This window comes from Pinus tabuliformis, chromosome X (genome assembly GCF_031772625.1).
Source record: "Pinus tabuliformis cultivar Carrire ecotype Pingquan chromosome X, CPIR1, whole genome shotgun sequence".
NCBI classification, from domain to species: domain Eukaryota; kingdom Viridiplantae; phylum Streptophyta; class Pinopsida; order Pinales; family Pinaceae; genus Pinus; species Pinus tabuliformis.
The window spans coordinates 101,447,425-101,591,603 of record NC_142308.1 but is presented as its reverse complement, the minus strand read 5'-3'; the positions used below and the strand labels follow the sequence as shown (position 1 = coordinate 101,591,603).

At 37.1% G+C, this 144,179-nt stretch overlaps 1 protein-coding gene and 4 pseudogenes across 1 annotated transcript; 2 read left to right on the top strand and 3 right to left on the bottom strand.

The window, feature by feature from the left end:
• Positions 1 to 32,146: 32,146 nt before the first annotated feature.
• Positions 32,147 to 55,894, top strand: LOC149138609 (receptor protein kinase-like protein ZAR1; annotated as a pseudogene).
• Positions 53,162 to 54,456, bottom strand: LOC149138610 (G2/mitotic-specific cyclin S13-7 pseudogene; annotated as a pseudogene).
• A 1,042-nt stretch (positions 55,895 to 56,936) lies between the features above and the next one.
• Positions 56,937 to 57,347, top strand: LOC149138608 (D-3-phosphoglycerate dehydrogenase 3, chloroplastic pseudogene; annotated as a pseudogene).
• A 6,013-nt stretch (positions 57,348 to 63,360) lies between these two features.
• Positions 63,361 to 65,758, bottom strand: LOC149138607 (plasma membrane ATPase 2-like; annotated as a pseudogene).
• A 773-nt stretch (positions 65,759 to 66,531) lies between these two features.
• Positions 66,532 to 77,396, bottom strand: LOC149138606 (cyclic nucleotide-gated ion channel 2-like). Its single transcript, XM_089450412.1, has 5 exons — positions 77,365 to 77,396; positions 77,016 to 77,242; positions 76,576 to 76,931; positions 67,264 to 67,479; positions 66,532 to 66,633 (listed from the first exon to the last, which is right to left on the bottom strand). Exons 1-5 carry the CDS (start codon positions 77,394 to 77,396, stop codon positions 66,532 to 66,534), a joined length of 933 nt encoding a protein of 310 aa, XP_089306538.1.
• Positions 77,397 to 144,179: the final 66,783 nt, after the last annotated feature.

Here is a 144,179-nt window from a genome sequence, read left to right as displayed (position 1 = left end):
TTTTCTTTCAACAATGTCTCATAGTACTTTATTTCCTTGTAGTGTTAAAAATTCACTTTTCAACAATTTTGTATCATGCAATGATAGTCACGTTCAATGACTTTTAACATCAGATTTATGGTTCTTTTCCCATGAGAAATATCTTGATATTCTATATAAGGAATATACATGTTTTGGTCCTCCAAGGACTTCTTAGACTCAACAACAAGGTTCAAATACATTACAACTGAACATGGATGGAGAGGATAACAATCATTCCTCTCAACCACCTGAGATAAACCCAATTGAAAACACATCTATGGTTTACCTATACATGTATTTCATTTAACTTTGATGGAAAATCCTATGATGAGTTCTTATTTGTTTGGCATGTTTATTGCATAGAAGAATATTTAAACAAAATTTTGAATTGTTGGTCATTTGGATCACAACTGGGAACACAAAAATATAAAATGAAAAACTATAAAAAAATGTCTGAATTGTCTTTTTTTTTAGATTTTAATGTGGCTGAGATTTTCTCTAGCTACCCTTGGGATTCGAAAACAAAATCTATATCGCATGGGTTACCAGATTTAGGTATGGATACAGGAACAAAGAAGGTAGTGCCCCCTAGCACTCCTCTTGGCCAGTCTTTTAAATTTCAATGCCTTCCATATTAATTGCATCCTTTGTAGAAAAAGAGAGAAATAAAAAAATACCTTATGTCTTCATTTTCAATTTATGTAATCAGTGGAAAAATAAAAATAATCACAATATACTTCAAATAGATAGAATAACTTTTTGGATCAATGATAAATAAATTGTTACCTCCAAAATCCTCTGGTCAATGAAGGTCAATTTTCCATAATTATCCTATATCATAGGAATGATAGACTACCTTGCTTCCTTTTCACCCAGATTAAGGTTGTATTCTACCATGTAGCCCGATTCTTTTCCCACTATACTACACTATTATTGTTATATAACATTATACTTGTAACTTAGGGAAGGTTGTCAATCACCTATGACAATAGTGAAAGTAGGTTCTTGAGCATACTAACTGTAAGGTACTGAAAGGCATGTCTTGGTCGGATATCTCAACCTGGTAAGCTAATTCAGGGCCTTACTAGATGCATGAAAGGACCAACCTTTTTTATTGAGGTGATACTAGGACCTTACCTGAGCTCTAAGAAAACCCTTCTCTTCAAAAATAGGAATGCTCTCAATGAATATCAACATCCTTCTCTACTTCCCTATAAAGTAGAAATCATAGTACAAAGGAAAAACTGATCCAGTTTTAGTATTTTAGATCTGTGATCCATGATTTCAAATTTCAATTAACAAACACTTCCTAGCATATTGGAATACTATTATCAGTTCAGTTTCATTGAAAATGAAATAACATACAAACAAAGTCATTCAATCACATTTATTCAAGTCACAACATCATGTTTGGGTTCAAATGGAAACGTTTTGCAAATAAAATTCCTCTTGTCCAAGAGGATTATCAACCCAACTCTAGCATCCCTTTCCAATGTCGAAGAAATTCCAAACACCAATCTTCCCACCTTTCTGGTTGAGAAATAAACCCCTTCAATCCCACCAAATATATCGACCCCACCTTCAACATCAAGGTGTCGGAAGAATTACATGGGCATCCTACCAGCCTCATCCCATTCAAGGCTGTTGTGATCAAGTTCCAAAATCACAATTGTAGAACAAGCCAAATTCAATGAGAATGATGATTTCAAAGCCCCTACCATTAACAAGCAATTCCTTATGCCCTTGATAAGCCGAGGCTCTTTAACAATATCAAAGATATCATCCCAGATATCATTTCTAATAGGCCTCCAGAATCCCCATACACATCGTCTATTTTTAAACTAGCAAGCCTCCACCTGGGATGCCAAGCAGAATCCACATCCTCAAGCCCATAGATTACACCATTGAAATACATCACATAACTTCTAGGTCTAAAGGGTTCGCATCCAAATCTAATCCAATGATTTTTGTGTGGATAGTAACAAGCCTGAAGGCCATCAACCATTATTATTATCTTCTTGGGATTAGATCCTAGATATTTGATCATCAACATAATAGAGAAGGATACAAGGTCATGGAGGGGAGGGAGCATCCTGTACCTCTTAGTTAAGGGATTGCAGAGGCAAAGTGAAATGGTGGAGTTGGACTCTGTGACGCAGACTAGTCCTCGTGAGGGTGCTAGTGAGATTATGAATTTGGGAGGGAGGAATGAGTGATCCAATTCATAAAATATGTGCAACGATGGGTTGTAGAGACTGAGGATTTTGTGGTTGTTGGCCGTTCCATCGTCTCCTTGGTCATTTATGAGGGTGATCCAGGAATTGATATTGTGGAGTTTAGAGTAATGGCATAAGAATTGGATCTATGTCAAGATTTATTTCCAGCGCCTGCACACTGAGCGAGAGTGAACTTTGTCAATGAGAAGAAAATGGGAGAAGACTCACTCTAACAAGTCCTTTGGTAGATCATCCGATTATGAAAAAAGAAACACTATCAAATTGTTTTCATGGGAAATAATTTCACTAGCATGAGCTTAATTACCAATTTTATTTTTGGTTAAACCTCTGTTAACGTGATCCCAAAGTATCATAGAATAGTCCCAAAATAACACACGAACTTTATCCTTTTCATAATTTTCATTATCAATTGTCTCAGTGATAAAGATTTCCCTTACAATTTTGGAATGTAGGTACACCATACCTAAGTTGCCTACACTAGAATTGCCACTACCAACACTTGTAGAGGTAGATGCAATGATCCTCCATCAGTAGAGAGTAAATCTATTAATTTCTCGGTAAGGGACTTGTTCCAACACAACGTGCAAGGAACACCATAAAACCCTTAATAATTTCATCTTCTTCGGTCACTGTTTGCATACAACATAACAATATACAAATCTTATTAACTCTAAAAATAGTACTCTATTAATTTTTCCCAACTATGTTTGAGATCGTCCCTTAAGATATTTTGGTGGTACAATCACTAGGATGGAGGCTTAAAAGGATCACAACTAACTGTCTAACATAATTAAACTCATGCTAACCCAATCTCGAATTCATATTCATTAAACACGAACTATAAAATACTAAATCTTTATTGCTAATAGATCATAAAGTAACTAATCGTTCTGCTAACAACTAGCTAACAATTGAGGTAATCAAGATAACTATTAGTCATGAAATTATCTGCTTATTCCTAATCTATCATTTGACTTGGAAAATTTGTGTGCATGATTAGACAAAGTGGCATGGATGACTAGGTGTTTGTATTACTACCAAATCCACGTTTCTTTGGATGATAGTTTCCCCACTTTAGTTGGGATGGGAATGGCTGGTAGCTTTAGTTTGAATAACTAGAGGGGTGTCTTGCTACAAGGTAATTTGAAAATATTCTCTATTTCCATGTGGATAAGAAGGTTGTACATCATCATCCCTATCTAATTGAGATGATTTGTGTAACTTCATTTGATTGGCATTTATTATGGAATCGAATTCTTATTTATGCAAGAAAATCCAGTTTGAAGGGGCTTTCCCAATCAATTGGAGAATCTTGTATGGGCCATAGTAAATTGGTTATAGTTTGTGATGCTTTTTTTTCAAACAAGTGACGAAAATTATTTCAACGGTTGTACTAACACTCCATCATTTCCATGCTTATACTAGTGCCCATTAAGCCTGAGGGTTGAGCCTAAGCTCTGATACCACTTGTCACATCTCCCATTCAAGACTCTTATTTTTATTTATTTATTCAAATTGTAGTTTATTTTCAAACTTACTTGAGTTCTACAAAATCTTAATAATAACATCTTACGATGTTAGTGACAACATCACAAAACCTTAGTAACAACATATTATAATCTTAATGGAAGCATTAGTGACAACATCTTACAATCTTAATGATATCTTCTTAGAGTTTGATGAATCATTGTTCCATTTAACATTTCAAATATGCTGCCAACATTACGGTATCACAAGCTAGCTAGGTAGGTAAAACCTACCTATTGATTACAAGGATTCTAAATAGGTTATAATGTTTAATTCCTATTAAGCATTCAAAACCAACCATATCATACCAAAAGGATGCTAGACATGATATACTTACCATCCAACCAAAAATGAGACCAACAATGATGATTGTGGAAATGGTAATACCAGCAAGCTCCAGATCACCCAAGTGGCCTACGAAGGATTGTGTAATGAGGTTCATCCCATATGTCGTGAGATATGTAAAAATGGTAGGGCCTACTATCTGGCATAGCTTCTTCGATACAAACCAAATTTTCTTCTTCAAATCCCACATTGCTTTGTTGTATTTCTGATTATAACACTCTCCCTTCCTCTTTCTCCCTTCTTCTCTAGAATGAGAACTCGCAGAGGCTTGTCCTCCATTATGTTTTAATCGCTTGCTTCAGCAAGGCCATCATAGCGAAGTGAAGGAATAAGGAAGGAATAAGTGAACAATTAGCTCCACACTCAAACCCTGGCTATTGTTGGATTTCAGGGCATAATAAGGTTGGACATTGGAAAGTTGAATACATCTTGACAGTTCATAAATATGGGCAGAAAAGCATTTTAGATAGTGGAGAACCCCGTTGCAATACACCATCTAACCAATCATAATTTGTGAATAACTGATAGAATTTCTTGGCTCTCCATTGCTATATATGAAATCATGTTACACTATTGTTGTTTAGTTACATTCCAAAGTGTACTGGCGTCACTAATCCACAACCATGAACCATGACCATAGCCATAGCAGGCATGTCTTATTGTGTGATTGATAAAATGTGGAGATAGTTTTTTTTTAAGAACTATTGACCTAATCATTGCCATAGCCTCAGCAATCTTGTCTTATTTTATGATTGATAGAGACATATTGAGAGTTTATTTACATAAATTTGTGCCTTTGGTGACATGCATTATCATCACACTCAGTGCGAGTGATTCAAGTCTAAAATAACTAGAACACCAATCTGAGTGCAAATGCATGTGATGGGTCGCTATTAGGCCACAAATACAAGATATACTAGATTCATTGTGATATTCATAGAGATTAGAATTTTGACAAGTTCGAATTACCAAAATCGCGTCGAGAAAAAAAGAAGAAAGAATTTCTTGCAGAGCTAAAAATATGGAGAAAGAGGAAGAAGAAGATGAAGCTGGCTTGATCCTGGTTGTAAGAGAAATTAGCTTATGAACTTTGCAATACATGCCAAGTTTTCCTACGTACCAACTTATATCTCTAACCCACTAACATCTCCTTCAGTATCCATTATAATCTCCTCAATCCCGACTCAGATGTCCTACCATCAATAGAATATGGAGATGTTGCAGGATTTTGATGAGCCCCAAAAAGGGGTAATTATATGGGCTCATTTTACCTCCTAACATAGATAAATAAACCATTCTCTTATCTTATTGCATGTTTTTTATTATATTTATGCTTATGGAGTGAGTTGGGTTAGTTATGATGCCATGAGGTCTAATATGTGTTTAATGTAGATTTTTGTTGGATTTTGAAAACAAAGTCAAAGATTCAATGGACAATTGGCAGCAATAATTTGAAGTGGACAAAGGGGAGGATTTATAGGAGGGAATCCCCCTCATTTATTGCTCCTCACTTCGAATTCTCCTTCATGCAGCTTGGAGCACAAATAGCCAAATCAATGCACTAGGAGGCAGCCAAGCAAGTGGAGGATAAGTTATGTTATCTCGAGTTTTGGGAGCCAAGCCTCCCTGATTTTAAGGAAGTTGTTGGGAACTTCAGTTGTATAAGTAGAGAGGCCTAGGGCCTCACTAGAGTTGGATTTTTGTTGAACTCTTATTGCAATTTTGCTCTACTCAACTTCGAGCTTACTTTCAGTGACAGTTTCATGTAATCCTGTTACTATTTTGATAATAAAGATAAGATTCTCCTTGAGCTAGCACTGAGTTACCTCAGAGGGATGAAGCTCTTTGGTTAGGGCCCAATCCAAGCAACCAAGCTCCTCTTGTTTGTATTTATATGCTCTCTTTCAGTTTATGGATTAGTTGCTGTTAGATGAATTTCTTTCTTAGTTAAGGATAGGTTGTTTTTGGCGATTTAGAAGGTTGTTTCCATTTGTGTTTCCCATAGCAGGTTAAAAAATGATAGAAAGAAGATACAAATGGCCAGAAATAGTGCCTTGGCCTCCTCTCCTCCCTTTGGGACCATGATATAAGGCCAAGACCCTCTTGCTGCCACAAAAACATAGATTTTCCTTCTCCATAGGATTTCTAGTGTTCCATTTTGTTAGAAGGCTAATGCTTTGCTTTAGATCTCTTTCACCAAGCTCATTTATGTCTTGACAATAAGTCTTCTTCCATGATTTCTCTCATTATATAATTTTTCGGCATTTCTTTCCATAGCTCATAATGTAGATTAGCTTGATGCAAAATTCTGTTTTTTTTATGTACTTAATTTCCTTGCCTGCTTGATTTCATTGTTTGACTGCCAGTTCTTTTGCAGTAGATTTCTTCTCATAGCAGGTCAACCTATCAGCCATCACATTCTCTCCCTGATCTATGCCCTACAGGTCACCCAAAGTTCAGCTCAAATCTTTGTTGGGTGTGGAGCCTGATTATCTTCTGCATTCAAAGCTTTCAGCCAGATGTATACCCCAAGAAGACTGTACACCCGTCCACGCGGGGGGGAATTTCTCCCCCCGAGGGGGTCCAGGGGCCAGCGGTCCCCTGGCGGGGATTTGGGGGAAACACCCTCGAAGCTAAAAATAGATATAAAATTGCCTTGTAAAAGTCTAGTAATTTCTACTCAATCTGGGGCGTTCATTAGGCAGATGATCTGACGATAGAAGTCATGTTTAATTTAGAGCTTTTTCCCTAGAAGGAAACCACTTACTATATATGAGGGAATTGTATTGCATCTATGTATATCTGGATTCTGAGTGAGGAAGAGAGAGGAGATTGAGAGCGAAGAGGGTGTTATAGCAGATTTGTTGTAGGTTGTATCTCTTCGGTTTGCTAGATAATATAAAAGGAAGGACTGGTTGTTTCTCCGTGGACGTAGCCCAAACTGGGTGAACCACGTATATCTGTGTCTCTCTTATTTTATTTGTTTTTTGTGTTTATATTTGTGCAATATTTTATGTGTTCCATTGCTCTGTAATACATAATTTTCTAACAATTGGTATCAGAGCAGCCAAACGTCTATTTGGTTGATAAACGCGCAGGAGAGAAGGGTTATTGGTTCAAGTGGGAGCAATGGTGGAAGATGGTAGGTTTAGGGTCAAAAAATTCAATGGCCAAAAATACCAGTTGTGGAAGATGCAGATGGAAGATTCTCTGTATTAGAGAGATCTGTACCTACCATTGAGTGGAAAGACAAAGAATCCGATGAGTATGTAGACACAGAATGGGATATTCTGGACAGAAAGGCACTTGGAACAATACGGCTGTGCCTAGCGGCATCGATAGCATTTAATATTTCAAAGGAAACGACAACACAAGGTTTAATATCGACATTGGCCAAACTATATGAAAAACCCTCGGTCTCAAATAAGGTATTTCTTATGAAGCATTTATTTAATATGAATATGTCAGAAGGTGGATTTGTTGCAGACCATTTAAATGATTTTAATACAGTTACAAGTCAGTTAAGTTCTATAGGGGTAAATTTTGATGATGATGTTAGGGCTCTGTTATTTCTGTGCTCATTGCTAGAAAGTTGGAATGGCTTAGTTATGGCCATTAGTAACTATATCTCTGGATCTAGTACTTTAAAGTTTGATGATGTTGTCGGTGAAATCCTTAGCAAAGAAATGTGATGGAAAAGCTTTGGTGAGACATCAGGTAATGCTTTGACTGCAGAGTCTAGGGGAAGAAAAATGGAAAGAGGAAAGAGCTCTAGATATCGCAGTAAGTCAAGAAAAGGCAGATCCAAGTCCAGATCGGGGATAGTGTGCTGGAAATGTGGGAAGAAAGGAAACCTAAAGAAAGACTGCAAGTCTCGGAAGGGAAAAGAAGGATATGAGCAGCAAGAAACTAATCATGAAGTGAATGTAGTAGGTGATGTGTTGCAAGATGCTTTGATTCTTTCATTAGAAAATATTATTCATGCCTGGGTGGTAGACTCAGGGGCCTCATTCCATGCCACACCTGATAAGAAACATTTTTCATGATTATGTTCAAGGAGATTTTGGACAAGTCTGATTGGGTGATGATAGACACTGTAAAATCGTTGGAATGGGTATAGTTTTCATAAAATAGCAAAATGGAAACCAGTTGCTATTGAAGAAGGTAAGGCATGTTCCAAATCTGAAGAAAAATTTGATTTCAACAAGGAAGTTGGGAGGTGAAGGTTGCGTAATTACTTTCACAGATAAAACCTGGAAGGTCACTAAAGGATCCATGGTAATAGCGAAAGGAGAAAAGGTTGGTACATTGCATTTATGCAATGGTATTTCTAATTATGTTAATGCTTTAACTTCTACAGGAGAAGATATGGCATTATGGCATCATAGGCTCGGGCACATGAGTGAGAAGGGGATGCAGATTCTTCACTCAAGAAATTTGTTTCCAGGTTTGAAGCATGTTGATTTAAAATTCTATGAGAATTGTGTTTATGGAAAACAGAAGAGAGTTAGATTCCTTAGAGTTGGGAAAGAAAAGAAGAGTGAAAGATTAGAGTTGGTGCATACAGATGTATGGGGACCCACTTAGGTATCATCTCTTGGTGGCTCTCATTATTATGTTACTTTTATTGATGATGCAACCAGAAAAACCTGGATTTATTATATTTGAAATAAATATGATGTATTTGATACTATCAAGAAATGGAAAGCTTTGGTTGAAAATGAGACAGGGAAAAGGTTGAAGCGTCTCAAATCAGAAGATGGAGGTGAATATTGCAGCAAAGAGTTTGATAGGTACTATTCAGAGAATGGAATTTGCAGAGAGAAGACAGTTCTAGGAACACCACAAGAAAATGGTGTGTCAGAAAGGATGAACGGTACAATCATGGAGCGTGCAAGGTGCATGAGATTGCATGCAAGATTGCCTTTACAATTTTGGGCAGATGTTGTAGATACTGTTTTTTATCTAATAAACAAAGGGCCTTCAAGTTCCTTGGATGGTGGTATTCCAGTGGAGGCATGGATAGGTAAAAAGGTAAACTACTCATTTTTAAAGACTTTGGTTGTGAAGCCTTTGCCCACATTAATAAAGAAAATAGAACAAAGATTGAGGCAAAATCAAAGAAATGTACCTTTATTGGATATGGTGTTAATGATTTTGGTTATCGCTTATATGATTATGAAAATCACAAAATCATTAGGAGCAAAGATGTAATATTCAGTGAAAAGGTCTTGTATAAGAATCAGTTGCAGGAAGAGAAACAAGGAAAAGAAAACAGAGAATACACAGTGCTTGATGATATCACAGGAAAAGTGATGGTGCCTGAAAATCATAATGATCAACAGCCAGAACAATAACCACAACAGCAACAAGCACTTCAAACACCTGAAAGTGGTGATAGAAGATCTACCAGGATAAGTAGACCCCCCGAACGATACTCTCCTTCATTATATTGTGTATTGTTGACTGATTCTGGTGAACCAGAATGTTATGAAGAAGCAGTGCAAGTAGAAACCAGGAAGAAGTGGGAGCAAGACATGAAAGAAGAGATGGACTCCTTAGCACATAACCAGACTTGGGACTTAATCAGGTTACCCGCAGGTAAAATGACATTGTAGAATAAATGGGTTTACAGGCTGAAGGAAGAAGATGGAGAAAAATACAGTTACAAAGCTAGACTTGTGGTGAAGGGGTTTGCATAGAAGAAAGGTATTGATTTTGATGAAACATTTTCTCCTGTTGTTAAAATGACTTCAATCAGAACTATTTTAAGTCTAGTAGTAGCTGAAGATTTGCATCTTGAGCAGTGAGATGTAAAGACAACTTTTCTCCATGCGGATTTGGAGGAAGAGATATATATGCAGCAGCCACAAGGATATGAGGTAAAAGGGAAGGAGAAACTAGTGTGCAGGTAGAAGAAGAGCTTGTATGGATTAAAAAAGGCTCCAAGGTAGTCATGTCTAAAATTTGATAGGTTTATGTCTGAACAAGGTTATACTAGATATCACTCTGATCATTGTGTTTATCTCAAAAGGCAAAATGATGGCAACTATATTATATTGTTATTGGATGTAGATGACATGCTTGTTGCAGGTTCTAACATGCAGGAGATAAATGTGCTCAAAAGAAAATTGTCAAATTCATTTGCAATGAAGGATTTGGGTGCTGTAAAACAAATCCTTGGTATGAGAGTAACTAGAGACAAGAAGAATCGCAAATTAAAATTGTCTCAAAGCGAGTACATAGAAAAGGTGTTGAAAAGGTTTAATATGCAAAATGCAAAACCAGTTAGTATACCTTTGGCCGGCCATTTCAAATTAAGTAAGGAGGTGTGTCCCAAGACTCAGGAAGAAATGGCTCATATGTCTAAAGTTCCATATGCATCAGCAGTTGGAAGCTTAATGTATGCAATGGTCTGCAGAAGGCCCATTATTTCACATGTAGTGGGAGTTGTAAGTAGGTATGTGAACAATCCAGGAAAGAACATTGGATGGCGGTGAAGCGGATTCTTAGGTATTTTAGAGGTACACAAATCAAGCATTATGCTTTGGTGGTTCAAGCATTACTCTATAGGGATATGTTGATGCAGATATGGCAGGTGATAGAGATAAGGGGAGGAGCACTACAGGATATGTGTTTACTGTAGGTGGAACAGATATCAGTTGGGTCTCAAAACTGCAAAGTGTTGTTGCACTTTCAACAATAGAAGCAGAGTATGTTGCTGCTATAGAGGTTAGTAAAGAAATGATTTGGTTACAAATGTTTCTGGGAATTGGGCATTAAGCAGGAGTTGTGCAGGTTATACAGTGACAACCAGAGTGCCATACATCTTGCAAAGAACTCTGCATTTCATTCCAAGACTAAACATATACAGCTCAAGTACCATTTCATAGGTCAACATTGGAAGATGGATAGTTGAAGCTAGAAATGATACACACTAGCCAGAATCCTGCAGATATGTTAACAAAAGTTGTAACCAGGGAGAAACTGAGAATCTGCTCAGTTTCAATTGGTCTTCAAGTATGATGAAGAAGATGAGAAATAGCCAGGTCCAAAGTGGAGTCATTTTCTAGCAAATTAAGCAGCGGTGGAGTTGCTATAATCAGTCTCCAAGTGGGAGATTGTTAGGTATGGGGCCTGATTATCTTCTGTGTTCAAAGGTTTCAACCGCATGTATACCCCAGGAAGACTGTACACCCATCCACGCAGGGGGGGGGGTGTGAGGAGGACTTGTCCCCCCCGCGAGGGTCTGGGGGGGTAAATCCCCCCTGGATAGGGGTTTGGGGGCTAGCGGTCCCCCAGCGAGGGTTCGGGGGCAGTACCCCCGAAGCTAAAAATAGATATAAAATTGCCTTGTAAAAGTCTAGTAATTTCTAGTAAATCTGGGTTGTTCATTAGGTGGATGATCTGACGGTAGAAGTTATGCTTAATTTAGGGTTTTTTGCCCTAGAAGGCAACCCCTCACTATATATGAGGGAATTGTATTGTATCTATGTATATCTAGATTCTGAGTGAGGAAGAGAGAGGAGATTGAGAGTGAAGAGGGTGTTACAACAGATCTATTGTACTTGTATCTCTTCACTTTGCTAGATAATATAAAAGGAAGCACTGGTTGTTTCTCCATGGACGTAGACCAAACTAGGTGAGCTACGTATATCTGTGTCTCTCTTGTTTTATGCGTTTTCTGTGTTTATATTTCTGCAGTGTTTTATGTGTTCCATTGCTCTGTAATATATAATTTTCTAACAATCAGCGTTAGTTTTTTGCACTTTTCCATAGGATTTCTTCCTCTCTCTCGACCATCGTTCCCACTCCTAGTGATCCTTAGTGAACCCTAGGCACCCTAACACATCATCCCAATCTTCATCTACCCTTTCCACCCACTCTCACACCTTCAAAACTACTCTCGACATCCTCCTACAGACATCCTGTAGATCCCCTGTGTCCTCCTGTAGATTTTTCTGTAGGCTTTCTTTTGAACGTTGATTGTGGGAAAAACCTCCAGAAGGCCACCCGAAAACTCCTAGGACCCATCCACACCATCCTACATCTCCTCAAACCCCAAAGTTTCCCTTCAACACTACCTATTCATTTCCACGTTCAAACACAATAAAATACATGCATGTCAATTTCACATAAAAATACATAAAAGTCCAAAAAGATGCTTTTTGCTCATTTACATCTAGAAATAGCTTGAGTAGATATTGTTTACTTCCTTGACTAGGTAATGCCATTAATTTCTTGGTTTTTATAGTGCTTTCTACAAAAGTAGGATTAGTTGGTTAAGTAGGGTTTGCTGGGTTTACCTTACATTTCAGTCTTTTTCCTTTCTGCAATTAGAGTAGCCTCTGTAGAGTAAGCTTTCCTTTCTTTCATCATACCTAAAGCTTCTTCTGGAGTCCATAGAAGTTGGCTTGAGATCGCAGCGATCTTGCTCCAACTGACCAAGTGACAGCCTACAGTAAGAACAAGTACTTTTGCATACAACACCGTCGCTTCCAAGTTTGTTATGAACTACCGGGTTGATAAGAGTAAAGTAGGCATCCCAGGAGTTGCAGGATTATTGCTGCAATACTGGTGCTCACCATCTTTTTGGTGCCATTGCCGAGGAAGCATTGGAGTATTTTGTGATTACTGCTTTCTTCTATTTTCTATCGCAACATTCTACTAAGTAGTTTATTTCAGCAAAAGTAGAATAGTTGTTTCTTTCAGTTTCTGCATTTCCTTGCTTTCCTTTCCAATTCTACAAATTTTATTTCAGAAAAAGTAGAATAGTTGTTTCTTTCAATTCCTGCATTTCCTTGCTTTCCTTTACAATTCTGCAAATTTAATTTCAGCAAAGTTCATTTCAGTTAGTTGCAATTTGTATTGTTCAATCCATTTCAGTTTTGCAGGTACAATCAGTGAAAAGAAAAACAAAAACCAACCAAAAATATTTCCTTTCATGCCTCATAGGAATAGAGATAATTTAGGAAAATTCTTGCCCAACACCCCCACTAAATCACATAGCCAACCTTCTCTCTTCTTCAATGGCAGTGACCAAGAAGAACCTTTAGGTGAGCAACCAGAGATATTTGAAGAACCTATAGGGGAAGAAGAAGAAGAAAACATCCCTCTTGAGCCAATGGCTGAAAACAGAAATGCTAGGGGAAATGGAGAAATAATAGAGGGTACCTTTCCCATTAAGGAGATCAATGGGGACACCAAAATAAAGAATATAAGCCCTTCAACCCTACCTCATTTCCATGGTTTGACTACAGAAGATCTTGACACCTTCTTGTTTGAGTTTGTTGTCATCTGTCGAACCTATGACTATGTAGAAGATGAGAAAAAGTTGAAACTATTCCCTTCTACTCTCAAGGATGCAGCATTGTGCAGGTTCATGGGGTTACTTAGCAATAGCATCACAACTTGGGCTCAGATGCAGCAGGCCTTTAATAAAAAATATCGAGACTATTGTAGGTCAAATGATACCAAGGAAGAAATATTCTGAATGACCAGGGGAAGGGATGAATCCTTGGAAGATTATGAAGAGAGGTTCCAGCTTAGTTACAAAAGGGCCAGGTGCACACTTGACCCTGAATCTCTGAATTTGGTTCTACTCAGGGGAATCCTCAAAGACCTTCTAGACACCCTCCATCTACTAGCCGAGGGAGACATCTACCAACTACTTTATGAGGACATAAAGACTGTCTTTAGAAACCATTCTAGAGCATCCAGAAAGAGAGGTAGGGGGGGTCAACCCATAGGAAGTACCTCTTCTTCCAATTCATCCATCAAAGGTGAACTCGGAAGTATGCTGGAAGACTTCAAAAGTGAGATATTGTAGACTCTTGCCATGCAAATGGATACCTTGCATATCAAAAGGAAACAAGAAGAAGTAGAGAGGGCTTTGACCATCTTCTATCCTAGATGCACCAGGAGGCATCCTAGGAACGAATGTCCTTTGAAATCTATAGAGGCTTGTTGAGTTTGTGAAGAAGACCGTTCTACAGATAAGTGTCCTTCCTTGCCCGAACTTAAAGCTGTATACCAGGGGGCCAAAGGAGCCATTCAACCACTCTATTTCATGAACCAAAGGAGACCGCATGGACCTAGACCATACTAGCAAGGGATGCAAGGGACATCTTAGGGATACTACAACCCCAACAAATTCACTTCCATACCTTCTTGGGGCCCTTCTAATACCCCTTCCTGGTCCACGCCTCCTCCTTGGTCCTTTCCATCTCAATATCATGCCCAACCAACCACTCATTCATTTCAATCCTATGCTCAATCGCAACCTCAGTGGAATGCATCTCATCAGGGGTGGAGGCCCTAGTAAAACTCTCCTCTCGCTCTATTGCCTCCACGACCTACTCAACCACAACCGTTGCCTCCCGCTCCACCAAGGTAACCCAAATGTCTGCCCAGCCGAACCCGAACCCGAACAACAGACAGGCTCAGCAAGTATATAGTGGGGAACCATCATGCCCAACTTATGTTGTGGAGATTCAAGAGATTAACTTGTGATCTGGGAAGGTTCTCCCAGATAGCTAGCCTCCACCTAGGGAGGTTGAGGAAGATAAAGAGGAAAATGAACCTAAAGCAATTCCACCCTTTCCAGAGAAACTATCTAGGACAACACAACCTACTGCTGAAGAAACTAAACTTCTGGGAGAATTGAAACAGTTATGTGTGAAGATACCACTTCTCCAAGCTATAAAAGATGTAGATATATAAAATAGGTTGACCAAAGCAAAGTGCTTTAGGTATCCAGGAAGGCGTAAGAGAGATGCCCCAACCATCAATGTCATAGGACAACTGTCCGGCCTAATGTTGGGGCAGGTAATTTGTCCAAAATATCTGGACCCTGGAATCCTAGTAGTTGATGTCCACATCAATGGTACCATGATCCCACATACCTTGATCGATCTGGGAGCTGCCATTAATGTGATGACAAAGGACACAATGCTCAAACTTAACCTCCAGGGCTCCTTAAGGAAGACCACAACAGTGTTGCAGCTAGCAGACTACTCCACCATGACCCCTAAAGGAATTATGGAAGATGTTATGGTCTCCATTGATTCTTGGGAGTACCCTATTGTTTTCTTAGTTCTCTAGCCAAAGGAAAAGCTCATTGGGTATCCTCTCATCCTGGGAAGACCGTGATTGGCTACTGCCAATGCCTACATCAGCTGTCGAGCTGGGAACATGACCATCAAGAACAGGCATATGTCCAAACAGTTAATCCTATACCCTCATGCCCAACCCTTGTTAGAATATGATCTACCTCTCTGGTTGGAGGAGGAGGATGAGGATGAAATCTATTCTGTACCACTTTGTGCATTAGAAACCGCCATGGGTGGGAAACCGCAAGATGAAGATGATATCATTGAAAATTTAATTCAGAATCCACCCCACAGTATCTTACCATTAGAGGACATAGTGAGAGAAACCCAAAACAACCCCTTAACTGATCTCTGTGTGGCTGACTTGACCTCTCTCCATGTTAAGAATATAGAGTTTGGCCCAAGAAGAACCTTGAAAATCAATCCATCCCTATCCCCTTCCTAGGAGAAGGGGTTGTGCAGCTTATTGAGAAAACATTTAGATGCTTTCGCCAAGAGTTATAAGGAGATGAAGGGAGTGCACCCTTCAGTATGTACCCATCATATATACATTAAGGAAGATTGAAAACTAGCTAGGCAACCTCAAAGGAGGATGAATCCAACACTTAATGACATTGTTAAGGAAGAGTTGCAAAAATTTAATTGATGCAGGATCCATCTACCCCATCTCTAACAGTGAATGGGTCTCTCCTTTGGTGCTAGTGCCAAAGAAAAATGGTAAGTGGAGAATCTATGCTGACTATCAGGAATTGAACAAAGCCACTAAAAAGGACCATTTTCCTTTGCCTTTCATAGATCAAGTGTTAGATGGTCTGGCGGGGAAAACGTTTTTCTCCTCCTAGATGGGTTTAGCGGGTACAATCAGATTCAAATCAGCCTGGAAGACCAAGATAAGACCACTTTCACTTGTCCTTGGGGTGCCTTTGCATAACGAGTCCTTCCTTTTGGTTTGTGCAATGCTCCAGCCACTTTCCAGAGAGCGGTATTGAGTATATTTTCTGAACTAGTTCATGATGCAGTAGAAATATATATGGACGATTTTACTCCTTATGGTTCTGACTTTCAGGAAGCTTTATATAACATAGGAAAATTTTTGGATAAGCATATTGAGATGAACCTATCCCTCAGTCTGGAAAAATGTCAATTTTTGATGACTGAAGGGACTGTGCTAGGTCATGCAATATCTCAACAAGGATTGTAGGTGGACCCCAACAAAATTACCATCATCGAAAGGGTCCCACCTCCTCAAAAGGTGAGAGATGTAAGAAGTTTCCTAGGCTTAGCTGGGTATTACTGAAGATTTATTAGATGTTTTAGTAAACTAGTCTCTCCGTTGTTTGGTCTGCTAGGCAAAGATGTCGAATTTGTATGCTCACAACACTGTTAAGAAGCCTTAGATACCTTGAAGAGTAAACTTGTGACTGCCCCAATTCTAAGAAGCCCAAACTAGGCCCTGCCTTTCCTCATTCACACAGATGCCTCGAACAAAGCAATAGGAGCAGCCTTAGGACAAATTGATGAAAAGTTACCTTATGCCATATACTTTATAAGAAAAAAATTGTTAAAGGTAGAGTTAAACTATACAGTGACCGAGAAGGAGCTCCTTGCTGTTGTACATTCTTTAAACAAATTCAGACATTATATCACAGGCTATCAGACCTTCATGCACACTGATCATGCTGCAATTAGATATTTAATGAAAAAATTGGATGTAAATGCTCACATTATTAGATGGTTTCTTTTACTGCAGCAGTTTGATTTGACCATTGTTGATAAGCCTGGTAAAGAAAATGTTGTTGTTGACTTTTTGTCTAGAGTAAATTTTCGTACAGGGGAAGAAGGATTGGTGGATGATCAAATTCCAAATGAACACCTATTTGCTATCTCAATACTCTCTCCATGGTTTGCTGATATTATAGCAAACTACTTGGTTTCAACATATTTTCCACCACACCCGTCCTCAAAAGAGAAGAGAAAGATAGTAAGGAAAAGCGCCCTTTTCACTTGGATTGGGGGTAATCTCTTGAAACTCGGCCCAGATTAGATCTTGAGAAGATGTGTCAGGGAGGAGGATATCTTTGACATTCTCTTGACCTATCATGACGAGCCTTGTGGAGGTCATTTTGTAGCAAAGGGAATTGCCTTCAAAATCTTGCAAGCAGGCTAATATTGGTCGACTCTTCATCAAGATGTGAGGAGATACACCAGCCAATGTGATCGGTGTCAAAGGATGGGGAAACCTACTCCAAAGGATGAGATTCCCATGCAACTTTAAGTGACTTTTGCGCCATTTGAGAAGTGGGGCATGGACTTTGTGGGTCCTATCAACCCTCCTTTAAGATAGAGATAACACATTATTGTGTGCACTGATTACCTGAAAAAGTGGGAAGAAACAAAAGCAATCATAGCAGCAACAAAGGAAAAAGTAGCTGAGTTTTTGAGAGAAAACATATTCTACTAGTTTTGGTATCCAAGAGAATTGGTCATAGATCAAGGTAGTCATTTCACTTCCAATTTGATTGAAGACCTGCTCACACATCATAAAATCAAGCACAGGACTTCCACCCCTTACCATCCACAAACCAATGGGTAGGTGGAAGTCACTAACAAATCTTTGGAAGGAATTCTAACCAACATAGTGAGAAACGACAGAAAATATTGGGCGGACAGATTAGTTGAGGCCACCTGAGCCTACAACACAACAAGGAAGACCACCACATGGTTCACACCCTATGAACTAGTCTATGGGAAGAAGGCTTTGCTGTCAATAGAATTTGAATTCAATACACTAAGGATGGCATCTCAGCTAGACCTAGACCTCAGCCATGCATAGAAGGAAAGACTACTCTAGCTCAATTGATTAGATGAACAAAGATTGCATGCCCTTATCCACACAGAGGTAGTTCAGCTTCAGAGGAAGATATGGCATGACAAAAATATCAAGGAGAAGCAATTTCAAGAGGGAGATTGGGCACTGCTCTATGATTCAAGGTATAAAGACTTCAGAGGTAAGCTGAGGACAAGATGGCTGGGACCCTACACTGTGGAAAAATGCAATGACAATGGTTCAGTTCTGATCAGAACCGTTGATGAGGAAGCCATCCCCATGATTTTCAATGGACATAGGTTGAAAATTTACAAGAAGCCCCTCTCTAAGTGAGAGTTCATTGAAGATCTAAATAAGACAGTGATGGTAGTCGCGCATGTCTTAGCCTCCACTTCACCCACTCACTGAAGAAATAGAGAAGAGAAATAAGAATAAGGACTCAAATGAAAACCTCCATGAGGTGCTTCAGTCCCATCATTGAGTTGAAAACTTCTTCTGAGGCGACTCAGTGATGCCAAAAAAAAAAAAGAAACGAAAAAGAGAATAAGATCCCTGAGTGAAAGCCTCCCTTTGAGGAACCTAGGGTAGGCAATTAGGGTGAAAACCCCCTTGAGGCACCCTAGTTGTCTTCAAAAAAAAAAAGAGAAAGAGAAAAGAAGAAAAGGAAAATTGAATTTTAATGTGTGTTGTAGGTTGCAGGTGGACCACAGGGAGCAACAGAAGATTCCAAAGAGCCTATTTCACCTCCTCCACACTCGTCTCCATCATTTCTAAACTTTCTTCCACTCCATTGTGTTTTTTTCGAAAAAATATGTGTTCTATAGGAGGCCCTGTGTTTTTTACAGGAGGCTCCTGTAGGAATCACAGAGAACCAGAAATGCTTCCAAGGAGCAGTTAGAGGGGCTAGGAAGATTTATAAAGAACATGTAAACACTCCTACAGCTATCAACCCTCCTTTCCATCCATTGCACACCTACATCACATCATCATCATCATTTTTTCCCCTTCCTGTCACAAAAAAACACAGAAAACTAGTTTTTCGAAAAAAACAAAAAATAAAGGAAGCAGCACCTCAAATCTCACTTGCAGATTACCTAGTACCTTTCCATCTCCATCAGTATCTCTAGCATCATCCTCATAGCTTTCAGTTCAGAAATAAGCTAAAATTTTAGGAATTCCTGTAAAAGTTGATCCCATTAAAATCAAGCCACAACAGCAAAAGAAGTGCAATCATGGGATTGAAGGAGACATCTGAAGCTTAGATCTAGCTAGAGGATACCTACACAAGACAAACAACCACACATTAGAAAGCAGAGAGCATGCAGCAAAGGAAATACAAGCATGCAATAGTAAAAGGAGCCAAAATACCTCATAGCACATACATTCGACTAACATGTAAGTGACTAACCTACTCCTCTGTTACATTTGTGTAATTGAAAGATATGCATAAGTGAATGAGATGGTTTGGGTTGAACCAAAAAAGGTGGCCAGTTAACTTGGCCACCTTCATCTAGTTGACTGCACTCATCCGAAGATGTCACCACACGTGTGCATAGTCAACTCAGAGAAAGATCCCAAGGACAGGTAGTGGAGGGTTTGCAAACTCCGATGCAATGATGAGAGGTGATTGTGGGAAGAAACCATGATGACAAGGTAGGTGGGGACCAATGGTCCAAATATGGCCAACGTACCTTTTTGCTAGCTCACCCCATCACCAGAAATATCTAAAAGAAGGAATAAGTACTCCTCCTCGAAACACTCTCACCACCTTTTCTTTCATTCTATCCTCATCCACTTAGCTGTAGAAAGCTCCTTATTAGCCTGCAACATCAAAACCATCATTCTCCATCGCTCTTAGCCATCCTCCTGCTATCAGCGTTCTACAGGCACACTTACAAGTTCTATAGGAGCACCTACAAGCAGTTCTACAAGAGGGGCAGTGAGTTGTTTTTAAGAAGAAAAGACGGGTTTTTTGCTCTATTTCTAGCTTGAGGAGGTAGGTTCCATGCATACCAACCTTGATTACCAATATGTGCAATGAATCATATAATTTTAAGGAGGAATTGAGTCCATAGAAGAAGAGGAATTACATAAAAACATTCTGCCTGTTTTCTTAAAAAAAAACGCAGTTTTGCTCTGTTTTCCTGTTTTCTTCAAAATTCTTGTCTCCATCTCTACATTTGGTGGTAAAAAGGGGTATAAGAACAATGATAGGAGGATTCATGAGGAAGGTACCAGTAATTCAACTAGGCTCCATGAACATCCCCACGTAGTAGCCATATTCACCAAGGAAAATTGGATGACATTTTTTGAGAAATTTCGAGGGTTTGACGAGGAAGTTGCTCAAGAATTTGCCCTTTCTTTAGTCCCTCACTCAATAACCCATGCCACTGTCAATCATAGAGGTCTTTCCATGGAAATCACGCCAAAATTTATCAATAGGATTACTACCCTTCTTCTTGGATTGCCTTGGAGCAAAGATGAAAAACCAATTGGACAAGCTACCAAGAAAAATTTCTTCCAAAACAATGAACATCTTGTAGAAGATAAAAATGGAATTAGAAGGACAAGCGTACCCTACCCTTGGGATGAGGTTAGTTACCAAATCATCAAGTATGTTTCCTGTGAAGGGAGGCATAGCATAGTCTATGGCTACCATTTTAGAATCCTTCATGAGCTGAGATATGGCATGGACACTCCAATACCCCAGAAACTTAACATCCCCTATTTCCTCCTGCAGTGCCTCATAGAATCCAACATTAAGTTCAAGGAAGGGAGTCTAGATCATCTGCCTCACCATGGGTTAATTAAAATTTTAGTGGAAAAATCCCTCCATACATTCACAATCCTCATAGCATGGGAAATTTTCTGAAACATGACAACAGAAGATGGCATAAAGGCCCTAACCTATGATATCAATCCTTCTGATAGTGAGGAGGAAGAGCAACAAGGGGGAGAATGAGAAGAAACTAAGTAACCAGAAGGTGAGAAGAAAGAAACCAAAATAGAACAGGGAGAAAACATAGAAGTGTCTCTTGAGACCCTAGAAAGAGAGCCAACAACTACTCTCACTGCCCTCAGCACCCCAATTAAACCAAAACAAAAGAGGAAGAGGTAGACCTCAATGTATTTTAGGGCTAGGAAGAGCACAAGGATCAAAATAGTGAAACCCCAACCTTCTTATAAAGTGCCTATTGTTATTGAAGATTCACCCTCTACCCAAGGAAAGGAATCCCCTTCCAAGTCACCTATCACTTATGAAAGGGGGACTCCTAGTTAAAAAGTATAACTATAGGACTCAAAAACAGTTCTACAGGAGGCACAAACTGTTCTACAAGAGACCCTGTCAAGACTACAGGAGACTGAAAAACTTGAAAAAAGGATAGAAGGACAGCCACAGGGGAAGGAGGAAGCAACAAAGGCACAAGAACCTGACCCCCAACCTAGTCTTGTCTCTTAATACAATCTTCTTGTGGGTGAAGAATCATTCCAAAAAAATTTGCAATTCCACTATTCTTTGAGTTGGATAAAGAAAGAATAAGGACCCATAGGTGGATGCAAATAGCCAAATCCAAGGGAGTTGAGGATATTGGCCATATGGAGAATCAACTTAGAGAAATGGGTAGAGAATTAAGTGCTGTCAGACATAGAGAAGCAATCACAAGAACTCACTTTGAAATAGAAAATGAATTGCTAAGAAGATCGCTGCAAGAAAAAGAGACACAATTGGCATGCATGGCCAGCTAGTCCATGGAGGCACTGCAATGCAGAACACCAGAAAATCCTATGGATTATACCTCAAGGACCAATGGCTACAGTTTCAGATAAAGGCTTTGGCACAAAGAGGCACAATGCATTTTCAAGATTACAGACAGTTTATGGACATGTGTGACCAAAGCTCATCAGAAGAGAAGGCAAAAATAGTAGAATTCTATCTGCATAACATGGCCCTGACAGACATGAATGTGTGGGACCCCAATGCTAGGATAGGGGACCTAAAACTAATGGCCATGGCCTCATGGATGAATCATGAAGAGTTAACGACAATAGAAATAAGAAAGTTGATGATAAAGGAGTAGAATGAGACCTTAATGATTATAGCTCAACCATCAGATCCCATGGCTCTCATCAGCACACACTAGCTCCTTGCAAATAATCCCCAAATTGCCCCTAAATATATCTATGATCAGGCTCAAGCCATTGCACATTTTTAGGATATGGAAAGTTTACTTGGGGATGACTATATTCATGCTTGTATGATGAGGTGGAACACCCTACCACACAGTTTGCAGATCAGGGAGTATCAATCCCCAACAAGGATGAAAGAGGCACTAAGGAGAGTGCCACTGTACAAGCACTCCATGCAGAGTTTGAAGGTCAATTGGATTGGCCTTAAATTGAGTCCCCCACTACTACTAGGCATGCTAGAAGGAAGAAAAGAGGAAGAAGAGAAACAATAGTGGGAAGAGGTAGAGATAAAGGCAGGATTCCATGACAAAGAAGAGCAGATCACATCAGAAGCATGGGATGTTATGGAGGCCACCAAGGCCATCAAAGATGAGCAGATGGACTAAGTTGCTCAGAGGATGAGCAACACCTTCAGTAGGAGGGTGATGATGAGCCCCATAAATGGGTAATTATATGGGCTCATTTTGCCTCCTAACATAGTTAAATCAACCATTCTCTTAGCTTATTGCATGTTTTTTTATTATATTTATGCTTATGGAGTGAGTTGGGTTAGTTATGATGCCATGAGGTCTAATATGTGTTTAATGCAGATTTTTGTTGAGTTTTGAAGACAAAGTCAAAGATTCAATGGAAATTGGCAGCAATAATTCGAAGTGGACAAAGGAGAGGATTTATAAGAGGGAATCCCCCTCATTTATTACTCCCCACTTCGAATTCTCCTTCATGCAGCTCGGAGCACAAACATCCAAATCAATGCACTAGGAAGCAGCCGAGAAAGTCGAGGATAACTTATCTTATCTCAAGTTTTGGGAGCCAACCCTCCCTGATTTTAAGGAAGTTATTGGGAGATTCAGTTGTATAAGTAGAGAGGCCTAGGGCCTCACTAGGGTCGGATTTTTGTTGAATTTTTGTTGCAATTTTTCTCTGCTCAACTTCGAGCTTAGTTTTGGTGACAGTTTCATGTAATCCTATTACTATTTTGATAATAAGGATGATATTATTCTTGAGCTAGCACTGAGGTACCCCAGAGGGTTGAAGCTTTTGGGTTAGGGCCCAATCCAGGCATCCACACTCCTATTGTTTGTATTTATATGCTTTTTTTTAGTTTATGGATTAGTTGCTATTAGATGAATTTATTTCTTGGTTAATCATAGGTTGCTTTTGTTTATTTAGAAGGTTATTTCCATTTTTGTTTCCCATAGCAGGTTAAGAAGTGATAGAAGGAAGATACAAAAGGCTAGCAACAATGCCTTGGCCTCTTTTCCTCCCTTTGGGACCATAAATTGAGGCCAAGACCCTCTTGCTGCTACAATAACACAGATTTTCCTTCTCCATAGGATTTCTAGTGTTGGAGTTTGTTAGAAGGTTAATGTTTTGCTTTAGATCTATTTCACCAAGTTCATTTCTATCTTTAAAATAAGTCTTCTTCCATGCTTTCTCTCGCTACAACATTTTGCAGCATTTCTTTCCATAGCTCATAATGTAGATTAGCTTGATGCAAAATTTTGTTTTTTTGATGTACTTAATTTCCTTGCTTTCTTGATTTCATTGTTTGACTATCAGTTATTTTGCAGTAGATTTCTTCTCATAGCAAATCAGGCTATCATCCATCACATTCTCTCCCTGATCTATGCCCTACAGGTCGCCCAAAGTTCACCTCAAATCTGCCTTAGTTTTTTGTGTTTTTCCATAGGATTTCTTCCTCTCTCCTGACCATCTTTCCCTCTCCTAGTGATCCTTGGTGAACCCTAGGCACCCTAACACATCATCCCAACCTTCATCTACCCTTTCCACCCACTCTCACACCTTCAAAACCTTCAAAATTTCTCTCGGCATCCTCCTGTAGACCTCCTGTAGATCCCCTGTGTCCTCCTGTAGATTTTCCTGTAGGCTTTCTTTTGAAGGCTGAGTGTGGGAAAAGCCTCCAGAAGGCCACCCGAGACCTCCTAGGACCCATCCACACCATCCTACATCTCCTCAAACCCCAAAATCGCCCTTCAACACCACCTATTCGCTTCCACCTTCACACACAATAAAATACATGCATGTCAATTTCACATAAAAATACATAAAAATCCAAAAAGATGTTTTTTGCTCATTTACTTATATAAATAGCTTGAGTAGATGTTGTTTACTTCCTTGAGTAGGTAATGGCATTTATTTCATGGTTCTCATAGTTCTTTCTACAAAAGTAGGATTAGTTGGTTAAGTAGGGTTTGCTAGGTTTACTTTACATTTCAGTCTTTTTTCTTTCTGCAATTAGAGTAGCCTCGCTAGAGTAAGCTTTCCTTTCTTCCATCACACCTAAAGTTTCTTCTAGAATCCATAGAAGTTGGCTTGAGCGCCTAGTGATCTTGCACCAACTGACCAAGTGACATCCTGTAGTAAGAACTAGTACTTGTGCATACAACACCATCACTTCCAAGTTTGTTATGAACTACCGGGTTGATAAGAGTAAAGTAGGCAGCCCAGGAGTTGCAACATTATTCTTGCAATACTTGTGCTCACCAGATTGCACAATGAAACTGGTGGAATATTTGGGTTAACATGGAGTAACCATACCAGTTCAAGTCTGAAGAATCAATAGCTCTGCATTCAAAATAAAAACGTTATGTATAAAGACAACTTTAGCGATCTCACAAGCATAAGCACGAGAAAGAGTAAAGATTGTGTCCATGGTTGTGCAATAGTAATCAATGAGAGTTTTCGTGCGATCCAAAAATGATGACTCTGTTGCATGCTTGTCGGGTCCCCACAAATTCATAATATGGGTGATGTTAGATCCTCCCTCTTCCTTTCATGATTTCTGCAACATCTTTCTCAACCTTGCCAAATTTGGTTGAAAGAAAACAATAAACGCAAAAACTACAAAAAGAAAAAAGCCCCCTCACAAAACACCACAATTTCCAAATTCAACAAGTGGAAATTTCAGGTTAAATTTCTATGGTCTAAGATTTCGTGATCAAATTCTACCTCTTCGAATATGAATATGGATGTTAATATGGTATTTGGATTTTAAAAGCTACCCCTTTCACTGTTTAGTTGAATATTTCAATTAGATTAAGCATGAGCTCACCTTTTCTTAACATACTTAGAATAGAACAGTTTCATCGTTATTTCATTGAACCATTAAACATTATGATTTACAAAATCAAACTTTATGTTATATATCCCAACATGAATGTTATAGATGCAATCAATAAATAACATACATAAACTTACAAATTAAGTTCAATTTGAAAGCGATTTAAACCTACCACCAAATAGTTGGAAGGAACTAAAAGATGAATCAAAATGATTCACACTCCATTATACTAAACCAGATTATCTAAGAGAATGTCACTTGTAAAATTGAACACCACCACCCAACCTAGAACTGACTTCCTCTAGTTCACCCCCGAGCTGAGATTACTTTCCCATGGATCAACATCTTCTTGTTGATCTCTTTAATGGATATTTAATTTCCTTTTCTCATGATAAGGTTTCCTTTAGCGATGTCCCACTTTTGTGGATCTTCTTATGCACTTGCATAGGCTTTTCCCATAAAATCTTGCCTTTCTCTCCCATGAGGCTTTTATGTTTTTTCCAAACATAACATCTTTCTCCAGCTAAGCAGCTTAATGGATATTTATCTCCCATCTATTAAGCCTATCTATTATTTGATCTAGAATTCTTATCATGAAATAATTATCTATTCTCATTCACTAATGGAATTTTCTTTGGAAAGAGTCTCATCTATAGGTTTCTCATTTTCCAAGCATTTAAATTCTCTTTATCTATTTGGTAATAAAATATTTACTCACATTTTTACACCCAGTCCTAGATTTTCTTCTATAATTCAGTATAACTTTGCCCAACATGATAACAACGGAGGGGTATTATACAACAAAAAGAAAAAGTTGAAGAAATTCAAAGGCTACATGATCTGGAAGAAACAAAAATGAAAATGAAATACAAATAATGTCAATTTTTTTAAATTGTACGCATAGATGAGAACCAAATTGGTAGGCATCTTAGTTTAAATTTTAATGGTTATAATTAAGGGGGAGTATTGGAGAGAATAATTGCAACCACCTGACATGTGTCATTACAGTCAATCTAGGTGTCATAGTTAGTTTGAGTTTAGTCCAGTTTGGTTGAGTTCTAATTGAGTCTCACTCCAATCATTACGCCAAAAGGTGTTTTCTTTGTTGGCTTGGGGTGGGAAAACACTGCACACCCTAGCCAGTGGGAGAGCTTGAATTTCTCCCATTCAACCAGTTAAATTTTTCCATGTGTTTTTACCTCCAAAGAATGGAAATTTTCCATATGTCTAGCTTGCTTTGGGCCACATTTTCCCCTACCTTCCTGTTTGCAACACACTACTGTGGGACTGGCTAATGGTGGAACTAGCAGTGTTGTATCCTAGGATCTTTTTGATCTCCTATCCCTAGACAAGATAGTATAAGGGCTACAACCTAGAATCCTTGGGGAATCAATTCTTTTCAAGGTAAGCAACGATCTATTCCTCTATTGTTCAAATCTTTCATAATGGAAGGTTGCCAGAGAAGCTGCAGTAAGCAAAGCTATTTGCAAGGCACTACTGTGGGACTTGGTAATGGAACAACTAGCGCTATTGTAGCATAGGATACTATCGATGGCCTATGGATAGGGAGGATAGTATCAAGGCCACAACCTAAACCCCTTGGGGAATGAATTCCTTTCAGGGTAATGAAGGATCTATTCCTCTCTTGTTCAAATATTTCATAGTGGAAAATTGACAGAGAAGTTTCATCGATAGTTCGTCATTGTATTGAAGAAGAAGAGGAGCCCATCAATGCCCCTCTACCTTAGAGTCACATTAGGAGGGTCGAGAAGTAGAAAATCAAGACAAGAAGAGAGTGGAAGATGGATGCCTAGATCCACGAGTATGAGATTTGTAATGTCATGTTAGATCTGGGATCTTATTTCAACATCTTGCCTTAAAAGTCATGGGAAATGATGTGAAGAACATGCTTGTTTTTCTCACCCATATGGTTGTTACTTTCAAATTAGTACCAAATATACCCACTAGAACACTTGGAGAATGTTAAATTTAACCATGGACACTGACATGAAATCCTCTACCATACCTATTCACAAACATTTCCCTCCCTTCCACATTTTTCTTTAATGTATTTTACCCCTTTCTGGAACCATCTCCCTCACATGGCCTTAATGATGGCTATACAGTTCTCCTCTTTCTTCTTCTTATTGGTAAGTTGAGTCCCATCTCTCCTAGCTCTCACATTGAATTGCAGTAAAACCTTTATTTCCCCCAAAGAGTCAGTGCCTGCTCAAGCTCCATATAGCTCATTAAATAAACATCAGAAGAAACCTCAAGAAGGATTTTTTGTAGAACTAAACAAATTTCTAACTATCAATTGAAGTGGAAAACATCCTAGATTTTAGGGTTTCATGGTCATCCTTTCACCCTTTATAGTTGCAAGTGGGTGTGTTTTTATGAGTTGGGCTTTATAAGAATGTAGGGTTTGTTTCAGTTTTCAGGGGTGGGTAATTAAGATTTTTTTTAGGTTGTTGTAGCAATAACATATGGTGGCTAGTGGAGTTGAGATTAGCCCCCTTGTATTGTGTCTTTGTGCGATTTTTTTTCATGGTTTTTTGTGGCATTTACTTATGTTTCAGATCTCTGGTGTTTAAGTTGAAGAAACTAAAAAACCGAGAGAGAACATAGCTCAATTAAAGAGAAACAGAAGATGAAAAAAATAGACATCCCAATAGGAGCAAAAGAGAATTCCAGAAGAATGTAAGGATGTGTTTCTTATGTGCCTTGAAACTAACCCAAGTTGCCTTAAAAGAGAGGAAAATAGCCAACACTGGATGACATCTTTGGTAGTAGATCTAGCTTCTTGAAAACTTGTTTTCCCCTTCGTAGCTACTCCCAAATTCCATCTTTGCTATGATATGTCCACAATTATGCCCCCTTCATCCACACTTTTCTTATAATCGTTTATCTTACATTTTTTACTTTCAATCATGTATGATATTTGTCCCTGTATATATATATTATTTTCATCAAATATTTCTCTACAACTGAAGAATCATTCAATGTATTACTTTTAGGTTTTTAACTCTCTTGAAATCTATTAAATACCAATTAAATATATCTAGCCCAAGTTCTGCAAAAAAGAGTCAAATATTGTGCAAGATTTACTGTTCTTCTTGCATCGATCATTTTCCATGTCGAGTTTTGCTTATTAACAAGCTTTCGTTCGTAATATTGAATTTTTCTTGCATGGTAATTACAATGTAGCTTCGCTTGAGATTCTCCTGGGAAAATCAAGAGATACGACACACTTCTGGATTACCCTGGCTTGGCCATTAGCCATCAACAAGCATTTTTCAAATGAAATTCATCACACTTATTCGGTTGATGGGGCCTGACCCAATTTCAGAGTTATTTAGCCAAACAAATCATTGTACTATTGGCCCTTTTGGCAATAGTCTGCGAAGCGTGGATTGATGTCTCACTCGAAGCAGTATGGGGGGATGTTGGAACCAAGTTTTTTCACTATTGAGATGTTTGAGGGGTCGATTTAGTTCACCTGTGACTACCTTTGCACAGGTCACTTCACACACTTTCCTGACCTGCGAGGCTTTTTCACCCTATTATATTTGCCTTCATGCAGCCCTAACCAAGGGTTGTGAAGCTTTTGCCCTACTAGAGTAGTGATTTGTGCTATTTCCCCAAGTTAGATTGCGTATCTTACTTATCTTCTTATAACAGTTTGTTATCTTCACATGAAGCTATACTTTATCTTATATTCTTTTTTTCTATGTAAAACTGATCTATTTATAAAAGCATAATATACAAAGAGGCTTCGGCCTCAGCAACACTGGGTCAATTGTATGACCATTCTATGCATAAAACCTTGAAATTGTGACTACCCCAGATGGGGAAACCGATCTGAGTACAAAATTAGTATAGTTCAGTTTACCCTCGCAGGGCTTGTAGTTGCAAAATTTAAAAGTTATAGCCAAAAAACTGTGAAATCCAGTACTTAACTCAAAAATTCCCCCGTGAATAGACTAATGGGAACAAAAATGCAAAATTTTCTTCACCCGAGTTGGGGAGAACACCAGAAAAAGACCCGACAGGAAACAAGGTATAAAGTAACAAGTATCAAAACTAATCAAAAATGGAATCAAGGCTTGCCATGCAACCTGGCCAGTAGCTGGAATGTGTCTTTTAGTATGGGGGATTTACGCAGTGCATTATATTAGATATCATTTTTGGGATTCAACTGCGTTAAGTAAGTCATTCAAACGTATGACCATTTCCATGAGAGGTAGTCGTAACTGACTAATTTCTCATGATTTTTTTGAATAGTTCACTTAGCACTCATTGCATCGGGTGATGCTCACAGGGGTGAAGAAGTGGGATTGAAACTAGTGAAATGTGGAGAACGAATCACATAGCATCAATCATCACTTCCGGGGCTTGCACCCGGTAACCAGGACTTCCCAGGAGGTCACCCATCCCAGAACTCCTCTGGCTCAAGCGCGCTTAACTGTGGAGTTTTTCCCACAATCAAGCCCACTTAGCTTGCTACCCCATTTGCAAAACCTTAGCAAGTATTGTGCCTCATGAACCATTCAAGTAGAGATCCCTTGACTCTTAATTTAAGTATGGGGGATTTACGCAGTGCATTATATTAGATATCATTTTTGGGATTCAACTGCGTTAAGTAAGTCATTCAAACGTATGACCATTTCCATGAGAGGTAGTCGTAACTGACTAATTTCTCATGAATTTTTTGAATAGTTCACTTAGCACTCATTGCATCGGGTGATGCTCACAGGGGTGAAGAAGTGGGATTGAAACTAGTGAAATGTGGAGAACGAATCACATAGCATCAATCATCACTTCCGGGGCTTGCACCCGGTAACCAGGACTTCCCAGGAGGTCACCCATCCCAGAACTCCTCTGGCTCAAGCGCGCTTAACTGTGGAGTTTTTCCCACAATCAAGCCCACTTAGCTTGCTACCCCATTTGCAAAACCTTAGCAAGTATTGTGCCTCATGAACCATTCAAGTAGAGATCCCTTGACTCTTTTTGAATTTAAGTATGGGGGATTTAGGCAGTGCATTATATTAGATATCATTTTTGGGATTCAACTGCATTAAGTAAGTCATTCAAACGTATGACCATTTCCATGAGAGGTAGTCGTAACTGACTAATTTCTCATGATTTTTTTGAATAGTTCACTTAGCACTCATTGCATCGGGTGATGCTCACAGGGGTGAAGAAGTGGGATTGAAACTAGTGAAATGTGGAGAACGAATCACATAGCATCAATCATCACTTCCGGGGCTTGCACCCGGTAACCAGGACTTCCCAGGAGGTCACCCATCCCAGAACTCCTCTGGCTCAAGTGCGCTTAACTGTGGAGTTTTTCCCACAATCAAGCCCACTTAGCTTGCTACCCCATTTGCAAAACCTTAGCAAGTATTGTGCCTCATGAACCATTCAAGTAGAGATCCCTTGACTCTTTTTGAATTTAAGTATGGGGGATTTACGCAGTGCATTATATTAGATATCATTTTTGGGATTCAACTGCGTTAAGTAAGTCATTCAAACGTATGACCATTTCCATGAGAGGTAGTCGTAACTGACTAATTTCTCATGATTTTTTTTGAATAGTTCACTTAGCACTCATTGCATCGGGTGATGCTCACAGGGGTGAAGAAGTGGGATTGAAACTAGTGAAATGTGGAGAACGAATCACATAGCATCAATCATCACTTCCGGGGCTTGCACCCGGTAACCAGGACTTCCCAGGAGGTCACCCATCCCAGAACTCCTCTGGCTCAAGCGCGCTTAACTGTGGAGTTTTTCCCACAATCAAGCCCACTTAGCTTGCTACCCCATTTGCAAAACCTTAGCAAGTATTGTGCCTCATGAACCATTCAAGTAGAGATCCCTTGACTCTTTTTGAATTTAAGTATGGGGGATTTAGGCAGTGCATTATATTAGATATCATTTTTTGGATTCAATTGCGTTAAGTAAGTCATTCAAACGTATGACCATTTCCATGAGAGGTAGTCGTAACTGACTAATTTCTCATGATTTTTTTGAATAGTTCACTTAGCACTCATTGCATCGGGTGATGCTCTTCCTCCATGACTAGACACCATCCATATTCCTTAGAGCTAGCATTCGCTGCATGTCCGCCACCTGCACACTCCTCAGTTTGAATGCCCTTATCCTTATGAGTGGCATCACTTCCCAACATTTGTTGTTTGTTACTGGATGGGTTGCTCTTATCATTCAGCAGGCGGTAGGAGCTCGGCTCCCCTGGATCGAAGCTGGAAGGAGGGACTTGGTTGATTTCTCGGCTAAGTGAAGGTTCGGGAAAGGAAGTAGGGACTTCCCTGAAATTCACCGAGATGGTGGCTATTATGAGCGATTTGTTCAATGCACTTTGAAAATGGAAGTGCGATTTCTGAGAGGGAGAAGTGGTCGCTGCGTGCTGGGGGATTTCTCTAGAGCGACGAGCCTCTCTGGTGCTTAATCTGCCACAGCTGCTTCGAGTGTCCAGATATCTACCAAGGGAGCGGGAATTGGAGAGGCTTGGGGAAGGGGAAACGGAAGGGGAGGTGGAGACAGAGGGGGGCCGAGACGCAAAACAAGTGGTGCCTCCCCGACTGCCACCGCATCTGCTCCTCATTCTATGATGATGTCGTATGGTTCTGAGATTGGGAGACTGCTAAGAGTTGTTGAAAACAGGTTCCGAGGTCAATCCAAGAGCTGCAGAAGGAAAGAGGGAGTGGTCTGGGGAATTCATAGTCAATCTAACAGAAGGAGCTAAGACATCAAAGCGCAGGTGGAAAAATGAGGACTGGGAGAAATGGTTACCATTGCTCAGGCTGATGCAGCAGAAGAGCCTGGAACATCTTCTGGTGGCTGTGCAGAGGTTTGGCTCTGTAACAACAAGATGGCAGGAGTAATTGAGAGGCTGAATGGGGGAGTGAGGGGGACTCTGATCCATATCTCTGTAAATGCTGGGAATGTTTCAAATTTCCCAGCTGGTTAATGGCACTGTCGTGAGAGCTAGAACTTGCCGTGAGATCACACAAGTGAAAGTGGATGTGGCCATACGGATAAGCACCTGCTCATCCGACTACTCATGCGCATTAAATTTCTATCTGCCACCTGCATCGGGGTACTTTATCTTATATTCACTTATTCAACATATTGATATAAGTTCGCGGAGAAAACAAACAATAAACTTGCAAGTCATACCCAATATAATTCAATGCATAAAACAGGAAATGATACACAAAAATAATGTAAAACTTCTCTTTATTAATGCTTCAATTGGTTACAGACTCAACTTGCCCTGCGCAGTCAGCTGCAGCAGTCCGCGCACTCAGCTGCGGACTACTAGGCCTCTGTGCACTCAGCTGCAGAGCCTTCTCCTACTCTACAACCAAAAGACATGACTTTACACTTTAGACTCAATGCTTCCTCATTATATCTTCTTCTATTCCTTCTATCTGATGTCTCTTTACACTTAGAGCCTCAGTCTATTTATACAATCACATGGTCTACAGACCATGGGTAGAACTCTCAATCTGAAATGATATTTACAAAATTAAGGGCAGACAACCCTATGACTCAATTACAACTTCACGCTCCATGCCCACAAATCGCAGAATCTTTACATCGGACTTAGTCAAAACTTGTGCTTTAAGCCATAAAACTTGCCTTGGGGGATCCCACGCCTAACAGGCCCCCAACACAAACATCGTGACTCACCCTCGAGTCACTTTGTTAGTGTGGAGATCTTCATAGGGAGACCTCCCAACTCTGCTCAGACTGCTGTAAGGTTGGAAGTGTGCTAAGCGGCTGCCTGTTGTATCTCCTATACACGTTGTTCTAAGACCGCAATGTCAAAACTGCTCCCCTGTATCTGTTCTTGCATCCCCTACATCTGTTTATAGTTCCACACCTTCATTCAGCTCCCTGGAGCATGATGACTGTGCTTCTGTCAGTTAGTTAGATAGTCGAGCCACCCGTGTATGGCTTCAATCGATTGCCATTCACTTTTCTTGGGAAAGGTTCTCCATTTAGGTTTACTAGCTGCACCGCGCCTCCGTTTGTGAGCTCCTTAATAACACATGGTCCTAGCCAATGCATTTTGAACTTTCCCAGGAATTTATCAAACTTACTATCATATAGTAACACCAAATCATTTACCTTGAAGGTGAGCAACTTAATATGTTGATCATGCTAGGCCTTTTTGCACTTATTTTGTACCTACTGATGGAATCGAGCCAAAAACCATTCCTCTTTGAGTTCCTCCAACTACGCGAGCCTCTCCTCCAGGGCTCTACGATCCGTCATACATGTGAGTGTTGCTATGTGTAGACTAAGCACAATATATTCCATTGGACTTACGACTTCCACTCCATAGACCAGCCGAAAAGGTGTTTTTCTCGTCAATTTCTTGCACGTTGTCCTATAAGCCCATAATACTGCAAGTACGTGCAAGTCCCATTCACTTCGTTGTGCGTTGCATACTTTGGTCAGCACAGTCTGCAGTATTTTGTTATATGCTTCTACTCTCCTGTTGTCTTGTGGGTGATACAGTGTTCTTTTCTGATGATACACCTGAAACTCTTCTATCAGCACATTGATTGTTTCATTCAGGAAATGTGTACCGTAATCACTCATTAAGATCTTCAGACATCCAAATCATGTCAATACGCTTTCAAACAGAAACTTCACGGTCATGGCGGCCATGCAATCTTTTATTGGTTTCAGTTCTGCCCAATGAGTTAGGTATTCTGTCGTAGTGATAATGTATCTTACACTCGTTTTTCCTTGAGGTTTGATAGGTCCTACGAAGTCGATTGCCCATTTTTCAAAGCACTGTATTGTCATTTGTGGATTCAAAGGCATCTTGTCCCTCAATGATGGTTTACCTATTATTTGACATACATCACAAGCCTTGCAATGTGCTTTTGAATCCCGATGAAGGGCCGGCCACGACAATCCTGTGCGGAGAATCTTTTGTGCGGTTGCTCTCCCTGCATAGTGTCCTCCCATACCACCCCCGTGCGTGTTCGAAAGGATATGGATTCATTCAAATTTAGGTACATACCTTCGCAATATCTCATCATTGCCCATCTTAGATAGGTTCCCCACAATGACAGAAAAATATGCCGCACGCACCACTAGTTCTTTCTTCTGCTAGATGGAGTACTCTTTCAGCGTTGTTCCTGTCATGAGAAAGTGAATTATATCTTCAACGTGTCCATCCTCTATGCGCACAGCAAAAAGCGGTGTGTCAGGTAATCCTTCCTCCAAACTAGTAGGTTCCTCTCCTCTCTCAATGCGTGATAGGTGATCTAGTCCCACGTTCAGGTTTCCAGGCTTCACGACGACCTCAAAATCATATTCTTGGAACAATAAAAGCCACCTGCATATGAACCCCCCAAACATAGGCTTATTGACCAAGTATTTTAGCGCATAATGATCTGTATACATCTTTAAGTGTCCCCCTAGCAAATAGTGTCGATATTTCTGGTGCGTGTACACCATAGCCAATCCCCCGCATTCAGTGGTGGAATAGTTATTTTCTGCTTTAGAAAATATGCGATTCACGAACATGATAGGGTGATCCAAAACCTCTCGGCCATCCTGTGTTAGTACCAGCTCCCAGCACTATACATAATGCATCAACATGGACATGAAACTCCTCGTCCCATTTTAGGAAGACCAGGATCGACGCAAAGTACATCTTTTCTTTTAGTACATCTAGACATTTCTTGCAGTGATCATTCCATGAGAATGTGACATCTTTTCTCAACAGAGTCTCCATCAGCATGGTGATCTTGGCATATCTTTTGATGAACTTCCTATAATACCCTGTATGTCCCAGGGTAGCGCACAATTGTTTCACACTCCATGGCGATTCCAAATTCAGAATCACCGCAATCTTCACAGGGTCTACCATCAGTCCCTATATACATACCATGTGTCCCAACAGGTTCCCAAATGGCATGAGGAACATACACTTCTTGAGGTTCAGTGCAATTTGGTGTCTTCGGCAGGTCTCCAATGTCAAGCATAAGCTCGCTACATGGTGCTTAACCAGCCCAAATATAGTCCAATCATCAAGATAAAACTCCAAGAACTTGTGGATATATTCCTTGAATGCTGCAACAACTATGCGTGAAAGGATGGCCGGCGTGTTCTTCAACCCAAACGACATAACAGTGTATTGAAAGCAGCCCCACTCAGTCACAAAAGTTGTCTTGCTGCTATCTTCCGGCGCAATTTTGATCTGGTGGTACCCTGAGAACCCATCAGTAAAAGAATATGCTTCTTGCCCACTGACATTTTCAAATACTTCATCTGTGAATGGAGTTGGGAATGGGTCATGCACACACGCATCATTCAATTTTCTGAGATCCACGCATATTCTTATGTCGCCCTTCTGCTTTTTTTCCTGCACCAACATAGGGTTTACCCAATCGGATTCTTCCACCATCTCAATGACTCCTGCTGTGAGCATTTTGTCTAGTTCTACACAGACCTTCTCCTTGTATTTATGATTCAAGCGATAAGGCCTCTGCTTAACTGGCTTCGCGTCGTACTTTAATGTGATCCTCATCATTCCTAAGTCTTCGATGATTCCTTTTAAGTCCGTGATCTTGGTCAGGAATAAGTCCTTGTACTCGCGGAGTAACTCAACGACCTTATCCACCGTCGCATCATCCCAATAGTTGCCGAGCGTTGCATACTTAGGTTCAGCCACCGTACCAATGTTCACCTACTTTGTCTTTATCAAGGCGGTTATGTCAGGTTCTTTAATCATTGATCCTTTAACCTCGCAATGGCCTTCTATTTCTCAAATGTTAATTTTTCATGGATCCTCGTCGTCTTCTTTAGTATTTACATTATAACACTCCAGCATGTAGCTCAGCTGAGTAACCCATTTAGGGTGAATCGATTCTATTGGCTCCTGTGGTATCTTAAAGATAGCTACTTTTATCGCTTGTAGTGCGTCATCAATAGTGTCCCACCAATGATCCTCAAAAGTGAAGGTTGACAGGAAGCCTTCATGCAGGATATCCCATTCACGCGTCCCATGGTGGAGCTCCGTCTCTATATACTAGTTCATGGGTATAACATCTAAGGTGTGACAGAATAGGTACACCCACTCAGATTGTGGCTCTTCTCCATAGACCTTTGTCCACTTCTCCGGGTGCGTGGGTGGATCATCCCATCCATCATACTTATCTGTTAGTCGCATATGAGGTTTCCCAAAATGCATGCGCATCTGCATTCTCTTGCAATCATGCCAGCCCTCAAAGATTCCTTGGTGCTTACCCCACCACCTCGCAGGCATAGCATGTAGTACCCATTTCAAAGCCTCGAAACGTTAATGTTCCGCCACCTCCCTTTCAAATCTGTTCAAGAAAGAATCTACCTCACTTAACCCATCATAAGTAGGCAGATCCCTCATTTCCGTTGATACGCAGTGCAACGATCTTTTCATCATATTACAATTCAGCGTGGTCACCTCATGCAACTAGTTCTACCATCTCTCTATCTCCTCATCAGAATCTGATGTACACTAGCTTTCATGCTTCCATTAGATCCATCCATCCAGGGTGGGATTTACCGGTCTTTCTCTCCCATGGTTATCTTGTAGATGCAGTCCAAATCGTTGTCTCTTTCATAGTCACACACCGGCTCTGTGTAGTGTGATCCTTTTGCAAGGCCCAAAGGTACGACTACGCGTAGAGACTTTTTCGCAAAAATCTTTTTGCACTTCTTCAGATTGATCACCCCATTAATTTCAGTGGTCCAATCGATTCCTAAGAGCGTGGGATAGGGATTGTTGTCCCCAACAATCTCTATCACTTCAAAGTCTGCTAGTGCACTTGCCCCTTCAATATCCATGGTGATTCCCTGCAATCTCCCCATGGGTATTATCTTTTGATGGTTCACCATTTGCAGCAGGATAGGATAGCATTGCAGCGCAGGCCTTCCCATGCAATCCCATGTCTCCTTTGGCAGAATGTTCGCATCCGACCCTAGGTCCATAATTACTTGGTCTACCTCATATTCTCCAATCTGTGTGGTCAACCTCATTTCTCTTCCCGTCCTTGTCACATGCTTTCCAATATTTCGGACCACATGTGGTTCTCCTGGCATGGTCCTAGTGCATCTAATGAGTTCCTACAATCCCTTTACGGCCTTACTATCATGCAATAGCTTCATGCATGTTTCTAAGGACATCATAACCATAGATGGATCCATTTCCAGCTCCAGTCTATCTTTGCTTTTGGAAGTGGAAGCATCATCAAAGCTCTCCCTAGCTTCCATGAAGATTTCCTTAGCATGCTCCAAATCAAACTCTGGTTCTTTCGTTGGAACCTTGCGAACCCAAGTACTATCTTCTGACTATTTGCCTTTATCATCTCTCATTGTAATTCCACTTCGAAGCACAATGTTCACATTTGGGTCTTCCTTGCCCAGCTCAGACCTCATCATCTTCAGGTTCTGAATTGGGGGAGGTTGGAGTGCTCCCTTGTTGCGTAGCCTAGCTATCAGTGTGGGACAATCCTCCATCTCATGATCAAACAAGGTACAATATAGACATGATGGACACATTGGATTCATACAATCATGGGCATAATGTCCTGGCCCCCCGCAATTGTAACATATCAACTGTCCACGACCTCTTCCAGGTCCTCCACCTCGTCCTCGTCCATGCCCTTGAAATCTAGTTCACGCAACTCTTGCCTTCTAGGCAAGGGGTCACGTCTTGGCCTAAACTTTGTAGGTGGGAGTCCTATCCATCATCAGCTCATAGCTTCTACAGGTGTGCTCATCGTGTCCAACTGATCTACAAAAGTTATAGAACAACTGTTGCGAATTCTGTGTGTACTTCTGTAACAAATGGCAGTTTTCCGTAGCATGCTTTCCTCCTATTTGACAAATCACGCACCACAAAGCAGGCACCGCACCAGGTCCTTCTTGTGCCTTCAGTCTTAACAGCCTTAGCCCTCCTCCCATGAGGTAATTCATGAACACTGAGCAGTGGTCCTTGTCATGTCCCTGACCATTGTATTTTATGCACCATACTACCTCGCACACTTCCCGGCAAGCTGTCCTGTCCTGTTTTAGACTTTGCATCTCAAGGCATAAGTTTTTCAACTGCATGTGGATCTGTTGAACTCCCAGGTTAGGATCTTGTATCAGTGTCTCATGTAGCCTCATCGCGCTCTCCAAGGCCTGTACCTAGGTTGTAACCTTTGTTGTGATAGCACGTTCCTCAAATACGGTGTTAGCAATGGCACAAACCATTCGCAGTGTTGTCCATCCGTCAAAGTCATATTAGCTTTTCGAATTGTGCACTTTAGTCTCTGATCCAACTGTCAAGGAGTCGCGCCCGGTAGCGTTGTGATATCTTTGAATGCAATGATCGACTGCACCTATGACTTCGGCCTGCTACATTCTTTGTTCAATGCAATTTGGATATCTGTGATCACCACATTCGAATTGTCATTAGAATGCTTAATGTACTAGGTCAGCGTGCGATCTTGCAGAGTGCTAACCAACATTGCTTTCTTTATGTTATCATGTGTAACTCCCTACGATTCCCATACAACCCTTATCACGAACCAAAACTCGTTTGGATCTTCATTTCCTACTCCCTTAAACACCGGCAACTTTATCACACTTGCCATATTGACTCGTGGTGGTGGCAGAGGTGGTACAGGTGAAGATGGGGGTGAAGGCGGTGAAGCTAGTGGTGGCGTGGGTTAGGGTGGTATGCGTGAAATCCTCTGCCTTATCAAATTGATCGCACTTCTCGGTGAGACCTTCGCAAGTTCTTCTCATCCCCTCGCGGAGGTGAAATAAAGGGGCTGTTCTCGGGTCCCTTACTTCCTTCGTTTCTGTAGGTTTTTCCACTTCACGTAGCTCTGGACATCAAGGCAATTGCATAACCCTCTTTTCACACAATAAAATTTTAATCCAAGTATTCAGAGGCTTTACGTACTTACCTTGCCGTCCTTTGAGAAAGCGTCACTCTACCTCGCTATAGCTGACTGAGGTATCTACCGCAAACTCAATAATGAATCCTTCCATAATCCGATCGAGCTAGTGATCAAGAGCATGCGTGATCTTATCCTCCGATACCTCCAATCTGTGCACCAACTCTAGGGTCCACATAATAGGATTGTCGAGTTTCGACCTTCCTTGTCTATCTCCTAGCTTCGCGATCCACTTTTACATCTCAGTAGGGAAAGATGCGAAGAAAATTTCATGGATTTTCGTGTACAGGTAGTAGTCTAACCACTCTTGCTTTGATATTCGCAGATTCTTGTTCTCCTGCACCGCGAACTCATGAATTCTCCTATCCAACCAACCTTTAATTTCTTTCTTAGTTTGATTCCAATGATATGACATCAGACATCTCTGTGCAGATTCTGATCCCGACAATGGAACCATTTGTTGGGTTGATGGGGCCTAACCTAGATTCAGAGTTATTTTTCCAAACAAATACCTGTACTACTGGCCCTTTCAGTGAAAGTCCATGGAGTGCAGATTGAGGTCTCACCCAAAGCAGTATGCGGTATGTTGCAACCAAGTTTCAGCACCCTTGAGATGTCTAAGGGGTCGATTTAGTCCACCTATGACTACCTTCGTGCAGGTTACTTCGCGCACTTTCCTGATGTATGAGGTTTTTGTGCCCTATTATATTCCCCTTCACGTAGCCCTAACCAGGGGCGGTGAAGCTTTCGCACTGCTACAACAGCGATCTGTGCTATTTTTCCAAGTTACACTGTGGATCTTACTTATCTTCTTATAACAGTTAATTATCTTCATCTGAACAGATAGTTTATCTTATATTCACTTATTCAACATATTCATATAAGTCCACGCAACAAATAAACAGTAAACTTGCAATTCATACCCAATATACTTCAATGCATAAAACAGGAAATGATACAAGGAAATAATGTAAAACTTCTCTTTATTAATGCTTCAATCAGTTAGAAACTCAACCTACCCTTCTCACTCAGCTGCAAGGGTCCGCGCACTCAGCTGCGGACTACTAGGCCTCTGCACACTCAGCTGTAGAGCCTTCTCCTACTCTATGACCCAAAGACATTACTTTACACTTTAGACTCAATGATTCCTCATTAGATCTTCTTCTATTCCTTCTATTTGATGTCTCTTTACACTTAGAGTCTCTGTCTATTTATACAATCCCATGGTCCGCGGACCATGGGTAGAACTCTCAGGCTGATATTATATTTACAAAAGTAAGGCCAGACAATCCTATGACTCAATTACAACTTCACACTCCATGCCCACAAATCACAGAGTCTTTACATTGGAGTTAGTCAAAACATGGGCTTTAAGCCCCAAAACTTACCTTGGGGGGATCAGATTCCCAACAACACCTTTTTGTTGCAATTAAGTTTCTTCATATGAGAGACTGTGTTTCATAGACATAAGTTCTTTGATTAGCTCTGGCTCTATATTTGTTATTTGGAAATTTAATTTATCTTAAATGGTTCACATAAATTATCAACCAGGGCTAGTAAGTTGATGAAGTGTATATTCACTGTATATGCTAGAAGCCTTTTATTATAAATTAAATTGAGTTATGGAAATGAACAATCTTCTATTAGTGAAAATAATATTTTCCCTATGATGATCACACTCTTTTACTAACAACTACTTATGGAAAATATCACACTCTACTTTGAAAGAAAATCTCACAATTCTCCATATAAGTAAATCAATCCCACACTTGTTGTAAATGAAAATTAATTACACTCTGCTTAAATAAATCTCTTCTTAAATACATTAACACTTGCTTGAATTATAAATCACACATGCTTGGAATGTAACATATAATTCTACAAATAAATCCTCTATTCTACAAGAAAAAATAAAATTTTGTCTAAGTATAAAATCACAGTTATCACTAATGCTAAGCTTAATTCATGTACATCCAAAATCTATAAACAGAAGAAATAATTAGTAAGAAAATCCTCATCCGATTATGAAATAAATTAAGAATGCAACTACTCAATAGAATAGGTAGAAATCCTATGAAATTATATAGAAATTCTATCCATCAAAAACGAGCAAGAATCCTTATTTCTCGAGGGGGACCTCCACAAGAAGCAGGTAATCATGCTATTGATCAAAGAATAAACCAAGCATGGAAACAAAAAGGTTGTTTCATAAATTGGATATTAAAAATGGAGTTTAAATCTTCACTGTTGTGTACTCCTTAACAACATTTCATTTCTTTCGAGAGTTTGTTTTATAAATCTCATAACATTAACTTTTTAGAGCTCTATGCGTAATTTTTCTCAACAGAATACAAATTTTAACTTGAAAAGTTAATGTAGCATAATTCACTCATGATTTTCTATTATCAAAGCAAATCATGACGGGTATATCCCATTCTTAATCGCTTGTTTCCAATTACCGGGGTTGACTTTATCTTTGAATGCATAATCAAGACCTGCATCCATCAATCTAGTTCATGAGAGTAGGAGGAAATCATTGAGTGCGTCAATTGCCATCTACCCATATATTTTTTTTCCATTTGGCACCTTGGAAGCTGTCAAACCATGGACGTGGCTGTAGAATCATCTATTAGCTGTAGAATATTTGTAATTTGGTAGTTGAAGCAAACATTAGGCTAGATAATAACTAACATTATCAATTTATGAAATAACAGACATTTATATACCTACCATGTCATAAATCTTGTAATTTGATGCCCAATCTCTGATTATGAAGGCAAAAAATAAATAAAGAGAATGAAAAAGGGTGTAAAAATGAAGCAATTATAAGGCTCAATATTCCGCCACATGGAAGTCATTTCATGTCCTCATGCAAAAATTTCAAAAATGATGAACATTTTTGTTACTTAACCCCTTCAGAAACATGAGCTAAAACATCAAGATTTGTCTTCTTTTCCTTTTTCTTAGTGTCTTGCATCCTTAGTTTCTTCATTAGAATCTTATACTTTAGCATTATGACCTTTCTCTTGAGGGATCTGTTCTTTTCCTTTAGATTTTTATTCTTATCATACCATAGAGCAAGATGTAAGAGAATGTTGTCATTTTTAGTCCTCTGTATTTCATTCTGCACTTTCAACGTTTCATAAGGCCAATTAATTTCATTACCCTCAAAAAAATGCATCATAAAATATATATCATAGAAAAACATACAACCAAACCTACCTTCACAAGTAATTAATTTTTGGATAATCAACAGTAAATTTCTCCATTTTCTTTTAAGAGTTGTACTTGGGATGCCTTTCTTAAAAATTGAATATCCATACATGGGTTTTTAAGAAATGTCTTCCATTCATTTCCTTCAATTCCTCTATTTTTGAACCATCTCTCACCAACCCTAGGTAATCTAGTACTTCTTCCATGAAAGATTTTGTCGCCACTATTTTAATATACCCAATATCTGCTTCCACTCCATCAAATTATCGGGAAAAAGAGTTGGTCACCTCTCTATCATAATCATCAAATATTTCTATAAATTCCAACCATTGTGCCTGCTGCAACATCTGTTTGACTTGTGGATATCCTTCCATGAATTTATTCCCATTCGGATCTATACTCACAATAACCCCCACGTTGGCGAAGGTTTAACCTTCAATTTCTTACTTTGACAGGGTTATGGAGTGGAAATGGTTTCATAGGTCTGAGTATGGATGAGAGTGAAATTGTTTAATGAAAATGGGTGAAAAGGCCTTCGGGAAAATGGAATATGAATGAGAGGAGAATTATCAATGAAACATGGTTTATGGAGTGGAGTATCTATGTAATGATGAATGATGAATGGGCTTATGACCAACTTCATTGATAGGACATAGTATTTATAACTCATTTCGAAGTTGGAATAGTAATGATTATTTTGAATGGTGGTAGAAACATCTATCTTATTTCATACTCTAATTTTCTTTTACCTTTATTATTTAATCTAATATTTACATACCTTTAAATTAATGCTTTCATTAACCTTTTTGAATTGTCCTTTGATGCCTTCAGTTGCAAGTTTGATCATTCTTTTTTGCCAAAATCTTAAATCATCCCAGTTGATGATCCCTATCAATATCAACTGCAGAATTTTGTTAAAGCTGCAGATTCTCAAAAATTCTGTAGTTGTTTATTTTGAAAATAAAAAGAGTGTTAAAAATAAAATGGAATTAGAATAGGGTTTAAGAAAAAAATCTAGGGTGACAAGAATACATGGTTTTTTCTGTATAAACATGTAAACATTGTTGGTTTTCATGTTTATACAATTTTATTATTATTATTATTATTATGTTTAGAAAAGAAAAGGCTTTGTGAGTCAAGTTGGAGAAGAAGGAAAATACTTCCTAACCAGCTTTAATTCAATATTGTCTTGCAAATATTGAACAAATTCCTCCTTTGTCAATGACTTGTGATAAGTTCTCAGTCAATGACCATTTACAAGGAAGGTCACTCTTTCTTCATCAATTGTTCTAAGCCTGACTACATCATTATCAAAGATAGTTTAAATCTCATAAGGCCCAAGCCAATGAGTTTGAAATTTTCCTTGAAAATATTTAAACTTTGAGTCAACAAGTAATGCCTAATCGCCTAGTTGAAATTTCCTTTATTTTATGTACTTGTCATGCCACCTAGATCTTTTTTGTTGAACTATGTTGGTTCTTTGAATAGAACCATGTCTTATCTGATCTAGTTCATTCATCTGCTCTATTCTTTGTTTCTGTTATTCAAATAGATCAAGCCCTGATTTAACTATTTCCTTAAAAGTCTTTACTTGGAACTCAATAGGAAGCAAGATGTGCTTCCCATAAAGAAGTTCATAGGGAGTATGTCCTATAGTGTTTCTCCTTGTGGTACAATATGCCGATAATGCTTTTGAAATCTTTTATGCCCAATCTCTTTAATGCAGATGCATAATCTTTCTAATAATTGCTTCAATTACTTTATTGGTGGATTGTACCTGTCCATTTTCCAGTGGGTGATATGGAGTGGAATTTTGATGATTTATTTTATATTCCTCCATTATCTTCTCTACAAACATGGATGTAAATTGAGTACCTTGATCTGTCACAGTTTCCCTTGGGACACCGAAATGGGTAAGAATATCCTTAAAAGCAAATGAAATTACAACATTTTCAATAGAAAATGGAAGTGATTTAGCTTCTACCCATTTTGTAACATAATAAATGTAAACAAGAATGTACCTTTTTTGTCTTGATGGTGGATTTATTGGACCAACGAAATCTAGATCCCATTTTTCAAAAGGTTCAATGAGTACCTGAGGTTGTAAAAGGATTTCATCTGAAGTAGCAGGTTTCCCCATTATTTCATAACTATCACATCTCTTTACATATTCTTTGGCATCCATGAAAAGGGAAGGCCAATAATATCCTAAGAGAGGGACTTTGTAAGAAATTATTTTATCAGTGAAGTGTCCTCCACATGGTTCATCATGACAAGCCTTTAATATCTCGGATACTTCTTCTTCTCTGACAAATCTTCGAATAATCAGATATGGCCCTGCCTTGTACAATTCTCCATTTATCCAAAGTAATATGCACTAATTAGAATTACCTTTCTTTTCTCTTGAGGAGGCAAATATAATGGTAACTTTCCTATAGCCAAATTACTAGCAATATCTACAAACAAATGAGATTTAATAGATACTGCAAAAAGATATTCATTAGGAAAACTATCTTCTACGGGTAGATCATTATTATCATTTTGAATCCTAGATAGAAAGTCAATAACTATATTTTGTTTTCTAAGTCAATGCAAAATAGTAATATTGAATTCTTGTCACAACAATAACCATCTTGTAATTCTACAATTAGTGATTGGTTTATTCCTTAAGTACCTAATTGCAGAATGATCAGTATGTACAAAGGTTTCATAACCAATGATGTAATGTCTGAATTTATTAATGGCATGGACAACAGCTAAAAACTCCTTTTCTGTTATATTATAATTTAACTCTACAGGAGTCAAATTTTTACTGGTAAAGTAAATGGAATAAGGATTTAAATCCTTTTGTCCTAATACTACTCCAAATGTTGTATCTGAAGCATCAATTGAAATATGAAAATGTCACTTCCAGTTTGGTCCTCTTAGAATAGGTGCTTCATAAATCTTTTCTTTCAATGTTTCAAAAGACTTTTGGCAATCAGAATTCCAAATGAATTCATAATCTTTCGTGAGAAATTTGAAAAGTGGAGAAGAAATTTTTGTAAAGTTTTCTATGAATCTTCTATAGTAACCAGTAAAACCAAGAAAAATTCTAACATCTCTTTAACAAATTAGAATTGATAATTTAGAAATAAATTATACTTTAGATATATCCACTCTAATTCCATTTCCTTAAATATGGTGTCATCAAACAATCCCCTTAGTAAACAACATAAAAAAAAATTCATGGCTTAATGAGAGATTTGCTTCTTTACATCTAATGAGAACCTTTTCCAAATTTTTAAGAGCTTATTCAAAGTAATTTCCATGGATAGTAGAATCATCCATATAAACATCTACACAATCATGAATTAGATCAAAAACGTTTCCTAAAACTGCCCTTTGGAATGTTGCAGGTGCATTACATAACCCAAAAGGAAGTACTTGTTAGGGATAGGTTCCTCATGGATAGGTAAAAGTGGTTTTATCTTGATCTTCTGGAGCTACTTGGATTAGGTTATATCCACTAAAAACATCCAAGAATGAGAAATATTTATTTCCCGCCAATGTATCTAAAACTTGATCTATAAAAGGAAGTGGAAAATGATCTTTTAAGGTATATTTCTTCAATTCCCTATACTCAATTCACACTCTCCACTTTCCATTCTTTTCAGGAACAATTACCAATGGCGAAACCCATTGGCTATCTAATATTGGATAGATGAAATTCATTCCTCTTTAACAATTTCTCTGAAATTTGAATTCATTCTTCTCTGAGGCTGTCAATTGGTTTAGCATTTTCTTCAATGTAAATATGATGTATACAAGTATTAACATCAATTCCTTTCATGTCATTATACTCCCAGGCATAAGCAAAGGAATTTTCTTGTAACAACTTTATTAATTCTTTCTTTTGCTTCCATATTATTATTGATATTCAAGGTTTTTTGTTGAAAATTTTCTATTGATGAATTACCAAATTTATCCATAGAATGTAAAGATAATTGATGAGATGAAAAATATTCAATATTAAATTGTTCTTGGGAGATTTGATTAGATTCACAATATGAGGAAGACAATTATTTTCCATTAAATTCAAAATCTGATCTTGTTCATCTATTTGTGAAGTAACAAAGATAGGTTGTATATCAATATCATCATCTACCCATTCTTCACTTTCCACTTCTATTGTTGTTTTTGCAAGAGGATATAATGTCAATTTATTTGTTGAAATTCCATAAAAAATAAACATATCACCAGATCTACAACTTATAAAGGCATCAACTGTAGCTAACCATGGTCTTCCTAGAATCAATGGATGTCCTCCTAAATTATTATTCGGTGTTAAAACACAAAATCAATAGGATATTCAAAAGAGTCTAAGGATACAAATATGTCTTATAATACACCATTAGATTTAATAACATATATGTATTCTAATTGTAACAATGTAGGAGTATATTCAAGATTAGGAGGTTTCAATTCATTCATAGTTTGTTTACTCATGATGTTTATAGCTGCTCCTAAATCAATCAATGTTTTGGAATTTTGATACCATTGATATGTGTTTGTATAATGGGACCTCTTGGATCAAGATATTTCTAAATTGTTGTTTTTCCCATCATGATATCTACAATTTTCCCAACTAATTGAAATTTTTTTACATCTTTTATTTTTCTTCTTGGTCTTTTAATACTTAACTCCCTGGTTGTCTTTGCAAATACTAGTATGGTAGCTTGTAACAAAGAATTTTTTATAAAAAAATTCTTCATTTCATTTATCATATCATAATTAGGAAATAAGATATGTTTTTCTACCCCTTTATCAATTTTTAATCTCTTAGGAAAAGGTGGTGCTTGGACAGATACTCAAGGTTGTTCTATGATGGGAGTTGAGTTTATTAGAATATCATCAGAATTTACACGGGTGGTTTGTTTTTGAGATTTTTCTTCTTGATTACGAGATTTCTCTTTTTAAGAGATATTTTCCTTTTCAGATTCCTGAATAAAAACTGATGGGGGCTTGTATTCAAATATTATACCACATCTAATTTGGATATTGTTTAGATCTAATTGAGTTATGATGTAGTTTTTTAAAAAAATTCCTTCATATTGTAAAGAGGTTGTGAATTTTTATTATTATTTGGATTTGGAAGTGGTTGAGAATGAAATTGATTTGGTCTTTAAGGAAATGGTAATGAAAGTTGTGCATTTGGATTCTGAGCTTAAGTTGGTTGAACATGTTGAGGAAAATATTGTGTTGGAAAAACAAGGTAAGGTTGTTGATACTAAGGATATTGAAGATATTTTCGATAAGGATTTTTCCATCCTTTTGCTCAAGGTTGGGGAAAATATTTCCAAGGCATGGGTGCAGTCCAATTGTTTTGTGATGGTTGTGAAAATGATTGAGTGTTAAAACCTTGAGTCATATTTGGTTGTGAATTTTGTCATGGTCTTTTAGCAATAAAACAAAGAGGCTCTACTTGATTTGGTATTAATTCTTCTTGATAAACAATTTTAAGACCTAGTATCGAAGGGAATTCCTTTGTATCATGATTTTCTACATATATAACACAAGTTTCTACACTTTTTAAATCAAGAGGACATTCCCTCAAAGCATGTTTTTTCCTACATTTGGGACAAAAGATTGACAATGCAACATTTTAAGCATTTTTCTTATTTTTTACTTTAAGAGTATCTATTTGTTTAGTAAGACTCCCCAAAATGTCCGTTTTAAAGTTGTCAAGAAAATTTCCTAATTCATCCCTACTTACTATCCCAAATGAAGATTTATTAATCCTAGACATGAGAGGCTCTCTTGGATTTTTTGTAGTTCTTGTCTTACCTCTTGAAATGTTCATGCACAACTTACAAATTTCTCTGAATGATAACTAAGAAATATCTCCCTTACCCATCAAATTGAGAAGATCAATCCACTCATCTTTGATGGATTTTAATAAGAGAGTTTTCAAAGTTTGTTCATATAATTTATGCATTTTAGCCCTTTTAATATTATAAGAAAATATTTCAATGAAATCTTCAAGATTTTCATCTTCGTTTTGCATCATTTTAAGGACTTCGTCCTTAAAATTATAGGGCATACAATAGTCCTTATATTTCTTAATAATATAGTTTTCATTTCTTCCCATGTTCTTATAGAATTTTCTCCTACTCCCATGAACCATTTTAATGTCGCATCATTAAGAGTTTCCCGAAACAATTTCAAATTTTGAGGCTCAAGAAGGTAAACATAAGATTTACACAAGAATTCAAACTCAAAGAGAAATGTTCCAAGATCCTCACTTGTTAATCCATGAAAATTTGGAAGGATGGAAGGTGATATATTTTTTATTGTAGTTGTTGTATCTTCATCGAAGATAGGAAATCCAAAGGTTTTGGATCTCCTCTGCCTCCTCCTCTACCTCTTCCCCCTCTTCCTCCTTCCCAATTTCCTCCTCTTCATCCACCAATCCTAGGTTGTTCACCATTAATATTATGTACCTCTCCTTCCCCTTCTCCAACCCTTGTAGATTCTTGAGAACTAATATAAGGTTCCAAAATTGAGTTTTCTAATTCCTATTCTAGCTCTTCTGGTTCTTCTATCCATGGTAAGTTAAAATAAGTTTCTTCCTCTTCTTCTTCAATAGGGATTTCTACTTCTTGTCCTAGAAGTCTTTCCCCAGTTGAAGATAGGAAAACTACTCCTTTTTTTGGGGATGTAGGATCTTTTTCTTCTATTATTTCTTTCGTTGTTGAGGTTGGTGAATCTCTAGGTTCGATTTCAGATCTGAGTACCTCAGGAAGTTTATGTTTGCCTGCGAATGATGGAATGTGAGTTTGAGTGGGTGGTGTGGCACTATGAGGTCGTGGTGGGGTGAGTGATGATATTGGAATTAAGATTTTACCTGTACCTCCAAATCTCACTTTAGAATCTCTCTCCCTATGCATATCATTTTTTTTGAGAAAAAATAAAAGGAAAAGATTCCTATATACACTTCCCCAGCAATGGTGCCAAAATGTTTTCCAATTTAATTGACCTTAAATTGTTTACATAAATTATCGACTAGGGCTAGTAAGATGATGACATCTAAATGAATCGTATATGTGAGAAGCCTTTTACTCTAAATTAAATTGAGTAATGGAAATGCACATGTCTTATATTAGTGAAAATAATATTATCCCTATGATGATCACACTCTTTTACTGAAAAATACTTATGGAAACTCTCACACTCTACTTCAAAAGAAAATCTCACAATTCTGCATATAAGTAAATCAATTCGATGCTTGTTGTAAATGAAAATTAACTACACTCTTCCCACCAATAAGAATTATATACACTCTCAATTTCAAAAGGAAAGGCTACTATTATTCTCATCACACATCTGTAAAAATAACATTCACAATTGTTTGAAAACAAAATGAAATAAACCTCTGCTTAAATACATCAACACTTTCTTAAATTGTAAATTGCGCATGCTTGGAATGTAACATCTAATTATGCAAATAAATCATCAGTTCTACAAGAAAAGTAAAGTTCTGTCTAAGTATAAAATCATATCTATCACTGTTGATAATATTAGTTTATGTGCATCTAGAATCTATAAACAAAAGAAATAATTAGTAAAACAATCCTCATTCGATTCTGAAAGAAATTAAGAATGAAACTACTCAACCAAAAAGGAAGAAATCTTACGCAATTATATAAAAATTCTATCTACTGGAAATGAACAAGAATCCTTACTGCTCAAGGGGCCCCTGAAAGAGAAGTCGATAATCATGCTATTGAACAAACGATGAACCACACATGACAACAAAAAGTTTCTTTCATAAACTTGATATTAAAAATAGATTTTAAACCTTCACTGTCGCGTACTCCTTCACAACATTTAATTTTTGCCAAGAGGTTTATTTATAAAGCTCATAGCATTAACTGTTTGAAGCTCTATGCCTAATCCTTGTCAAGAGAATGTAGCATAATTCGCTCACGATTTTCTATTATCAAAGGAAATCATGAGGCATATATCTCGTTCTCGCTTGCCTATTGTTGATTATGGGGGTTTACTTTATCTTTGATTGCATCACTGGGACTTGCTTCCATCGATCTAGTTCATGACAGTAGGAGGAAATCGTTGAGTGCATCAATTGCCATCTACCCATAAATTTTTCTTTCCACCTAGCATCATGGAACCTGTTAAACCACGGACATGGCTACAGAATCATGTATTAGTTGCAGAATCATTGCAATTTGGTAGCTTAAGGAAACATTAGACTAAATAATAAAGAACATTATCAAATTATGAAATACAAGATAATTATATACATGCCATGTCATAAATCCTGCAATTTGATGCCCATTGTGTGATTATGAAGGTTAAAAAGAAATAAAGAGAGTGAAAAAGGGTGTCAAAAAGAAGCAATTGCGAGGCTCAACAATTGTCATCTAGGGTTCAATTCCCCTCTGAATATGAAGCATCGTCTTATGGAATGTTCAATGCCCCTAGAAGATGGAGCATCATCGTGTTAAAAGAAATTGAATATTACAATAGTGTTTAGCAAAATAGGCACATAATTCCTTTCGCTGTGATAGCTATAAAATTCTTAAAGTTCCAATTCCAATGTTTTTTTTTTTTAATTCAAATGGAACTTTCTCATTGATGGAACAAAGCTAGCATTCAAATGAGATTCATTTGGTCCTAATCACAATTTTCCTTTACAATTCCCTTCCTCAAGGAGCCCTATTAATCAAGAGGTGACCCCTGCAGTAACGAAAAGTCTTAAAAATGGTGTAATTGTTGCAATATAGTTGGGAAATGCTATGAGAATTTCCATAATTGGCCTACTCTTTATCTATTTGTGTTGGAAAACTAGGATATACCAAGCCAAGTGGTGCAACTATGGATGAAAGAGAAATTGGTAGGAAGAGGGATTCCTCAATGTTTATGCAACAACACAAAGACTTCTGAAATAACCTCATAGAAGGAAGACTAGAGAGATCGCATTCACAATGACAAAGGTTTCAGTTTAGACTTAGATGAATTGCTTAGAGCTTTTTCTTATGTCTCAGGGAAGTGTGGATTGGAAATTATGTACAAAGTGGTACTTGGAAATGTGATTCTAGTGGTAGCAAGGATGTTGGATCAGAGAGGTGCTGAGAGATTTGAGGATTTTGAGTCTAAAGTTCACGCCAATGGAAGAATTCAACATCTCAACGTAGTGAAACTTGAAGCAATTTATTAGGCAGCTGATGAGAAATTGTTGATATCTGACTTCATTCCAAATGGAAGCTCAAAAGTTGCATTACATGGTAAATTTTCTTTTATAGATTTAGTTTTAAGTTTCTTTGATTTTATGGTGGATTTTTTCTCTTAAACTTGGTTTCTCAAAATACACTCTTTGTAGGGTATAATATTGTTAGTTTTAAGGTTGAGCATTTTAATGAGAAGGCAAATCAAAAAATGGTTTTCATCGTTGCTTTATTTATATATTATTATTAATATTATTGTTTTATAGTTCAAAGCTTTAAATTAAAAAACACATAAATTCCCTCATGCATTTATTATAATTCACAAGTAAAAATACCTTCGATTTCAGCCAGCACATCCAATGTGGAGTGGTTATGCGAAAAATGAAGTGGGATATATCTTATGTTAATCATGTTTTTGCGACAACTACGTACAGTTACAAAGAATGACCGAAAAAACCATCCACCCAAAGGGGAAAATCAAGGGAATGAATGATCTTTTATGCTAAAAATTTTTGGTTGACATATCAATCTCAGTTGTTGGATGTGCAACTGAATTGAGAAACATGAAAACTCTACGCATCAGTTTCTACACACTCTGCAACTACAACTCCAATAAAAAAATCCAATGCCCAGAGCTTAGCAGGTTTGATAAGTGACACAGAGTCATACTCATGCATTGAGTACTCTTTAAAAACTACATTCAATTTTCTTTCTTTTGAACTCTAATGGAATGCCACCATCAGTCTTGTACACTCCTTGAGGTCTATTTTAGAGTAGCCTAGAATGCCACCATCAGCCTTGTACACTCCTTGAGGTCTATTTCAGGGTAGTGTGTATGGAATTTAAGTACATCGTTTTCTTTTATATATTCAAATTTAAGTTTCTTTGATTTTATGGTGGATTTTTTCTCTTCACCTTGGTTGATCAAAATACATTATTTGCAGGGTACAATATTGATAGTTTTAAGGTTGAGCATTTTAATGAGAAGAAAAATAAAAAAATGGCTTTTAGCGTTGTTTTATTTTTCTAATTTTTTTTATTAGTGTTCTATAATTCAAATTTTTAAATAAAAAAACACATAAATTCCCTCAAGAATTTATTACAATTGATAAGAAAAAATCCCTTGGATTTAATCCACCACTTCCTATGTGGACATGTTATGCCAAAAATGAAGTGGGCTATATCTTCTGTTAATCATGCTTTTGCCACAACTATGTACAGTTACAAAGAATGACCAAAAAAACCTTCCACCCATAGGGGAATATCAAGAGAATGAATGATCTTCTATGCTAAAAAATTTGATTGACATATCAATCTCAGTTATTGGATGTGCAACTGAGTTAGGAAAAATGACAACTCTACTCATTAGTTGCTACACACTTTGCAACTCCAATAAAAAAAATCCTATGCAGGGATCTTGGCGGGTATGATAAGTGCCACAGAGTCATACTCGGGCATTGAGTACTTTTAAAAAAATACATTCAATGTGCTTTCTTCTGAAGTCTGATGGAATGCCACCATTAGTATTGTACACTCCTTGAGGTCTATTTAAGAGTAGCCTGTATGGCGTTTAAGTACATCATTCCAGACATGTGTCTTTTTGAAAGTACTTTGAGTGGTGTACACTACAACAACAATGAGCATTGAAGGGGGTATCTTTATCATCACATATTGCATCAAGCTCAGTTATATCAAGAAAAATACCAAATTTTATATCTCTTCATCAGAGCCAACAACTTTGAGGAATCGAATAAGGAATATGTATGGAGTTGGGACTGTGAGATGGAATTTCACTCTCTTAGAGCATTATCTTCTCCATATCAAGTACATTTTTCCTCTCAAATTTATTTTCTAAGATGTCGAGAAAGTCATTTATCTCTGCAACCCAAATTTCCTCATAATTTGAAGATAGAAGCATTGCAATGGCACCCACTAATTGATAATTTCTCCTTGATACAAGTTGAGTAGCAAGATATCTATCAAGAAGATTTGTGGCAAGATACAAAGTCTCTGGCATCAACCCAAATCTGTAACATACCTCAATTAACCAACTTATTAGTACTTCTCTCATTTTCACATTAATGTCTTTTTGTCTTGGCATATAATCTAACACATAGCTAGTTTTCTTTGTTCTCTGATATAACATGTATATATCCTTAACATATTCAACCATCGCTAACTGGCTATCACGACCCCCCCATCAATTTTTGGCAAGGGGTCCTCCTCTGCCTTAGTCATTTCATCATCAAATCTAAATCCATGTAACACTACTGCACTTCTAGATGTAAGTGATTTTTCTAGTGATTTAGGATTTGTTGTTAGTGATTGAGGTTTCTCTTTGTTCTCTATAGCTCTAGCATTGTGATTACAAGTTGGTTTCCTTCTATGTGGTTTTCAATAATAACATAATCATCTTATTCATTTTTCACTACAGTTGTCAGAGGAATGTCCTTGATGTTGCTAGTGCTCCTTTTCTTGTTTCCTCACATAATGTTTGCCTTTAGAATCACAACCGGTGCCTAAGTTTGGTTATTGGCAGCAAGGATCCCCTTGTTTTCAACTGGCTGATCAAGTAACTGGTCATCAAAACTCCTTCTAATAGGGATAGAGACCTGAGAAAGAGGTTTCCCATTGAATCCTCCCTTGGTGACATTGCATTTACCACCGAAATCTGCTACAATGTTACCAATATATCCCATAGGTCTCCTATTGTTTGCATCTTGAGAAACCCTCTAGGGAGGGATCATTTCTTTTGGTTGGGTTGCCTTAGAAGCCATCTTCTTGTTCTATACAAGTCCTCGGGTTTCCTTTTTGGGGAACATTTAAGCAAATTAAATTTTCTCACTAGTCACAAGAAACAAGTTATAAAGTGTTGTATATAAAGGTTGAATCTCGTAGTACCAAAGAGCTCCACAGGTGGAAACTATGGCAACGAAATAAACTGAAAATAAAATGACCACATAAACGAAGTATATTGTTCTTGTAACTTCTTCACTTTCAGTGTTTCTTATTGGATTTATTTGATTCATTTTCTTGCATCAATCCTAGAGTGTTGCTTTGAAAAATGTTTTCTGACCTACTTTATTTGTAGTCCTGGGGTAGGAAGGCTTAATTCTAGGTTAAAAACACATGTTTTTATTGCAAAGTTCCTCAAACCACTTCAATCGATTAATTCATGACAATTTATACCAAATGCATGAATTTTTTATTTGTTTATAATTACTGATTTTATCTTTGAAGCTAACTCTCTATTTAAATATATCATTCTTTATATGTTGTGGGAGAATCTAAATTGCATGTATTTGTTGAAAACAAGCCTGACAAGTCCTACCAATTCCTACAGGTAAATCAGACCATTGAGCTACACCCTTGACCTAGGATAAATATTGCTAAGGGAAACACACGCAGTCTAGCCTATCTACATGAGTGGAGTTTTCGTAAATATGTACATGGAGATATTAAGCCCACAAGTATTTTGTTGAATGATAATATGCAACCATATATCTCAGTTTTTCGCTTAGGTTGTCTAATTATTATTGCAGGCAACGAAGTTGCACCTCTACAAATTCGAGGACTTCTTAGTAGAGGCCTTCCATAAGGAAAACCTCAGTTGTTTCTCATGAAAGGATATTAGAAGGAGGAGTTATAAGATCGAATGTAGAATGGACAAATAATGATGGAAGTTCACATTAAGTTTTGAGTAATTACTAGGTTGCAGAAGCCTCTATTGTTGGCCACAAGCCAACATAGAAATGGGATGTTTTTTTATTTGGAGTTGTCCTTTTCGAAATTCTTATAGGCCTATCTCCAACATTCCAACTTGGATCCCTTGACGTGGGCTTGCTAACTTGGGTTAGAAAAGGATTCAAAGAGGAACACCCACTATCACAAATTATGGATTCATCACTCATGCGAGAACTCTATACCTAGAAAGAAGTATTTTTTGTATTCCATATTGCTCTTGCATGTGTAGGATAAGATCTTGATTTGCAACCAAAGATGAATAATACATCTGATTCTTTTGACGCAATTGGAGATGCATCACAAAATTTTAAAGGCTACCAAACTATACAAGTTGTTCATTTGTTTACTCTATTTTATGGTTTCTCCAAACTTTTTAACTCATTATTTTGTTGAGAGTCATATCCAAGTGCAGAATCCATGACATGCTACACATCCTCTCCATCTTCTTTATTCCTGTATCTATAGGAAGAAATATTTTGTTTCCTGTCCAAACCATTTAATGTTAAATTGAGGGTGCAATTTAGTCCCGATTTTTATTAAAGTAGCCTTCTAAGAGCATTTATTTATTTATATGCAATTTTCAACTATTGTAGAGAAACAATGCCCAAATTTTCACTTTAATGCATATGTTTCATAATTTCATTTCATCATGTATTAAAATTAGAGTAGATATTTTTCTCACTATAACTTAAATGATGATTCTATAGATCCCAGATCTATTTTGTATTAGAATCTAGTTATTTCTTCCAGAGAGTCTAATGACACTAATTGGCAATGATTGGAAAATTTGTAAGCTTGTGGTTTGGAAGATTGTGTATTTTGTACTGCAGTGGAAGGAATACCGAGGAAAACTAACAAGGACAGGTTGATGTTTTTCATTGCAAATTCTTTTTCTTAACAAATTAATAGAATTTTTATACCTCTGTATTGGAATTTTCTATCGGAAATTGCAAAGTATGTCCTTATAATGACATTCTCTTGATATGGGATTTTGTTCACACTATATATCGTGCACCTATGTATTGTGTAGCTTGTACACAAACTTTCCTTCACTATTATTTACTCATTCTGGAGATGTATTAATCTCAATTTGTAGATCTTCCAAGTTCTTGCTTTGAATGTGACCTACTAATACGAAAAGAGTGCCAGATCTTGTCTTTGAATTATTGTATTACTCAGCAGTTAGTTCGATGATTGATCAACTTGATATTATGTAGAAATTTAATCATGGTAACTACTTACAAACACCTGAATTTTGTGCAGTCTACATTCTTTTCCTTTACAATACTCTATAAATATTACTCAATTTAGAGTACTTGTGCTCACTACAAATTATAACTAATATATGTAAGAGATCATAAATGAAGAGGATTTTTGGTCGATTTAGAATCTCCTAGGGAAAACCCTGCAAAACAGACTGTTAATACCTTCAAAAATGTTTCCCGTTTTCAAAAGTCTGTCCCCGCAGGCCGTCTCTTCTAATGGTCAGGCGAAGCTGACGATTTTGGTGGCCGAGAAGTTGGGGGAAGGCGGTCTGGAGTTGCTTCGAAGGGAGGCCAATGTGGACTGCTCCTACAATTTATCGCAGGAGGAGCTCTGCACAAAGATCTCGCTCTGTGATGCTCTCATCATGAGTAGCGGCACCAAAGTGACTCGTGAGGTTCCTGAATCCTCGCGCAGGAAGCTCAAGGTTGTCGGAAGAGTGGGTTTCTGTATAGACAATGTGGATCTACAGGCAACCACTGAGTTTGGGTGCTTGGTCGTCAATGCTCCCACTGCTAATACCATTGCGGCTGCTGAAGAAGGGATCGCCTTGATCGCATCCATGGTGCGGAATGTGCCCTAGGTTGATGCTTCCATGAAGGTTGATCTGCAGGGTAGTGGGCTCTCTTTCTTTAGTCTTTTGTGCTTTCTTCCGATGCAAGAACCAGACAGAGCATTGATATGCATAGAATCATCAGATAGCCCAGATCTGGTGAAGCAGGACCTAGATAGAGCACTGATATGCTTAGATCTGACAGATCTGGGCACATGGGCAATAGATCAAGCCCTTCCTCAGACAAACCCATGCTCAATAGAGGCGGATTTGATACAAATTTTCATGAAAACAATGGAAACATGGCATCTTTGATGGAGGATCTGGAAGGGGAGGAGGATCCAGGACTTAAAGTATAAAATCCAGAACCACCTAGGTATACCAGCATGCAGGCAAAATCTGATCCACTCAGGTCTCAGTTTATAGGATAACCACACACTCTAGGATTATGGAATTGACAAAGACTTGACCATCATGGTTAACTTGCGTCTAAGGGGTGGATGCTCTAGAACTAACTCAAAGAGCATAGACTCTTTTAATGATGCAATCAAAGGCAAGCAAAAAGCACAAACCAAACCAGCACCATTGCCCGAGCTACCAGGGTCCTACATTGTAGAACAGAAATCCAAGAATGCCACTCTCACCATTGCAATGCCTGAGGTAAATGATTTACACACAAATCTCTATTCCAACGCATTTATATGCAGATTTAATGGTTTTTGGCCTAAATCTGATGTTTTGCACCAATGGATATATGCTACATGGTTACCAAACTATGAAATATATTTATGCCCCAAGGGGTTTTTTATAGTCAGATTCAGAACAAAACAGGAAAGGGAACATATCCTCAACAAGGGACCATGGTTCTAAGGCAATGCAGGGCTCTTCATGACCCCTTGGTTTCCAGAATTCGATGCTAACACAATGGTAGGTAACAAAGATGCCAATTTGGGTGAGGTTGCACAACCTTCCATTACACTGCTCGCACCATAATGTTTTAATAGCCATAGGGAATTCTCTGGGGAAGTTCCTTAAGATTGACGGGGACAAACTTACAAGGGGAATATTTACATTTGCCAGGATTTGCATTGAAGTAGATATTAGCCAAGCACTACCAGATAGCATCACTTTGAATTGCAATAATACATAGTGGACACAACCTTTAGATTACAAAAATACAACGTTCTGATGTCGTGGATGTCTACAAACTGGACACCTCCATAGTGCATGTCCACAAACAAAACAAACCCCCAAATGGAACAAGAAGAACAAAAAAAAGCCAAAAGGATGGCAATATATAGCCCCCTTGGATGAAGAAGTAAAAAAAACAGAAACAAAAAAATATAAAGCAGAAATGGATGTTCAATAGGTCTAAAACAACAGACTAAAGGAGGACAAAGAACCCAACAACCCTTTGCAGCAACAAGAATCCCAACTAATGGAAATATATGGCAACAAGCGAACTCATGCATCAGAAGGATCTAACTCTTACAAGGACTCTCCCATAAATACAAATGAAAATCCGCTATCCATTGTAATTACCACTCCCAACACTGGAGGATGGCGAAAGGTGGAAAAAAAGAAAGGGAGAAAAGAATAGATTATTATTTTTTTGTATTTTTTCTTTTTATGTTTTCTGTGAAAACATGAACATACCATATGCATATTCTTTTTAGCATCTACAACATGTAATTTTCTCTTATAAATAAAATTACGATTTTTTCCAAGGTGAAAAAAAGAGATCATAAACAAAGAGTTGATTAAAATACTTTCCTGCTACACAAAATGGTTTTTCTTTACTCTTGCAATGATGCCATGCACAAACCGTTTGTTGTAGGGATTTCAAATGATGCTTATTGTTGGCATGATCAAAGGACTCCTTTATAGAAATATAGAGAGAAGAATCAATACAAGTTATGGATAACTTCCAATCATCTACATTTAGCAATATGTTTCTAACATTCAATAACTATTGATGAAGTATTTTTCTTATAACCATCTTCCTTGAACATGGTATCAAAAATCACAACACATATCTATAATGCTTTGAGTTAACACTACATAAAATTTTACAATTCTTGATATTTTGGGTAATTCCATTACCCATTACCAACTAATAATTAAAAACATGAAGATAAATAGAGAATTTAAGCAAGATACAATTTTATAAATAATAACTAAAAATTAAATTTAGAGAAACATTTTAAAACAAAGTTGATGTAATATTAATGTTTTTCTTAAAAGTTATGGTGAAAAAAATGAAAAATTATTAAAAAATGAGAATTAATAATCACTCTCATCATCATTATTATGAATAGGTAATGTTGTTAAGGTTTTATTAAAAAAAATGCAAGAAAATTTGAGATCTAAATTGTTCTAATAATAAGCATATTATAACAACCATGAAATAATGTGGTCAACATTATTAGTTGTTTTTATGTTGAGTGTTTGTTATAATAATTGTTATAGGTGTATTAATAACAATTGTGGGTTGCAGTCATACTTATATAAGTTAATACAAAATTGTGAGAGTTTAGATGTCTCAAATTCTCACCTAGGCTTAAGGAAAAATTGACTGTTAAATGAGTATTACTTTTATGAGCTTTTTATTTTATTTTAACTTATTAAATGTCTTGAGCATTGCTTGATAAATTGTCTTTACACAATGAAAAAAGATACCTTAATTTCAATGGAACTTCACATAGAATAGACAAATTTGGCAAAAGATGCTTGTGAGCCTAATGTTATATTCAAATGAACATCTCTTTCTCAATTTTATTTTTTTTGAATTTCTTTTCTTTCTCATTGTTAGCAAGAAACTCCATAATTTTTTTATTTGATCCAATGTATCAAAAAGTTCATAAATCTATTTTTTTAAATGCTTGTTGAGTGCAAAGGGTTTTCTGTCCTTCATTTTCTCACTTAATATTCATTTGTTTATTCTTATACCATCTTGGTACTTTCTCTACTTCTCAAATGTCATAGTAGATAACATGGGGGAACTTAGAATATACCACCCATTGGGACGAAATATTATCATTGGGAGGTGATAGATATTCCACCTAAGCGTTGAGTGCAATGACACTTGTACTGAGTGCATGAATTGAAACGTGACATTGAACCTTGGCATGGAGTACCAACATCTAAACCTGACGTAGACATTGGGAGGTAGGTAGATCTCCTCTCCCGTTCATATAGATAGGAAATTCTTTTGGATCTTGTAGATCTCCTTTATCACTTGTTACTACATATATAAGATATTCTATTTGAACTGTTTCAATTGGTCATAGGGGCAATCTAGAAATCGTCTTGTTGTAGGATGAGGAGGGAGCATTAAGGGGAAGGATATTATTACTATGACATTGTTTTTATAATTATGTTAGTATATATTTTTTAAATTAACTTTTTATTATATTAGTTAAAACATATATCGAAACTCAAATTTCAATTGTAGTTTATTGTTTATATATTTTATTGGCTTATTGCTCTCTGCTTTTTTTATTTTTTCTATCTGCGTTTTTTTGCACTTATCTGTACAGTTGCTAATTTGTTACTGGTGTTTTTTTTGTAATCTATTTAAGTATTGAAAATACTTTGGCATTCTTTTGCACCTTTCAGTACGATTGTTAACGATTGTTAATTTATGACTAGTATCTCTTATGTAATGTATTTCGCTATTGCTAATTTATGACTAGTATCTCTTATGTAATGTATTTCGCTATTGAGATAGAGAGCATCAGTAAACAATCAAACATACAATTAAGATGAGGAGCACTTTAATAAGTGGTTGGCAATAAGGCTATTCAACGTGAATGTGATTGAGAACGTTAAAAACAGACAAAGTACTTTGAAATGCAATGTTTCTTCTTAAATTCTTTCATCTATTGTACTTAGAGTGCAGATATCCGGTTATAGAGTGTTCGTAAATAATGAAGCATGCAATTAATACTGAGGGGCACTCTCATCACAATACATGAAAGTCTCTCACTATTATCTCTCCATAGAGGCGACGGATTCACTATTATCTCTCCGAATTATGAGGTGGGATACACAACAATATTAGTAAATAGTTAAATTGTAGTGCAGACGAGTTACTCAGAGTCTCGAAGGAGAGAGGATAAGAAACCCAAGTTCTTTGCCCTCTTTCCTTTTCATTTTCATTTGTTTTAGACCACGAATTTACATCGCACATCACTGCGATATCCCAAAAACACATTTATAAAACACAGGAAAAAGAAGTGTACTGAAGATATTTATACTCTGCTTTTACAACTCAATTAATTCCTAGCACAAGCTTATGGAGAATATTGATTTGAGTAGCTGTTGCTTTTAATATGTGGTGTTATTATAGTTTTTATAATAATTTTATTATTTATGAATGGATATTATAAATATATAATAAAATTTAATATTAGTTTTATATATTTTAATTTTACCATATAATATGTTTATTGGCTGTAGAATAAATAGTGATGAAGTTTAAAGTCTGTAATTTAAACTAGCTGTTTCAAAATTTTGTGATTTAGATGATTTAAATACCTCTGTATTTAAACTACTTTATACCTTCTCAAATAAATAATCATCTAAATAAATAATCATCTAACTTACACAATAGAATAAAACAAACAAAAATTCTAATATCGTAATTTTTCTTTTTGATATCTAATGGAATTGGCAACGGCAGTGGTATCGTACTTGCATTACACGGCGTCGAATCCCACCGACTGCCACTATAACCACTAGGAGGATCCCACGACTGCCACTATAACCGCTAGGAGGCACTGCCCAGCCCGCAAGAACATTGCTCAGGTTAAGACGAGATTGAACCCCTGACCTACACAATGGCAAGAACGACTTAGCAAACCATCCACTGGCCACAAGACCAAACCCTTGCGGGCTTAATATCTTAAATTTTATTTAAAATTAAAATTTTCTTTTGTAGAATTTTGTTAAAAAATAATATATATTTTTTAAAATTTCCATAATAATTTTATTTTTTAAATAATACCCTCCCTATACAAAATTTCATTTTCTACATTTTTGTAAAAAATAATATATATTTTTTAAGATTTCCATAATAATTTTATTTTTTAAATAATACCCTCCCGATATAAAATCTTTTATTGATTAGGATCTTATATTTTAGTAGATGGATTGAATAATATTGGGCTTATAGAGAATATTGATTGACAAGCTACGGCGTTTGATGTGTGTTGTTATTAAGGGATTAAGACCTTATATTTTAGCAAATGGATTGAATCATCATATGATTACGATATTGGATTCTAATACAAGCTTATGGAGAATATTGACTGACAAGCTATTGCCTTGGGGTGTGTTGTTATTAATGTTTTTACTATTTTATTATTATTATTTTTTAAATATATAATATTTTATTTATATGGTTTAATTTTCATAATGTAGTAAATTTTATTTCATTTGAAAATTAACTTTTAAAACAAGGAGCCACTGCCGTGGCGGTAGTCCCTGCTGGGGTCTGCAGGGAAGTGAAGAACTTGAAAAAGTTGGGCTAGCGGAAATTGTTCCAAGTCTGGAAAGGATGGGAGGCAGAGGTCAAGGAATAAATGGAGTTAACCAAATATTACATAGTAAGAAAATAGCTATGGGGCCAGTTTGTTGACTGGCATACATGCTGCAGAGCAGCGACCATTTGCATCCATCTGTCCAGGTATGACAAGAACGATTATGAACTTAAAGAAGCTTTATTTGAATGAAGATGCTAAACAGAAATGCAGAAAATGATTTAGGAACAGGGTTTGGAGATACAAAGTGATCCCTTTCAATAATGCTCAACCACAAATAAACATTCTGTTCAATGTTGATTGAAAAATTAATTGCCTATACTGAAAAATATCTTTAAATCTTAAAAGCAATAATTCATATAAGTCACTCAAGGCAAGCAGGTACTGTCAGCCGTAAATCATTTCACAATGGATGCAAACATTACATAGTAACAAAATAGCTATGGGGCCAGTTTGTTGACTGGACTATGTGAGAAGCACTTCTTGTTCCATGAGTTGCATCAGCAACAACAATTCCTATGTCTGTGTTTTTTAGCCTGCAATCATTTAATAATCTCGTAGTTATGCTCTGCAATGACCAGTCAAAATCAGGAAGGATATGGAATCAAACACTAATTAAGGAAATGAAAAAATAAAAGTATCTGAAAAAACACAGAAGTAAAAGATAATTGTTGCTCACCAGGGAAAACACTAGCAAAATCATCAGCCTTCTCTATCAGTTCATCAACTCGCGAAGTTGCAATTGATTCATCTTTGTCCTGACCTAGTAAAGAGGATGATGGGTACATGTTTTTACCCATGTCCAGTCGGCAAGCTGTCTCCTTGGCAATAGCCAATTGATCTCCTGATGAACATTTGCAAGTAAATAGTTAAATGTTGGCTTGTTGCATTACAAAAACAGTAGTGAAACTGATGACAACATAACCTCACCATACCTGTGATCATTTTGACATTTATACCAAGATTAAGAGCCCTTGTGATTGTTTCAGCATTGTCATGGCGTGGGGGATCAAAAAGAGGCATCAATCCAATAAAATGCCAGGGCCCTCCTGGACTCTCCTTCCTACCCTTTGGAACTTGCTGCAAAGATTTTGAGATAGCTATAAAAATATACTTAATCAACAAGAAGAACTTACTAGGAAGATTGAGCCCACGGATAAAGCAAAAGAAGCCATATTATTAACCTGATATGCAACTGCAAGAGAGTGAAGTCCTCGTTCAGCAAAGTTGTCAATAACTGTATGAACTCGCCGGTCAATTTGTGGCTTATTATGTGCGAGGTTAAGAATCTAGCAGAAGGTATTTGGTCATTTTAGTTTTAATAGAATGTGTACAAATAAGTTTTGAAACACTTTCTAAACAACACAGCCCATTACCAATGCAAGTTAAAAGTGGCATAAGACTAGGGTTGCCAATTTGAAATCCTTACCTATAACTATATGTTTTGAAGGCAAGTTCACGATATCGCTTTCAAAACATAGAAGTTGACATGCATGTGACTTAAATTAAAAATAATTGTGTAAAAATATGTATTCAAAAAATTTGTTTATATATATGTGGATAAATTAATCCATTAACAAGTATAGGTGTTGTGATTACCATGGAAACTGCATCAGAGATTATAGGTTGGTTCTCCAATAGAACGGTCAACTACAGGCAGATGAAGTCGGCATTGATCCTTCTCTGATGCAATAGATTATAGACGCTTTGCCTTCAGCGAAGACTTAAAAGCAAATGCCTGTTAATGCAAAATCAAAGTCAGAGTAAGCTGGAGCTCTCCAAGATGGTAAGTCCCAACTACCATGTTGGAACATAGCACTGGGGCTTTTGTAATCTGTGCAAGTGAACCGATTTGGAAAATTTTCAAATCAGTGAGCATGACCACTGCTTGATAGTTCATCCAGAAACCATCAATCCTAACTAATATTATGGTAGAACCAAATTTGCAAAAAACTGTCACGCCCATTGAATCTTTGAATAGTTACAGGGATTTGGAGTCTTGGATTACATAATCATACGTTCTGTCAATATATTTAGTTTGCCACCATGTTGTCAATAAATCAGGGTCACTGTGCTTAACTAGTATGTTATAATCAAATTACTTAATTAAGTCAGCTTATGCCATTGTTAGATGATCTGATTAAGGCTTTGTTAGCTTCATTAGAGGCATACGCTGGTGTATACACAAAACAGAGCTTAATTCTGAGGAAATAGTAAAACATTGGAAACACCATCTTATTAAAATTTGTGGAGAACGTTCATATCAAACCACAATTGCAAATGTGGGCCTTCATCGAGACTGGACCACCCCCAATTCTTGTCATTCTCCAATGAGCAGATCAAGAAGAAAATATTTTATTGATCTTAGTGCAAATTTTCGCAACATGCTGCCATAGATTTTTCGTTCTTCTTTGAGAGACCTGATGATGTTTGTAAAGTACTTGCAGGCTGATACTATTATTTAATTTGCCAAAAAATTATTGATGAACTTGCCATTCGCATGAAAAAACCTGTAAGGATGACGAGAAAATCCAGTGCGTACATATTGAACAACTACATGGTGATTAACCTACTGATCAGTGTTTGAAAACTGCTAATTCGACAATTAGACCGAACAAACTTCCAGCCTTGATGGCATATGCTGCAATGCCTACACCTTCCTAAGCTGATGTGAAAACACTCAAACACTTATACTAAAAACAGATATTCAACAAAACAACGAATTGAACTATAGTCTACTTTAAAAATATAGATAAGGTGGCAAAGTATAACAACTGAGCCAACCTTGGGATTATGCCTGTCACTGGATAGTCCACGCTTCTTCTTGTCTGTTTTCTCTTTTTTCCTCGAGGAGGTTCCAGATTGACGGGTTCTATGGGCCTTGTGAAATTGCTGCATTGTTCTTGTATAATCTGCAGTGATAAAAATAGCATAAACTCAAATCAAATGTCCAAATTTCCTCAGACAAAAATAAGTAAATAAATTGAAAAAGAAACACATATTTCTTCGTAAGTCTACTTTTGTTACTGCGACAAAAGGTTAAATGAACGAAAATCCCATTGTAATTTTGTTATTGCTGACAAAAGGTTAATGAACGAAACCCCATTGCCCTTGGAACGTTTAAGAGGGTGTCATGAAAAAAAAAGAAAAATCCTAGCAACCATTAAGTAATAAATAAATGGATGCTGCATATTTCAACCCAAACCCTAAACCCTGCAAATCCCGATGATGCAAGCTTGATATGTACATAACATAAATAAGCAGAGAGATAGATGCCAAGAATAACTGCATCAATCAACACAGAAACGTTAAAAGCAAGTCTCAGGCTTTACCTTTGAATTTTTCCGCGAAAATAAATTTAAAATCCTCGTTAATAGCAAGCTTAATGACTGAAAATGAATAGGGGGAGAAATACCAGAAGTTGACTATGAAAATCACATTGTATACCTGAGTAGCGAAAATAGGAATTCTAAGATAAATGAGTTCATGAGTGTGAGATTGCAAAGGTAAAATTGAGCTAAATGAATTAAATGCTTTGAATGAGAGCATGAAAAGACCTTGAACCATAGAAACCGTCAAAGTGATTCTCCTCCATAACTAGTTGACAAAATGAAACTCAACACAATGCAAGTTAAAAGTGGTATAAGACTAGTAGATCATCCTTGTCAAGGCTATAACATGAACAAGTTGCAATCGTTTGTGTTTTTGCATTCTCTATGCAGACATGCTGCTACTCTTTGGATAGCCAATACATACCAACACCCTCCAGCTACCTGTAAAAATCTTGGTCTCTTCAAAATGCCTCATTTAAACCCAAGAACCCCAGTTTCCACAATATGCATGATAATGGTTAAAGAGTTTCAAGGAAGAACTTGCTAATAAAAATATCAATGGATTGTTGTCTGTCTATCTGATTTATTGGTGTTGCAAAATTCTGCATGGGCCATGTATTACTGGCATAGCTATTTATATAGCAGAATTTTAATCTGGGAAAATTCAAAATTAATATACCTTGAACTCAAAATTCAGTAAACTCTAAGAGAAATTTGCAGCAGACACAAATTTAAACCATACATAAACATTAAAAAGCTTCCCCTTACACAAAATCCAATGAAAAATCCAGATATAAGTTATTGAAATGGATGTTATTTAACTGTTCCAAGGTTTTGACTTACATATAATCAAAATTTGTCAAAACACTAAAACATAATATACAACTCAAAACAACTGCAAGATTTGTAAGAAATAAACAACGCTTACTGAAATTTTTGTGATCTCATTATGGTTTGAAGCCTAAAGTTACATCAGATATTATAAAATATCACAATATACCATAAGATACTTTATATATAAGTTATTTTGAAAAATTTCTGATCTCAGAACGGTTGGAAGCTTGAACTTACATGGGACGCTATAAAATATGCTATCAAATTCACGGCAAATCCCCACCAAACTGTACCAAAAATGTAACCTGTTACTGTTTGCATCTGGCGCATGAGGCAGACAGAATGGTAAGCCTTGGGTAGATATTGAAATAAGAATATTAGGAGCAGCACTGTCATAATATAAGTGATTTCTCCCCTTTTTATAAGGTCTGGCACAACCAACCACAACACCACCTGCATAAATAAATAGGCATTCAATAGCAATACGAATTAGAATATGATAAAGTCTATGTAGGATTTATGGAAAAGATTAAATAATTATAATAAAAAAACTCTTTATACTTCAAGATAAGTTCATCTTTGCCTTCACCTAAAAAGATATCTCGATCTCTATATTTAAATAAAAATCAGAGAATCTAAGAATCTAGAAATATGTAAATCCAAAGACTGTCAATCCAAATGCTCTAAGAATTTAGTAAAATTCCAATCAACACCCAACTGTTCTAGGACTTTAGTAAAATGTCAATCAACACCCAGCTGCTATAAGAATTTAGAAAAATGTCAATCAACACCTGTTATAGACAATTTTGTGCCTTGCATGAATTGTCAATAATCCAAGGGATCCAAAGTCCCTAAACATGATGTTCCTACCCCTAGAGGAACAAGGTCAGCAAACCAACAGCTCTCAGATCAGTTCTCCACCTGAAAACACTCAAAAACAAGCAATCCTGAAATCAAAGCAGGTGCTCCACTAGGCCTCTGCGCTGAAACTCAACTCCTCCATGGTGTACCTGCGTTGCAAAGCAAGTGGAACAAAGGCCACCTGCGCTGAGCGAGATGGGACAAGTGGCACACTGAGTCATTGCTCTGGAATCTTCCAAAAATGACACTTAGATCAGGGATTTCACCTTGTGATGAGTCAGAGGCTCTGTTTCTCCAAGTGGAAGCAAGGTTCTCCAAGTGGACTCAAGAACTGAAGATCAACTGAAGAGAGAGAGGACACAAGGCAGCTACACATCAGTTGCAAGCTAACTCATCCTTTCTCAATTCATCTATATATTGAGCTCTCTCCTATGAGCTCAGGAGGCTGGAATTTTGTGCAAAGTAATGATATGCTGTTGGTTTCACTATAGAGCTATTGGGTGATTGCTTGAAGGAGGTGAAGAGGAGAAATTCTTTCTGCTGGGAGGTGTTGCTGGATTGGGGCCTTCAATGGTTGTAACCTTCTCAGAACTTTACTTCTTCATTAATAAAAGCTATTGAGGTTCTTCTATATGCACTTGTTTCAATAATGTATTGTGATAATTGTATATTTGATTTATGCTAATCCGTGAGTCAGTTATGATTGCATGCTTCTTGTAGATTCCTTCTTTGTTATTTTGCAGGATCTCATTGTAGCTGGGCCAGCAAAAGAGCAAGGAGCTGGGAGCAAGCGAGCAAAGAGAAGAGTTTGGATTCGACATTAAGCGCAAGGCAACGGTTAGTGCATTTCTTCATTCTCTCTTGCTTTCATAAAGAAGTAAACCTTAAGTAGTTTTCTTTACAGTTGTTGCTGAGGTACTATCACCCTTAGAGTGGGATAGGGACATCTGAATCGGATACTTTTCCCTACAACAAATTGGCGAATCTGCTGGGGATCGTATCTGTTTGATTGTTTGTAGTGTTTTGCTATTCATTTCCTGAACAAAAGAGTACCAAATCGAAAAGCTTTTGACTATATCAAAAGCGAAGTAGAGGGCAGCTACTCTAGCTCATTTTTGAGCATGTTCATGATTTGAAGAGCTGATCTACAAGGATCCTTGTAAGCTCTTAGTGATAGCTTTTCATCCTCCTAATCATCCCTTTGTGTGTGCTTGACTGATTGCTTCTGATTTGAGCAAAAACCGTGAATTTTTGAGAAAACTGTGACCCGGAAACTGAGAAAACGCAACTTTCGTTTTCCAAAGCAGGTAGTACACAGGCTACCTGCTTTGCAACGCAGGTCCCGAAGGGGCTACCTGCGCTGAGAGCCAGACTGGCTGAGCAGCACCTGCGTTGGCCCAATTTTGCCTTGAGCTGTTGGGGTTTCCTCCCTTTTTCTTGCCTGTTTTCACTATAGTTTTTTGCAGCAAGTTGTCTTTCTTGTACCTGCTCTGAAACCAACCTTACTTGCCATCATTCTGCCTCTGTTATATAACGAAATTGTACTTGTTCTTTTGTATTTCTTACATCATTTACGATTTCCCATAACGAAAGTGAACTAGTCTTGCTTTGGCCTCTTAGATCTGAACCTGTGTTAGCCATTTTGCTGGTCTAAAGAGTTAGCTTGTTTGCTGTCCATAGCTGATTACTCTTTTTACTTTCGTCATTATGGTTTGATTTCATGTATTTCCAGTGATTAGTCAAGTAAATCTTAAGGTGTCTTTTGATTTTGGACAAGCTTGTTTGTTTTCGCTTTAAATCGAAATCAAAGTTATATAACAACTTTCTTTTTGTAATACATCAACATTAAGAAAGGGAAAAGAAAATACATGCATTGTGCATTTTGCATTTGAAAAAGTTTGCATGATGATTTAGGAGAAAGTACATTAGTTTGTGCTGTATGAACTGTGTGAAAAGATTTGCCTTTCTTCTCCCTCAGTAGTTAAGATTTTCATCAGTCAAAAAGATTTGAAAAAGCTTGCTTCTCATCTTAGGCTGCATTTAGAAATTTGTCATATACATCTCGTGGTGAACCTTGGAAGGCAAACTTTAAAAAGATCAACTTAAAATATACTGAATGAACCTAACAATGCATTGTAACATAACGCAAACATATAGAGGTCTAGGTAGAGACGTGTTCCGGCGTCGTTAAACATAGTGACTGTCGATCTCTACGAAGGTGGGTGATTCCTCCTGAGAGTCGGTGGCACTAATACGGACTTGTGCTCCCGCATACCGTCACGTATATATTGGGAGACCCCTATAGGAACAAAGCCTTTATCCATAGGAAACCGTGTCGGCCGCCCTACTGATCGCGATGCAGTGAACACAGCATTCACGAAGATCGACCACCCGTACCGTAAAACGTATTCTGTGGTTTCGCGAAAGGTTTGGCACACCCTCTGCCTAGATCTCCAGAGCAGTGTCTTTTGGCCCTTTTCAAACTCTATAACTGAAAAGGTCCAACCGAGCATTTGTCACTTCGGGCTCGTTAATACATCGAAGGAGACTAGAGTCATCTTTAGCTTTTTCTCGACTCTTAAAACATGAAAAAGCAAAGTTATGTTTAAAAGCGTCTAATAAAATTCATTCAAATCGGAAACACAAATTTTCCCCTTTATATTTTAGTTGATCGAGTAATCCGCAATCGTGGAAGAAAGTCAATTGAATATCCGTCGTTCTCGGAGGCTTGCGAGTCAACCGTCTTTGTCTCCGGAATCGAAAACAATCCGGACAAAGCGAGCTCGTCGAACCAGTTCAAAATCTCCTTTAAAAGTTAGAACAAGTGTTCCAACAACATCTGAGATTCTGGTTACTCCAAACATTTCCGGAAACCCTGCCTCTATAGAAGAAGTTCAACCGCCACAGAAGGACAGTAATACTGATCCTAGTCTGGGGGCAAATACTTGTATAACTAAACCAGTTCCATCTGTAACTGGTCCAGAGAGTTTTGTTCCTCAAACATCTGTCACTGTCGATACAACCCCTTCTTCGGCACCGGAAATCTTTTACGGACCTGACGGTCTTCCTCTTCCACCTGGTATGATTGCGATAGAGGAAATTATAGAGGAACCGCAAGTATCCACTCCAACTCATTTTGGAGTAGGGGTCACTCTATTTCCTGCTACAACAGAAGTTTGTCCATCACCAGTGGAAGTTCCTGTAGAATCACTAGGCAATCAATTGGATAGACTCAAAATGTCTGAACAACCGTCAACATCTAGGACTGTGTCAAATGACACGGCGACGGCAGAATTACCTGCTGCAAATCCAACAATGTTCGCCGGCATACCATCTGTCCCAACTAGCTCTCAATCGCTAGAAGGAGTCCACCAAGGGACTATCTCGACGGTATGGTCTGTTCCTGTCTGTTCCGGAGTAATGTCTGGTAACTCTTATGGTGAGACTCATCAAATTGACCCTTTTGGGAATCAATTTAGGCCATCCAGTCCTCCAGGACAATCAATTTCCTTGAGTTCTGGATTGCCACCGTATGGGGGGCAGTATGCCTTTTCATTACCCCCTCCGGGAGGGTACCCATACGGGAGTTCTCAACCTTATTCAAGTTATGGTGGAATTGCAACGAGTAGTTGGGTACCTATGCTATCCCAACCACCAAGAGTTGTATATTCTATGCAACAGTGTGTACCTGTGACGAACATCCCAACTACACCGGCTATCGTAACCGTGTCGCAAGTTCAAATGATGCATGTTGTATGTCAACCTCAGATTTCTCAGGTTCTCATGCAACAGCCCCTTGACCCTGCGACCCAACCACAATCGCCTACTGGTGGGGCAACACAAGTACAATCGGGTACAATTACCCCACATCTTGGTCCAATGGTTAGTGTAGCGCAACAACCCATGGTCTCGCAACCGTGGATACTGCAATACCAACAGCCACAATTCCAACAAGTGTACCAAGGTTCTGAACAACAAATCTTTGCGAATACTGGACAACCATATATCCAAAATGGCCAAAATCAACCACTTTATAGTGGTCAAGTCCAGCAACCGTATCAATCATACCAACATCAACTCCATTATGCTGGTATGCAAAGACCAACTGTTCAGGCAATTCCATCGTACCCTGGTTATGCTTCCCCTAACTTGAATCAACAGTTACCATTCATGGCGACTTTAGAGTTGTCTGATTTACATCGGTTAACCAATGATCCAATTGCTTACGCCCCATGGTGGCCAGTGATCCCTCACAAACTTCCCTCTGACATTCCTAAATTCAATGGAAATCCAGGTGAAGACCCGTCGAATCATGTGATGACATTTCATCTATGGTGTTCGTCGAACACTTTAAATGATGATTCGATAAGGCTTCGCCTCTTTCAGAGGACATTGACAGGTCCAACGGCAAAATGGTATATAGAATTGCCAAGAGCTTCGTTCGACAATTTTAGCTCCCTTGCCACGACATTCTTAACCCACTTTCAATTACCAATAAGGTATGAAATGGGAACAGAAATATTGACTAACTTCAAACAGACAACCGCAACTCATATATCAGATCATATACATGAGTGGCGACGTCGACGAAGAATGGTTAAAACATACATTCCTGATCAGCTTTTAGCTGAGTGGTTTATAAAGTCGTTACTTCCGGCCATAACAGAAGATGTGGCAAAGGGGGGAGTCGTAACGGAAGAGCAGGTTATTGCTCGTGCACAATATTTGGACTTAGTATATACTCAGTCCGGCATGCTCTATGACAAAATACCAGACGCCCCTAGACCAGAGTTTTCAATCCCTCCTCCTCCTAAATCAAATAGTGACTCTCATGCCGGCGATGGCGTGATTGGCACGGCAAACACGAATCCGAAAAGGAACAATCAAAAGAAGGCCCGTAAAGATTCGAATCAAAATGCGCATGAAGAAATTCTTGCTTCGGAAGTGAATGCCGTATCGACAGATAAAGGCAGAGAAACCAATCAACCAGGAAGCAAGAAGAAGCAAAACAAAGGGAAAAAAGATCAAAGAAAGTCATCTCCTCGAAAAACTCCTCATAGAGAGGAGAAACCACCTGGGGGGTGTCACATATGTGACGATGATCATTGGACGACAGATTGCCCGTACAAAGCTGAGTTTAAAAGATTCGTAAAGAATCCGCATACTCCAGCTGTGTTGACTGATCCTTTTCCTGATCCAAGTCAAAATCTGGTTGATAGTGGAAATGCTTCCCCATCACAAGTTATGATGTTGTCAAGTTTTAAGCGCCAAGATGATGCTTTAATTTCAACATTAAACAAAAGCTATGGGAATTCGCAGTTGTTGAATGGCGAGAGAAAAGGTCGATCAAACAGTTCGACAACAGCTTCGACAGAAGTTATACCGCCATCCAATACAAGAAGCATTCCAACGATCCATGGATGCAATCATCCTCTCCAAATTATCGGAGTGATTTTCCTAAAAGGCCCTTCTTTAATGGGCACTGTTGCCCCACCACCGCCAAGTAATCTGGCTGAAATGGGCACAGTGGAATATGAAGCCTTCTATCTTTAATGGATCTAAAGCGTCGAGGATAGTTCCTATCTCAGGTCAACCTCGTTTAAAAAATGAAATGAAGAATTAAGAGGATAGTTCTTTATGATGTCAACCTCGTTAAAAAATGAAATGTCCCCTTAAGGATTAGGGGGCATATGCCTCGTCTGCATTATCATGCTAGGGGGCATCCATTCCGAGCAGTTTTAGCACATAGTTCATGCTCGTTAAAAAATAAACATAAGTTGTGAGCAATCTTCCCCTAGAGTTCAAGCTCACCCAGAAAAAATGAACCGGTAAATAACCTTGGTAAATGTAACCTTTGACAGCCATATTAAAGCCCTTGGTCGTGTTCTTGCAGTCTCACCTCCATCCGTTCATTTGGCCAATCGTTCATCTCCATATTTTTGTTTACCCATTTTGAGGAACAGCTGCGAAGAGTGATTTCACTTAGCCATCCTTGTGACACTGCCGTGATTGGAAAATTCCAACCTGTACCTGGAATCTGCTGCTATCCCTGTTCATCACTCGTTCCTCAAAAGACGAGTCTTCTTTGAGCTCTTTTCACTGACTCGTAAAATATGAAAAGTTTGCCGAGTTTTGGCCTTCCAGCTCGTTAAAGCGACCGGAAAGCTATCCCTCCTCTAGATTTTAATCTTTTTGGAGCTGAGGGATTATTGCACAAAAAGATCGAGCGCTTGTTTTGTTCGGCTCGTTAAAGGAATCAAAAATTCATCCCTTTTGTATTGTTTTATACTTTTTCGGACTTAAGGGATTAGATGACGAAAAAGGAATTCTGGAGTTGACTTTATGTACCTTTTCAGACTCTCTAAAAATGAAAAGGACCGAGTTATCCTTGTCGTTAGACTCGTTAAATTCATTAAATAGCGACAAACTTGTCTTTAGACGAGAACGAGTTTCCCTATCGCTAGGCTCGTTAAAACATAGCGATGGGCTTGCCCGAAGGGCAGGTTATAGAACAAGCATATGTTATCCTCCTCAAGCTTGATAAAAAAATAAAGAGGTACTGGTCAGCAATGACTGGGGAAAAATTGGGAGAACCTCACAGCTTTAATGGTAGCAAGTCGCTCTTGAACATGACACTTTGTCCTCCGTATCACATCGGGTTGGGTCGTTTCATTCACCGGTCTCATCACCATGGTCCTCGCCACACCATCCACATTTGGGGTAATGCTACCGATCCATCACATCAGTGTCGTTATATGTTCAAGAGATGTTGTTCTGCAAAGAGTCAACCGTGTCCCATCCACTGCCATACATTGTCCTTCATCCATTTCATGACCGCCACCCTGAATCATACATCACAGTTTGTTTTCACCTCATCACAATCACTAGCTCCATTCCGTGTCACTGATGTGGGATTCATTAAGGCCCTCCTTTGACGGATCGCTCCTTGTCGACATCAGCTCATTATCCAAGGAGTTGATCTAGGAACAGCCCCTTAAGTACTTTGAAGCTTGCATGCCTCAGTGGCAAGTTTCTCACTTCCGGCGACAGGTATACATCAATGACCTTCGACCAGAAGATTTTGCATGGTGGTCGACGCCAAGTCCTTTATTCCCACCATGTGAATTGTATTGTCGTACCTTGAGGGTCATCATCCTTATCGGTGATTCCTCTCGCGCTTGTTAACGGTTTACATCATTGACCGGTAATCAAGCGATGTTTTTCCATGTTCGACTTCAAGAAATTCTCACATGGATCGACTTGTACATCGAGTGAAGATCGGAAGAGATTGAAGACCCCGGATCTAGTTTCATCCATCCGGGCTGCGATATATATTCAGGATATAAAGACATTTGATATGTACATCATTGCAGCAGATGATCATCCTTCTCAAAGGATGATAATTTCAGCAGAGAATTATCAGTCTACCATCAGACGATCGTCTGTTCTATGTACCAAAATGAATTTATAAAGCTGAGCATGGGAATGCCCGCCTCAGCTAGATCATGAAAAAGTATGAAAAATAATGTATTGTATTGTATCTTATTACAGGACACTTCTCAGCAGATTGAATGAACTTCGGATCCTCCTAATAAAGCATTTCACCCGATAAACGACCTCATACTTTAGGGGGCATCTGTTATAGACAATTTTGTGCCTTGCATGAATTGTCAATAATCCAAGGGATCCAAAGTCCCTAAACATGATGTTCCTACCCCTAGAGGAACAAGGTCAGCAAACCAACAGCTCTCAGATCAGTTCTCCACCTGAAAACACTCAAAAACAAGCAATCCTGAAATCGAAGCAGGTGCTCCACTAGGCCTCTGCGCTGAAACTCAACTCCTCCATGGTGTACCTGCGTTGCAAAGCAAGTGGAACAAAGGCCACCTGCGCTGAGCGAGATGGGACAAGTGGCACACTGAGTCATTGCTCTGGAATCTTCCAAAAATGACACTTGGATCAGGGATTTCGCCTTGTGATGAGTCAGAGGCTTTGTTTCTCCAAGTGGAAGCAAGGTTCTCCAAGTGGACTCAAGAATTGAAGATCAACTGAAGAGAGAGAGGACACAAGGCAGCTACACATCAGTTGCAAGCTGACTCATCCTTTCTCAATTCATCTATATATTGAGCTCTCTCCTATGAGCTCAGGAGGCTGGAATTTTGTGCAAAGTAATGATATGCTGTTGGTTTCACTATAGAGCTATTGGGTGATTTCTTGAAGGAGGTGAAGAGGAGAAATTCTTTCTGCTGCGAGGTGTTGCTGGATTGGGGCCTTCAATGGTTGTAACCTTCTCAGAACTTTACTTCTTCATTAATAAAAGCTATTGAGGTTCTTCTATATGCACTTGTTTCAATAATGTATTGTGATAATTGTATATTTGATTTATGCTAATCCGTGAGTCAGTTATGATTGCATGCTTCTCGTAGATTCCTTCTTTGTTATTTTGCAGGATCTCATTGTAGCTGGGCCAGCAAAAGAGCAAGGAGCTGGGAGCAAGCAAGCAAAGAGAAGAGTTTGGATTCGACATTAAGCGCAAGGCAACGGTTAGTGCATTTCTTCATTCTCTCTTGCTTTCATAAAGAAGTAAACCTTAAGTAGTTTTCTTTACAGTTGTTGCTGAGGTACTATCACCCTTAGAGTGGGATAGGGTCATCCGAATCGGATACTTTTCCCTACAACAACACCCACCTGTGGAAGTGGCAGTATGACAAATATATCAAACCAAAAGCCTTTGAGAGAACGCAAGTAATGGAGAGCAATTAAACGAGCATCCGAAACAAGTTTCCCAGAGCCCAATACAAGTGATTCCTTTGACACATATGCAAGCCTGAGCTGCAACCAAATATGCCATAAATGCAAGGGATCAGTGGTAGAACGCAGAACAGTCACGAGAACAGCGAACTTCCCATCTAGGTAGATGCACATTAGTTGTTTACTAATGGATAGAACATAAAAGAAAAGGGGGTCAATTGCTAATCCAATGGCACACACAGGAAGAATAATCATGTTCCATGTCTGGATGGGTTTGCTTCTTGGGTCCAATACTATTTCAAATATCCATTTATCTGTCTTCCTTCAGTGCAGGCATGGCTGATGAACTTGGCATTCGGTTGGAAAAGCAGAGGAACCTGCATTGGCTTCCCAGTGGAGATGGTTGCTCTTATTACAGCTAATGGAATGGAAAGCTGGAGTTTCTATCTGGGTGCAAGCAAAACACTCCTCTGCTGATGTGCCTCCAGATCTTGACAGGGCAGGAGAGGCCACTGCTGCCATTGATTCTTCCCCTGCTCCTTGAGATATATTGCCTCCAGGAGGTGTTGAATTTTCTGTGCCCCTTGAAGTTTTGGAAAGCCATCTGCAAATATACTTCAGGTCCAGTCAGCGCATTCTATTGCAAGATCTTAGTTGCAGCTACTCTATAACTATTTTTCAATCAAGCAGACTAGAACATTGAATATAGGAATTTAGATTACTTACCCTGCAGCTATAGTGTTCAAAAAGGATGACATGGTTCTGGTTGTTATACCATTCTATGACATAATGGTTATTCCAATGAATAAATTTCCAAGCCAAAAGACCAGGTGGAATCTCAGTCCTGAATCAACACACAGGAAAAGGATTTAGGATTATATAGCAATCTTGCAAATCAAAGCATTGCGGCCTTTCCTTTATATTCAGGTTTAAACACACAGGAAAAGGATTTAGGATTATGTAACACGTTGTACTTTATGCATTTATGCAGATCACTCCAGATTTAGTGAAAACGTAGTTAATGCAGGTAGGGCATCAGCATGAGAGGAATCTGAGAAATCTGTTGAAGTTAACCAGAGAAATGTATATCAGTCATTCTCTACATCACTACTCAGCTGGACGTTTTGCAAATTCTGTGGAAGTTACCAGAAATGTATATCAGCCATTCTCTCCTTCCCGCTTTGTAGATTGGAAACCATGTGAGAACTCTTCAGATTGTAAATTGGAAACCATGTCACCATTCTTCAGATCTATGGCATATTCAGATGGTGTCTGGGATAAATTCTTTCCTGGTAGTGCTAGCAGATTTTACCCAAAGCAGTCACCCTGTAGCATTCGCTTCGAAAATATAACTCTACGTTTGACTTTGGATCACATGTGTTTAATAACAAGCAAAAAATTTAAGCAAATTGTACAGTTAACAATAAATAGAAACATAGGTAAAATAAAATAATACCAAATGCAATACAAACCTCTGTGGTGCCTTGAGGGCAATGTACGGAGCTGTCTACTGATTAGCAAAGCTCTCTTATCATAGCTAGTTATCAGTAGATTTTGTATAGCACTATGCCATAATTGCATCTTCAAACAACATAAATTCATTTTAAAGTCCATATAGTTTGGTGCTATTTATAAAGTTTACCTAGTATGGTAACATAGTGCTTCTAAGTAGTTTTCAGTACATAATTTAATAGAGAAAAGTGCCATAGTACAACAAATTAAATAAATTATTAATAATTAATAAATCTATACAGGGAAAATAAATTATTAATACTTAATAGATGTATCCTAGGTATGGATTATTTAGGTTTAGCTATTAAAGCAGATATTAAGCTATTGATACTTTGATATATTTAGCTACTAAATCATCTATTGATACTTGGGATATCTATGCATTTCAATTTTGTAGTGAGATGAACGTACCATTACAACTGTTCACTAGGGTTCCAATTCCCTATAATCCAACCCAACGTGTATAGCAGAGTAGCAAAGAGAGAGGAGGCTAGGTTGAAAGTGCTAAATAGTTTGATGGAATCTGGCAGTTAAGCCCATGGAAGTTCGTTTTTGCAATGTATCATTTCAGTGTATGTATATGAAATTAGGGATAATTGGGAAAAAAAACAAATAAGAGATGCCACCTCCAGAACTTCATAGCTTTCAGGCATAACATAGGAAGAAACATAAATGAGTAACCGATTCAATATACAATTTGTCATTTAACTTCACTGGATAATAAGCACCATGTTTAATCAATCTATGGAATCTTTGGTGTTCGCATTCAGCAGCTGTAGATATAAAATTATTGCTCATCTGATGTTGCATTTGCTGTATTCAACGATATAATTTAAACCAAACATGGTACTTTTTAAGATGGAGCAAAAATATAAATACAAAAGGTGGGAAGACAATGTCTGATTCTCAAACTTCAAGCATGTTGCAAAATGCCTCCCATTTGAAATACAGGACAGAAACAGAAACAGTACAAACACACATGCATAAAGACTTTCCAGCGTTCTTTCTTGAACCGTTACCTACACTACCCAAGAAACAAAAACTAACATAGCTATCAGGCATAACATAGGAAGAAACAGAAATGAGTAACCAATTCAATATACAATTTGTCATTTAACTTTAGTGGATAATAAGCACCATGTTTAATCAATCTATGGAACCTTTGGTGTTTGCATTCAGCAGCCGTAGATACAAAATTATTGCTGATCTGATGTTGCATTTGCTATATTCAACAATATAATTTAAACCAAACATGGTACTTTTTAAGATGGAGCAAAAATATAAATACAAAAGGTGGCAAGACAATGTCTGATTGTCAAGCTTCAAGCATGTTGCAAAATGCCTTCCATTTGAAATATAGGATATAAACAAAAACAGTACAAACACACATGCATAAATACTTTCCAGCCTTCTTTCCTAAACCGTTGCCTACATTGCCGAAGAAACAAAAACTAACAGAGCAAGATGGCTTACAACAAGCTCATTATGACTAAAATTTGAACCGACAATAGAAATTTAAAATCTTCTCTTCTCGGTTTGAAGTAGCAATGGAATTTAAAATATTGAAAGTACATTTTCTTCGTAAATGAGTGGAAATTGCAAGTTAAATAGTTCTATTACAGTAAGACCATAATATGAAGAAACATATTCATATCACTTTTGCATTCCCTGTGTACATGAAGGCCGCCATGTTCCTGGATTTTGTAATCTATATAACAAATAGTTAGTTATAATAAAATGATAACATTGTGAATTGAAAAGAGGACATATTTGAGACAAAAGATGTTAAGGCATATGTTGATGTACCTTCCATTTGTTAGTTGACATGTAATAGCTCACTATCTTCATTGAGTGTGAACTTGCTTTGAATTTTGAAGTCACGTAACATGTAAACAGTGGTAGCTTTCTGTTGCAAATATTCCTCATATGACATTGCTTTTAAATCAGGAAGTAAGTCATCTAATAAGGGTTGCCTGATAATGCACTGGACAAAGTTATTTGTAATGGATTCTATTACAGCATTTATACAATGCTTGTAGATGAAAGGGAAATTATCATTGCATTGTGAACAGAAAATTGTTCCATTGGTTATCACTATGGATGAATTCAATGGGTAGTTACAAATTGCACAAACAGGTTCGAAAGGAGTTGAATATGGATTTGTTGCCATTAGAATACCTTCGACCTGCTCATAAAATATTCAAACGTTAATTTACATTATTACATGGAAAATGCAAAGGTAGTAAAAACACCATTATTGTTATACTTACAACATAGGTAGATGTAGTTAGTTTTCTGAGATTGTTTAGTGCATCTGTGTTAAATTCAGTCATGAACGTTGACTTTGATGCCCTGAATATTGTTTCTTTTGTGTTTACCTTTTTTGTTAAATTTTTGAAAAGGATGAGGGGGAAGTCTCCTTTCTGCAATTGTTTTTCCATTGAAAGGAAAAATTGTTCATACGTGTCAAACAGTTGCAACTGCAAAAGAGAAATTTTTATCTATTGAAAAATACGAAAAGTAATATGCAAATATGTTGTTCGTATGTGTTGAAAAATTGCAAGTGCAAGAGACAAATTACAATAACTATAGACAAATTGCAATAACTATATATTGAAGTGATGCATGTTATCTACTGAAAATTAGGAATAAGTAACATGCAAATACATACAGTTGCATTGTCATTTTCAGAATCTCCATCTTTGATATGGAGTATGTAATGCAATCCAACCCGTTTGGCAAGTGTAACGGCTGCAGCGATTGTGCCAATTGGGTACATTTCTTTTTTGTTTGCAAATTGCCTAATGGCTGTATTGGGAATGAACCAATATTCTTTGCAAACTTCAAGTACAGTTTCTATGATACTTGATTCATTAAGCAAAATTATTTTGTCACAGTCACCGCGATCATAAACAGTTTTAGGTAATATCCTGAAATTTGTAATTGAGATGCTGTTGCCTTGCAAAATTTTCTGTTCATGTCGCTCCACTAAATGTACAGGTACAGTTAACATTATAGTCATCATTCCTTGAGCATCTGTCAAATCAGCTCGTAATATTTGACGTGATTTGTTTGCTTTATCAAGGAATGCAGTATAGACAACCATTATGTCTCCAACAAATAGCTGCCCAATTCTACGACTATTGAGATCTTCAATTGATACTTTAATTGGTAGTATCTGTTTTTGCCTATTAAAATTGCTTAGTTAGAAATTGCTATAAACATTTCTACAATGCTATGTTTCTCCTAAAAATTGAATAAGTATAAATAGATTAGAGGGTTGTGTTTCATATGCATACCTTTTTGATGTATCATTTTGTACATTTGTTGAATCAAGTTTTGTTGTGATTGTTTCACTTGGACTAACACAAGTAAATGCACATTTCAATATGATGTGAATATTATCACATGTATTTTGTGATAAGCAATCAATAAAGAAATTATGATATGTAACCTGTACATGTCTTCTTGATGCATTGTCTGGGGGGACTTACTACTAGTGTTGTCTTCACTCGTCCAAGATTTTCTAATTTATATACATTTAAATATACATATGTAAAAAGAGAAGGCATATATAATAAACATTAATATTTTAAATAGAAAATAGCATATTTGTATAGTTGTCATACACATACCTTTTCAAAAGAAGTGGTTGGCTTGCCTTTTCTAATTGAGTTATGCGCTCTATTTCTTCAATTGTTTGTTTTCCTTTTTCAGGATTTATGCTATGTTATAGAATAGTAACATATATTTAGTTCAATTTGAAAGAGCATATAGAAGTAAAGAGTGAACAAGAACATTAAAACCATAGAACCATACATATGTAAAAATAGAATGCATATATAGTAAACATTAATATTCTAAATACAAATTGGCATATTTGTATAGTTGTCATAGACATACCTTAGTAAACATTAATATTCTAAATACAAATTAGCATATTTGTATAGTTGTCATAGACATACCTTTGCAAAACAACTGGTTGGCTTGCCCTTTCTAATTGGGTTATGCATTCTATTTCTTCAATTGTTTCTTTTCCTCTTTGAAGATTTATGCTATGTTATAGAATAGTAAGATATATTTAGTGCAAATTAGAAGTAAAAAGTGAACAAGAACATTAAAACCATTTAACCATACATATGTAAAAATAGAATGCATATATAGTAAACGTTAATATTCTAAATACAAATTAGCATATTTGTGTAGTTTTCATAGACATACCTTTGCAAAACAAGTGGTTGGCTTGCCCTTTCTAATTGGGTTATGCATTCTATTTCTTCAATTGTTTCTTTTCCTCTTTCAAGATTTATGCTATGTTATAGAATAGTAAGACATATTTAGTGCAAATTAAAAGAACATATAAAAGTAAAAGTTGAACAAGAACAGAAAATCCATAGCAAAGGAAAGGCAAGAAGAATATACTCTGTTTGTTTATGTTCCATGTTGTTGTTCTTTTTTCTTGGTCGTTTTGTTCAATTGAAAAAGGTTTTACTGGCACAATCTGCATTCATAAATAGATGAGGTCATATCTGCAAATTTATGATAGGATGCTTGTGTTGCTTAATTGAAAAGTGTGTCTTTGGCATAATTTGCATTGATGAATACACAACCTCATATATGTAAATGTACGATAGAATGCATAGTATGTATGGTGTTATCATTTGGTTTAGTACAAAAAGAATATTGTAATATGCTTTAGTAAAATAGAAATGGTAAAAACAATGAGGTATTGCAAAAATGTCAAAAGTTGCAATTTTGTAAACTGTTTCATGTGTATATCATAGCTGAAGGACAAGAGATATTGTATCATGGTGAGACCAATATGTATCCAATATGAAAATTCTATATTTTATATTAGCTAGATTTGCCCAAACATGGTCAATGATTGATTTATGCATGGTATTAGTTTTGTCAATAAGGAAATGAAGATTGTAGTTTTCCATGTAGGTTTCTAGTTGCTTTGTTTTTTGATTGCAATGTACCATATCAATATTGAAGTCCCCTAATATAACTATGATATTGTTTAGATCTAAGTGGCATAAAGCTTTTGCAATGACATTGAAAATATTGTTTAGATTTTCATGTGGTGATGCATATATATTGAGTATTGCAATTTGTAATGCGTGAACTTTTATTTTTGTGAGCAATGCTTCTACAAAGTGCTCTTCAAAATGGGTATGTTCAAGGATAATGATATTTTTCTTTATCAATATCATTACTCCATGCTTAATGTAACTTGAGATGCAATTGAAATTTTTGAAATGTTCATTTTCCATACACAATGACATATGTGTTTCTTGTAAGCATAAGATATCAGATTGCATTGTGTCATAATCATTGCATACGTCAGTAAGATGTGCATGAAGATTGCGAGTGTTCAATGAAAGAATAAAGATGGATCGCAATGATTGTATTGATGAAGAGTCATATTCTAATTGCCATTTTGCAGTGGTTTGCAAACGTTGCATTTCACAATTTACTTTTTGCTTAACCTTAAAATTATTGTGTTTAAGAGGATTAAGCAAATACAATGATTCTATGTTTCTGACACGTGATAGTGCTGTGTATACTAGGCCATGCACTTTTACTCCAGTAGGGTCGAATGCAAGCCTATCCAAGGTTAAGCCTTGTGATCTATGTATTGTCCGTGCACATGCAAGTTGAATTGGAAATTGTTTCCGTATTTTCAATTGGGCCATCTTTGATGTGATAGGCATTGCTTTTGATATTCGCAGTATTGGTGTCCAATCATGTGCTATGTCTAAAGTATACAAATGAGCTAGTTTTCTAGATTTTTGATGACCAATATTAGGGTCATGGAACTTAATCCGTAGAACATCAACCTTATCTGTATGGGTATATGCTTTAACTATTCCATCTGCACCATTCACTAGCCCATCTGGTGCATCATAATTGCAAGCATACATTTCAACTAACATGTTCAACTTTATCAGAAGGTGCGAAGGCAAAATAGTTGTATGTTGATGGGTTGGGAAATTGCCGTTATTCTCCTCATTTTCATCAATTGCATTAATTAAAATTTCTTTGCTAGGCATCAACATTAACATTTTCTTGTTATGCATTGCAACATCTTTGTTTTTGTAAAATAAATAGGGAAATGTCGGGTCATTTGGTACAGGGCGCATGCAACTTGTATTCATATATGTTATATCATCAGATGTTTGACAATTTGTTCGCATTCTGTTTAACACTGATATGAATCTCTTATTTGTTTGTCGCATAGTCATATGCAATTGGAAGCACTTGACATTATCCTTCCAGAAATCATGTGTTATTGTTTGATTGTTGATTCTTGGTTGTTCAAAAATAAGAGAGTCTTGAATAGGTTGTGCTTGATAGAAATCACCACAAAATATGATGTCAATGTTGCCAAAGTATTTGGTTTGGACATGTTTTATGTTTCTGAATCTACTGTCAATAGAATATAAGAACCGACTACCAATCATCGAGATCTCATCTATGAAAGCTAGTTGCAATTCTTGATATAGCTTTGATAAGTTGTCCAATACTTCTTTGCTGAGTGAGAACAGTTGAGACTTGTTAAAAGGCATTAGCAATGCAGAATGGATTGTTGTTCCACCTACATTATATGCAGCTTTTCCTGTGTATGCTAATATTAGACCTTTTAGTTTCATAGGATCAGTTGTGTTTTGTGAATCATAAATTTGTATAAGCATTTGGAAAATTGCTTTTGTTGTGAGTGTTTTACCTACGCCTGCTCCGCCTGTAATAAAAAGGTAAATTGGTTCCTTGGGGTTTTTTTTTTTTAATTGCAACATCTTTTACAATTGCTTGTTGCTCTTTGTTCAAGATTCTTCTAAGTTTGTAATACTCATTGTTCTCCATTAAAAATGGATGGGCAGTAATTTGAAATCCAAGATTGATTTTTTTCTTCATTTCAAACTGTTTTGGAAATTGCAAGTCCGATTGCAAATCATATTCCTCATAATGGGAACTGTTCTCTTGGTTTCACATATTCATTTGGTTAGTATTCAAAGAACTAATTTGCTGATTTGTTGCAGTCTCTAAATCACCCCATGTTGGATTGATGTTATATGTAAATTTGGCTTCATTGGCTTGAATTGTTTTTTCATGTAATGTATATGCAGAGAGCCATGTAGACAATTCTTGTTTCAATGTATTTTCACAATTTTCAAATGGCATATATAATAATAATTTCTCTCGGTAGAAGTTTTCAATATCATTGTGTTTTTTATATTTGACAAATCGTATAACATTTGGTTTTTTCCTTTTAGATATGGGTGTGCCATCTTTCCTGTAATTTGATACAAATTCTGCAAGGCAGATTTTGCTAATGGAACTTGGGCGTCCAATGTAGTAGTCAATAATGGAATGGCACATAACATCTTCTGACTCATTAGGTTCTTGTTGCAAAAGAATAGGCGGTTTAAGCATAAATGTGCGTTCATCAACTAGAGATGTGTTTACAAATATACATTCCCTTGAACTACAACTCAATGGCAATGAAAGTGCTATATGCACTGCTTGTTGAGCTGACATTTGTTGTAGATTGAGTAATGTATTTCCAAGTTTACGAATCATTTGCATAGCATCAATTTCATTTTTCTGATGCTCTTTGCGTATTCTTCTAAATGCATTTGTCATAGACTTGTCAATTTTGGTCATATATGAACTACAATATGATGCTGCGACATATGCATTTAGCACAAATTGTGCATCTGTATTTGCATTCCATAAAGTAGGCATAGCCTTCAAAAAACTGTTATTCCAAATGTGAGAAGGTTTTCGTTTCAGGAAAATTGTTGGTTGCTTTATTGTATGTTGTAATAGTTCTATGTACTCACTTTCTAGTAGTCCTATTTCTAGGAGGAAATTGTCATGGGTTATTGAATCATTGTAGTTTGTTTGCTCCAAGAATGCGAAAAGTGATATTGATTTCTCTATGATTTTTTTATTTTGTGCATTGGTTGGCTCGATGATCATTGTTGATTTCATTGGTGGCATGGGGAAGTTGTATCTGCAGTTTGAATTTTTTCGCTTCTTACAACTTCTTGTATGGTGATGTTTATGCAATTTAGCAACATCTGGGTCCAAATGATCTGTATTACAAGTTATGTAATTGTCAAGAAACTTCTCAATTTCTGAATTGCTTTGTTTTCCATATATTGGAGCATTCTCTATCCATAACAGTCCATGTTCATGTTCAGTTCCTCTATTTTGGAATTCTGTTACGAAATAGTAATCATATATTTTTCCAAAGAATGTAGTATCTTGACATATCAATCGCTTTACAGCATTAATTCTATGTCTATAGTACTGGCTACATGTGACTGGATATTTTCTTATCAGGTAGTCAATGTCATCATCTTCTAATATATCAATAGCATTTTTATTTGCTTTATTTCTAAACAATGTGACGAGTGTATCTACTAATGGTTTCCATCGATGTTCTGCACTTGTAAATTTCACAAAGAAAGTTGGAGGCCCCAATTGTCGTATCATTGCAAATATGTTTTTCTTAATTTGTTCCAAATGATCATAAGATATGCGAATGTTTTTGAAATCTATGTATCCAATATCAGATTTCAATAACTTTTCCAAATTTGCTCGATACTTTACATATTTTGCTAATATTTTCCTGCCTTTTAGTTGTCCTTTTCTTATTCGTACCCATATGCAAGAAAGCACTTTATCAATTATTATTCGCATTGTCTTGAAAAATAAATTTGTTGTATGATATGAGAAGTCACCACTTGCTTGTAACAATTCCCATTGTACAATTTTTTGGTAACTAAACCTATTTGTGATGTCATGATCACGTGCGTCTCCATAAAATAATGTTGGAAAGTTCATTTTTTCTGCATATTTGTCCTTGAAAATGCCCAGTGGTCGTTGTCCTTCAGCAGGTGCTAGTTCAATAATCTTGTCTTGCAAATCGTAGATGCGTTGTGACTCTACTAATCCATGCACCAATGTTTCAATAGGTGTTTCGTTATTTGCATCATTGTCTGTATCAGTTTCATTGTCGTTGTTTGAATTTTGTACAATGTATTCATTATTCTCTTGTAAAACATGGGCCCAATTCTCATTTATACAAATGTCCTCGGCTTTATAAAGACTTCTAGAACATAGTTCGTTCAATGCTTTCATGACAATAATTGGACGTAATTTACCTGTTTGGTATGCATTTTTATATTGCAATCGTCTTTTTAATGCAACTGCAATTGTCATTGTATCACTTAGATATTGTGGCAATGCTTTTTGCACAACGTCCATATGAACTGGTACATTGATAATTGATCCTGTTAAGCCAATTTGTGATCGCCTATATCCCCATTGTCTGATTTGTGCAAATGCAATTCTCAATGACACAAGTCTTTCTTCTAGATCTGAAAGTGTATTTACAGTTGGCAATGGAATGTTACGTCTTATTTGTTCAGGTGTTGCAAATTGTGGTAGCTTTCCATTCTTGAGTGCTTTTTTGCAAGGAACACATATGTTCTCATTGCTGAAGGTCCTATTGTTCAATGTCAAATTCATATGCTTTTCTTGCAACTCTATAGTGAAGAATCTAATATGTTTTGCAAAATGCAATCTGGTACAAACTGCACATGTATTCCTAGGCGTGTCTTCGACTTTTTACATATAAATCTGTACTGCATTTTTCTTGCTTGTAATTCTTGACTTCTTATTAGAAAATGCTTTTTTGCATATGTCATTGCATTTGCGTTTTGTACGTATGAATTGCTTTAGTTTTTGATAATTGAGCTTAGGATGCTTAGTTGGCTGCATTTGTTCTAAATGAGATGCTATCTCAAATGCAATATTATTGTTAAAATGTACTTGAGATGTACATTGTTGTTTTTCTAGTATATGCTTATGATGCAATTGATTACAATCCTCTTTTGCTTCCATGTGCACTTGTTGAGAATTGTGAACATATTTTTGTATCATTGCGTGGTAGTGAATATGTGATGTATCTGTCCTGAATGACATGATGTTAACAATATGATTGCATGTCGAATAAGCAGAACTGTAACTGACAAAGTTATTAGCAACAGAGGACCATACCTGGATATTGACTTTGAATATCACAGATATCCATTGTAAATAGAATGGTCCGCCTTCTACCTGTCCTTTCTCATATGGCATTGCCATATTTATGAGATATTGTTGCCAGTTGTTATTCATTGCATAGTGTATCACATCAACTACTAGGTATTGTTCTAAACAATGTAATGCATCTCGATTCTTATGCATAAGTGCATTGCAAAAAGATTACACAATGTAAAGTCGCAAACACTCTGCATCGAATTCTGTTGCTACTAAATAGCAAATTGCATTGAAGAGACTGTCACCACAATTAGATGTCATTTGCTTTGCGATTGTTAATTTGTTTAAAAGCATATTATCTGCAATATGCATCCAGTGGCTTTCAATATCTTTGCAAATAGGTGATAGGTAGATATTAGACTGGCTGCAAATGCATATTGGAAACTTTTGTTAAACCAATGGTTCATAATGACCACTAACAGGATTTGCATCATGAAAGAGAATGCAATATGGAATTGTATTTTCATGTTGATTAAAAAGAAAATATCTTGTTTTTCTTGTCAATGACCAAACTACGATTGATATATCTAGCCATTTAGCTAACCAACGTATGCAAAAGGTATCACCCCATAAACCTCGGTCAGACTCCTTTATATTTGTAGATGCAGAACAACGCATTTTATGAAGATATGTACCAATATCATTAATACCATGTAACTCGTATAGGAAGTCAGGTGCTAGTTCATACTCATATGACTCTATTGCTTCAACATCAGTGTTGTTTAAGCAAAAGAGAAAGTGTTCTATTAACCCATTTCGCAGTTCATTTGAAGTATAACGAAAATGTAGAAGCATTTCGAATGAGTCAAATAGACAATCTCCTATAGTATATGAAAATGCAATTAGTCTAAAAAGACCATTTCTTTTTAATACAATATCAATGTTGTGAGGCAAAATGCATTGCAATCTGAATTTGTAATTGTCAACATCTATTATTTCTTCCATCATTTGCAATTGCTTACCAGAGTTGCCTTCCACAATTGTCTTCTATAGCTTTGCAAAAAATATTGATCAAATTAGCAAAAAGTGAAGATGATTGTTTCGAACAAAATATATATATTAAAAAAATAGGCTCTTGCATTATGTTGCCAAAAAAATATCAAATTTCTAGCAACAAGTCATATTTATAAATAACAAAGAAATTGGAAATGGAAACAGTGGAAAGACATAATGAAAAAATGAAGCATAACTTTAAGAATATTTCTGCAAGTTAACAAAAGGAAGCAGTGGAAAGACAAAATGAAAAAATGCACCATAACTTTAAGAATATTTCTGAAAGTTAACATTATTGTCGATTGCATTTGTGAAATAAAATAACCATAGATTGCCTATTGAAATATATATTTTACTACTTAAACATGTTGCCCAATGTTGTATATTGCCTTTATAACATCACTTGGATTGTCATGAGTTATAAGCACTGAAAAATAAGCTATAGAACAACAGGAATTTGAGAAGCTTCAAGAAAAGATGTGAGATGTGAGTTAGCTAACATGCTTGCTTTTAATTTTTTACGATTGACCAAGGAGAACAATATAGGAACTGTTCGTATGCTTTAATTTGCAAATTACAAAGGAAACAAAATAACATAAACTTAATGAGCGGATACCTTAACATTAACATAGAGTTAACCTGTTGTGTGAAATTAAGAAAAAACATACCAGAAATTAATAGTATTCAGAATCATATATCCTGAAAATAAAAATCTTGAACCTCAAAAACCTAATCTGAATGTTGACAAATTACTAATATTCATGGTAAAAACCTAATCCGAATGGAAAAGAGTTTCTGAAAAATAATATTGTTTGTCATTCTGCAAACAATTTGAGGGCATAATTGGTACAGGCATCAGACAATCAGAGCATGATCTGTAAAGATTTGGTAGCCTGGAATTTTTCCCAACTATAATTCTCCTGTAATCGTGGCACACAGCAAATCCCGTCCATAACAACCACAGATCTAAACCAAAAACGACGGAGCCTAGGCATAGAAAGAAAGTTTTGTTTACAGTGATGCATTATGTGATGCCAAAGAGAGAAATGTTGTCACTGGATTTATTTTTCAGCACGAAAAAGACTGTATAATTGTAGTGAGAAAAATATGTAAAACTATCTTATAAAGTGATTTAGAAAATCCGTTATGTATTTGTACATATATATCTACATGTCGAATTTACTAGACTGAAGGAAATTATGTATCTTCATAAATAATTATATCTACAGGTCAAATGCTCTTAGAGTGTAGAAAATGACAGATTACCATGAGAAATAGTAGGGTAGTCTGCAAATAACTTTTATGAAAATAAACAGGTAGAAGGAGAACAAGAACTGGTAAAGGTACCAATTAGAATGAGAAAGCTTGTAGAAAGAAATAATAATAAACAAAATATAGAGTTTGAACGTGGGAATTCCAGCATTAAGAAAGGAAAACGAGTTAGATTATACTAGTATTAGAAATTAGGCTCACTAAGAGTCAATATCGAAGTCTAAAGACTAGCCTCTAGAGCATATCCTCGAAGGTCGAGCTAGATCACTCTAAGTCCATTAAAAGGGCCAGAGACGAACAGACCTCGGCCTTGCAATGTCTTTCCTAACTCAAGTACACACTACGATTATGGATTGGCGAACTTTACATTCAACATAAGGAATTAAGACTGCATATAAATAACAAGCATGTTCAGACAAAATCATTCCCTGGAGTCGAAACTCATCAGCCATAAAACCTTGATAGAAAAACCCTAGACTAGTTCAAGTACCCGATAAAGGGGTTGAACTTCCAGCACGATACACGACGAATTGAGCAAGTGTTCCTCTAACTCTTCATCCCAGAGTCTTCTTCGCCTGCAAAAACCCCCACCCTAACTGGGAGGAGTCCACAACTAGAAGTTCGCATTTTAAAAACAATATATATGTATAAACCAAGAGTTTGGATCTAACAATGGAAATTAACTTTCATAATACCTGTATAAATGAAAGTTCCCAACGTTGTCGAACTGTTGAATAAGGAATTAAGACTGCATATATAAATAGCAAGCATGTTCAGACAAAATCGTTCCCTGGAGTCGAAACTCATCAGCCATAAAACCTTGATAGAAAAACCCTAGACTAGTTCAAGTACCCGATAAAGGGGCTGAACTTCCAGCACAATACACGACGAATTGAGCAAGTGTTCCTATAACTCTTCATCCCAGATTCTTCTTCACCTGCAAAAACCTCCACCCTAACTGGGAGGAGTCCACCATTAGAAGTTCGCATTTTAAAAACAATATATATGTATAAACCGGGAGTTTGCATTTAACAATGGAAATTAACTTTCATAATACCTGTATAAATGAAAGTTCCCAACGTTGTCGAACTGTTGAATAAGGAATTAAGACTGCATATAAATAACAAGCATGTTCAGACAAAATCGTTCCCTAGAGTCGAAACTCATCAGCCATAAAACCTTGATAGAAAAACCCTAGACTAGTTCAAGTACCCGATAAAGGGGCTGAACTTCCAGCACGATACACGACGAATTGAGCAAGTGTTCCTCTAACTCTTCATCCCAGAGTCTTCTTCGCCTGCAAAAACCTCCACCCTAACTGGGAGGAGTCCACAATTAGAAGTTCGCATTTTAGAAACCTAGGCAAGGACTAACAATATATATGTATAAACCGGGAGTTTGCATTTAACAATGGAAATTAACTTTCATAATACCTGTATAAATGAAAGTTCCCAACGTTGTCGAACTGTTGAAGCATAGAACCCTGTTTGACCATCAGAAGAACCATAATACAACAAAAAGGGACTAGTAATGTAGCTGAACTTCAGCCATAGCCTTCATTTTCCACCACCACAGCCATGATCAACAAAGCCCTAAGCACGTCTCTTTGCGTTTCCCGATTTCGACTCTTATAGGAGAAAAAGAAAATCAAAGCAGCGTTACCTTCAACACAGCGCACAGGCGCCCGATCCACTAGAAAATAGTCTCCATCTACGCGCAAAATTACAAAGATTCAGCATTTATTAGTACCCCCTATCCGTTTGCAACAATATTGTGCTGGTGTTACCGAACCCGAGGACGCATGGCCTGTTCGCAGGGTTTTTATTTTAAGAGCCCCCTTTTTAAGATCCTTTCCTACTGCCTTTCATCACCTGCCCGCTTCAAAATCAAAGGTGCGTTACCTTCAACACAGCGCACAGGCACCTGATCCACCAGAAAATAGTCTCCATCTGCGCACAGAATTACAAAGATTCAACATTTATCAGTACCCCCCTGTCCGTCTGCAACGATATTGTGCTGGTGTTACCGAACCCGAGGACGCATGGTCTGTTCACGGGGTTTTTATTTTAAGAGCCCCCTTTTTAAGATCCTTTCCTACTGCCTTTCATCACCTGCCCACTTCAAAACTTGTCGAGCATGTCCCCTCGTCTCATACGGCCATGGCCATGGTCTTTGGTACTCCTCATGACGCGATTCCCCTGCAGCATACAGCATGTGTCATGCTCGTTGCTAGCATGGACACCATGTGGTACCAGCTATTAAATTGGTGACAGACGATCACGACTTACGACAAACCAACTTGCCATCCTTTGCATCGAACAACGTGAAGCCGATAATAAGACTCCAATTATTTTCCGCACCATAACTTTGCTTAGACTTAGGTTAAAATGCCAATATAATAAAAATTTAACGGTCAATCTACTCGGTCAGCGATCGATCGATCGCCATAGTCCCAGGCAGGGACTAATAATAATACTTTCCCATCTATGTATAAACTTGTTAACTAAAACCTTATATTTTAGTAAATGGACTGAATCCCGGGGTACGCTATTGTACGTTAATATTTGTAAAATATATATTTGAAAAGATAATGTTTTATATAAAATATTAAATTTAAAATATATATTTCATCCAAGGTAATGTGATTAGATTATTCTATGTATAAAATTGTCAACTGAAACCTTATATTTTAGTAAATGGACTGCATCCCGGGGTACGCTATTGTACGTTCGCTATTGTACGTTAATACTTGTAAAATATATATTTGAAAAGATAATGTTTTATATAAAATATTAAATTTAAAATATATATTTCATCCAAGGTAATGTGATTAGATTATTCTATGTATAAACTTGTCAACTGAAACCTTATATTTTAGTAAATGGACTGAATCCCGGGGTACGCTATTGTACGTTAATATTTGTAAGATATATATTTGAAAAGATAATGTTTTATATAAAATATTAAATTTAAAATATATATTTCATCCAAGGTAATGTGATTAGATTATTCTATGTATAAACTTGTCAACTAAAACCTTATATTTTAGTAAATGGGACTGAATCCCGGGGTACGCTATTGTACGTTAATATTTGTAAAATATATATTTGAAAATATAATGTTTTATATAAAATATGAAATTTAAAATATATATTTCGTCCAAGGTAATGTGATTAGATTATATTAGATTATTTAAGTATACTAAAATATTGAAGCAAAATATAATGATTTAAAATATTGAATATTATTATGCATTATATTTTAATATTATAAATAATTAATTAAATTAAAATATTTATTTCAATATGTATTAAATATTAAATTGTTATAGTATAGTTAATTAAGGAGATAAAACACATATTTCGTTAAAGGTTAGTGTGGTTAAAGACCATTGGGTTCAGATACCTCTCGGTCGCTCTTCCTGAAGAAAAAAGTTAAGCATACAGTTGTCATATGACTCATATCATTTAGCAAACAAAACAAAGGTAAATGTAAATTTTGTGAATCAATTAGAACTAAGATACATCATATATAATTATGACATTTTTTTGGTATATTGCATTATGTATTGATAGAAATATTTCTAAAATGTATGACACTGAGATTTTGTAGGCAAAAATCTAACCATATTAAGGGAATAATTATTTTTATTTTTGTAAAGATAAATATTTTGGATCAATCAGAACTAAAATACATGATATATAATCATGACATTTTCTTGGCATAGTGCGTCATATATTGATAGGAACATTTCTAAGATGTATGAGATTGAGAATTTGAAACTTTAGTGGGCAAAAATCCAACCATGTTAAGGGATGGTGTCGCCACTCTTTCTCAAACCAAAAATTTAAGTGGCACCACTTAGAAAACAAAACAAAATTTCTGGTATAATAATATTTTTTTTCTTTGTAATGCTTGGCAGGACCATCCATTTTCTATTATATGTATAAGGAAAATTTACACCACACAGTTTTATTAGGTGGCCTCAACTCGCCCCGAGGGCAAACCGATTTTGTTGGCTAGTGGTCAGCGTTATACACCATCCAAAAACAAAATTGCTTCAGTATTTCTAGCAAGCCTAGGTAAGTTTCAGTCTCATGAGCACATACTGTATAACTATGACAACTCACATAAACAACTTGAAATTTAAATGCTATATGCATAAACAAAACTAAGCATAGGAAGGCTAATCTTTGTTGACATTCTGCTCCTCAGAGTCTGAAGCTACTGGGGCAGGATCTTCAGCAGTTCCTTCTGTCATTCCTTATAGCTCCACAATGCAAGGGATGTGTTGGTCAATACGGTCCATCCTGATGTCGTGTTTGTGCAACTGAAATAGGACTTTCTCCGTGTCTTTTTTGTAATTGGGAAGGCTCTGCATTGTAACTTCCATCCCCACAGAAATTTGCTCCATTTCTTTGCCAAGAAGACTTTTCATCAGTAAATACAGGTACAGGGTGTGCTTGAATTGTGTAATTCTCCCTCGCGTAGTCCCTGGGTCAGGCACCATTGTTCTCCAAACTTCTATCTCATCATCCGGTTCCATTTCATGTTTTACCTGATCTTCCCAGTCATCAATCAACTTACGGGTATCCTCATTTGTTTCCTCCTTGTATGCCGCGACTACCTCAGCTATGAATTGCTCAGCAGGCTTGTGGCCCCTGCGGCCTTCCATCCTGCTTGGTCATTTAGTTGCCTGGGGGTCCGAGCCCTTACTGCCACGGCCACGTCCACGTTTTGCTGGAGCCATGCCCTATTGCTTTGTACCCTGTAGACATTCCAACATCGATAGCTTCATCGTTTCATTCACCTCAACCCGACGTGATTGTGCATGCCTTGCTTCTCTACCCTGCCTGGCCTGCAACAAGTTAATGTATCCCTGTGCCCACAAGTGGCCAGTGGAGGTGGGTTCCAAGCAAGGATCCCCTAGCCTTTCACCATGCTTCTCCCCCTTGCCAAGGTGCAATGGTTGGTCATCCCCTTGCGACCATAGTTAGGGCTTCAAACCCTTCCGGAGCCAAGGAATGCAAGTGCTATCATACCCGCATGCCCCTCCCTCTGCCGGAAATTTCTTGCTTAAGTTCTGCTCGCCTCTCTGCCACTCATGCCACCTGGGGTCCCTAACTACAATCGTGCTACTATGCATATCCATATGCCAGGGTTCGCTCAGCAAATTGCCCACACTGCTAGTGTCCTAGTCCCCTGCCTGCAGCTCTCCCTTGCCTCGCTCGGCTACGCTCAGTCCCCCTCGCATGACTTTCCCTTTAGCCCCCATACCCTCAGATTGACCATTTAGGTAGGGTCCTGTATCTAAGCTCCCCTCAGTATCGATCATGCCATTTCCAAAAATTTTGCTTGAAAGCAATATAAATACAACACAGAGCCGAGCCATAGTTCCCCCTTGCCTCCCTTGGTTTCTCCCTAGCTGAGCTAAGCCCCATTGGGGCAACCTCTTGCCTCTCCCTCCCCCAAGTGGAACTCCCACCAGCTCATGGAATTACCACTTGAACCCGACTAGAACATATGAATTAAACAAGGGCAAGACCAGACTACATACTAGAGAGCCTTTGCTAGCCCGCAGACGTGGTTTCTTCACCTCCCTTCCGCTCTGCACTACCTTCCATCTCTCTTGAAAAATTCACCAACCTAACACATCGAATACCCTTTCCAACTCTGCCACCCTCCCTTATTCATCCCTTTCTCACCTTACCAGCCCACCTCCCATGCATTCAAGGCAAAGGACACCACACTTCCTGCCTTGAGCATGTGGGGTGCGGCTGTAATAATCACGGTTGTACAGACCATGTCAGCTCAAGCCTGGCACCTCTGACACCTTCCCTCATCCCGATTGGGAGCTTGGATTGTCTGGTTCCATCTCTCTTGGTACTGCTTGAGATCTTATTCCAAGATTGTCTCCAAGGCTTCAAAGGTTGTGTCCCTTGGTCAAACTAGCCATTGTTTTTCCATCTGATCCTACTGGTGGTTGCATCCCTAGTTGGCTAGGAAATCAACACCCTTGCTTCACTCTCCCCATACGTGTTTGACCTGAATGTAGTCAAATATGGGGATGATTTCTCCTATCTCCTGGATTAGTCTTGCAGTTCTCCAACTCTGGCTAAGTTTATCCCACTTTGTGCCATTGTTTAATTTTGTCACTGTATTGATTACCAAGCATGAATCCCCTTCCACTTCCAAGTTTTTGTACCTCATTCTAACAACTATTAAGAGGCCCTGTCTAACTGCAGCAAACTCCACCTCATTTTTGCTGGGAATCCCACAGCTTTCTGCATATATGAGATGGGTGTTGTCTTGGGAGTCTTGAAAGAGGCCCCCGAGTCTTGCCTCTCCCGGGTTGCCTTTGGAGGCCCCATCAAATTTGAGCTTTATGAATCCTTTTGTCGGAGGGGTAAAGTGGGACCTAGAGCTCATGGCCACATTGCTTGTCTTCCATGCTTTGTTGTCGATCATCCCTGGTGCTAAATTTAGTTTTTGTAATATTCGACCTTCTTGGGGCAACATATGCCAGTCCTCTTCATGCCATGGTTCTGCCAAGATTGTTTCCCTTATGTTCTGAACAACACCTTCCCATACTTTTTCCTGGGAGGTTGTTTTGTGCTTGAAAATTCTGTGATTTATCTCCTTCCATATGGCCCGTAGGGTGAATCCAAGGCCTAGTTTCGAAGCCCTATTTACTACTAGGCTGGAATAGATGTGGGTTCGCCATAATATTATTGTTCCTCTGATATTGTTTTGGTCTTTATCCATCCTTTAAAATATTTTGAGCATTTGTCTCCATTTCTGCTCCGCAAATGGATAGGTGTTGAGGATATGTTCCATGTCTTCCCCATTTTGGCAACATAGCCCACAGAAGGAGGGTCCCTGGAATCCTCTTTTCTGTAACTGATCCTAGGTCAAGATGCATCATTTGTTGACCATCCAGAGGGAGTGGGTTACCTTTGGTCACCATCCCCCATTCCAGATCTTTTTCATATTATATCTTGTCCTTCCTGTTCCTACCAGATTTGGATATCATAGGCTTCGCTTGTGGAGAAGGTTCCCTTGGTGGTGTGGCCCCATCTCAAAATGTCCAAGTCTTGACAAATCATTATCTTCCTTGTCCTTAACTCTTTATCTAAGTTTCCCCATTGATATGTGTGTACTTCTTGTTCCCAGTCTTCTCTAGTCTTCCATTTCTGCCAACTTTCCTCTCCCTGCTCCTCCTTCTAGTACTGTTCCACTACCTGTGTATTGCTATTCTGGGTCTGCTGATATATTTCCTTGATCTCCTGTTTCTCTCCCAGTTTCTCTCTTTGCTACTAATATTTCATCTAGAAGCAGGCTGTTTTTCCATTACGGACCTCCCAGAAGGCATGTTGCTGGATGAGGTGTCTATTGCATGCCACTAAGTTCCAGATCACAGAGCCCTTGGGGTGGTCTTGATATCTGAGGATATCCTCTATTTTCGCAGGCATGTTATACTTGCGAGTCCAGATTTGTTTCCATAGATCGTTTCCCCCTTCATCCATCGCCACCATAGTTTGGCTCCCATGGTTTGGTTCACGAGGTAGGGGTCTCTAAGTCCTAATCCTCCTTCCTCTTTTTTCTTGATGAGTCCCTGCCATGACACCAACGCCCATTTCCTGATCTGTTGGGCACATCCCCATAGGAATTTATTAAAACTATTGACCATCTTGGCACATTTTCCTTTTGGGGCCTCCATCCCAGATAATTGGTATATGGGAATCGACTTAAGAACTGCTTTGAGAAGAATTGTTCTTCCCACAATATTTAGGGTTCGAAAGGTCTAGCATTTGAGTTTACCCTGTAATTTTTGGAGAATGGCATGCCAACAATTATTTCTTAGAGGATTATTGGAGAGAGGCATACTCAGGTATTTGGAGGGTAGAGTCCCAGTGCTAAAGTCAAGGATTCTAGCAAGGTAGGCCTTAACATTTCCTTGGGTGTTGAAAAAGAAAATGCAGGATTTGTCATTATTAATCATGGTTCCCGAGGCTTCCATAAAGGTGCTAAGGATATTTCTTATGCCTTAGGCTTCCCTCAAGGTGGCTTGGCAAAAGGGCATAATATCATCCACAAATTGTTGGTGGGTGATAGGCAAGGCATTCCACCAAATTCTTAGCCCTTGGAGCTGGAAGGTGTGGACCTGCTACTTTATATACCGGCCCAGCCCGTCTGCTGCTAGGATGAAGAGGAAGGGTGAAATCAGGTCCCCTTGTCTCAGGCCTCAGGATGGATTGAAAGTCATCGTGGGGGTTCCATTAAGCAGGATGGAGAAGACCGGAGATGACATCATAGCTAGGATCTAGTTGATCCATCTTTGGGCAAAGCCATAGGGTTTGAGAATGCTCGTAAGGTAGCCCCAGCTCAGTTTGTCATAAGCTTTGGAAAGATCCATTTTTATCAACATGCCCGAGAGCTTCTAAGATTTGAGGGAGTGGACTACCTCTTGGGACGACATAAAGCCATCGAGTATTTGGCGACCTTCCACAAAGCCTGTTTGTCAGGGGCAATGAGACTGGGAAGAAGGGGTTTCAGGTATTTGACAATTGGAGCAGCGATAATCTTGGAAATGACATTGCACAAGGAAATTGGCTGAAATCCTTGGGGATCCTCAGATTTAGATGACTTAGGAATTAAGGCAATGAAAGTAGAATTGAGGCTAGGACATACCTTTTTTATTACATCATGATTCCTCCACAACCTCCAGGATGTCTTGCCCCATGAATGGCCAGGTAGCTTGGTAGAATTTAGTGGTGAATCCGTGTGGACTTGGGGCTTTGTTCTTTGGCATTCCTTTAACTATTTTATCTACTTCTTCTTTTGTAACTTCTCACATCAATTCCTTGTTCTGGTCCTTCGTTATCATCTTGGGAATTTCCTATGTGATTCTTTGGATGGCTTCCTCCCTGTTTTCCACATTCTCCATAAGTAGGTCTTTGAAATGCTTGACCAACAATACTTCCATCTCTTCATGTTGTGTTTTACGTTGTCCTTTTGCATTTTTAAGAGAGTAAATGCGGTTGTGCTGCTGGTGGTTTACCATAGCTTTATGGAAGAATCTCGTGTTACGTTCTCCTTCCTTCAGCCACTGAACCCGCAATTTTTGCTTCCACATGATTTCTTCCTGTTGTCTTTGTTCCTCTATCTGATTGATCAGTAATCCTTCTTCCCACACCATGTCTTCTGTTCTTCCATCTTTTATCATCTTTTGTTGGACATCTTCCATACGCTGGTTGAGTTCTATTTGGTCTTGGAGGATGTGGCCAAACTCCTCCTTATTCCACTTTCTGAGCCTCTTTTTTTGTTCTTTCATCTTCAGTTGGAAGGTATGCATCTATTGCGACCCTGTTGGGCACTTTGTGTCCACCATTCCTCCATCTTTGTTAAGATATCCGGGTTCCTGAGCCAGAAGGATTCAAACCTAAATGACCTATTCTTAGGTCGATCTTTTAGATCCACTTCTAGGCGAACCGACCAGTGATCTGACCCCATACATGGGAGTATCGCTGCCTCTAAGAAGATATCTTTACTCATCAGTTGTTCTGAGATTAAGAACTTGTCCAAATGGCTTGCTATTTTGTGTATCCCCCCTCTTCTATTGTTCCAGGTATGAATCCCACTGATTGTATCTATATCGACTAGCCGGAGATTAGTAATGGTTTCACTGAAGGCTTCCATATCGGGGTCTACTCTCCTTATTCCTCCCTTATTTTCCCCTAGGGTTGTGATCATATTAAAGTTCCCCGCTACTATCCATAGCTCATCTAGGCATATATTCCTCAGGTCCCTCAAACTGTAAAGGAAGGCTCCTCTTTCACTTGGGAGGTGCAGACAATACACCCTTGACAATAGAGCCCATTCGCTGGATCCTAGATTCTAGAATTTTCCTATGAGAATTTGTGGTATACTTACCCATTCCTCGAACTTCACTTCTGTCAGATTCCATAGGATTGCCAATCCACCTGCACTCCCATTTGCATCCTGGGCCATGACTTGGTATTCCGGCTTGAAGTTTTTCATTATGTCTTTTAGTTTTTTTCGCTAATTTTAGTCTCATGTATTATCATAATGCTTGGCTTATCCTTTTTCAGTCTCTTCTTAAGGTACCTCTGTTTGCCTCTGCTATTGAGGCCTCTTATGTTCCAGGTTGTTATGATCATTTTAACAGTTTTATCGGCTGATGAAAAACCTCCGACAATGGCACTACTCGTCCTAAGTTCACCAATAATTCTCCCACCATTTGTATGGATTCATTCATCATTTTCCTACCTCTTTTTTCCCCCTTTTCCTTGTGTTCTTGTCTCTTGTCCTTGATTTGCTTGGGCCCCTAGCTGTTCAGGTTGGCTTATGATCGCTGAGTCTTCCTTGTCTCTATATCGTTGGAAGGTTTCTTTGTAGAGTTGTTTCTGGTCTTGCGGGATGAATCTTTCATCCAAGTGTCTCCATTCCTGCAATAACCTCTTCATGACTTGTTCTTCTACACTTAGGTCATCTTTTTGGTTGTCAATCTCCATTAGGGTTTCCACCATTTGCATGTTATCTTTAGGTCGTTGCTCTTCCTCGGTCATCATTTCCTTCTTTTTTCCCCTTCTGTTCCTTTGTCTTCCTGGTTTTCTTTTACCTGAGAGTTGACCTCCATCTCCACCCCTAGATCTTCTTCCTGTAGGACCAAAAATCTGTTTTATAGCCTTTGCTCCTTCTCTGCTTAGTGTGCCTTGTGATTCCTAGCTTGTCGCGGGGTTCTTTTCTTCCTTTGCACTTCTTTATACCCATCTCCTTTCATTTTTGCCATATGGTCTCCATCCCTTTCCTCCAACGAGTGGTTACCTGTCTCGTTTAGGGGGCAAGCTCAGAACAGATGGCAATATTCATGGCATCTGCGGCACTAGAACAGGATGTGCTCATAGTCGATCGGTTGTGGCCATACCTCATCATGGTACTCCAGCTCTATGCAGTCTCGAAGTGGTTCCATAATATTCATGTATACACAGATTCTAGCGTAGGAGGTGTATCGACCCTTTCTTTTCGAGTCTACAACCTTTACAAAAGTGCTGACGGAGTTTCCAATGCCTTCTAGTATCTCTTTATCCCAGAAGTCCATTGGGAGACCGAAAAGCCGAACCCATATTGGGGCTGCCACGAGTTTCTCCTAGTCTGGGTTGTAGCATTCTTCCTGGTGTCTAATGAAGAGGTAGACATTGTTAAAGAAGTATGGTCCGTCTTCAAATATCCTCTCTTTTTCTTCCAGGTTTGAGAAGAGCACTGTAAAGAATCCTTTTGCTCGCAGCTTGAGATCTCTGTGTCGTTTTGGTTTCCATAAGTGTTGAATCCATTTTATCAATTCTTTCTCTGTTGGCCATGCCCCTATTAATTTGTAGATGAGAGAATGGTCCTTTATGTATCTTCTGTATTCTTCTAGTTTATTATTTGGGATGAAGAATCTGGGTTTTTTTGTAGCTCTTGGCAGACATCTCCCACCGAGTCATGCCTTCCATTTGGTGCCCAAAACCAGGATCCCTTTACCTTTTCCACCATTCCCACCTGTCGCGCCGTATTGGCTTGATTCCCCTATTGCGACATTCCTGTAGGAGGGGATCTCTCCCCCCCGTCATGCTGCTCATCCCTTTCTCTGCCACAGTCTTTGTCAGGGTGCGACCTCTGTTTGATTCTCCTATTGCAGGTTTGTGAACGTTGGGTCGAGGCTCCCTGAAACCCTAACCTACCACTCTTCTGGTTCGCTCCGCCATCCGAAACCCTCGGTCAATTTAGGATAAATATTTTGGTATAATAAATTTTATTTCAATTTTTTTTTTTTAATTTATTAAAAAAATAATATTTTGTTTTTAAAATTTATATAATAATATTAGTTTTTAAACCATAATACCTTCGGATATATAATCTATTATTGATAGGACATTATAGTTTAGGAAATGGATTGAATCATTATATGATTGGGATATTCGATTCTAAGACAAGCTTATAGAGAATATTGACGGAGTAGCTGTCCTTTGATGCGTGGTGTCATTATTGTTTTTATAACATTTTTAATATGAAATTTTTGTTATTATTATCATTTTAAATATATAATATATTTTAATATTTCATTTATATGTTTTACTTTTCATAATATAATGCTTTTTATGTTATTTTAAAATAACTTTTAAAACAATGATACCTTTCCATCAATATATAAACTTATTGACCGAAACCTTATATTTTAGTAAATGGACTGAATCTCGGGATATGCGATTCTACGTTAATCATTTTAAAATATATATTTCATCACTTGATGTGAAAAAGGAACGTTTTATATAGAATATTAAAATTTAAAAATATATATTTCATCTTAGGTAATGTGATTAGATTAGATTACATTATTGAAGTATAATAAAACAATGAAGTAAAATATAACGATTTAAAATATTGAATATTATTATATATTATATTTTAATATTATAAACCATTAAATAAACTAAAATATTTATTTTATTTACTTCTGATATTTTTAAAGTTAAATGAAAATTGCATGGTGATAATGCTCTGTAACAGATTAATTATTAGAAATGTAAAATATATATATATGAAATTTGAAATATGTTTTTTTTATTTAATATAAAAAATAGTGTACCGAATTGTTTTTATAATAAAATAAAGTATTAAAAACAATATTATACTAATAATAATTTTAAAATATGATATTTATATTGAGAGGGGTTAAATTGTGTGAATGATGTTTTATTATGTTCAATATTTTGGGTGGATATTTTAGCTATCATTAAATATTTTGAGAATTGAATGATTACAAATAGAGATGTGAATCATTTAATAGGAGGAGGCATCTTAAATTAACCATTAAAGAATAATATTAAAATAATAATGAAAATAGCCATTAAAAAATAATAATATGAAATTAGATAAATAATTATTAAGAGAAAGGGTCAAGACAATATATTAAAGAATGTATAATATAAATAACAGTTACGAGGAAGTCTCAAGCCAAAAGATTTAAATAAATAAATGATTAATTAAATTGAGTTAAAAGAGAATTAAAATAGATAAATATGATGGGGTTTTAAAAACAAAATTGAGGATAACAAAAAGGATAGAAGTACATGGTCAAGAAATTTATTAAAAACATGGAAAATTAGAAACTATCAATAAATTGAAAAGATAATAGTCTTATTTCTTTTTCTTAATTTAAATGACTTTATTATAACATAATATTATTAAATATAAAGATGCTGAAAATGTTAGCTAATGAGTTAGATGTTTGATAACCGATTTCCAAGAATGGTTTTGTTTATAGCCATCCTCTCAATCAAATCTTTCCGAGTGTTTTCGTATTTCAAGAGCCTCTCTAATGATTTCAGAATTGTGAAAATGAATAGAGGCAAGGATTTTGGTTTAATCAAAGCACATTAGATGTTTTGAGTTGAAAGAGTGTTAAGCTATAGCTGACTTCAATAGTGTGAGATCATTGGTATCGAAAATATCTTCTTTAATGCTACTTTTGAAGGGACGACCATTTTGGCCAATATATGATTTTTCACATAAATAGGGGATTTGGGAAACCCCTGAATTCAACATGGTGCCAAATTTGTCTTTGGATGACCAAAACAACTGCTTCAAAGTTTTGTGGGGTTTAAAAATAGTTTTAACATTCATTTTTAACAATATTTTTGTTATGAGGTCAGTGGTCCCTTTTATGTAAGGGAGAGAAACTTGGTCTTGAGGATGAGAGGAACGAGGCTTAATTGATATGGGATTAGAGATTCTCTTGAACACTTTATTGATATGAGAAGAGGAATAGCCATTGGCTCTAAAATATTGGACCACATAGGATATTTTGGAGGGAAGGAATTGGGGAGTAAAATTTTTCAGAGCTTGGGAGATGAGGGTTTTAAGGATGCTAAAGTTTTGTGAAGAGTGGTTCTAGGAATGGGCAGCATGGTAGACCATCGCTAGATGAATTTCTCTCCCATCTCAACAACATTTCCCCTCATATCTAATTCACCATGGAAATCAAATCTAATAACTCTCTTTCATTCATAGATGTCCTTGTCACGCATCTTCCCAATGACTCCATAACCCATCAAGTTTAAAAAATAAGAACCGCACTAATATTTATTTCCCATGCCTATTCCCACCGCCACCCTTCCCAAAAATTTGGCATCCTTAAAACCCTCATCTCACGAGCCCTTAAAATTTCTACTCCCCAATTACTTCTCTTCGAAAAAACCCACCTAGTCCAAGCTTTCAGAGCCAATGGTTATTCCTCTTCTAAGATCAATAAAGTGTTCAAGAGCATCTCTAACCCTAGATCCATCAACCCTCCTTCCTCTCCTACTCTAGGCCAAGTTTATCTCCCTTCCTAAAAGAGTTCACTCACCTCATAGAAAAAATCTTGGTAAAAAAGAATGTTATTTTTTTTTTAAACCCCACAAAACTTTTAAGCAAATATTCTAGCCAGCCAAAGACAAGTTTGACCCTATTGTAGCATTTATTGGTTTTGATAAGATAGAATAAATTAGTCAAAAAAATTGAAAAAATGTTAAGTTAGGATATGGACATAACAATATTGAATAAAATGTTTTTGAAAATATCTTGATGATGATGTCCATATCAAAGAAAATGTTAGGTTAGATGCCCTAAAAAAATCAAGACAAAAAGAAAATGTTAGGTTAGAAAGAAAAGAAAACAAATAAACTCTAAAAGTGACCAAGTCTAAATGCCACCGCTATTTCTCTGCAAAATAATGGTTGTGTGTAGCTTGTCATAACCCATGACAGTCAAATAGTTTAATCTTAACTACTTCATGCTTTAAATTTGATGTTATAATTAGAGAACAAAGATCTGGCCACACTGTTTAGTCTTGGAAAATCAGTAGTTAGGTAGAGAATAATAAGGTGCTCATTAGTTTAATCTGAGCCCTTGGATATTATAAGGTTAGAATTAGATAGTTTTGTTTTTTAAAATAAAAAGAAAGGAAAAGGGTTTGCTAACCTAAATGCACCCATTAAGTGAAGAAAAAATGGTTGGATAAGAAAAGGGTAAGTAGAAGAAAGGTTGCAGAAGTATGATGACTGATTGGACAAAATGTACATTTATCATGTCTTACCATATGTTTCTATGTCCATGAGGCAATTACACAAAGCAAATGAAGGTCTACAAGATCAATTAATTAACTTCCTGTTGTGGTCACCAACAACCCCCCTTCTTTGTTTGATATTAGTAATAACATCAAGCAAAGGGGGACCCTTAACCAAAAAATCCAAAAAAAAAATTTGTTTGAAAAAAATCTTTTGTATCAACTCCCTAAGAGCTATATCGCGTCGCAAAGGAAAAAGGAGCGCTTTCCCAAAGCACACAAACACACCAAGGAAGAGCGACGCGAGAACTCATCGCATCGCGTGCATTAAAGGCGCTGAAAAGAGGAGAACCTAAAGAGCAGGCGACGGCCGATATGCGACGTCGCACATTGCAATGTCGCATGAGCAGCACAAAGTGACAAAGCGAAAAACCTTGCGACCTTGCGATATTGCGATATGCGATCTGCGACCATGCAAAGCTGCGACCTGCGATCTATGGTGTGCGACAAATGAGACTATCAATTGCTGCGATGCCACCTATTTACCTCGCAATCTTCGATGCTGCGATGCAAATCGCAGAAGCCAACCATCGCAGGCATTCCTCGGCATGATCTAGGAGCCTAAAGTTAGGCGCGCACCTTACGGGAAATTAATGATTGTACGCCTGTGTATCCAAGGATGATTATGTTGCGTTTTTCGAAGAGTCAAGTCATAATGGGTGACATGATTATGCATTCATTAGAACTTAATTGCTTTCATGTCAATCTTTTCTTCTGTCTCTTTTCATTTACGTAAATTGTAAGTCAGCAACTGATATAAACCTATATGCAGGAAACATCCAAGGAAAAGTGCTAGAACTAGAAGAAAAGAGAGGAGATGACATCGCAGATGGATACCGCATACAGCAGGACCGTGGATCCCAGAGTATCACTCAACAAATGCTGATGCAAATAGGCTATCTAGGACTCAGAGTCAAAGGTGCACAAAAGCAAAGCGTTTATGAAAGATCCTGAGTCCCAAATTGGGTAAAGCAAAAAGAAAAACGCTTAAGGGGAAAGACGTCTCAGAAAAGCCTGGAACAAAGAATGGAAACAAGTTTCAATTGAGAAAATCGTTCAGGCAACAAAATCCCCAGCTCATTGAGTCATTCGCATGGCCGGAAACTGAAATAGCAACAGCACAATCAGTTTGAAAGAAATCTGAGTTGTACTAAGAGTACACGCCGTGAAGACACTCCTCCAGAAGAACACTTTCAAAAATATCTTCTAGTTTGTCAGAAAGAGGTGCCAGCTCTTGCTATTTCTAATTTTCAAGCTTGAACAAAAGGAAAGGACAAGCAGCCGACTCTTTCACGGTGAACAGCGCATCACTTACAGCACTAAGGAGCAGATACAGAAATGGTTAGAAATTAGATTCAGTTTTTAGAAATAAATTTGTTTTAGTAAAAGGGCGGTCATTTGAAGCCGTTCCCTAAATTTGTGTAATTAAAATTAGCCGGTTAGTAGTATTTAACCCTTCTCGTTGCATTGGAGAAGGGTCCGGAAATTTGTCAAAAAACTTGTCCTCAGAACATGCACTTCTGCACCCTCGGAGGGGGTTTTTGATGAATGGATGGATCAAGATTTATTTATGTTTGCATTTTAATACCTGCTACTGATGTTGCACTTCTGTACTCTTAGTAGGCATTAGAAGTAAGTAGAAATAGATCATTATTGCTTCAGGTCTGTGAGTATAAGGTCAGTCATAAATGGTACATTTATCTCTTGACGAGTTTCTGCTTGCATTCTTAGAGTAATATACAGTTGATGTTGTTTATATGTTAACGTATGAATGAGTAGACTACCATTTGGCACTTCTGTACGGTGGAGTCATTGATTTATGCTTAATACATGAATAACTGATTATGCGATATGCTGTTCACAAACGTTTTGCTTAACTTTTTATGCAGAATTGTTCATCTTAATTGATTTATATTCTCATAATAGCTCAATAATCTTCATTACCAGTTATTGTGTGAAATCTTTCTAGATCGCATAATGGAAAAAGTTCTATCCCGGGTTAGCGTAGATTAGATGTGTTGTTCTTGATAGATTAAAGTAGTATAAAGTTTAGTCTCAGAGTTTAGAACTAGATTAGCTTAGAAATAATTCCATATTTTCATTATCTAATCTTACACACACACACATCACCGAACTCTATACACACACACCCCCATAGAACGGGAAGCTGGTCCCGTTATCCCCAGTCGGACCCGCTATACCAAACGGACACGGAGCCGCCAACCAGGTTCCCGACCGGGTGGGTATCCCCCTTGTTGTTGACCCGATTTCAGGGCCCTCAACATATTTGGCGCTAGAAGGAGGGCATGAACTATGAATGGCACATAAAGAAATATCAAAATACCATTCTGAGAGTAATACACCCTCATCAACTCCCTCGACTTCTCCAACACGGTTAAACCCGGAATTTGAAGTCGCTCGAGTACCTACCACTGCTACATATCCGAACATATCAGACCAATCTATCATTGATCCCCCTGAAATTCGAACTTTGATTCGTAAACTCCAGGGATTCTCTATTTTTAACCAGAAGTCTGATAAATCTAAAAGCAGCGTGACTTCGCAGTACAACCCTGCTCATCCCCTTACCAGATCGAAGAGTGAAAAATTTGGCATACAACCAAGTGAACTCCCTCTCCCCACCAGGAAAAGAGCAAGGAAAACACCACCAGAGTCTGACAGTCAGACTCCTTCATCCACTTCGTCCATATCAACTCCCTCACCGCGAAGTCAACCACCCACTCTTTCGTTCCAACTCACTCACCCATCTTCTACAAACCTTCCTCTTCAAACATCAAAGATCTTAATATCTTCATCTTCTCAACATCAGAGATCATCTTCTGCGCTTCCATTAACTAGCAGCTCAACGATGGCTCAGTCTCCATGGAACAATCCTGGGGCGGTTTTAATGCCTCCACCCCTGAGCCCTATACCGGCCCATCCTGAGAAATGGCTGCCTAAATTCAATCCGGAAGCAGGAATGCTAGCCGAGGAACATATCAATAATTTCATGCTTTCTGTTAATCTTAACGGAGTCACTAACGAAGACGTTGTTTTCCGGCTTTTCCCTTATACAATGCAAGGAACAGCCGGGTCATGGTACTTTTCGTTACCTTCCGGATCCATCACAAGCTGGGACATTTTTCAAAGCCAGTTCCTCACCAAGTTTGGTGATGACAGATCCACGTCGACATTGATCAATGACCTATCTAATCTTAAGGCTGAGGCTAGAGAACCCATTAAAGATTTTAACTTAAGGTTCAATAAGATCCTCAACAAAATCCCCGCTGCCTCACAACCCAACGAGGAAGTAAGATGTGAATGGTACATCACGGCTTTACCTCCAAACTTGGCTATCTTCGTAGATAGGGCAAACAAGACCACCTTAGTCGACAACTTGACTGAAGCGTTAGCAGTGGAAAAACGCGTGGTAGCCCTAGAAAGGAGATCCGCTATAGAAGAGCGCAAATCTAAGAAGATCTCTTTCAAAGAAGACACCAAGAAGAAGCAAACGAAAGATCCTTTCGATTTGGAAGGATTACAAAAAGTGTTGAAAGCCATGTCAAATGAGATGATTGATATTAAGAAACAAGTAGCAGAGACTTCTTCGAAAAAGCCTTTTAGGACTTTTAAAAGAAATCCTCCCATGGAGGTAAGACCACCTAGTGTTGTCTCGAACGTTGAATTTGAGGAAGACGAAGAAGAAGAGAATACCACTGAAGGGCAGACCAACGAGGAAGAGGTCGTAGAACTACAAGGAATGTGGGACTTCATCCTCCCACAAGAAGAGGATCAAGAAGCATTTCCTGTTAGACGAGAAGCAGAAATCAACTTGATCCTCCCCTAACTACCCCAAAACAAAAGGGCGCAAGCCCTGCAACAAAAGAAAAGGTCGCGACAAAAAAGACAATTGCTAAAGCGACCCAGATTAGCCCGGTCCAATCTGATCAAACGCCTCCATCAAGAACACTAATAGTGTGGGATGAAATGGAGTATAACATCATTGATGACATGAAGAAGACCAGGGCTAATATCACTCTGTACGAGTTGAGTAAATTGAAACACCAGCAGAAAATAATGATGAAAGAATTACATGCTGTGCCTATTACATCTTTACCTACAGCTGTAGCCTCCCACAATCTGGGAAGGCCTCCAACCAACGCGACCAATAAAATTGATCCAAATGACATCGCCTTGATTGGAGGAAGATCAAGATCTCATACTCCTCCTTTTCTTCTCACATATGAAATCTTAAAAAAAAACGTGCACAATTGCTTGGTCGATTCTGGTGCTTCAACGAACATTTTACCCAGGTCAATATGTGCCAAATTGAATGTGCAACCTCAAAAATCCGCAGTACATATAGTTCAACTTGATCGATCCCAAGTCGAAGTGATTGGTGAACTCAATCAGGTGACCATAAGATTGTCGTCTAACCCAAAAGTGTGTCAGGTTATCGACATTCTAGTAGCTGATATCCCTGAGTTCTATGGTTTAATTCTTAGCAGGGATTGGTCGGAAAAACTCCACGGATATTTTTCAACCGATTGGTCGCACATGTGGTTACCATACAATGGTAAACCAAATCAGATAAAGGTTGAATGAGAATTGCACCAAAAATACATAGTGACAGAACTGGAAGGAGAAAATGAGGCCATAACGTACAATAGCAGCATTGTAGGCAATTACGCAACAGATTCTTTCCTAGGTAATTTCAATGCTCATATTTCACCATACTTAGAGAATTCAGTTTTATCCCAAGTTGAAAATTTCTCCCAAACTGATGACTCAAAATGTTTTAGTTTTTTAGATAATTCTGTAAATACATCTTTATTTTGGAAATTATATTTTGACGGATCAAAATCCAATGAGGGGGCGGGAGCAGGATGCGTTCTGATTAACCCAGACGGGAATAAGACTATGCTCACATGCAGACTTGAGTTCGATTGCACGAACAACACAGCGGAGTACGAAGCCTTGGTTCAAGGCCTATACAAAGCAATCGGATTGAACGTTAAGTATCTTCAAGTCTTTGGAGATTCGGAGATCGTCGTAAAACAGGTACGTAACACCATACATTGCCTGTCAAGTCATTTAAAGCATTATCAATCATTAGTTCAAGATCTCACTGCACATTTCGTAGCATTCAACATCTCGTCAATTCCAAGAATTCAAAACGCGAGCGCAGACCTGTTAGCTAACGTAGCCTCTAGACTCATCCCTTCTGAAGATTTTAGTCCTGATAGGTTTTCAATAGAATTAATCTTTAGACCATCCATCCCTGACAATATCACCAATTGGAGAGTGTTCAACGACGATCCTGACATCGTAAAATTCCTTACTTCTGAAGGATCCTACTCAAATCAGATAATCGACGAAGACCATCATGATCATCAAATACAACAAAATGGCTCCGACAATGCTATACCGAAATCGGTGGTCAAGTTAGAAGATTTATATGATTTGAAAAGTCGGTTTAAAAGGTCCGCCAATGCTAAACTTTGCAGTTCTACCCTGAACTATGAATTGGTAAACCTAGGGACCGATCAGAAGCCACAAAACGTTAACCTAGGTCATGGCCTAGCCCCTGAGGAGAAATCAGCATATATCCATCTTCTGAGACAATACAAAAACGTTTTTGCCTGGAATTACGATGAGCTAAAAACATACAACACTTCTATCATTCAACATGTTATCCCTATGATTGACAATGAAAAACCTGTCCAGCAGAAGCTCAGAAAAATACACCCTAACCTAGAAAATCAGATAAAAACTGAGCTTAATAAGTTGTTGAGAGCCAGAATAATTTTCCCCGTAAGGCATTCTAAATGGGTATCCAATATGGTGCCCGTTAGGAAGAAAAATGGAGACAATAGAATCTGTATCGATTTCCGAAATCTCAACAAAGCCTGTTAGAAAGATAACTTTCCCCTCCCACCTATGGAGCAAATATTACAGGCGGTAGCAGGCTCAAAATTAATGTCATTCCTGGATGGATTTTCAGGATACAATCAAGTACTGGTGCATCCCTATGATCAGTTAAAGACTACGTTCCGAACTAAATGGGGCACCTATGCATATCGGAAAATGCCATTTGGTCTGATCAATGCCGGAGCTACCTTTTAGAGAGCCATGGACATCGCGTTTAAAGGGTTAGTCAATAAATCAGTGGTGATTTACTTGGATGATATAACAGTGTACTCCAAAAGACGAAACAACCACCTCAAAGATTTGAAGCAAATCTTTCAAAGATGCTTGAGGTATGGGATTTCGCTCAACCCAAAGAAATCTTTCTTTGCATTAAGCGAAGGGAAATTGCTCGGATTCGTAGTGTCGAAATCTGGTATTCATATAGAACCTGACAGAATCAAGGAAATTTCCGAAATATCCATATCTCATAACAAGAAAGCCATGCAATCCTTCCTTGGACAGATCAATTTTGTCAAAAGATTTGTCCCGGATTTTTCACGTATTATTTCTCCCTTACAAAATATGATAAAAAAGAATTCAAATTTCAAATGGGGCCTGGATGAGCACGAAGCGTTCAACTTAATCAAACAAGCTATCATCAATGCTCCATCTTTGGCCACCCCAAATTTTTCAGAATCTTTTACCTTATACACTTTTGCCTCAGAGAAATCCTATGCCGCGATTTTGACCCAAACAAATCAAGAGAAAGCGGAAGCTCCAATCGCATTCTTTAGCTCGAACTTACAAGGTGCTGAACTTAATTACTCAGACGTAGAGAAACAAGCATATGCTGTTTTCAAAGCGCTCAAATATTTCAGACCTTTCTTGCTTAAAGCCCACACTAAAGTCGTAGTACCGTTTCCGGCGGTAAGAAACCTTTTAGTGCAGAAAGACGTGGGCGAAAAGAGAGCTAATTGGATTACCGCTTTACAAGAATATGATCTTGAGATCAAACCAGCAAACATCGTAAGAGGTCAAGGCTTCTGCAAGATGTTAGCCGGAGCATCGCAAATCCCGGAGAACTCATCTGAAGAGGTACAAACGTACGGGGTAAGCCTAAACGATGCAGAATCATCATATGCTGACACCATTTATTTTCTTAAGAATGGGTATGCTCCATCACGTCTGGATCATACTAAGAAAAGAGCTCTGAGATTAAAAGCTAAACAATACCAGCTCATAAATGATGTCTTGTTTAAAAGGAATTACGATTCTGTGCTTCTTAGGTGTCTTGAGAAAACTGAAGCCGAAAAGGTTTTGCAGGAACTCCATGATGGACCAGCATGCGGACACTATGCCGGAGATGCGACTGCACATAAAATCTTCCGTGCAGGATATTATTGGCCCACGCTGTTCAAAGACTCATACAATCACGTGAGGAGATGCCAAGTCTGCCAGACTGCTGCAGGAAAACAAAGGAAACCTGCCATGCCGCTACAACCAGTCATCATCGACCAACCATTCAGTCAATGGGGCTTGGACATAATAGGTGAGATCGTTCCTCACTCTTCTAAGCAGCATAAGTATATCCTTACGGCAACTGATTATTTTACCAAATGGGTAGAAGTAGTTCCTCTCAAGACAGTTCATTCTGAAAATATTATTGAATTCATAGATCAATTTATCATCACCAGGTTTGGATTGCCAACAACATTAATATTTGATAACGCTTCATATTTTTCTGGAAATACTATGACTGAGTTTGCACTTAAAAGAGGTTTCAAACTGAAATATTCTACCAACTACTATCCGCAAGGTAATGGATTGGCTGAATCAACAAACAAGATCCTAATCAGAATTATCAAAAGAACAGTCGACCAAAACCAAAGGAATTGGCACAAAGCGCTGGTAAATGCTTTATGGGCTGATAGAATCACAAAGAAAGCTTCAATCGGCACTTCTCCCTTTAATTTAGTTTATGGGAGAGGAGTAGTTCTTCCGACTCACCTAGTCATTCCCTCTTTGTCTTTAGTGCAATATATCGATGAAGTATCTACTTCCTCTTTACAATTAATACAAATGGAAATAATCAAACTAGAAGAACAAAGAGAACAAGCTAGGAAAACCCATGCTCATCACCAAGCGCTAATAAAATCTTTTTTTGACTCAGCCATCATAACCAGAAAAAACTTTCAGATGGGTGATTTAGTTTTGAAATGGGATAAGGCTCATGAAGAAAAGGGAAAACATACGAAATTTCAGAAGCTGTGGCTTGGCCCTTTTCAGATTGTGAAAGTCGTAGGCCAATCTACATTCGTTTTGCAGGATCTGGCAGGAAGGAGAGATTCTTTACCTGTCAATGGACTGATTCTTAAATTATATTTTCCATAGAAGAGAAATCTTCTAATTTTTGTAGGATAGATTTAGTTTTTACTTTTTATTTTGTTTTGCTTTTCTCTTTTGAATAAAACCCGTTGTAGATGATCATTTAAAAAGGATTCATGAAAGAGCACGCCAATTCTCTATCAGATTTTGATTTCGCTTGTACAAATAGCAATTTTTTTTTTGAAAATCTGAATTTTGTTATTGACAAATAGAGTTAACTTCACTTTGATTACGATACTCGTTTCAACCTCTAAAAAACTTTGACAAAAGCAACCTCTGGTAAAAGAATTGTTTTGTATCGGCACCATGAAGGGTATCATCAATAATAAAATAAGCATTCTCTGCAAAGCTGTTGTTTTCAAAAACTGTATTATTGTCGTCCAGAGCTTTCTTAAGGAAAAACAATGACTTCCTCCCTGAAAAAAGGAAACTACAGCATCCAGAGAAACAATCCAAGCAAAACACTATATCTCAAAGAATAAGAGGTCTCATCACGAGCCGGCTTATCATGATCACAGATATTATAACTTGCTGACTTTGCCAATACTGTCTATCAAAACAGGGCAACGACTTAAGATTGTTGCAATCCAAAGACAAGAGGTCTCATCACGAGCCGACTTGTTCAGCATAAGTGTAAATCAAGTGAATGACTGTGTCATAATTTGGCCACCAAACCAAGACATTGTTCTTTAGAGAATTAAAAAAGGAAAAGTGTGTTAAAAAGGATTTTTCTCTGGAATGTTGCGAGTAACCTCAACCAGGAAAAAGGATCATTGCTGGATAATATGGTAACCCTATCGAGGCTATGGACGCTTGCGGGCAGCAGAGGCTCTACCTACGGCAAATGAGCATACTTTTAAGCCAGTACGCAGAGAAGACCTTATTTTATCTTTTATCAAGACCAAGTAATGTCTGATGCAAATGCAAGAAGGAACCTGAGGAAGCAAGAAATTGAGATATAAAATGGGTTGAAACAAAGTATCGTCGACAAGGTGAGGGGCAATCTACTCTATCTGTCCATAACAAAATTTAGACATATAAAATTTTTTGCTGTTTCGGAAGTGAACGGTCAATAGAAATGCAGAGATAACTGGTTCTTCACAGTGAATCGCCATTGTTGTGGTCACCAACAACCCCCCTTCTTCGTTTGATATTAGTAATAACATCAAGCAAAGGGGGACCCTTAACCAAAAAATCCAAAAAATATTTTTGTTTGAAAAAAATCTTTTGTATCAACTCCCTAAGAGCTATATCGCGTCGCAAAGGAAAAAGGAGTGCTTTCCCAAAGCACACAAACACACCAAGGAAGAGCGACGTGAGAACTCATCGCATTGCGTGCATTAAAGGCGCTCAAAAGAGGAGAACCTAAAGAGCAGCCGACGGCCGATATGCGACGTCGCACGTCGCAATGTCGCATGAGCAGCACAAAGTGACAAAGCGAAAAACCTTGCGACCTTGCGATATTGCGATATGCGATCTGCGACCATGCAAAGTTGCGACCTGCGATCTATGGTGTGCGACAAATGAGACTATCAATCACTGCGATGCCACCTATTTACCTCGCAATCTTCGATGCTGCGATGCAAATCGCAGAAGCCAACCGTCGCAGGCATTCCTCGGCATGATCTAGGAGCCTAAAGTTAGGCGCGCACCTTACAGGAAATTAATGATTGTACGCCTGTGTATCCAAGGATGATTATGTTGCGTTTTTCGAAGAGTCAAGTCATAATGGGTGACATGATTATGCATTCATTAGAACTTAATTTCTTTCATGTCAATCTTTTCTTCTGTCTCTTTTCATTTACATAAACTGTAAGTCAGCAACTGATATAAACCTATATGCAGGAAACATCCAAGGAAAAGCGCCAGAACTAGAAGAAAAGAGAGGAGATGATGTCGCAGATGGATACCGCATACAGCAGGACCGCGGATCCCCGAGTATCACTCAACAAATGCTGATGGAAATAGGCTATCTAGGACTCAGAGTCAAAGGTGCACAAAAGCAAAGCGTTTATGAAAGATCCTGAGTCCCAAATTGGGTAAAGCAAAAAGAAAAACGCTTAAGGGGAAAGACGTCTCAGAAAAGCCTGGAACAAAGAATGGAAACAAGTTTCAATTGAGAAAATCGTTCAGGCAACAAAATCCCCAGCTCATTGAGTCATTCGCACGGCCGGAAACCGAAATAGCAACAACACAATCAGTTTGAAAGAAATCTGAGTTGTACTAAGAGTACACGCCGTGAAGACACTCCTCCAGAAGAACACTTTCAAAAATATCTTCTAGTTTGTCAGAAAGAGGTGCCAGCTCTTGTTATTTCTAATTTTCAAGCTTGAACAAAAGGAAAGGACAAGCAGCCGACTCTTTCACGGTGAACAGCGCATCGCTTACCGCACTAAGGAGCAGATACAGAAATAGTTAGAAATTAGATTCAGTTTTTAGAAATAAATTTGTTTTAGTAAAAGGGCGGTCATTTGAAGCCATTCCCTAAATTTGTGTAATTAAAATTAGCCGGTTAGTAGTATTTAACCCTTCTCGTTGCATTGGAGAAGGGTCCGGAAATTTGTCAAAAAACGTGTCCTCAGAACATGCACTTCTGCACCCTCGGAGGGGGTTTTTGATGAATGGACGGATCAAGATTTATTTATGTTTGCATTTTAATACCTGCTACTGATGTTGCACTTCTGTACTCTTAGTAGGCATTAGAAGTAAGTAGAAATAGATCATTATTGCTTCAGGTCTGTGAGTATAAGGTCAGTCATAAATGGTACTTTTATCTCTTGATGAGTTTCTGCTTGCATTTTTAGAGTAATATACAACTGATGTTGTTTATATGTTAACGTATGAATGAGTAGACTACCATTTGGCACTTCTGTACGGTGGAGTCATTGATTTATGCTTAATACATGAATAACTGATTATGCGATATGCTGTTCACAAACGTTTTGCTTAACTTTTTATGCAGAATTGTTCATCTTAATTGATTTATATTCTCATAATAGCTGAATAATCTTCATTACCAGTTATTGTGTGAAATCTTTCTAGATCGCATAACGGAAAAAGTTCTATCCCGGGTTAGCATAGATTAGATGTGCTGTTCTTGATAGATTAAAGTAGTATAAAGTTTAGTCTCAGAGTTTAGAACTAGATTAGCTTAGAAATAATTCCATATTTTCATTATCTAATCTTACACACACACACACATCACCGAACTCTATACACACACACCCCCCATAGAACGGGAAGCTGGTCCCGTTATCCCCAGTCGGACCCGCTATACCAAGCGGACACGGAGCCGCCAACCAAGTTCCCGACCGGGTGGGTATCCCCCTTGTTGTTGACCCGATTTCAGGGCCCTCAACAATTCCCTCATCCCCATTCATCCCTATATTTACTAATTTCCCCTTCCCACCTTCATACAGTTCATATTAATTCATTTTCCATTAAAAACCCCTTTTCCTAAGGTTAAAATCCTTTTTGCCTAGGAAAAGTGAAAACCCCATGTTAAATCCCCTTTTACCCAAAAAAACCACAAAAAGATATTTAGCCTAACTATTGATGTATATATGTGAAAAGAAAATAACTCATGAAAAGACATTATACTTAGTGTATTTCCCCTTTCTGCTCATGTTTCATATTAATGCTAACTTAGAGTATTAAACCCCTAAAAGTCCCTTTCCTGTATATTATTAACTCCTTTACTAAATATCCTGAAACCATAAGTTTTATTATAAAACTATGTATTCCATAACACATCGCATATCGGCGGATCACAAACTTTTCAACGTGCATGCACTCTCCTCCACATTGTGATATGCAATGCGCGATGGACCCAGACCCGATGCAAATATATTTCATAATTCATTGCCCATTTCGCATTTTCCCTTCATCGCATGTCCCAGCTGAAACATATACCCTCCGCCATTGCGATGTCAGATATGCGATGGGAACCCGAACCCGATCACAGTGTTATCCATGTTTTATTTTCCACATCGCGTCCGACCCCTATCACATTCCTTTGTGATGGGCCTTCCTTCGCTAAACTGCGATAGTGATTTGCAATGAACCCAGATCCGACATCATTTATCTGCCTGAATTCATACTATTTCAAGTCCGCCATACCTTGTTTTGCAAAGGATTTCTTTGTTAAAATGTTTTCATGATTTAAACAAAGAACCAACACAAACCTCTATTTTACCACAAAACCCCACTAATCTAAGTTTTTAAACCATAATAAAGCCCATACCGCCATGATTAATCATTGGGCTCCTCCGTTGCTCTTTCCTCTTACCTCTGCACTGCACTTTCGCTCCACTGTTGTGCAATCAAATGCATTCAAATCTAATGATCCTCAACAATTTCGGGTTGGCTCTCTGTCCAAGCATTACTTGCCTAAGAAAATAGTATTCCACCAACCTCCCCTTGCTACGTGTCAGGCTCTAGACTATATCAGGTGACCCCTCCCAAAAACCACTCGTGCTTCATAAGCAGTGCGATGAAAACCAAAACCACCTCCCGCATAACAACAAAATGGCCACTGTCCACTTTGCACCATAATTCAAAAAGTAAATTGTTTTTCTGTTTAAAACCTAAAAATCACCATTTCGTTTTGTTTAACCTGTTTACATAGTGAAACCCCCATAAACCTCTGCGACCAATAAAACCATTGTTTTACCTTCCAATACGTTCTTGACTCCTTCCAATATCCTTTTAAGTTCAATAAATCCATTGACAACCTTCTTTGTCACCTATGTTTTTCTTAACAATTTCTGTGTTTTGCAGGTAAAAATTTCTGTTCCAGGCTTATAAATAAAAATCCTGCATATAATTAGAAGACAAATACGAAGATCATATCAAATCGCTTTATCTTGTAACATAAAATCTAAAACGATTTACTGTTGAAAAACACAGTAAAAACCTGAAATGCACAGTGAAGGTAAAAAGAACACAGTAAAGGTTACTCAGCAGGGTCAAAGAATATTCATAGAGTTTAAAGAGTATCGGATGAAAGATCAAATGAAGGAATCAACCAGTGTAAAGGATACAAACAATCAAACAGCTTAAAGGGAAAAATATCAAAGAACAAATCCAGCACAACCTGAATAAAGGGGACAGCAAGAAGCAGTTCAATAGCTGCCCCTATCTTCTTGCATGAAGATCTTTCCTTTCCTAGAATAAATCTTAATCAGTTTTAGGATATTTTCTTAGTTTCATTATTGTATAAATAACTCTCTTCTCGAGTTGTTAAGGGTTCAAGGTTCATTGTTCATTGCTTGTTAATTCATGACTGTTCATTCTACTTTGAACCTGGTTGCACCTTTGAAGGAATCTTTTCTAGACACTTGATGTACTCAATATTTCTTGAACCTTAATACAAAGCAGAGGATTCTGAATTTTGTTTTACACAGTTTGCGTTATCCTCTAAGTTTTTCCAGTTATCAATCATTATGATTTTCTTTTTATGCTTATGACTTATAGGTATATCTAGGTAGGAATAATTGTGTCTCAATTTATTCCTATAAACTCCTGAAGTGATCATCTATTAAGAGAATGGATTAATGAATTGTCTGTTTAGCTAATCCCCTGTAATTAATAAATCATCAGTATCTTTTGTAAGCTTAAGTATATTTCCTTGAATCTTTGAAACGTAGTTTAGAAGGTTTTCATACTTATGGTTATTCTGTTTTACAGTCTGGAAACTATGATAATCATATTATTTTCTGTCTTCTTCTCACCACTATTTGATCTATATCACTATGTAAAGATTTATAGCATCCCTTTGCTGAGATATTAATATTATCCAAAATATTAAGTATTTCAATTCTACATATGTCTTCATTCATTGGTCTTCCACAACTAAAACCGAAAACCACAAAACAATTATTTTAGATGCTCTGGCATTGGTAGTTGACCTACTACTATCTCAGAGGTACAACATCATACTAGCACCGTGCCGAGGATTCAAATTTCTTTTAAGTTTCCCTTGGGGCAACGATATTCATTCATTCTTTTCCTTTAAGGTGATTAAAGGGTTTAGAAAGGTTAAAATTGTTCACATAGGAGACTCCACACTCCCAAGTTGGCACCTTTTATACATACCAGATGTCGTTCAGAAGCTGACATAGTTAGTCCTCTGTCAGATCCTAAAAGGATTCTGAGAAAAACCAGTTCTAAAAGGGGACACCAACCATCTTCTTATTCCTCTTCATTCCTACAGTCTGAAGAATTAGAATCATTTGACCCCTATAGTAATATCCCATCTGATCCTAATTACTCCCATTTATCACCTAGGGTTGCTGAACTTCTAGATAAAGGAGTTGATTTTAAGTCAGCCTACCTTATTCATTCATTAGAATCTCATTCAATACCCACACTACCACCAAGACCACCTAAAACTGAATCTGATTTGGGTCTTAATCTACCATAATATAAACCCACAGATTTCATATCCCCTACCACCTATCATTTTCCTTCCATTTTTTACCGAACTGAAGCTTCTTCTTCTGAACAACCTGAGACCTTCTCTATATATTCCAATCCTCTCTTTGAAACAAAAGAAGGTATTCTTTTATAGGTCCCAAAGTTAGTTCTTAATACTCCTTTGAAGTCTTTCAGGAGATCTCCTCCTCCTTCACCTCCACCTAGTTCATCAACCCCTAAATCACCATCTTCTTCCTCTACTTCTTCTTCATCCTCTACATCCACACAAACATCACATACTCCTCCTGGACAACCTCATACACCTCAAGCACCTCATACACCACCTGTTGTCATGGGTTTCCGACCTATTGTATAGGCTAGATATGCTACCTTAGTCTTACCTAATAACCTTGATGCATTCCCAGCTAGATACTTAAAATACCTTCCCAAGTACAAGGGAGAAACTAGTCCCTCAACTAAGGACCATGTTCAAGCTTTCCTAGGAAACATGAATATTGAATAAGAAAATGTTTATATGAGATTTTTTGTACAGTCACTTGAAGGAAATGTGAGGATTTGGTTTAGGTAGTTACCAACAACTTCCACTAGAAATTGGGAAGAGTTTACAAACATATTTAAAAGTCAATGGGGTTTGAAAAAGGATCCTCTTTACTTCCTTCCGGAATTTGAAGAGCTTAAAGGGAACTTCGATGAACTAATATCATATTTTATCAAAAGATTCAATAAAATCCATCACAAAATGCCTGCTGATTGTAAGCCCCCTGTAGCAGCAGCTAAGTCTAAATTTTCTAAAGATTTTGATGACGACTTTGTTGTTATGTTACGAGAGAGAACTTCAAGAGCTCTTGACGATATGCAAACAAACGCTATAGAAGTAGAAGCAAATAGGGCAGCCTCAACTTCTTTAAAACTTAAGGAAGAAAAGGCCCAAAGAAAACTCAAATCTATTCAAGAAGCCTCTAGTTCCTCTAAGACTAAATCAGCAGACTAAAAAATAGAAGAAATAACATCTCTTCTTAGAAACCTATCCAATAGGATTTCAAAGATTGAGACCCAACCCAAGACAATACAACAAATAGTTACTAGACCCCAAAACCAAAATTAAGGTCAGTATAACAGAAATCCACCACTACAAATTCTTCAGAGACCTAGCAATGATCAACAAGTTCCTACTCCTCTATTGAAAGATGACCAAAAACCTAATGATAATACTATGACAATTACTGAAGATATTAATAGTATGGATTCTTCTTCCAATCAAACAGTCATCATTCCTCTCTCACACCAAAATTAGGTTCAAGAAGATCAGGAAGCTTCACAACTCTCTAAATATCACGCTTTCTTTGAATTTTTAATTGCAGAGTTAAAAGAGAGGTATGATCTTAGGCCTGGTCCGTGGAGACCTCGAAAGGAAACTCCAATAATTGAGCCACGTACCAAAACTGTCGAAGCTCAAACAACTCTTATTCAGCCCTTAGATCAGTCAATTGATACTACCCAAACTGGTAAAAACATTTTGACTATATTTAATGTTGAAAAAGAATTATAGAGGGTTAAGAGCCCAATTCCACTGTCAGAACTTTCTAAAAAGCCTGGTTACAAAAGCCAAGTCACAAAATGGATAAAAAATACCTAGGTTGATGCTGAAGGTGATGTCATAATTCTGCAAGAATAAAAACCAACAATAGTTTTTGGCCCTAGTTCAAACATGATATATGAGATAGTGCTTCCTTTCTATGTAACTCTTAAAACAAATGATTCCATGTTGTGTAATTGTATGCTTGATTCAGGAGCATCACACAACCTTATGCCAAAATCTATCATGGACCATTTGAAACTCGACATAACTAGATCCTACCATGACCTGTGCACCTTTGATTCTAAAAGGGTGCCCTGTTTGGGATTGATCAAGGATCTAGTGGTTACCCTTGCTCAAATTCCAATGAAAAGTCTAGTACTTGATATTGTTGTCATAGATATCCCTCCCAAGTTTGGAATGCTCCTTTCTAGGTCTTGTTGTGCCAAATTAGGGGGAACTCTACAAATCGATAGTCATATGCTATTATTCCTATTTGTGGAGGAGAGAAATTATAATTATATAGAGAGGTAAGATTTGTACATACTTTTTGTAACACTAACCAGCCAAGGAACCATCCAATTAATGAAATAGATCAAGAATTTGGTTGTTTTCAACTGACTTCAAACCAACATAAAACTCGAGTCAAAATTCAAGAGGTAGTTGAAAGTCCTTAACCAAACCAAACTGATATTTGGAAACTGTTCTTTGATGGATCTTGCACGAAATCTGGGCAAGGAGCTAGAGTAGTTTTAATTTCACCTAAAAAAGAAAATATAGCCCAATCATGTAAATTAGACTTTGAAGTTACAAATAATGTGGCTAAATATGAAGCTTTCCTTTTAGGATTGCAATTAGCCAAAATCTTAAAAGTTCAGAACTTAAGTGTTTTTACTGATTCATAACTTATTGTTAAGCAAGTAAGAAATGTTTGCTAGACCAAGCACCCTAGACTTAGGTCTTACTAAAATGAAGTATCGGATTCAGTTGAAAACTTCTTTGATGCTTTTACTTTGACTTATATTCCCAAAGATCAGAATATTCATGAAGATGCCTTAGCTGTCTTTGCTAGCTCTTTTAAAATTCCTGATCATATTGATGTACTCTATTAGATACAAGTCAGATATAGGCCATCTATCCCAGATATTTTGAAACATTGGCAAATATTCGAAGATGATGAACATTTGAAATCATTTCTACAGGTAATAGATGATTTTTCATTTATACAAATTGATGAAGATAGAACTGAAACAAATGAAAATGCAGACATAAATGATACTTCAGATTTTAAAACCCAAATTGCTAATCATGACATTATTCAATTATATAATAATTTTATTCCAAAAGGACTCATTCCTTTAGCAAAATTTTTTGATCAAAATGATGTCCTCTGAAACCCTACGTCCATTTCTTCAGAAGATGACATAGAAGAGATTAACATTGGAACTAATGAAGATATCAAAAACATCAAAATATGTGCATATCTAGACCCTGAGATCAAAGCTCAATATCTTAAGTTACTGCAAAATTATAAGGATGTTTTTTCTTGTACTTATGCTAATCTAAAGACCTATGATACTTCATTAATACATCATAAGATTCCTTTGAAGCGAGAAGGAAAAAATTATCAACAGAAACTGAGAAGAATAAATCTAGCCCTTCTACCAACTGTAGAAAGGGAGATTAAGAAAATGCTAGATGCTCAAATCATCCTCCCTCTTAGATATTCTAATTGGGTTTCAAATCTAGTTCCTGTTAGAAGGAAAAATGGAGAAATAAGACTCTATGTGGATTTTAGAAATTTGAACAAGGAATCATTAGAAGATAATTATCCTTTGCCCAAAATGGATAAGTTACTTCAAATCGTTTTGAGAGCAGAAAGACTTTCTATGTTTGATAGTTTTTCAAGTTACAATTAGGTGAATGTTGATACAACAGACAAAGAGAAGACAACCTTTACTACACCCTGGGGTACATTCATGTATGCTAGGATGCCATTTTTATTAACCAATGCTGGAGCAACCTTTCATAGAGCTATGGACATAGCTTTTATGGGTTAGGTAAATAAATTTGTGGCTATTTATCTTGATGGCATAACTGTTTTTTCTAAATCTAATCAGAAACATCTAAATCACTTGATGAAGGTTTTTGATAGGTGTAGAAAATTTGGAATGTCATTGAACCGTAAGAAGTCCTTGTTTGCTATCAAAGAAGGAAAGTTGTTGGGCCATATAATTTCAAAGGAGGGAGTAGTAATTCACCCCAAACAAGTATCTCCCATTGAAACATTGACCTTACCTAGAAACAAGAAGGAGATTCAAGCTTTTCTAGGCAATATTAATTTTCTAAGGAGATTTATTCCAAATTATGCAAAGATTGTAAAAGATATAACTATCATGCTTTGAAAGGACCATGAATTCAAATGGACTGCCTCTTCTAGGCATGCATTTGAACAAATAAAAAAGGCTATCTCTGAAGCTCCCACCTTAGCCAGCCCTGATTATACTAAGCCATTTAGTATTTTCTCTTTTGCCTCTGAAACAACCCTTGTTGCCATTCTGTTACAAAAAATTGAAGATTCCCATGACCAACCCATAGCCTTTTTTAGCAAGGTTATGAGAGATGTTGATCTTAAGTATGACATCATTGAGAAGAAATTCTATGCCCTCATTCAAGCCCTGAAATCATTCAAGGTGTATGTCTTACATTCACCTATTACTGCTTATGTCTGTAATAGTGTTGTGAAAATTTTCCTAACCCAACCAGAAACTGATGGGAAAAGAGGTATATGGATCACTGAAATTCTGGAGTTTGATCTAACTATCAAGACTACCAAGCTAGTAAAAGGTCAAGGATTAGCCAAGCTTCTGGTTGAATCCAACTACAAAGTACTTGGAATCAATTCTATTTTAGAAATACAAGGGAAGAATACACAAGAACCTTCTGTCCTTGTAGAAGGGGAGAATCCAAAAGAACCTTCCATTCATCCTAAAGAAAGGAACACCCAAGAACCTCTACCCTCAGAGAAGATCAGTCCTATACACTTTGATGAAAAATTCTTGTTGTCAAACTGGTATTAAGATATTGTAAATTTCTGGATCCATTTTGAGTGTCCAGCATCGTTCTCCAAAACCCAGTGTAAAACCCTTCAGTTAAAATCAGTCGATTAGTACATTATAAATGCAAATTTATACTAGAAAGATCCACTAAATATTTTGTTATTATGTTTAACAGAATCAAAAACTGAAGGAATCATTGATTAGTTTCATACAGGATTTTGTGGGGTACATTATGCTTAGAGAGCAATAGCATACAAGATTTTGAGGGGAGGATTTTATTGGCCCACATTGATCTTACATGTAGGGGAAATGGTCAGAGGTTGTGTTCCTTGTCAAATGTTTTCTGGTAAACAAAAATTACTGGCTCTTCCACTCGTTCCATCAATAGTTTCAAAACCATTTTCTCAATGTGGATTAGATTTCGTTGGAGAGATTCACCCCACTTCAAGTAATCAACATAGATGGATCCTCACTGCAACATACTACTTTACTAAATGGGTGGAAGCAATTCCAGTCAATAATATGAATGATTCAATAGTAATTAAGTTTATTGAGGAGAATATCTTATCTAGATTTGGTTGCCTAACTCAAATTGTCACTAATAATGCAGTAGCTTTTTCTGGTGTTAAAATGATTCACTTTGGCGAGAAATATCAGATTTTGTTACATCATTCAACTCCATACTACCCTCAAGGTAATGGCCTTGCAGAGTCATCAAACAAAAGTTTGGTAAAGGTAGTAAAAAATACTCTAGCTGATCATAAAACGAGCTAGGATTCACATTTGATTTATGCAGTATGGGAAAATAGAATTACTCCAAAGAGATCAACTGGAAAATCTCCATTTCAATTAGTCTATGGGAAATATGTAATCTTCCCTACCAATTTGGCCTTCCCTGTTTTAAAATTCCTACACGATTCAATAGATGAACCTAATGATTTTTCAAGAAGAATAAATCACATTATTGAACTTAATGAAAATAGAGATGAATTTCAACACAAATTGAAGATATATCAGAATAAGATGAAGGTCTTATTTGATAGAAGAGGTAGGGAAAGGGACTTTCAGTAATGTGATCTATTTCTAAGATGGGATGCCAGGAGAGAAGAGAAAGGAAAGCATGGAAAATTTTAAAATCTATGGTTTGGACCTTTAGCAATTGCTGAAGTGAAGGGTAACAAAACCTTTGTGCTGCAAAATCTTGATGGGCTATATTCCACTTATCCTATAAATGGAAGGTTTCTCAAACATTACATTCAGTACTAAGAAGTTGAAATAGTTTTCATTGTAAATACTCTGGTTTTCTTTTACTTTTCAAGATGCCAGTGTGATCTTTCTTACGGCAAGGACTCCATAGCCCAAGGAGTAGGCACATGGATCTGCAGTTTCTCTGCATTCTATAGGTGAAAGCAGTCCCCATATGGAGCCAATGTTGTAGCATTTTTTCGTTTTGATAAGATAGAATAAATTAGTCAATATATATATATATATATATATATATATATATATATATATATATATATATATCTATATATATTGAAAAAATGTTAAGTTAGAATATGGACATAACAATATTGAATAAAATGTTTTTGAAAATATCTTGATGATGATGTCCATATCAAAGAAAATGTTAGGTTAGATGCCCTAAAAAAATCAAGACAAAAAAAATGTTAGGTTAGAAAGAAAAGAAAACAAATAAACTTTGAAAGTGAGAAAGTCTAAATGCCATTGCTATTTTTCTGCAAAGTAATGGTTGTGTGCAGCTTGTCATAAATGCCACAACCCATGACAGTCAAATAGTTTAATCTTGACTACTTCATGCTTTAAATTTGATGTTATAATTAGAGAATAAAGATATGGCCAAATTGTTTAATCTTGGCAGATAAATAGTTAGGTAGAAAATAATAAGGTGCTCATCAATTTAATCTGAGCCCTTGGATGTTATAAGGTTAGAATTATATAGTTTTCTTTTTTTAAATAAAAAGAAAGGAAAAGGGTTTTCTAGCTTAAATGCACCCATTAAGTGAAGAAAAATGATAGGATAAGCAAAGGGTAAGTAGAAGAAAGGTTGCAAATGTATGATGACTGATTGGACAAAATGTACATTTATCACGTTTTACCATATGCTTCTATGTCCATGAGGAAATTACACAAAGAAAATGAAGGTCTATAGGATCAATTAATTAACTTCCCTCATCCCCATTCATCCCTATATTTACTAATTTCCCCTTCCCACCTTCATTCAGTTCATATTCATTCATTTTCCAAAAAAAACCCTTTTCCTAAGGTTAAAATCCTTTTTTCCTAGGAAAAGTGAAAACCCCATGTTAAATCCACTTTTACCCAAAAAACCCACAAAAAGATGCTTGGCCTAAATATTGATGTATATATGTGAAAAGAAAATAACTCATGAAAATGCATTATACTTAGTGTATTTCCCCTTTCTGCTCACGTTTCATATTAACGCTAACTTAGAGTATTAAACCCCTAAAAGTACCTTTCCTGTATATTATTAACTCCCTTTACTAAATATCCTGAAACTATAAGTTTTATTATAAAGCTATGTATTCCATAACACATCGCGTATCGACGGATCCCAAACTTTTCAACGTGCATGCACTCTCCTCCGCATTTCAATATGCGATGCGCGATGGACCCGGACCTGACGCAAATATATTTCATAATTCATTTCCCATTTCACATCTTCCCTTCATCGCAGGTCCCGGCTGAAACATATACCCTCCGCCATTGTGATCTCTGATATGCGATGGGAACCCAGACACGATCGCAATATTATCCATGATTTATTTTCCACATTGCATCTGGCCTCTATTGCATTCCTTTGTGATGGGCCTTCCCTTGCTAAACTGCGATTGTGATATGCAATGAACCCATACCCGATGTCATTTATTCGCCCCAATTCATACTATTTCATTTCCACCATACCTTGTTTTTCAAAAGATTTCTTTGTTAAAATGTTTTTATGATTTAAAAAAAGAACCAGCCTAAGCCTCTATTTTACCATAAAACCCTACTAATCATAGTTTTTAAACCATAATAAAGGCCATACCGACATGATTAATCATTGGGCCCCTCCATTGCTCTTTCCTCTTACCTCCGCGCTGCTCTTTCACTCCACCACCATTTGATCAAATGCATCAAATCCAACGACCCTCAACGATCTCGAGTTGGCTCTCTGTCCAATCATTACCTGCCTGAAAAAGCAGTATTCCACCGACCTCCCCTTGCTACGTGTCAAGCTCTAGACTATATCGGGTGACCCCTCCCAAAAACCACCCACACCTCATAACCGGTGCGATGAAAACAACCTCTCGGATAATGACAAAATGGCCACTGTCCACATTGCACCCTAATTCAAAAAGTAAACTGTTTTTCCGTTTAAAACCTAAAAATCACCATTTTGCTTTGTTTTGCCCGTTTACACAATGAAACCTCCATGAACCTCTGTGACCAATAAAAACTTTGTTTTACCTTCCGATATGCTCTGGAATCCTTCCAATATCCTTTCGAGCTTAATAGAGCCATTGATGACCTTCTTTGTCACCTATGTTTTTCTTAACAATTTCTGTGTTTTGCAGGTAAAAATTCATGTTCCAGGCTTATAAAGAAAGATCTTGCATACAGTTAGAAGAAAAATACAAAGATCATATCAAATCAATTTACCCTGTAACATAAAATCTAAAATGATTTACTATTGAAAAACACAATAAAAACCTAAAATGCATAGTGAAGGTAAAAAGAACACAGTAAAGGCTACTCAGCAGGGTCAAAGAATATTCATAGAGTTTAAAGAGTATCAGATGAAAAATCAAATGAAGGAATCAACCAGCGTAAAGGATACAAACAATAAAGCATATTAAAGGGAAAAATATCAAATAACAAAGCTAGCAAAACCTGAATAAAAGGGACAACAAGAAGCAGTTCAATAGCTACCCTTATCTTCTTGCATGAAGATCTTTTCTTTCCTAGAATAAATCTTAACTAGTTTTAGGATATTTTCTTAGTTTCATTATTGTATAAATAACTCTCTTCTCGAGTTGTTAAGGGTTCAAGGTTCATTGTTCATTGCTTGTTAAGTTGTGATTGTTCATTCTACTTTGAACCTCGTTGCACCTTTGAAGGAAGCTTTTCTAGACACTTGATGTACTCAATCTTTCTGGAACCTTGATATAAAGCAGAGGATTCTGAATTTGGTTTTACACAGTTTGTGTTATCGTGTAAGTTTTTCCAGTTATCAATAATTGTGTTTTTCTTGATATGTTTATGACTAATAGAGATATCTAGGTAGGAATAATTGTGTCTCAATTTATTCCTATAAACTCCTAAAGTGATCATCTATTAAGAGAGTGGATTAATGAACTGTCTATTTAGCTAATCCCCTCTAATCAATAAATCATCAGTGTCTTTTGTAAGCTTAAGTATATTTCCTTGAATCTTTGGAACATAGTTTAGAAGGTTTTCATACTTATGATTTTTCTGTTTTACAGTCTGGAAACTATGATAATGATATTATTTTCTGTCTTCTTCTCACCACTATTTGATCTATATCATTGTGTAAAGCTTTATAGCAGCCCTTTGCTAAGATATTAATATTATCCAAAGGATTAAGTATTTCAATTCTACATATGTCTTCATTCATTGGTCTTCCAAAACTAAAACCAAAAACCCCAAAACAATTATTTTAGATGCTCTGGTATTGGTAGCTGGCCTACTACTATCTCAGAGGTAAAACAAACCCCATGTTGAACTTAGGGGTTTACGAAATCCCATGCTCAATGGAAAATCATACATTGGCTAGATTGGACATACCTTCAAAGCTCACATTAAATAACATATTGTTGATACCAATCATCTTAGGCTATCGATGTAGGTCATAGGGGAACAATTTTAACTCAAAACATCTAATCTACTTTGATCAAACCAAGATCCTCTACTTTGTTTCCTTTTACGATTCCAAAATCATTAGAGAGGCTTTTGAAATAGAAAAACTCTTGGAAAACATTAATCGCGAGGATGACTATAAATTAAGGCATTCTTGGAAACTAATTATCCATCGTCTCACTCATTAGCTAACCTTTTTGGCGTTCTTATATTTAATAATCTTATGTTATAATAAATTCTTTTAAATAATTTTTTTTAGTATTTTTTTCTTTTTAATAAATTGTTTGATCATTTGCCTCTATCCTTTATTATCCTCCTTAATTTTCAACGAAAAAACCCCACCCCATTTATCTATTTTAATTCTCTTTTAACTCAAGGTAATTAATCATTTATTTATTTAAATCTTTTGGCTTTACAATTCTTCTTAATGGTTATTTATATTTTACTTTATCTAATCTATTGTCGTGACCTTTTCTCTTAATAAATAATTATATAATTTAATATTATTATTGTTTAATTCTTTAACGGCTAATTCAGGATGCCTTATTCTATTAAAGGATTCACAAAGCTCATTTGTAATCATTCAATCCTCAAAGTCCCTAACGATGAGTGGAGTATCCACCAGAATTGTTGGACATTATTATACATCCCCACACAGTTTCTTCTAAAAATTTCTCTCAACTTTAAAATATTAAAATTATCATATTATAATATTTTACTATTACAAATAATTAAATGAAATAAAATATTTATTTATTATATTTAATATAATATTTTTCATTAAATAAAATGTACATATAATTTTTTGTGACATGTCTAGTATAACACACATTTTTTTTGTTAGCTTTGGATCCCTTAAATGTTCTTTGTTATTACTTTAGTTAGGCCTTATTAGTTATTGCCTTAATGATGATGTAACAAATCACTTGTTCTTACTTGATTTGTCTATATCCATAATTATACAAATTATCTGTTATACAATACCTTGTTTAACAATCTATTTAGAAAGAGAACTTTTCCTTTGGTTAAGAGAAATGCTCTACACATATAAGGTGTTGGGGATCCTTCATTTATAGTCTTATTTATAAACCAAGATAATCCATGAAGAGGCAACATAACCTTATATCAATATCCTCATTAGTTTTATTTTGTATATAGTTACCCAAATTACCTATGCTTATTACTAAATACTTTTGACAATCATCGCCATTTTCAATCTTATTGTTATTATGATATGCATCACTTAATATGGAAACATGGTAACCACGACTACCTTAGTTGATCCAAAGTATTCAATGGTATTTAGTAAATATTATATAGGTTTTTTTTTTGTTAATTGTGCATAGGGGTCTGTTATCACTCCAAGAAACTCTCCTAGGTTGTAGCTCGGAGATGCCTGGTAACATATATTCTTCAATATTGTTCTCTAAACTATTGGAATAAATGATGGTTTGGATCAAGTTAGATAACCATGTCACCTTTTTTTTCACTCAATACATGCATGAACACCCTCAACAACATAATGCTTTAGACCACTAATGGTCAATAAGTTATAAATTCAATAGATAGATGGAGAATACAGAATATACCAGCAGATTTCATACATAAACATACATCAATGGCTAGCTACATGCAACAAAAGAGAATATTGACTGTACTCACAGATGCATATATAACCACACATGGATGGCTAGCTACAAGCAACAAAGAAGCTTGCAGATCTAACATATCAAAGCAGAGGTAAGATGACAGTTATCTGGCCTTCGACACAAAGAAAACATGAACAAACTGTTCAAGTGCAAGCGTAGAACAACAAAGAGAATGGACATTGAACATATAATGGCAAAAGAAGCTTGTATTGCATAGAATGAAGATGATAAGATTGAATGAATAGAGGAGCAATAATCTCCAAAGGTTGAACCCCTATTACAGTTAGCTTTCAGTTATTTATAGTCTATTTACAATGATCCTAAGCCTTTTGAGGCTTCAGGGGTCTTGATATATCCTTCTATATCTTCAACTAATTGATTCCCTTAATAGGCAGCATGGTTTGGAGGTTTTTCCTCCTTCTGACAGAGGAATAATAGCTTTAAGATATTTTGGCTACTTGCACTGTCTGGGAGTTCTCCTATGCCAGAGAACTCCAGGATCATTCTGTTTGTTCTATGGATGTGCTGTGCTGTCTATTGATTCTTTCTGGCCTCTGCCCTTGTCCCCTGGCCTCTCTTGGGTGGTGGAAAGGGTCTGCGTGCCTTTGTTTTCTCTTTCAACTGCAAATTGTGATTGTTTCTGTTATTAATAGAAAGCACAACCATACTGCGAAATCCTACCATTCCATGTCCTTTTCGGACTTCAAAAAGTACTCGAAGATGGTTTATATCCTCTTGGGTCCACACTTGTTGCTCCGCAAGTTGCAAAGAAGCTTTCCCTGTGTATTTTCCTCATATTGTGAAATATGCATAAAACACTAAAAAACATGTGAAATTTTGCCTTAGGCGGACTAAATATATATATATATATATATATATATATATATATATATATATATATATATATATATATATATATATATATATATATATATATTATTTCTCAAACCCATCGGGTCCGCCCTTGTCGCATTCGACCTTGTCCATAGTCTTCCTTTTATATTTTGAAATGTGTTAAAAACACAAAAATGTATGCAAAATAGCTTTGGCGCAGATCTCAAATATTATATATTTTGCTTCCCAACTATAATGCTATTGGGTTTAGCTCTTCAGGTCTTCCGTATGTATGTGCGGAGGTCCTGCCCCATGGTAGTACATCGATGCGATACAGCAATGTGATTCGATCGCAATCGTTGATCGCTCAATGCCCGGGCCCCTATATATATATATATATATATATATATATATATATATATATATATATATATATATATATATATATATATATATATATATATATATATATATATATATATATATATATCTATATATATATAGATAACCAATGCGACCCATCGATGCGACCCACTGATCCGATCATTGGTGATCGCTAATCGGCGATGTCATGCGCCCACCTTTAGATTGTCCCCTCTTCCTAGCCGGTATGCAGTTTTTCGCTTAGATCTAGGCCGTTGATCGACCAGATCTAACAGCTATTGTGCGATGCCCAATTTAAACCTGAAACAATGATTTTTCATGGTTTTAAAGTGATTTGAGCCTCCCCGTAGTGTATTTCTTCCCTTCCAAGGGCTTTCCTCTTGCACATATTTTGATTAATGGATGACTTTAAGCACTTTTGAAGACTCGAAGAGCATTTTTGGATCCCTTTGCGTGATTTTAAAGCACACTTGGAGACTTTGGGGCATATTTGGATCCATTTTTGGGTCATTTGCCTCCAAGGCTAACATTGGCTCCTTCTGGGGATGAAAGCCTCCCTATGAGGTTTCAAGAACTACAAATCAATGCCTTTCCTATATACAGCAAGATCAAATCTTCCTCCTAGTGTTGCATTGGGCATGGACTCTATTAAGCATAAAATAAAAACTTTGAAAACAACATATTTACAATACCAAGGCTTGAAAGCCTTAAATGAAATAAAATTCGAACAATAGCCCATAGAATGGGCCATAAAAAATGTATCCTTCCCTTCATGCATCCGTTTTGAGACAACAGTGACCAAATTGAAAATTGGCTCTTTTTACCTTTCCATGAAAGGCTTTTTTCTCTTAGTTAATGTGTACATCAACCAATTCATAAAAGACTTGCAAAAGCCTATTCATTTTATCCTCTACTTCAAAAAGTTTGGAACACTTGACATTATCAGGCAAAGATGGTCTGTATTTGACCTCCTCTTCATATGCTTTCAGCCTTAGATGTTTTGATTGGGAGGTTTTGTACACCTGCTGAATGATAAGGTCTGCTTTATACTCTGTTGTATCCTTTGTGACCTGAAAAGTTAATACAAAAGGTGAATCAATGCATTCTTGTGTGGGGGACACAAGGAATTCACTTTTTCCTACAGCTTCCTTAGAGCAAGCCCCATCAAAGAACATGTCCCAAATCTGTGGGCCTTCTTCCTCTGTGATCTAGCAAACTGGTTTTTTAAGCTGCATAGAGACCAACTGATAAGGCTTGGTAATGTCAAGACCAAGCTTATTCATGACAGCCTTGGGAATTGTATTATGGTTGAATTTAGTGTCAAGAAGACAATTATGAAGGATTTCATCATGAATAGATTGAGAAACATACAACGATGGGGAGCTGTCTTCACAATTTTCAATGATTGGGCTGAGAATAACACCTGGTTGGTCATCTTGCAGATTTACATAGTAAGTGGAGGCTTTGATTTCTTTAGGCTCAAGATCATCAAGGATGGATGCTTTGAAGGACTCATTCTTCAGTAGTTCAATCAGAGGCATAGGTATTCCTGGCTTCTAAATTTCTGATTGAAAACTGAAGGAAGAAGGGGACTTATTAAGGACTCTTACCTCTATGGTTGGAGCTTTGAGGATGATAAGATCAACTACTGGTTGCTTCTGCTTGTTGGATTGTTGTTATGTAGGGACAACAACTTTATGAACAGGAGTTTCTTCGACATTATTCATCATAGACCTCAGATTATATTGGTGCTGATCTACAGTTTGTAGAACAGTTGCACCATCCCATTCTTGGTTGATCTGGTCATTGAATAATGACTTATCATAGGTAGATTTCGTTAAAAAAGTGGCACTGCCTTTGTCTTCCATACAATGGATTTCATCTTCTTCTTCCAACTGCTCTTCTTCCATGAATGCATTCTGAAAAGGGACCTTCACCCTTTGTTCTTCATTGGCCTCTTTGCTTCTTTGCAAAATCTGCAACTGCTCATTAGCTCTTCTATATGGATTTGGATCTCTAGGAACAAAGGTATTAGGAACCCTTCCTGTCTCAAAGTGCTGCTCAACCTTTAATTTGGAAACTTCAAAGGCTAATGACTCTATCATCTTGGCCATTTTATCGATCTTGGGATCTGAAGATGATGAAGGCTCATCCCTCTATCTCCTTCTATCAGCATTACCTTTGAGTTTTTTTGTAGCCATGATGTTTGATTCTACTTCTAGGGCTGCATCTTGCATATCAGCCAAAGAAGCACATCGCCTCTCCCTCAACAATACACAGAAGCTAGAATCAAAGGCACTGGCATAGATGAGTCTAGCAAAGGTAGTGGTGGGTTTTACTTCAGTTGGTATCTTGTTGTTCATGTGGTTAAATCTCTTATTAAAATCAGACAGTAGCTCACCATTTTCCCTCTGTAAGTTCCCAAACTCAGTGTGGTAGTAAAGGAGATCCTTCTTATCCCCCCAATGCTTTAGGAATGCATCATATAAATCCTCAATATCTGTTATAGATGCTCGGGTCAGTTCCCTGAACCATTTTCTAGCCTCTCCATCTAGGCTTTGGACAAAGACTCTCATCTAGACATCATCTTCACTAATGTCCAAGTTATCAGCATAGATATAGAATGACTCAAGATGTTATTAAGATGAAACAACTTCAGTTCCAATGAACTTAGGCATATAATTCTGATACTTTCTAGCAGGCGTAGTATTCAAACGAGTGGGAAGTATTAGAGGTCCATACCTAGCAGCTATGATTCTCTCCATTTTGGTAGGAGATTGTGGACCTGGCATAGCTGTGGTGGCTAAAAGAGTACTGGCTGTTTGAATGATGGAGGGCTGAGGAGTGATTGATAGGACTGAAGGAGTATGATGGATAAGAGGTGATGTTTCTTTTTAGCATACAACAAAAGGAAAACCTAAAGAATAAGGAGCTTTATGAATCTCTAAGAGTTTTTCTTCATTGTTAGTATTAGAAGCTATACTCTCAACATGTATTTGTTCTATTACAAGCCTTTCTTGAAGAGATATAGAAGATTGTTTAGGTTTACCTGGACCTGATGCTCATTTCTGCAGTACCTTTCTCTCTTTGATGATTTTTTCAGGGTTAGACACTGGGTTAGCTTAAAGCTTCTGAGGATTTCTCCCAATATGCCTCACAAACTGAGCCAGAATTATGAAGTGGAGTCACCAAGAGTTTCGGCCTCCACTAGAGTCACCAAATAGATGATTACAACTAGAAATGTGCCTAGACGTTGTCTATCATCAAAGCTAGATCTATGTCGTTTCCCAGGGAAGCTGAGCTTCAGTTTCCTCTCCCCGACAATGGCGCTAATTCTGTTATCACTCCAAGAAACTCTCCTAGGTTGTAGCTCAGAGATGCCTGGTAATATATAATGTTTAATATTGTTCTCTGAACTATTGGAATAAATGATGGTTTGGATCAAGTTAGATAACCATTTCAGCTCTGTTTTCACTCAATGCATGCATGAACACCCTCAACAACACAAGGCTTTAGACCACTAATGCTCAATATGTTATAAATTCAATGGATAGATGGAGAATACTGGCTATACCTGTAGATTGCATATATAAACATACATCAATGGCTAGCTACAGGAAGCAAAAGAGAATATTGACTGTACTGACAGATGCATATATGACCACATATGGATGGCTAGCTACAGGTAGCAAAGAATCTTGCAGATCTAATATATCAAAGAAGAGATAAGATGATAGTTATCTAGCTTTGGACACAAAGAAAACATGAACAAATTGTTCAAGTGCAAGCATAGAACAACAAAGAGAGTGGACAATGAACATATAATGGCAAAAGAAGCTTATATTGCATAGAATGAAGATGAGAAGCTTGAATGAACAGAGGAGAAATAATCTCCAAAGGTTGAACCCCTATTACATTTAGCTTTCAACTATTTATAGCCTGTTTATAATGATCCTGAGCCTTTTGAGGCTTCAGGGGTCATAATCTATCCTTCTGTCTCTTCAACTGATTGATTCCCTCAATAGGCAACGTGGTTAAGAGGTTTTTCCTCCTTCTATCAGAGGAATAATAGTTTTAAGATATTTTCGTTGCTTGTCTGGGAGTTCTCCTATGCCAGAGAGCTCCACGATCATTCTGGTTGTTCTATGGATGTGTTGCGCTATCTCTTGATGCTTTCTAGCCTCTGTTCCTATCTCTCGGCCTCTATTGGGTGGTGGAAAGGGTCTGCGTGCCTTTGTTTTCTCTTTCAACTGCAAACTGTGAATGTTTCTATTATTAGCAGAAAGCAGAGCCATACTGTGAAATCCCACCATTTCTTATCGTTTTCGGACTTCAAAAAGTCCTCAAAGATGGTTTATATCCTCTCGGGTCCGCCCTTGTTGTTGTCGCAAGTCGCAAAGAAGCCTGCCCTATGTATTTTCCTCGTATTGTGAAATATGCATAAAACACTGAAAAACATGTGAAATTTTGCCTTAGGCAAACCTATCTATCTATCTATCTCTCTCTCTCTCTCTCTCTCTCTCTATATATATATATATATATATATATTATTTCTGAAACCCATCGTGTCCGCCCTTGTCGCTGTCGCAAGTCGCATTCGGCCCTGTGCACAATCTTCCTTTTATATTTTGAAATGTGTTAAAAACACAAAAATGTATGCTATTATATATATATATATATATATATATATATATATATATATATATTATTTTTGAAACCCATCGAGTCCGCCCTTGTCACTATCGTAAGTCGCATTCGGCCCTATCCACAATCTTCCTTTTATATTTTGAAATGTGTTAAAAACACAAAAATGTATGTGAAATAACTTTGGCATGGATCTCAAATATTATATATTTTGCTTCCTAGCTATAATGTTGTCGGGTCCATCTCTTCGGGTCGCCCGTATGTATGTGTAGAGGTCTCGCCCCATGGTAGTACACCGATGTGATACAGTGATGCGATCCAATCGCAATCACTAATTGCTTAATGCCCGAGCCCCTTTATATATGTATATATAACCAATGCCACCCGTTGATCCGATCATCGGCGATCACTGATGAGCGATGTCATGCACCCGCCTTTAGATTATCCCCTCTACCTGGCCGATATGTGATATGTGATATGCAAGTTGTGTGATGCCCAGTTTAAGCTTGAAATAATGATTTTTCATGGTTTAAAAGTGATTTTAGCCTCCCAAGGGCTTTCCTCTTGCACAGATTTTGATCGATGGACAACTTTAAGCACTTTTGAAGATTCGAAGAGCATTTTTGGATCCCTTTGCATGATTTTAAAGCACACTGGGAGACTTTGGAGCATATTTGGATCCATTTTTGGGTCGTTTGCCTCTAAGGCTAACAGGGTCATCCATGGCATACATATATCATTACACAACAAATTGATTTCACTGGCACATTTGTAGAGGCTTTTATAATCTCGGTGCATGAATTGAATCGTCCTTAATGTATTTTGAGGTGCGTTCTTCAGTGACCTTTCACCACCTTATTGGGGACCATGTGACATTCACATGGACTTTTGAGCCTCGCCTAATTGAATGACATTGATGCATTTCCTAGATCAAATGACCTCTGGTGGCTTGCTAACCGTAATACCTCTTTCTCACCTCACAAGTATTCTAGTTGTGTTTTCCTTTTTGGTTTCGAATAGGTTGATGTTCGCCGATTGGTGTTGAGTGCGACCATATGGTTATTTACTGGTCCTCCCTTAATGTCAAGGCATCATTCCACTTATTTTGTTATGGTAATTCCTAATTGGTACTACTATTTATATTCCTGTGTCGGTTTATCAACCTAGGTTAACCGAGTTCTGCTTTTGTGTTTTGGCGGTGTAGGCAACTCCAGTCACACTATTACCATCCTTGTTGTTATGGTTTTTTTTGTATTGTATCTTGCTTCTCGTTACTTGGGTCATAGGATTTCCCCCAAGTGTGGAGATTCTCTCACATTTTGAAACTTTCGCTTTCCCTTATCTGACATGCTATGGTGTTTGCTTATGGTAAGAAGGCTCATTTACCTAAATAATCAAATTGTGTGTCTTTACTATATTTCAAATCATATCTCTATATTATAATCCACCCTACATGGATAGCGATGATAACGCCCTTCCAGAAAGATCTTAATTGCTTTCCTTAAATTTTTGCATGGTAATTATGAACTGATATGTCCGTCATCGAAAATGTGGAGTCGATGAAGGATTTGTTCTCCTCCTACTGTGTTTTCTGTCAAGACGTCATGGTAAGATTCAGGATAAGGATTCTCAGTCCTGGCACAGTGTAATAACTACATTTTATTGGTTTGATTCTTTTTTTATCCCCAGTATTAAGTCAATGTTGGCTCTATTCACAATTTCAGCTCTAAGTTTTTGGTCAGGAATGAATTGAATGAAATTAGCAGAGGGTTATGACCTTAATTTAGGAGTTTATTCCCGAAAGTTTAGTCAAAGGGATTTCATCTCACATCTCTCCTCCTTTAGTTTTGGGATGAGGGTATTACTTCTTTTGTTTCGTTGACCTACAACAAATGGAGGTCCCTTCATTGGGTTGGTTATACACTGAGGTTGTCAGTTTATCCATGAAGTCTGGTTTAATAATTCCTTAATAGTTTTTTTTCACTTTCGATTGTATTTACATTAGAATTTTAACTCCTAGCCTCTTTCTCTTTAATTTTTCTATTGTAGGCATGAGTGGAAACCAGCTTCACCATTCCAATGATTACACTGCTTCGTAGGCAGATGTGGAACCACACCCAAATGCATGGTTTACCTCTATGCTTTCAATTTTACTAACTACCTTGATTTACTAGAGGTTCAAAACCCTTAATTGTGTGAGAAATAAAAATGATTCTGTCGTTTTGTAATTGTCAGAAATAAAGTTTACTCCTCGTTTTGCAATTGTCAAGTTTGAAAGGAACGTGCAGTGTTTCGCAGGTAACCAGACCCCTGTTTTATTTTAAGTTTTTGAACATAGACATTATTCTTTTCCTAAAATATAATGGTATATTTTTGTTATAGGTTTTTAATGCCTGCATTAACATCTCAATGAATCCTTTTGCAGTCTCCTCATACCACCAACACGTTCTATGCCAATTGCTTACTGATTCAGGTAACTTGATGTTTAATTCAGCTATTAGGTAAGAAAATTTCGCCTTTCTTGTCGTTGTGACTCATTTGGTCATTTATTCTGACACAATGTTATTCTTATGCATTTTCTTACTCCTGTAGGCACACGAGTTCCCTCACGATTGTTAACTGATTTGTGAAACTACAATACAAAGCTCGCACTTACCTGTGTTATTAATACCCTCCTCATTAGTTTTCCCAAAAGCATCTGGAGAAGAGGACATTGGAGACATGCGAAATTTCAGTAGGAAACTATGGTGTTGAGTTTTATGAAAATTAACGAGAATGTTGATAGGTTAGTTCTATACTGTGGAGTAGCCACCCAATTTGGTATATATGTACCTAGACGTAACTTTATCTATTTTGTGTAGTATTTACTCATTTATGATGTGATGTAGAATCTTCTCTGTGAATCACTTGCATATTCTTGATAATGTTTGATTAAGTTTCTAATGTCAATATTATAGTGGCTTCCAATACCATAATCTATTGAGTGATTTAATATCATAGTTGTCTCTGATTATGTTTGGTTAGTTGTCCATGAATTATATCATACCTATGCCTGATTTGTCCCTTTATGGGATTAAATTTTTTTTACTGTTGGCAGTTTCCATAAAAAGTATTTTTGTTTCTATTTACCCCTTACATTCACCAGCCACATGGTGTAGGCAAACCATTTTGGTTCCTGGGTAACCACCCCACCTAATCTTTCCACATTATTATTTTCTTAATACTTGTCCTTTTCCAATCAGTTGAACACCAATTAGTAAAATTAAATATTGAATGAAGGGATAATCCCTACCCTTCCATACTCATTATGTTTCCTTTACATAAGAAAGAATCAGAGTTCACAATAACCATTGTAAATCATTTATTTATGGTTTATCAACTTATATATAGAAATAACTTGCATTATGAAAATTGAATTCTACAATGGATAACTATTTTTCTATTAGTTTATTTCCACAACACCATTCATAAAATTTTGTAAACAATGAAAAATATTCATAACTTACGTACACTTTATTTTACTGAATTATTGTTCTCAAATGAATACATGTTTACAGGAAATTTCTACCTTCAATGCAACTAACTGGATAAAATTAAATGCTCTATCACATATAACTTTCTTTTTGTACCTATAGATATAACAATTAACTCTTATGAAATTAAGTACATGGAATTCTCACACATGTTTTCCACTCAACAGAGAAATGCATCCTCCAATTCACCCTCGAGGTGAGAAGATATTGCCTATTCTGGGCATATATCCACTTGTTGATCCCTTCAACAGGTATTTAATACCTTTCTTTCATCATAATGTTTCCTTTAGCGATGTCCCACTTTTGTGGATTTTCTCGTCCAATTGTCTAGGCCTTTCCATAAAATTCTTCCTTTTTATCCTACGGTGCTTTTATGCTTATCCCAACATAACATCTTTCTCTAGTTAAACACTAACCATATCTTTCTCTCCCATCTCTTAAACTTATCTATAATTTCATTCTAGAATTCTTATCATGAATACCTATCCAATCTCGTCTTCCAATGAGATTATATTATTTTGTTTTGGAAAGAATCTCGTCTCTAGGTGTCCCATTCTCAGGTACTTATACTTCGTTTAGAAATCTTCGGCAAAATCACATAACCAATATTTTGTCGATGCGTTTCGAACCAACCAGTGTGGTTCATCGTCAGGACAAGATGAAGAACTGATCTGGCGTAGCGAGAATAAATAGATTGTGCAGAGATTCCAACAGCTAAATTCTAACAGAATCTCTGCACAATATATTTATTCTCGCTACGCCAGATCAGTTCTTCATCTTGTCCTGACGATGAACCACACTGGTTGGTTCGAAACGCGTCGACAAAATATTGGTTATGTGATTTTGCCGAAGATTTCTAAACAATGTTATGGATCACAGAAGTCTAAATTCCTTACTTATACTTCATTCATTTAATCTCTAGAAATTATTTAATTACATCCATGTTCCAATATTTTATGTGGATTTTCCACCAACCTAACCAAACAAGATTATAGTGATGGAGGGATATTACATTCTCCTCCCCTTTAATTAACATCGTCCTCAGTATTTGTTATCTAGGTTGTTTCTTGTTCATCTCCCTAAAATCTTGATGGATGTCTTTTCCTATTTCCATATTCCTGCTCTAATGCGTCATTACACTTTTACCCTAAGGAAAAACTCACCTTCAGAACCAGATCTCTTTCCCGGTATAAGATACCACGGTTTTTTCCACACTCTACCCTTGACTTTATCTATAAAAAGTTTCACTCAAGAGAATAGAAGTTTTCATGTACTTGTTTTACAAGTAAAAACATATATGAAAGAATTATATTTTTAAACATGACTATTAAATACTAATTAGAATGATATAGTGCCAATTCTATTAGTTCTGTGCAGTTTTAGTATCATGCGAAACCCTTTGCATTGTCAAAGAACTTTCCTCTTCTCTTAGCCAACATGCAATTGCTTTCTGTCTTTCACTCTTTGTCACGATTACATTTTTTTATTTTCTCTTTTTTTCGTAACCCATTTGGGTGACAATTCAACTTGGACGCACCCATATTTTTGCATTCCTTCCATTCCCTTTTGCAACATGTATGTTGAATATATGTTGTATAAATTCCACCTAGATTCAACATACTATTTACATGCAACCAATAAGATCAACATTATGCATATATATTACCTTAATAGACCCGAGGCCATGTACATTACCATAATTATGACTTATTTATAAACTTCAAGATATAGTATGGTATATTTCTTTACACATTTCTCATAGGAAAATATCAATTAACAATGATCTATTTCTAGAAGATTATACTTTAGATATGATTTTCTCACTTGTACAATTACTGCTTCCACTAATATTTGTTTATAACTGTTGGTTATTATTAACATAAGTTGTAGGTGGACTCTACGATGCCAATTCACAACTCGTTCCTGTTACCAATACTAGTAGTTAATCTATATCTCATTGCTCACTCACTATCAACATCATGTATTCAACACTTTATCGCACCTTGTTTTCTTTATTTCTTCAACACTATAGGTTTCTAGTTCCATTTTTCTAAGAATGTTCCATCCTTATCTCTTCCACTAATTTAAGTTGGATAGCTCTTGTTAGTAGCTAATATCCCCTTTAATCACTATTTGATATTCTACTATTGCTTCACTAAGATCTAATATATCTAAAAATAAATCATTCTACACATCGACATCTTGTTGATTCCTTTCCAAGGTTAGTTCCAAACTCTTCTTAGATGACTTCCACCCATTTCCTAGCACAAACTTTTTCATTTATTCCAATATATGTGTTTAATAGAAAATGTTTTTTGCAACTCGTTAAATGAGAGAGATTACTTATCAGGGAAAATTTTAAGAACCCCCTAAATTTATAAATATAATAAATGGGCGAATCTCCATGGTATATAGGAAAAATGGAAGGCGATTTTATCAATAATATAATATGTATATATAATTTTTTGGCGAATCTCTCACCAGGCATGACGAATATTTTACTCAATTATAAAATCTTGTAAGATCTTGGCGAGTCTTTCACTAAATAATAAAACTTTGTAAAGTTACAGTGAATCTTAGCATAGGCTACATGCTGGTTTAATTCCCCCATTTAAATAGGCTACATTCTAGGTGAATACCATGGGTCAATACCATGTGCCATTTTGGTGAATACCATGGGTAAATACCATGTGTCATTTTTATTTTTATTAATTCTAATATTAGGGTTAATAATGGTTTTTTGCATGTATTAATAACAATCTAGTCCATGGTATTTGTCCCATAATATTTTGGCCATAGGTTTCACCTAAAGATAACCCATTTTTTGAGTGTTCCTAAATATAAGGTGACTTATGGAGTAAATATAAAAAATGTTTTATTTGTTTACCATACCTCTCGTTTATTTATATTTTTATTAATTTACCATACCTCTTTTACAAATATGGTATTTGGCTCATAGGATTCACTTAAATAAAACCTCTTTCTTGAGCCTTCATAAATATAACGAGGGTTATGGACTAAATATAAAAAGAGGTTTTATTTATTTACGATACATCTAGTTTATTTATATTTTTATTTATTTACCATACATTTTGAGTAAGTATAAAAAGACGTTTTATTTATTTACCATACCTCCACTTTACTTATATTCTTATTTGTTTACAC

Excerpts from the sequence above, each read along its gene's own strand:
- LOC149138606 (XM_089450412.1), bottom strand. The coding sequence starts at position 77,396 with ATGTCATCCTTTTTGAACACTATAGCTGCAGG. Across the intron at positions 77,243-77,364 it reads TTGAACACTATAGCTGCAGG|ATGGCTTTCCAAAACTTCAA; the intron begins GTAAGTAATCTA and ends GTATATTTGCAG. Across the intron at positions 76,932-77,015 it reads CCACTGGGAAGCCAATGCAG|TATTGGACCCAAGAAGCAAA; the intron begins GTTCCTCTGCTT and ends TATTTGAAATAG.